The sequence below is a fragment of the Pseudorca crassidens genome, chromosome 19 (assembly GCF_039906515.1).
Source record: "Pseudorca crassidens isolate mPseCra1 chromosome 19, mPseCra1.hap1, whole genome shotgun sequence".
Classification (NCBI taxonomy): domain Eukaryota; kingdom Metazoa; phylum Chordata; class Mammalia; order Artiodactyla; family Delphinidae; genus Pseudorca; species Pseudorca crassidens.
Genome location: NC_090314.1, coordinates 32,877,728 through 33,002,696, shown reverse-complemented (window position 1 = coordinate 33,002,696; position 124,969 = coordinate 32,877,728). Strand labels below are relative to the sequence as shown.

Below are 124,969 nucleotides of genomic sequence, written 5' to 3'. Positions count from 1 at the left end.
TCTGTTTTGCGTTTCTATCCCTTAATGACTCATAATGAGTCATGACTCTTTACGTCTAGCTGTTTAATATGCCGCAAGTCAGATTTGTTTAGCACATTCTAACAATGGCACACAGTGACCTTTCCTTTGTCACCTCTCTGGAAGGTAACCAACTACCAGGAACTAAGTACAGCAGTACTGGTCACTCTTGTACCCTTTTGGGAAATAGCTGTCTTTACATGGGGAAAAGGAAAGAGTAACAGAAGTGATAATTCCCCATCTTATGGCAAGATGGAAACTAAAAGAAGCTGAAAAGTAGAGGCTGGAATTCTATTCCACAGTTATCTTTTCTCTTGTGTATTTTTAATCTTTCCCTTTCCAGTAGGTAGTTCCTTTCCCCTGTGCTGCCAGTTATGCCACTACATTTCTTAACAAAGCAACAATATTTAATGAAAAACCCCACCAACTTGCTAAATCTGTTGTAGCCCAAGTGTCTGCCTCTCTAGGTCATGGGTCATCTGCTGCTGCTCCATGTAGGATGGAGCTGCTCCTCTGTTCATGTGCCTCATGCACAGTGAGGCCAAACAAACTGAAATATTGGAGTTTGGGGCAGAGAAAGGTTTATTGCAGGGCCAAGCAAGGAGAATGGGTGGCTTGGGCTTAAAAGCCTGGAACTGAGACTTACCTGGTGGCACAGTGGTTTAAGACTCCACTCTCCCAATGCAGGGGGCGCAGGTTTGATCACTGGCCAGGGAACTAGATCCCACATGCATGCTGCAACTAAGAGTTTGCATGCCACAACTAAAGAGCCTGCCTGCCACAACTGAGGAGCCCACCTGCCACAACTAAGACCCAGCACAACCAAATAAATAAATACATATTGAAAAAAAAAAAAAAAAACCCAAACCTTGAACTCCCCAATGGTTTAGGGGGAGAAGTTTTTATAGGCAAAATTTGGGTTGAGGGCTGCATGGTGTGCGACTTTCTTCTGATTGGTTGGTGATGAGGTAACAGGGTGGTGCTCCAGGGATCTTGTGATCATCCTGAAGTTACCATCCTCCACCATGGTGGGGGCCTTTGTTCACTGCTGTTTCCTAAATACGCAGAAAAATGCCTGGGACACAGTAGACAAAACATTTGCTGAGTGTGTGACTGAATTTCAAGGATACAAACTCCAGTGCCTGAAAGACTCTGCTGTACATTTGGGGGCAGCCAGAGGAATCTATAAAAGAGGAGGAAAGTAAAATTAAAAACCAGACCATAAACATGACTATTCCCAGAGTCCTAGGAAAAAAGGAAAAGTACAGTTTAAATCCTTCATAGGGTCCCCTCGAAGCACTCTAGATACTAGCCTATCTTTTCTGTCCTTGCCCATCCTCTGATTTTACAGTGAAGAGAGAGCCCTTTCTTCAATCTTGCACATAGAAAAATCTCCATCCCTCTGTAACAGGGAAGAGCCGATTCTGACTCCATGTTGGATCTGTTTCTTTGACTTTAACCTTTGCTTTTCGTTGCTTTTGTTATTATAATCATACATAATGACCTGCCTCAGGGAACCTTGCCCCTCTGCCTGCATGTTAAACTAAAGTGCCTTTGTTCAGCACACAGGGAGACAATCTGACCCTGCCCACCTGTGAATGGCTGCAGAAAAGAAGAAATTAACACATCCCCTCCCTGATGCTGGCCAAGCCAGGCAAAACTAATGGCCTTTTTACTTTACTTCCTCCTGCCCCTCTCTGTTCTATAAAAGAAACTGGCATCCAGACCCTGATAAGATGGTTTTTTGGGAACCCTAGCCCACCATCTTCTCAGTCTGCTGGCTTTCTGAATAAAATCTATTCCTTGCCTCAACACCTCGTCTCCTGGGTTACTGGGCTGTCCTGCAGCTTGCAGAGCAAACTTGACTCAGTAACAAATTTGGCGAGCCAGCTGGGTGCCTTGCTGCTCGTGGCTAGCTGGCCCCAGTCAGGGAATATTGGGGCAAGGCCCTAGCAGCGGCTGAGACCATTTTCCCTGAGGATCTTCCCTTCAAAATTCCCTGAAGCGGCACCAGCTACACCAGTGCTTGGCAGTTGAAGCAAGGAACCGACAAACTTCTACGAGTCAATGGACTCGATTTTGGAGGGTAAGTCGCTCTGGTGTGTGCACAGTGAATATATTCTCCCCTCAATTTGGGCTTTTCCTTTACAGGACAAGCCAATTGTTTGGTGGGGGTACCGTCTTGGAGAGGGGAATTGTTGGACTTTACCTGATTTGGGAACTGGTTTGTTGGTTTTGGTTTTGATTTTGGTTTTGTGTGCGTCAGTGTTGGAATTTGTCTGTGCTTTTTGTGTTGGAATTTGTTTGCATCTTTTGTGTTTTGGTGTTAGCAAACTTATAAAAGTGGGAAATACTACATCTATCCCAAAGGAGAACCCTTTGGGGCGTATATCAGATAAATGGGCAAAACATAGCCGTGAGCCTATGACTAAGAAAGACATGATATACTATTGTAGTAAGGTGTGGACACAATATATGTTAAGTTCAGAAAGGTGATGGCTCGAATGGCTCCCTCAATTATTATATGATCTCGCAATTAGAAGTGTTTTGATAAAGAGCAGGGAAAAGAGGTGGGATTCCATATGTAGAAGCATTTATGCTATTGCATCAGGAGGAAAAGGAGTCAGAGGGCTGCTCACCCCCCAATGCTGCCAACATATTTACTCCTTTCACCACCTCCTGTTTCCCCTTCCCATGGGGATCGAATAGAAGTTTCTATGTTAACCCTGGAGCACAGGGACCTGGTTTAGTATTACCATCTAAGACCCAACAGGGCACCCAATTTGGACCAGGAATCACTTCTGCAACAGGGCAATTTCCCTTACCCCAATATCCTGGAAGAGGCCAGGGAACTCCTTTAGACTTGAGGCATCAGATTCTGATTTCCCCACAGGAGCCCTGGGTAACTTTGACAGTGGGGAACAAGTTGACTGATTTTCTAGTAGATATGGGTGCCACATATTCTGTGGTAAACGCCAAGGTGGCACAGAAAACATCGCAGTCTATCTCACTCACAGGAGTTTCTGGAGAAGTACAAAACCCTTCATTCTTACAACCTCTAGAAGGCCAACTAGGGGACCTCACCGTGAAACATAACTTCTTATATATGCCAGAGTATCCAATCCCCCTTTTTTAGGATGAGATCTCCTTTGTAAATTAAATGCTCAAGTAACTTTTTCGCCAGAACAGCTTGATATCAGGGTCCCACTGGAACTTAAAGCCTACAAATGGTGCTCATGGAAACTGCAGAGAAGGAAACAAAGTCATCCTAGGAGAAACTTGCCTGTATCTTTGAGATGCAAATGTCCCATTTGGTGTTCTCGAGAACCCTCATCTCTGCCATCTTTTTAAATTGCAAATTTTGAAAAAAGTGTAAAGTAATTTAGAAATTGACTTGTCAAGGGTAAATAGAAATCCTCAGTGTTATTCCTGTAAATATTTAGCCATCTAGAGAAGTGAGCTTTATTTGTTCCATCTACCAGAAACCCAACTTTAATCCAACCTCTTGTAAACTGATGAGTTTTACATTGCTGTACCTGCAGGGCTGAAATTTTGAAATGAGAACTATGAGGTCTCTCTGTTTGTTTCTGTGTTTGTATGTGTCTTTGTCTTTGGATAACATTGCTGAGGTTGATTTGTGTATGAGCTCTGTTTAATCGGCTTAAAGAAAAGTAAGCACTTACAAACCAAACAATTCTAAATACAAGAGAAATTCAGCTAAATTAGTTTCAGTTTCCCGTGAACTGGGAAATATTTAGTATTAAATTAATGTTTAAGTTTGTGATCTAATTAATATAGACATGACTTTAGAGTCATCAACGTTAAGTAGAATACTTTCACTGCACCTAGGTTTAATAGAAGTTAATGAAATCTTGTTATACCTGTTGCAAATTTGTCAGCAAGGAAAGTAACTTGATATGAAGAAACTTCTAAGGAAAGAAAATGTAAGTGAGATAAGAGCCTTTAGGTCTGAAAAGCTATCTACAATAGTCTCTCCAGATTTTGGTAACTATTACTTGTCTCTTGGCTTTCGCTAGAAATTAAGATTTTTAAGAGTCAGGGATTCTATTTAAATATATAATTAAAGCTACTGAAAATAATAAAACATTTCAGTATGGTAGAATGTGTGTTTTCAGTTATGAAAGTGTGAGGAATGGAAGTACATTTTACTGAGAAAGTTTTATACATGGTCAGGATGAACTAAATTTAGATTGAAGTCAACTAAGTAAACGGATTTTATTAAGTAAGCCAATACAAGACTGGAATTTGACCTCTCTCTCTGTCAGAAGTGCTCCTTTTTGATAACAGATTGTATGAGTTTCTGTGCTCTTAGGAGATCCATATTTGTTTTCTTTTAATCGTTTTGTGATTTTGGTTAAATGAATAAGTCTTGTTTCACAGTGACCTAGGATCCTGTTGTGTTTTAAAACCTTTATGATGTTTTTAACAAACTTCCCAAATATCAAAATCTGACTAAAACTTTTTTAGCCTCCTGCTGACTCTGGAATACTTCAGAAGAACATCTCTGAGACATCTCAGGGAGGAATGTTAAACTAAGTTTATTTGGCATGTTAAATTATTTCAGAAATATTGTCAAGGGATTGGAGATGAACCTTAGGTTATAGTGTATGTATTAATGTCATTAATATAGATATTCCAAAATTTAATTTGAATCCCTAACATCTGATATGTCCTGATATGTTATCAATCATAATTCTAGTTATTCTACAATGTTACATGTCACAGAAATATCCAAGTTTCCTGCTAATTGTATTGTACTCAAATCTTTAACCAGGTTATTTTAAGTTTTGTCCTGGTGCTTTTACAAAGTGAAGATTTTCAAGAGGACTCATAAAAAGGAACTTTTTAACAAATATAAGTTTCTGGTAGCCTTTAGATAATATCACTGGACTGGGTAATGAATGACAAAACTAATGGAAAACCTGATTACTTCATCCAGATCAACACAAATTAATTACATAGGACTGAATAAACTGGTGAATATGGTTATCATTTTTACGGTTTCTATCTGAAAAATTATTGGTTTAAATCTGTGTTTTCCAGGTGTAAGGAAAACTAATTTTGACTTCCAGTAATTTGGTAAATTATACCTTGGTAAGTAGAATTGAAACATTTATCTTTTGCTCTCTACCTGGTTGATCCTGCTAGTACCATACGCTTGTCTCAGAGATTAAGCCATGCGTGTATAAGTATTCATGGCTGGTACAGTGAAACTGTGGATGGCTCATTAAATCAGTTATGGTTCCTTTGGTTGCTTGTTATTACAACTGGATTACAACTAGTTATACTAATCATTGGTTTAATTTGTTCTTTGTTTCCAAATTGTTTGTGCTTTGTGTCTCCCTGCTGCACTATGTCTTTGTCAATGATACTAGTTGCATTACTTATATCCTGTCTATTTTATAAGATTGTTGTCTCTTACACTACCCAGTGTGTAACCAGGCCTCCAACAAGACTTCTACGGCTAAACATCTTGAGGAAATAGATCACATTTATAACATAAAATAATTGTAATAGTGTGATTCTAGGTATGGGAGGAAGCAACAAGGGAAAGTGTCTCCTGGATCATAATTAGACAGAGGATCCAGAGAAACTTTAATTATCAATAGGGCCTAATCCAAAAATTAACACCTGGAGTGACACATGAAGAATTTCCCCCCGATCTGGGATGAGCCTCCCAGCGCCGTGGGACAACATTTGATCATGAAATGTCTCCCAAATATTGGTCAAATTCCTGACTAAGAGAAGATATGAGAAATGGAATAGTTCCCTCCATTATCAGTCATCAACAATTGCAGCCCTTCAATGTGAGCCCCGAGGAAACTCAGGAAGGAGAAGGATACCTGCCATCTAGCAGCCATCAGACTGCAGCCACTCCCTGTGGTGAGCCCTGAGGAAACTCAGGCTGTGAGAATACACGATACAGGCCCCAGATAGCTGAGGTGCGTATCAAAGGAATGATTTCAGTGAGCCTGGAATCTTCCCATACATAGAAAAGTGCTAAATTCCTTAACTTCAGATGCTGCCTCCCGGTCTTGAAGTCCTCAAAATTCCCACTGAATAAAACATAAGTCTCAACTTCTAGATCATGAGTATTTTTTAAGTCTACAGACGTAAAGTAGACACTTTCCAAAGAGGAACAAAAAAGACAAATCTGAACACTGGCACCAATGGTGGACCCTCCCAGAAAGATCCATCTGACAAAGCAGTTAGAAGGTGTCACCCCTTTTTCCACAAGATCGTGGAATGGACACTGACAGTGGAAAATTGTAACAGGGAAGAACCAATTCTGACTCCATGTTGGATCTGCTTCTTTGACTTTAACCTTTGCTTTTCGTTGCCTTTGTTATTATAATCATACTTACTGGCCTGTCTCAGGGAACCCTGCCCCTCAGCCTGCATGTTAAACTAAAGTGTCTTTGTTCAGCACACAGGGAGACAATCTGACCCTGCCCACCTGTGAATGGCTGCAGAAAAGAAGAAATTAACACATCCCCTCCCTGATGCTGGCCAAGCCAGGCAAAACTAATGACTTTTTTACTATACTGCCTCACCTCCTCCCCCTCTCTGTTCTGTAAAAGAAACTGGCATCCAGACCCCAATAAGATGGTTTTTGGAGACCCTAGTCTGCCACCTTCTCGGTTCGCGGGCTTTCTGAATAAAGTCGTTATTCCTTGCCTCAACACCTTGTCTCCCGATTTACTGGCCTGTCGTGCAGCAAGCAGAGAGAGCTTGGACTCAGTAACACCCCTATAGGAAATTCTCACCAACCGCCTCCCCCCAAAGAATTGCTTTTGTCCCCAGATTTAGTTCTCTCCATTTCTCCCCACAGGGCAATTCATAGACACAACATCCTTAGGAGCAAATTTCCTAACATCTAGGTGTTTAGTCTGAGTGATTCCCAGCCTTTAGAGGCATTTGAATCACCTCAAGGACTTGTGGAAACAGATTCCTGGTCTCCGCCCCTGAGTTTCTGATTTAATAGGTGTAGGGTGAGATTTGAGAATTTACATTTCTAGCAGGTTCACAGGTGTTGCTGATCTGGGGGCTCCACTCTGAGAATCACTGATCTAGTAGAACACCTCATGGGGTGTCAGCAAATACGACCACCTGGGTTTTGCATGTCAAGTCTGTCCCCTTTGAGGTCACCACTGATGTGATGGCAAGAGAATCTGCTCTGCAGGATTCTATATGGTGGAATAACCCCTTGGTATTGATACAGGTTTTCCCCGCTATCTGAAAGTAGAGTGTTCCTATATGGCATAAAGCAAAGAGTATCCTCCTGCTTTCAAATAATTTGAGCTAGATCACTTTGCTTTTACAAAAAATGTACATTAGTACGTTAATATGGCAATGGATTTTTTTCATAAAAGCGAAAATCCTCTTCGGATGTCTCTCGGTTGTTGAAAACAGGGACTAAGGTAGGTGTTTTGTAAAAGCAAAATAGTGTAATGTGAACTTTCAGAAAGTGGGAGATACCTGTAATCTCATCTCTTTGGCTTGCATCATACTTCACGGCTTCTTTCATTTCCTGGTTATTTGTCACCTTGTCCTCTGTTGATTCTACTTGTCCACTCCTCCATAAAGGGGAGCGTTTTCTTCAAAATCCAGGAGCTCTGCTATTATCACCTGAGTATTCTGCTCTCCAAGAATCCGCCCTCTTTCTTCTTCATCATCATCATCATCATCATCATCACAGCTGACATTTATTTCCACTGACTGTGTTCCTATGTTCCTTATAATATACCACACTTGACATAAACATGTCAGTTAGGATGTTGCTTTTGGTGGCCATGAACAAAATACCCAACTTTAAAAAATAAGGAAAATTTTCATCTCACATACCATCATATACTCCCAAGGAAGGGTAGTTCCAGGATTGGCTGACTCAGTGCCGCAACATTGTCATCAATGGGTCTTTCCAACTTCCCACACTGCCATTCTTGCCCTGTTGGCTCTGCCCTCATTTCTGCTTACCTCCTCGTTTAAAAAAATGACCTCAGTGGTTGCAGGTATCCCACACAGTCATGACACCATCTCTTTCTCTCTGTATCTCTTTTTTTTTTTTTTTTCGGTACGCAGGCCTCTCACTGTTGTGGCCTCTCCCGTTGCGGAGCACAGGCTCGGGACGCGCAGGCTCAGCGGCCGTGGCTCACGGGCCCAGCCGCTCCGCGGCATGTGGGATCTTCCTGGGCCGGGGCACGAACCCGTGTCCCCTGCATCGGCAGGCGGGCTCTCAACCACTGCGCCACCAGGGAAGCCCTCTCTGTATATCTTTTTAAGAGCCAGGCAGTCTTTTCTGGAGGTACCCCAGCAGATCTGCCCATTATGTCTCATTGACTAGAACTGGGTCACATGTCCACCTCCAGCTGCCAAGAGAATGGGATTACCACGTTGGTTACCCCTGAGTTGGGGTGAGGTCACCTTCTCCGAGTACTTGGCTGTCATTTGGGGGCACAAGGAAGAAGAGGGAAATGATTGTTGGTTGGTTGGTTGGCTTTGAATATAAGAACAGAAACTTATGTTCTGGTTATCTACTGCTGTGTAAAAACACAAAAATAACATTGGTTTTGCTCTTGACTTTGTAACTTGTGTAGGGTTTGCTTGGAACAGCTCATTTCTGCTCCACTTGGCGTCTGTGGTGGTGGCTTGAAGGCTGGGCTGTAATCGTCTTCAGGCTGACTCACTCACACACCTAACAGTTAATGCTAGGGGCTTTTCCTGGCAGCAGATATATTTTCTCTATGCAATACTGAAGAAAGGGCTGAGTCCCAAGGGCAAGTGTCCCAACAGCCAGGCAAAAGTCGTATCACCTTTTATGACGAAGCCTCAGAAGACCCCGATTTCTGCTGCATTCCCTTCATTGGAAACAGGTCACTAAGGCCAGTCCATATAAGTGGAATTAGATTTCCCTTTTTGATGGGAGGAGTATCAAGAAATTTGTACACCATAACATGTACTACCGGATTAAATCCTCCAAGCAGCCCTGTTCTATTCTTCATTTTTTTTATAGATGAGAAAAGAGACTCATGTTAGAACCTTGAAAACATTATGCTAAGTGAAATAAACCAGACACAAAAGGACAAATAGTGTATGAATTCCGCTTCAATGAAGTACTTAGAATAGGCACATTCACAGAGACAGAAAGCAGAACAGAGGTGACCAGGGACTGGAAGAAGGATAGGGAGTTATTGTCTCATGGGTTTGGAGTTTCTGTTTGGGATGATGAAATGTTTCTGGGAATGAATAGTGGTGATAATTGCACAACACTGCGAGTGTACTTAATGCCACCAAATTGCACACTTAAAAATGGTTACAGTGGTAAGTTTTATATTATGTGTATTTTACCACAATTAAAAAAATAAAAAAAGAGAGATCAGGTTAACATTCTGGCAGATTGTATCCTCCAAAAATGGCCACAGCAGTCTTTCCAGGACAGCATGCTCTTCCAGAACCTTCCTCCCCACCCCCAATAGAGGCTGTCTGTTTCTCCTCTTGTTGAAACCGGGCAGGGCTTTGTCACTACCTTGGTGAATAGAATATAGTAGAAGTGACACTGTGTGACTTCTGAGGCTGGGGCACAAGGGAGTAGGGCTTCCACCTGGCCCTCCCTCTCAGGATGCTTTCCTGGGAACTCAGACACCATGCGTGAGCAAGCTGCAGCCCCAGCTGACAGCCAACAGCACCTGCCAGATGGGTGAGTTTTCCACCGATTCAGTCCCCAGCCTTCGAGCTGTTCCAGCATATGCTGGGAGGAGGATCTGACTCATGTGAAAATGTACAGAGGCCTGCCCTTGTTGCAGATTCAGGAACAAAATAAATGTTGCTATTTTAAGCCACTTCGTTTTCAGGTAATGTGTCACACAGCCATGGTGACTGGAACACATACCTAGTGAGTGACAGAGCCAGGACCTGAACCCAGGACCTGGAGCTGAAAGTCCAACACTCAATATGCCCCACCTCTCTGTGAATGACACAAAAACCTATGCCTGGGCTTCCCTGGTGGCTCAGTGGTTGAGAGTCCGCCTGCTGATGCAGGGGACACGGGTTCGTGCCCCGGTCCGGGAGGACCCCACATGCCGCGGAGCGGCTGGGCCCGTGAGCCACGGCCGCTGGGCCTGCGCGTCCGGAGCCTGTGCTCTGCAACGGGAGAGGCTGCAGCAGTGAGAGGCCCGCGTACCGCAAAAAAACCCAAAACAACAAAAAAAACCTATTCCTGTAGTCTGGCCAGTACATGAATGTCCTGATCTAACTTTATAGTCTATGTATCTAGTACCAAGTGTATCTTCTATTCCTGAAAACTAGCTCCTGCCACCACCCCCCAGCCACTGCCACCCCCAGTGTAGAGGAACAGCTCCATTCCCAGGCATGAGATCATGGGAAGCCTATAAGGAGCCGGTACAAGGTCATCTTCTGTTCACGTCCTTATACCCCGTGGGAAGCTGTCATGAGCCAGTTTCCCATTTCTCTGGGGTTCTGGTGAGACCTGGGCTTCAGAATTTCAAAACCACTTCCTCCAATCTAGAATTAGCTCCTTAGCAATGGGGTGTCCCCTAACTCACATTGCAGTCACTGCCTCTTTCGGTGCTGTACAAAAACCATGGGGAGTTGGCACCTTTGGCTTATTGTAACTTTGCTACTTGTAAAAATGGCTGCTTATAACTTTACTGGTTGAATCAGTCAGGTGCTGGCCTTGGCCTTGTACGTGTGAACCTGATACCCAGCAGTTCCCCGTTTGTATCAGTCACATCAATATTTGTTGAACAAATTCACTTTTCCAAGGTTCAAAATCTTGAGAGACGAGTTAATCCTTTCTTCAAGGTATCCTTCATCCAGATCTGTCAATTCTTCCTCTATAAATATTCTCATTTCTGCCTCTATTTCCGTGTCTGTTGTCTCTACCTAAATTCAAACCCTAGTCTGCTTGCTCCTGGATTATAGTAAAACTAGGCTTCCTGTTTCCAATCCATCCCCTTCCGATCCATCTTCCGCAGTACTTCTAGAGTAATCTTCTTAAAATGCCATTTATAGATGGTACCATATGGTTCACAGACTTAAAGCTGACATCTTTAGCTCCTTGTTCAATGCTCTACAACTTGGTCTTCTGTTATTTCTCCAAATTCATCTTCTACTAATCTTCTACATCAACATTTGCTTCTCGGGACTTCCCTGGTGGCGCAGTGGTTAAGAATCCGCCTGCCAATGCGTGGGTTCGATCCCTGGTCCGGGAAGATACCACATGCTGCGGAGCAGCTAAGCCCGTGCGCCACAACTACTGAGCCCACGTACCACAGCTACTGAAGCCAGCGTGCCTAGAACCCGTGCTCTGCAATGAGAAGCCACTGCAATGAGAAGCCCAGGCACAGCACAGAAGAGTAGCCCCTGCTTGCCGCACCTAGAGAAAGCTTGCACACGGCAACAAAGACCCAACGCAGCCAAAAATAAATAAATTAATTAAAAAAACAGAACAGAAAACACACAAAAATATTTGCTTCTCTCCAGCTTGGCCAACACTATGTCCTTTGAATATGCCAGAATGGAATTTCCTTTGAGGCTTAGCCTAATGACACTTCCTTTATTCCTGAAGCATCCCTCCACTGCCAGCTCTTCTGAACCTGTATACCCTTGAGTTCTCTGTAGTACTCAATGGGCTTGTGGATGAGTCAGAATACAAAATGACTGAAGATGGCAGAAGATAACTAGAAAGAGCAAGTTCATTGCCAGTCAATACTAAATGTGTCTGAGGAATCCAGCTAGGACTGGTTCTTGGTACAGAGGTTCTTAATTGGAATCTAGGAGGCCCCTGAAGTTCATTGCAAAATCCTGCTGAATGTGTATAGCAACATGTGTATGTGTGTCCATAACTATAATCAGCTTCTTACAAAGGTCTGCTTGTGGCCCAGTAAAGGCTAAGAACCCCTGACCTAGACAGAAGGTGACATAACTTAGTGAAAAAAACAAGCAACCACCCCACTAGATTTTAGAGTCACAAGACTGGATTGGTATCTTATCCCAGCTCTGTGTGACACTGGTATGTCACTAACCTTTCTGAATCACAGTGTACTCATTTGGAAAATTGAAATTATTATCTGCTCTGCCTAATCAATTGGGTTTTTGTGAGGAATAAAGAAAATACTTCATATAAAATTGTTTTATAAATGATGAAATGCTCTACAAATATGTTATTATGCTACTTAATTCCAGACCATATGGTTCTTAGCTTATATGTTCCAGTTTACATAATTTCTTACCTCTCTTGAAATAATAGTTCCTTACTAGTCTTATTTCCTCCTCCTGTTGTCTGGGTGTTTCATTGGTCCGGAGTCCATTGCTATTACCTGTATCATGGTCACAAGCTTTGGTATCAGATACTAAAGGTCACTGCTCCTTTTACCAAATTAAAGCAAGCCTCTTGCAACATGTTACTCAGAGTTTATTTTTTTCTAAGGAACAGAAACTCACTGCAGCTCGGCCCCTCCTTTCCCAGTGGAAGAAAGCATGTTATTTAAAGCAGTGCTTCTTAAACCATCTGTAGTGAAAAATCAGGTGGTTTTTTTGTTTTTTTAATTTTATTTATTTTTGGCTGCATTGGGTCTTTGTTGTTGCATGCAGGCTTTCTCTAGTTGGGGCGAGCGGGCGCTACTCTGTGTTGCGGTGTATGGGCTTCTCATTGCGGTGGCTTCTCTTGTTGTGGAGCATGGCCTCTAGGCATGAGGGCTTCAGTAGTTGCAACAGGTGGGCTCAGTAGTTGTGGCACACAGGCTTAGTTGCTCCACAGCATGTGGGATCTTCCAGGGCCAGAGACTGAACCCATGTCCCCTGCACTGGCAGGTGGATTCGTAACCACTGCGCCACCAGGGAAGTCCAAAATCAGGTGTTTTGTTTTTTTGTTTCTTTCTTCTTTAAAAAAATTCTAATACACTGTAAAAAATTAATAAACAGAAACCTCAATTAAAAAGAGTCAGGAGACAAGAATGAGGAACTCTCAAACCCTGCGATGATAGTACGGCCCAACAGGAAGAAGAAATATTTCTCTTCTTTCCTGGCGAGGACTGAGCCAATGAAAAGCCATGGAATCTTTGTTTACTACAGCCCTCCCAACTTCCTTTTCCCCTCTATAAGAGTGCTCCTTCTCTTGCATGTGGCTTGCTATGGTTATAGACCTTGAATTACAATTCTTTGCTGATCATGGATAAACCTGTCTTTGCTGGAGAACTATTTGGCAGTCTATTGTTTTAGGTCAACAGCATCATGTATCAATATTTTTATAAAATAAAGAGAAAAATGACATAAAGAGACATACACAATACAAGCTACATTTTTATTATGATTAGATCCAATAGTTAACTGACAAAATAGCTATGCAAATTTCTAAACTCTTACTCTCAGTTTCTGTACTTATTTCCAGGTGGATTGGAAGAAAACAGTCTGTGGGCCATACTCTGAGGAGGACAGATTTAAAGTTTACAAAAGCATTTTGTGAAAACGAAGCCCAGTGGATAATCTGATTGCTTGCTGGTCTGTGGATGGGCTTCCTGGGTCCAATCAACTACAAGGGAGGAATGGTCACATGGTCTAAACATGGCTGTAGGGGTGGGAACATTTTTCCTTCTTGGTTCTTCAGTTGGTCTAATAATTAAATTGATATAAGACAGATTAACAGGAAAACAAACAAAATTATGTACATGTGAGAGCCCCGTAAAGATATGAAGACCCAAAGGACAGCCAGGTAATTGAAACTTCTGTAACGTTCTGAGCTAAAGAAAGGGGTAGGGATCTGAGGGTACAAAGGGGAGGAAGGCCATTCCTAGGAAGCTAGAGGAGGTGTTTGAAAAACAAAGGTTGTCCTGTTATGCTGATGTTTCTTAGGTAATAAGGTATATCTGATAACAGTTCTCTTCTGGTATGGGCTCTTTTCCAATGTAAATTTAAGCAATTGAGGGGGAAGTAAAGAACTTTCCCTGAATCTACTGTGTTTTTGACTACCTTTAGCCCAAACTAAAACTCATGCCAAAGTGGCTATTTTGGGGTAAGAATTCTGCTCCCGTTCATGGCCATTGGCAGAGCCTTGGCTGGAGCACTTCCCAGAGAATGGGGCCTGAGATGTACGCAGACATGCTGTAGGAGCACACACACAGGCCCTGGCAGCACACAGTCCTGCTGTTTGCCAGGGTTGGTCTCCGAGTGCAGCGCCTCAGCAACTTCATTTGTTCAAAACTCCTGGGTGCCCGCCTATGCTGGAAATTGGAGGATGAGTATAATGCCCTGAAGAGTAAGTGTTCCATACCACATAGAACAGAATTTTCAAAAAGACATGCAAATGCTCATTAATTTGAATGCAAAATGACCAAGGTGAGCAACCTGTCCTCAAGAAGCTCACAGCGTACACAGCTTTGTCACAGATGAATTTACCTTCTGTCTACTCACACGTGATAAAAAGTTTTCATTTTCTAGTTCCACAACGGTACCAAAAAAATTAAATTTCTATTTATAGGCAATGTTTAACACTTTCAGTTCATTAATCTCTGAATTCCTTCCATGTATGTGATCAGTTTCCTTGTTGAAGGCTGTATCATAAGCCCTAGCATTCCTAGTGTCCAGCACAATGATATATCTGCCTATGTTCAACTTTTTTTTATACTGTTGGTGGTGGTTGTGATGATGATGAAAAAGCAGCAGGGATGAGGACCCGGGATTAACATCCAGCCCTGAGTTACCAATCTGTGAAACGGAGTTCATAATGTCTACCTCACAAAGTTGTAGATTATAATGAGATAAAAGTAAATAAAACATCTAGCATAATACCCAAGTGCCCAAGCTGTAATTTAAGAAGTAAAAACATGGGGTGTTCCCTGGTATTCCAGTGGTTAGGGCTCAGCACTTTCACTGCCATGGCCCGGTTTCAATCCCTGGCTGGGGAACTAAGCAAAGGGTGTGGCACGGCCAAAACGGGGAAGAAGAAAAAAAAAAGAAGTCAAAACATGGAACTGTCAGGGGCTATTTAGTTAATAGCCTTCTTGGGAACTTCTGTAGGTATCACCGCCAAACGTGATAACTCATGTTTAAAATTATGATCAAGAAAGGGTGCATTACGCTTGGCATTGTCTGTTTAAAAAAAAAAAACAGGCAAATGAGCAGTGAATTTTAAGTTATTTCAAAAAAAAATTGTAAAAACACAATTCTAACATGACAGAATGAAGCTGGACTGCACTTTTTCCTCTAATGAAATGAATAAAAATGTTATTTGCCACAAAACGTCATATGAAATCCAGATCACAGCTGTTAAACCATAAAGCTTTCTAAAAAATCAAATGGAAGGAAGTGCAAGTTTCTGCCAAGTATAAGATGCCTTCACTTTTCCCTCCCATTACAATCATCATATAAGCCTGTGGGAGGCTACAGGTAATTAGCTGCCGACCCGTATTTTAAAATTAGGTTTCATACAAAAAGCCCGCAGTTCTACCTTTCCTAGAAAGATGAGCTCTGTGCTCCTGGACCTGCTTCCCTGCGGTCAGGTGCTCTAGTTTGCCCAGTTCCACCACCCCCACCTTCGTCACCTGCCTCTCTCCTCTAAGCACCTGAGTCTGCAACCTCTCCATTGGCATAGCTCCCACTTTTATAAAGAACTGGGGGGCTCAAGCAGAACAAATAACTTGCCTAATGTTAAACAGTGGTAGAGGATGGGTTTTCAGCCTAGATATTTCAAATAAATTCTCTTCTCTTTCCACTGTAACAACTGAAAATGAGATGAATGCACCTCATTTATTTGACTTCCTTTACTGGTCTACTCTGCCACAAGCCAGTTGCTAGGTATGTATATTTTCCTTTCCGTCCAAATGTATCTGACCCAGAACTTGCCACACGTGGTAATTTCTGTTCTGCTGTAGGCCAAGGACCATCTTCTGTGAAAGTAACTCAAAGCTGTCTTCTCGTGGTTGTGTCAAAAAAAGCAACACAGGATCATACTTTTCAAGTGCTGCACTTTAATTTTATTAAAAAACAAGCAAACATCATCAACGTATCAAATGCTTTAATTCACATTTCTCTGTCTGTAGGCATTGACCACAATACAGACCCAACACAACAAAAGCAGTTAACACAGGGTAATTAGTGATAGGGACATAGTACTGAGGCCAAGGGGGGAGAAAGTACATGAGGCCAGCTGGCTGCTCGAGCGGACCTGTCACAAGCGTCCTTGACACTGTGGGTTCACAGAGCCGATCCAATCAGTTCACCTGCAGGTGATCAGGGCCAAGGATCTGGCTGTTCTAAACTTGCACAAAACAGAACTAAAACCAGAGCGCCGATTTATGTGCTGGGCTCATTCAAGCTGATCAAATTTGAGAAGAAGACTGCTGGCAGAGCCCAGAACTGGAGTAATGAGAACAAAAGTTCTTAGGAGCCACTGTCACCCAAGTACACAAAGCACCCTTCCTTACTCTAGGAATCTGCTCAGATAGCCCAACCTTCTCATCCAGTCAGGTTGTCCCTTCGCCTGGACAATGTCAGAGGAACAAGGAAAGCAATCTAACTTTCCAGCTCTCTTTTCCACATTCCGAGTCAGTCATCAAAAAGTACCACGTGATGGTGATTTCCTGTAGTTTATCTTGCAAGGCGCATTCTGCTTTGACACTTCCTTTATCGGTGAGGTAGCTCAGGGCATCTTTGCACTGAAGTGTCCTAGGTCTACTATCAGCAGTACACTTCAATTTATAGCTTCTAGGTGACTTAGTTTCTGCAGACATTTCTGTAGGTGACTAGCCTCAATCATTTAAGTTTTGTGAACTTCTGTATTAGAGGGTGACATTTTGTGATTCTTTCTCCAGAACCTTAGAATGCACCTTTTTGAGACCTGTGGGCCTCATGCACTGACTGCACAGTCAGGGCCATGGGGGTAAGTGTGTGTGTGTGTGTGTGTGTGTGTGTGTGTGTGTGTGTGTGTGTGTGTGTGTGTGTGTGTGTGTGTGTCTGTGTGTGTGTGTGTGTGTGTGTGTGTGTACTTACATAACTAAAATTAAATACACAGACCATTTCTATACTTTACTAAAATTAGAAGTACAAGGAACAGAGGCTAAGTCAGTGCTTTACTATTCAACAAAATGCCTTCAAAATTTGTGAAATAGCCATATTCCAAGTGGCCATATTCCAGGCAGCAACTGAGACATCCAAAATATTCTTTTTACAAAAAAACACGAGGTTTCTGAATATGTAAAAATCAGTAGAAAATTAACCAGGCGACAGAGTCATTATAGTGGCTTCTGAACTCTTTGAAAGAAAACAGTGGCAACTATTTTCTTAAAAAAAGGAAGTGTTTTATCTACTGAAATCTGATCTGAAGCAGCACCCCGGCGTGGGGAGAAAGCAGAAGCCCCAGTGGGCTCCACTCCACTGGCCCCTGAAGCACTGCTTGTCCTCCAAGACTCCATGGATCATAGCCCAGAACCCATAGTTCCACAGAAAAATCTGAGGCTACCAATTTTTATGTAACAGAGTTTATCAATTTGGATAGGATACGAACCAATTGTTCATAGAGTTCCTTTAGAAGATAGATTTTGGGGGAAGAAAGCAGTTAGTGGAGTGAAGGAAAAACACATTTAAGAACATCCAATTAATTCAAAATTTCTGCATAGTATCTAGCCGGCAAAAGCCCTGGGTGAACACACGAGGTACAGACGAGTAACTTTAAAATTTCAGTGCGCATCAGAAGCACGTGAGGTGCCTGTTAATGAAACCAGAGATGCCGAGGTCCCACCTCCAGAGACCCCAATTCCTCAAGTCAAGGGCTGGTTGCTGGGCTTAGGCAGCCACACTGTCAACCAGCTCCTGAGGTGATTCTGGATGCTGCGGACAGACTGCAGAGTATACTTGGAGAAACAGGAGGTAAGCCTTCAAGGGAAAATTTGAGAAAGGCAGGGGCATACTTCTAAAAAGCAAAACCAAAACCACCTCTTCTGTCTTGTTGCTGAGAACACACTTTCATTCAGATTGGGATAGAGTAACAACACTTTTTTCTTTTTAAATTTCTAGATTTTTAAAGTAAATCTACCTATGTTCCATTGTCCCAAATTAGGTAGACTTTTTTAAAAGTCTGAATATAAAGTGCTGGTTCTTGTTTCAGTGTTATCATTTTGAGGGGAAAACCACATAAAGCTTACAAATTACGTATTCAGATCCACAAGAATCTGTAAATTAACATCCCCTTTACAGTTTCCTAAGTGAGCGCAAATTTAAAATTCCATAATATACATTAAATACAATTTTACCTTATATTACAAATGCACACTAGTTTTCTTTTGACATACTGGTAGTATTCATTTTTACAGCACAAAAAGAACTGTTTACAATTTCTGAGTCACAGTATATTTTCCAACTCTAAGTAGGCAAACATATACTACGTGTTTTTTGACACACACTAAAAAAAAATAATAATAATTTTGACTATAAAATTTTATAAACATTAGCTACATTAAGGGGTCACAGCTAATTGTTGCAGAAAACCTAAAACACATTTAAGATCATGTAATCTTACTATTAGACAACTTGTATTTTAAAACACAAGTCAGTTTGATTTCTATTAAATAGAACAAAGCACTGAAAATTATCTCCATCTACTTATGGGATCCCTAAGAGCTGCCAGGTATTCAGTATTTAAGTGACTAAGTCTGCGAGGAGTTAGGAATGCATTAGAACAGTAAAAGATGAGAGAAACCTGAAAACAGGCATGAAGACATGCTTTACTACACTTCTTCCTGAGAATTTAGAAGTTACTTTTTTTTTTTTTTTTTAATCAAGACAGTTTAAAATGGAACAGAAAAATCCTGTGGCAAATGATGTTTTGTAAAGTGTGGAATCCCTGGTAATGTCAACAGTTGCTACTCTAAAATATAACTTGCAAACGTGAGTCTTATAAATTGTACTTATTTAAAACAAGGCACATGCCTACACATTTATTTGAAATGCTGAGTAAATGTGCCCAAAAAGTTAGTGAATTTTTAAAAAATAAGATAGTATGTTTTATGATATGGTATTCTGAAATAACTTTCCTAAATAAAAATTAAGTCTGAATGAGTGAATACAGTAATAGGTAAACTTTGTGAAGGGTCAAAGCAGGGAAAAAACTTCACTGGATTATGAAAACTGCAAAAACAGTTTGTTTTTAAATAAATGAGGGTGTTGTATATAAATCTGTTCAAAATCAAATGTAACATTATAGTTACAGTTTTAAAAATTAAAAAAATGATAAGTTATTTTGATTATTTTAATTCTGATATCCCATATTAAATATTTACTTTGATTCTATAATTAGCACTATGAATTATAGATAAAATATAGCCTAAAGCAAAGTGAATTTAACAGTATATTTGTAAAATGTGATATCTGTAACAATTTTGACCATGAATTAAACAATGAAGCTCATTATACTCAAAACATGATCAGCCCCTTGAAAGAAAATCTACAAACTCTCCCACCACCGCAATAGGTAACCTACCATGAATGGTATAGGAATAAGGTGAAAACAGCTCTGCTCACAAAATCTTAAGAATACTAGAATTCAGCTGCTCCCACTGAGACCTGGAAGAGGTTAATTTAAGCAAAATAAAAGCATTCTAATGTAATGTACTGACTACTGTATACACTACTTAGTTGTTCCTTCAAAACATGGCCTGGGCCTGAAGGTGACTGAAATTTAAGTTTCTGGCAATTCATAATAGATGACAGATTCATAATAGACCCTTAAGGGGAGCTAACAGTGTTTGGGGGGATACATTCCAATCCTTCAGAGATTAATGTCATAAAAGACCACCAAGCCCACAAATGGGCCATTTGTCCTAAAACACCAGGCTGGAGGCCCCGTGGGGCGGCCCCACGGCAGGACCTGAGGGAGTAGGTTGGGGAGCAGCAGAGGGGCACCCTCGGCATATTTCTGAAGAATGAGAATATCTACATAATATATCTGTCACGAGAATTAAATTATGGGTTTCAACTATTACTTAGGCTACACTTCTGATTGTGAGTAGCAGAATTTATGTGATCAATTTAACTTATTAAATAAAGCAATATATTGTAAACACTAAACACAGGTATACGACAATGAAGAAAATAAATAAGTAAAAAAATATATATCTCTCATTTTAAAATAAATATGATATAAACATTTTAGCAGAGGATTCCATATCCACTTCCCCAAGGGGAAATTCTGTTAAGTACTTTGGATATAAAAGACTACTATATTTCAAAATACTACCAGACCACTAAATTTTTAAAACTTATCAATTAACACTGAACATTTTTGGGCAGTTAATCTGACTGGTAAATTTTCTTTAGTACATTTTTTTGAATTGTTGACACTGTCTTTTAATCAAAAGAGAAGTCAGTGAACCATCCAGCTTTAAACCTGTAACTTTCTTTTTCTTTCCTTTTCTTTTTTTGGCCACTCCCCCTGCAACGGAAGCGTGGAGTCTTAACCACTGGACCACGAGGGAAGTTCCAAAACCTGTAACTTCCAATCCAAAGTGCTCTGAATGTTAATTTTGCAATTCACCTAGGTGGTTCTCTTTTGGCTACACTGGGATAAAACAAGATGCTGAATTTCAGCTCAACTTGGTCATTAACAGAGTTAACCAAACAACATTAGAGGGTCTGAAAATGTTCCTAAAATAAAATTTAAAGTAAAAAATCTGAGTGTTGTCTTCCTTTTCCATGTCTCCTTTTGGGGTTCCTGGAAACAGATCTTTATGGATCCACCCGGTGCTGGGCTGTAGGAAATCTTAAGAGGCATGCTGCAGGGAGGATGTCCAGCACGAACCCTGCCAGTTTGACACCAACTATCTCCTTTCAAAAACGCAAGTAATTTTTAAAACGTTATGGTGTCACCACAGTAAAAATTAAGATGGAAATGATTTTCCCACCCACATCTTGTTGCATGTACGTGTCCATCAACTGTGTGGCTCAAGAATAAGGAACGAGTGCACACTTCAGCGAGCCAACTCTCAAACACAGAGCCTTCAGGGAACGTCCTGGGACTTGTAGTTAGTGCTACATGATCAAAGAGTTTGCTGAAAAAAGACCAGGCATTCGGAAGCGACCGGAGCTCTGGCTGATTTTGGAATGCTATTTACATAAATGTATACCCATTACACTACTGATGAAATGAAGACTAAACCAGCTGACAGAGTTCTATTTTGGATGAATGTGTAACTACTCGCTTGTGAGGATTCTACACTAAGCTCTCTTTTCCTCCTCCACCTACTCAGCTTCCTTTGTGTCCTCTGGATCTGAAGTACTAGAGATGTCGTCATCTGTTTGTTCTCCAGAGAAATATAACATCAGCGCGTGTGTCTTGTGGGTTATGGTGACAGTGCAGGGCCCCTGGGCCCATGGCTCCCCATCTACCTGCATCGGCATCATCGAGCACTTCAAGATCAGCTAGAATTAGGGACAAATAACGAGAAAACCGTCAGCCCCCAAAAAGCTCAGAAAAATCTTCCTTAATAACACCCCAAGTCCCTTAACCCTTCTCAGGGACATTTATTAGCATTTCACTCTTAGAAAATTAATCTGAATATATCTTTATTCTTCAATTGTTTAAGGGATTTTTTTTCACTGAACACTTCATTTCTTCAGCTGGATCGAGGGTCATATTTCCTGTTTCTCCCCATCCTACTCACCCCTGGTGGAGGGTGACCAACAGCATGGGCTGTAAACCACATACTGGTTCAAGGCAAGGTATAGCACGTATACTTACTTCTACACATCAATGGCTTAGAAATGGACAAATTGGTCCATTGTAGCAATATTTCACCTACCCGCACTGTATGTGCTTGTCCTATTCGAAAAGGATTTGCCAGTTTCACTTGAATCTGAGCACAGTGGAAAGACCCATATACTCCAACAACTTCCAGTAAACCATCATCATGCCTAAAATTGGACAAAGGAAATATGGATTATGTGATGCAATAAAATAAAATCAGCCCCAGTAGGACAATTACTTTTTAACACAGGTGGACCAACAACTTATTAAGTATTGATATTAACAAGGTACACAATAAAGAAAATCTGTGGGGAAAATGTTAAAAGTCTACAAAGAACGACAGAAACCAGTGACATAAAAAACCACTTGCAAATGTACATACCTGGCTAGAGGGTAAGTCTCATCTCCCATCCCTTCCCACAGTCTGCAGCCACCGCCCCAGTAGCCAATGTTCAGAACGATAATACCTTCCAAATTCGGCAGTTCTACTCGCTCACCATCCAGCTCTAGCTTTAAAGAAATACAAGGAGTAAGTTACTTCAGGGTATGCTACTGCCAGACATACTCACTTAAAATTCCCATCCATTTTCATACACATAAGATGTGACAGCTGGTAGGAAGGCTGCTTCCTACTCCTCACTCCAGGTAACCTGGTCTTTCTCACCTGTTCAATGTTTACTGTAATAAATGAATTATAACAAATGAAAATTTCTAAAACCAAGGTCATCAAAGAAATCCTTTTTTGTTGAATCCCCTTATATTTTCAGGTTTTATCTAACTTGCTGTTTTAATAGCACCTCACACTGTTGACCCCTTCCTCTTTTCCTGAATTATTCTCCTCCTTTGCTTTCTGGGAACCAGAATACTTCTCTGGATGTTCCTCCTCAGTCACTACTCCCAACCTCACGTTGAAGGCATTCCACATAGCTATGTACTGGGCTCCTTTCTCTTCTCTACACACTCTGGATTGAAATCTGAGCCACTTCTATCTTGCTAATTGCCACCTCTGTGCTGATGGCTCTATTTTGCTTGTCCAGGAAAGGGAACTGGGCTAGATCTATAAACCTAACTGCCCACAAAACACTGCCAACTGACTGTGGCACCTAATCTACTTTCCCAAGAAAGAGTAGCACTCCCCCGCCCCCAATGCCGCAGCCTAACCAGAAACCTGGGAATTATCTTTGACTTCTGTGCCTTTACCCTCCATACCAATTAATCACTAAAAACAACTGATGCTGCTTCTTCTAAGTATCCATCCTTCTCCATCATTCCTGACAGTACCCTAGTCCAGCAGCCCATCGTTTCTCTAGCTTTACTGTCCTCTTACTCATCTCTCAAAGATTGGTTAGATTGACACTTATCCCCTTATTACATCCCTTCAATGGCTTGACTCAGTGCTCATGATGAAATCCAAGTTCCTTAACAAGTCACAAATTCCTCTGTGATCTTGGCCTCTGTCCATCTCTCCAGCCTCAGCTCTCTTATCCCTTTCTCTCCCGCAAGCTATGGTCCAGCTTGAACACACTCAAATATGTCACGTACTCTTTTGTCTCTGGGCCTCCACACATGCTGTTCTAAGCCTAGAATAATTTTCATCTCTCTTCACTTAGCTAAGTTTTATTTAATTTGCAGACGGCAGCTTGTCACTTCTTCCAGAAAGACTTCCTTGTCAGTCACTTTCCCTAGACAGTTTCCAGTCCCTGGGTTATGTACTGCTCTTATCTATTCCTCTAAGACCGCATATTTTCCTTATCAGATCACTTCTCATGCCATATTGCAATATGATTTAAATGTCTTTCTTCTCTCCAGACTGTAAACTTAGTGAGACCGAGGGATTTATCACTGTACAGCTAGTACCTAGAACAGTGCCTGGCATTTTGTAGGTGGTTTCACAAATAATTTTTGTATAAATAAACTATTAGACCAAAAAAAAAAAAAAAGTGCTACCTTGTATGCTTCACTCTACCCCTGCTATCAAAGCCCAGGAAAAAGGAAATATGATAAAGCAGAAGGCAACATTTTTTACGGCAACCCTCGCCATTCCTCCTGTGCCGTGAGCTCAGCGTCTACCTCACCGCAGCAGCTTTCCTTGGTGAGTGTACAGTCAGGCTCCTCCCTCTTGGCTCTTTTCTCACTCTTTCCCTAAGTTGTTTATTGTTTGGCTCTTCCCTTCTTACTTTTTTTTTTTTTTGGCTGAGCTATGGTATGTGAGCTCTTGGTTCCCCAACCAGGGATCAAACCCACGCCCACTGCAGTGGAAGTGTGGAGTCTTAACCACTGGACTGTGGAGGAAGTCCCCCTTTTTTAGTAGTTCTAGGTTTCTCTGTATTAATGTCTTTGCCATTGCTATTAACCATTACAGATTCTTTTCTGAAGCAAGCAAGAAATACATATAAAACTTTGCCATATCGTGATGTCAGGGGTGCTGTAGCAATAAGCAATCATGAATATCCTATCTTTATTGCTCATACATTTCTATTTTGCTTTAGTATGTAAGAGAGACACATCACAACCATAATAGGAGTTAAACTTTGGGCTTAAACTTCCTCTGAGTACATGATGAGTTAGGCACTGTGTCAGAGAACTCACATGGACGCCGTTCAGAGTCTGTCTATGTAACAGACTCTGGAGTTACATAATCCCGGGTTCAAATCCTGGTTACCTATATCCTTGGGCACTTTGTGAATGTGGGCAAGTTATTTAATTTCAAATAGTTTTCTGCGAGATGGGAATATAATAGTACCTGTCTTACAGGTTGTAGTGAGAATTCAGTGGGAAAATGTGTATAAAGCACTTAGTAGAGTGTCTGGTACACAATAAATACTCCCTGTGTTAGCAAAATATGTTAATAGAAAGTTCAGCGTTTTCGTTAAAAAAAAGTTCATAATCCAGAGACCACCTAAAAGTTTAAAAAGCTTACATATATACACTACCAAACATAAGTTAGATAGCTAGTGGGAAGCAGCCGCATAGCACAGGGAGATCAGCTCGGTGCTTTGTGACCGCCTGGAGGGGTGGGATAGGGAGGGTGGGAGGGAGGGAGATGCAAGAGGGAAGATATGGGAACATATGTACATGTATAACTGATTTACTTTGTTATAAAGCTGAAACTAACACACCATTGTAAAGCAATTATACTCCAATAAAGATGTAAAAAAAAAAAAGCTTACCTCAACTTTTTTATTCAAATCTTTACATTCTTGCACTAAACAATCTTTGGTTCCATAAAATAAGTAAACAGCCTATGAGAAATGGACAGAAAATATGATATTAAAGCAATCTAAGAAGCCCTGTAAGCAAGAAAAAGACACTGAACCAAAGCTCCCTGATGTGATGGTTGAGTCATGTATCCAGAGAGTGGACTAGATACAGATGGAAGAAGGGGCACCATTACTTCTGAGTTTAATTAGCCCATTTTTTCAGGGGAATGTAGGATGGGGTGGTTTGTGCTTAAATGCTGTTTTCTCCCAGTTTATCCAAAAAGGTACACCTTATAAAGAAATACTGTGTTAAAATTAGAAAATTCCACCTTTTTCTAGTACTTCAGATTACTTAATGAAAGTAACACAGGTAAGTCTAGCAAACATTTTATAATCACTTTTGAATACAGAAAGGTTGATGGAAGCACTGAGATGTTAATTAGCAACTGTATGAACAGCAATTCTTATTGCCTTAGTAACTATATTAATAAAAGAGAGCTATTTGTAAATTTGAAATATTTGTAAAACAGAACCAGGAACAAAACTGTTTTGTATCTATTTTTTGCATCCTATTGCTCAATCACCAAAAGTCATTAAAAAGATTCCAAGACAAAACTTCCACCAAAGGAATCAATTGTACTATAAACCAGAGATGATCCCAGTTAAAAGTGCAGTAAACAAATGGCTCCTTTTCTTACCTCATCTGCCTTTTAGAGTCTTTTCAGGCCAATGGAATCTAGTTTTCCATTAATGACTTCACCAAAAATTTATCCTGCCTAAATTTATTTCCAATTCTACTTGCCATTTAAGTAAGATAAGCTCTCATATATTCCATTTAGTTGCCATCTAAGTGAAATATGCTGTAAAACATCCCAACTCTGAGTTAAAAAAATTTGGTCGTGGTTATGAAATACTTTAATACATTTAAGGATCTAATTTGACAGTCTTACATAAAACAGAACAGGTAAATGTTTCCATAAGTTAGTTCTATCTCAATCTAGTTGAAAGAGTGCTAGATATAATTGAACTATTGATTTTTACTGTACCTTAGGTGATAAGCAGGAAAGGTTATTTTATCCAACACACCTTATTAAGAATTCTGCTAGAAAACAGAGATGGTGCCTTCTCACGATGAGCGTGAAAATTGAGGGCCATAAGAGCATCAGGTCCAACAGAAAAATAGTTGTTCATTGTGAATTCCTGTGGAAAAGGGTAAAAATAAGCAACAGATTATGCTTCCATCCAAGCCTGTGTTATATAATAAATATGTAAATCTTAGTCTGTGTTCTTTATGAAAATTAAGTACTTTCTGCATTCACTTTTTGCGTAGAGTTATTTTATGCTATCCAGTGAAGTTTCCAGAGATAAAGCTTCAGTTCAAAGGTTGATCCTATAAGATATAAATTTCACTTTCCATTTCTGGTTAATATGCTACATCTAAATGGCTCTACTTTGCACCCAGGCTTTCCACTCCTGTGTTCCCATTACATTTGCTTTTTACTTCCATTGCAACTCTCAGGCTCTCAGCTTTTTCAGTCTCAATCAGGCTATTGGTCCCCGCTTAACTTATCTTACTTCCCCATCCAGCCTGGATCCCCTCAACCTAGCTGCACTTAATCTTCTTCCTGAGCAATAAGCTTGCATTTCTGACTTCTTGTTCAGTGGGCCACAGACTCAAGGGTGACATGCCCAAAATCTTAACGCGTTTTCTTCCTATTCAAACCTGAAACTCTATTTTTCTTATCCTGGTTAATGTCACTGCTATACATCCCGTCATAAAAACTAGAAATCTGGCAGTAACGTTTTTTCTCGCTTCCCCTGATACCAATCAGCCGCCGAGTCTTGATCAATTCCGCCTCTAAAACGTCTCTGAATTGTCCTCATCCGAAGATTCCCTTTTTTTGGGCCATAGTGCAGGTTTCTAACCTATTTTCACACTATCTCCAGAGTATCTTTTTAAAAATACAGATCTGCTATCTCTGTATTGCTATTTACTAACCATGATGTGCACCCTCTCGTCTCTATTTCCTCTACCTGGGAAGCCTTTTGTGCCTTTCTCTGTTGATCTAAATTGTATTTAAATTTTAAGGACCAACTCCCAGGTCACTTCCCCTGAAATATTTCCAGCCTGATCTACCAGGGTGGAACCCGCACACCCCCAGCCTATTTCATAACCAGCTCCCTAGAGATAAGGACCTGTCGCTGTGTCCCACCACAGCACCACAATGGAAGCACTCCATCATGCTTGTTGAGACCACTCGAAACTGCAGCCCTAAAAACGTACCTTGAGTTTTCTTAAGTTGTAGTATCCTTTATTTGTTACTTGAACTTTCCATCTAAAACAGAAGTTAAAAAAGAACCAGTAATTATTACCAAATTAACTGCCAATTAACTATAATTATTACCAATCAACTCTGGACACCTGGTAGACGAGGTTGTTCTATTAAAATAGCATTTGGAGAAATAAGCACATTTAAGTGAGTATGTAAGTTTTGAAATGAGTACTCAGCCTAATTTATGACTTCAGTCCTTACATAACAACAAAATATACAGCAACAAAATAAAACACCAGTATCCATGTATAAGTACAACTAACATAGTTTTTTACCTTTAAATTACATTTAACTTTATAACTATACAAGTTTTCATTTATAATCCAAACAATATTCCCAAAGCTCAAGAAATCTACTTTTGGGGGGAAGTATAACTTACCTATCTAGTTTAACTCCATCTGCTTCCATCACGTTTCTTAAGACTTGTGCAACTGGGATTTCTCCCGCATAGCCTGTACCCCAACCCAAGGTATTAGACAGATCGTTGCCTGTTCCCAGAGGCAAGACTGCAACTTGTGGAATGTATTTCTCTTGTCCCTACAATATAGAAGATATATTTTTGATTTTTCTCTTCAGACTATTTGTAGGGTAATAGTATTTGGTAAAATTTAAAGCCAAAGCAATAAAGATACAAATATAATAATAACTGCTCAATCACAATATTTAAAATCGGCAATGTCTTCTAATATTCATCTGCATAATAAAACATATAAGCACAAATACTGTATAGTTATCTTAGAAGTGCTTCTGTGAAAGGCAAGTAGGTCTTAAAGATGGATACCTTAATCTTCATTTCATCAACTGCATCCAGGACCCAGCCCACAGTCCCATCCCCTCCACAAACAAGGACTCGAGCTGAGTAATAGGGAAGAAGGGTACAAAGTTGCAGGGCTTTGACAGGGGGAGTTTTAGTAACATCAAAAACCTAGACGTGAAAGAAAAGGAAAAAATTATTTTATCCAACACTGTCATCCATCTGTGAGGATAATTTCCTTCTAGATGAGTACATAGATATGCATAAATAACAATACTGGCTACAATGCGTTTATCTTTAACAATAAGCCAGGCACTATGCCAGACTATATTCACTGTGGATCATCCCAATGCTGACCCTACAAAGCACGAGTAAACCTCATTCTACTGTCCAGGAAATGGAGGCACAGGAAGGTTAAATAACTTGCCTACGCTTCCTCTGATAATTAGGTACCGACATACAAATTCAATCCTGTAGTTTATGCACTATACAATACTGCCTCTTTGCTGTTCACGTAAAACCAGGCTGTGCTAAGTTCACCTTTAACTAGTGCTTCATATTTTATACTGGATTCAAAAACTCCATTACTAGTGCAAGTTAGTACCAATTTCTGGAAAACAATTCTGCAATATGCATAAAATGACATAAAGGTGAAAGGATCCTTGATACCTATAATTCTGTAAATGATCTAGGAAGATATTTCAAAAGACAAAAATGTCCTGTGTGTAAAGATATTTAGTGTGGCATTATTTATAATGGCACAACCTTAGAGAGAAACTTGACCTCCAACAGCAGGAGACTGGATATAGATATATCCATTTGATTATTTTCTTAGTCATTTCATACATAATTATGAGGACTATGTTGCAACACAGAAAAATATACTTTTAGGTAAAGAAAACAGAATGTAAACTTCTACCTAGATTATTGTTACAAAATGCTAATATGTAAATGCACAGACAATTCATGGAAAGAACATGGACAACTGAAAACAACTGATGTATTTGTGTGGAGATAATGCAGGTGATTTTCCTTCCTTTTATTTTAAAATTTTATTCATTTATTTATTTTGGCTGCGCCACGTGACTGCAGGATCTTAGTTCCCTGAACAGGGATTGAACCCCAGGCCACGGCAGTGAAAGTGCCGAGTCCTAACCAATGGACAGCCAGGGAACTCCCCTTTCTCTTTCCTTTTAAAATTATTTTTATATTTCCTTAAGTTGTGTAATGTTGAAAGGGAAAATTACAAATTAGAAAGAAAAGTTACTGCATTTATGATTGTTGCACAATGAGTTGTTTAGTTTTTCAAAATAGAAGCCGCTAGCATGTCAGCTCAATCTTAATGGTCTGAGTCTTTTATTCTTACATTTAAAAATGTTGGTGTGCAATTACTCCCAATTTCCAGCAATCACTGTTTTACTCTCTGTTTCTATAGATTTACCCTTTCTGAACGTGTCATATAAATGGAATCATACAATATGGGTCCCCTGCATTGGGCTTCTTTCACTCAGCATGTTTTTGAGGTTCATTTATTGTAGTATGCATGTATGTATCAGTAGTTCCTTTTTATCACTGAATATTCCGTTCATATGGGTATATCACATTTTGTTTTATCCAGCCACTGACTGATGGACAGTGGGGTATTTTCACTTTCTGGCTATTATGAATTATGGTGCTATGAACATTTGCATAAAAGTGTTTGTGGGATATATGTTTTTGTTTCCCTTGGGTAGATTCCTAGAAGTTCTAGGGGGTACGGTAAATTTATGTTTGACTTTCTTGTTTTAAAAAAATATCTATTTATTTATTTGGCTGCGCTGGGTCTTAGCTGTGGCACGCGGGATCTTCGTTGCCACATGCAGGATCTTCATTGCGGCGTTGTTGGATCTTTAGTTGCGGTGTGTGGGATCTTTCAGCTGTGGCATGTGGGATCTAGTTCCCTGACCAGGGATCGAACCTGGGCCACCTACACTGGGAGCATGGAGCCTTAGCCACTGGACCACCAGGGAAGTCCCTGTTTGACTTTTTAAGAAATTGTCCAAGTGTTTTCTAAAGTTGCTGCAGCATTTTACATCCCCACCATGAGAACCCCTCTTTCTCCACATATGTGAATGGCTCAATACTTCCATAATTATTATTCTTCCCTACAATCAGATGATTACTGGTTTCAAGCATTAACAGCCATTACAATTTACGGGAAACGTAAAACTAAAAATGAAAAGATTAATACAGAAAGGAAGGTTTTCTCTTTGGTTACCTGTACGGGATTGAGGAGGATCCTGAATTCTCCCAGCAGTCCTTCTCCCATATTAGTTCCACTACGAGAGTTGGCCAGGATTATTAATGGAGTCCACTGCTTTCCAAGCTTAGATGCTAGCTAAAAAAATTAATGTGAGTGAAAAGACCTTAATATCTCAAAGATGGTGAGCAATAAGTGTTTTCATTTCTTAATAACAACAGTGCTGTAAATCTGCTGAGAGAACAACTATCCCAATCGATACAATATAAAAATCAAAGAATTCTAAGAATGTTAAAGTTCCTTAGAAATGAACTAATTTCTGCTTAATATGTAATTCTTTTCTACATTATTCTAGATAAGTCATCCAGTATATACTTGGATACTCATGTAAGAAGGAACTCACTAACAAGGCGGCCCATTCCACTACTAAATCAAATTATTAGAAAGTTCTGACTTAAATTGAGTTAAAAATCTGTCTTTCAATAACTTCAATTGTTCTTTTATTTTTTTTTTGCGGTACGTGGGCCTCTCACTGTTGTGGCCTCTCCCGTTGCGGAGCACAGGCTCCGGACGCGCAGGCTCAGCGGCCATGGCTCACGGGCCCAGCTGCTCCACGGCATGTGGGATCCTCCTGGACCGGGGCACGAACCCGTGTCCCCCGTATCAGCAGGGGGACTCTCAACCACTGCGCCACCAGGGAAGCGCCATTGTTCTACTTTTGATTCCTGAGGCAAGGAATAATTTCATTTGTTCTTCCATATAACTGTTGTGTTCAAACACCTTAAGCATTATATTGTTTATTAGTCTTGTCTCCCAGGCAACACGTTTCAACCCTTCATAGAATGGACATTGATCTTCTCTGCTCTCTTAACCCTGACTGTCCTTTTCTGGATGAATTCTAATTTTCAAGCTTTTTTTTAATTTTTAATGGGATATTCAGAAATAGATTCAAGAATCCAGAACTGTACAAAGCCCAAAGTCAAATGAAATTAATGTTTCTCTAATCTAACCACTTCTTTCCCCTCCCCTTCTCCTTGTGGATATAACATTAATGAAGATGTTCCACGGTTTTACTTAGTGATTCTCATCCCCTATGATCTCAGATTGAATTCAGATACATAAGCGTTGTCCATTTAAAAAAAAGTATCACAACAACATTAAACATGTTTTAAATTTTAACATCCCTCTTTCTTTTGCAGGAATATTGACAAAGATGACATTTAAGATATAAACTCCGAACTTGGAAAAAACACAATTTAGTTTTAGAATGAAATAGTTTAACTACTCTGGGACATTCAAGCAGGAAATAAATGCAGATTTTACAGTTTTTCCTTCAGAACTACATGAAGACTGAAAGATGTTTGTACCAATTTTCATACACATACATACCGCCAAGTATTGTCAACAGCTTTAATGATCACCATTATCTGTGGGAGCATCTAACGTGCAACATAAACTTATCTCCAGGCCCCTACGTGAGGTTCCAAACGAAAAAATTCTTTTAGAACAACGTGTGAGGAAAATCTGTTTTCTTTTCACTGACAATAATCATGAATCCCAAATCCGACTGTTCATCAGAATCATCTGAGGACTTAAACAAAATACAGATTCCTGGGACTTACCCTAGATCTGCTAAATCAAACATGGTGATGGAGGTGGGCTCAGAAGTCTGTATTTTTAAAAAGCTCCTCAAGTGATTTGGACTCAGTGATTTAGGATCCACTAATATAACATATTCCAACTTCCCTTCAGACCTGAAAGAACTCAAGTGCCGAAATTTGTGGCACATCTTTAGCAAGTGGGTAGGGCATTATGGCTTACCATAATGATTCTTCTCACACATACAGTTGTGTTTCATACACTGACTTAAATAACTTTTTGGAAATCAGTTACATAAGGAAAAGTAAACTCTGATTACCATTGCATAATCTGTTTTTTTGTCTTTACGCATCTGATTAATGAAGGTTAAATAACTTGGTGGAATGATGAGGTTTTTGAATTCTCCAAAATCACACTGTTCATTCTTTAAGCTATTTTTCATACACTCATCATGTACTGTTTTCTGACACCAAATGCACCTGAGGGAAGGAAAAAACAAAGACAATAATTAACTTTAAACCACAATCTTACTCATCTGCAAACCAATCATTTTTGTCAAAAAAAAACTGAAATAGTAATTTCATCACCAATGAAAAAATCTGGCAAATAAAAAATTTATAATTGTATCTGCACAGTGAAAATAGAGCAATAAACTTTTTTTTTAATGCCCTTTTTTTTGGGGGGGGGCATGCGGCATGTAGGATCTTAGTTCCCTGACCAGGGATCAAAACCGTGCCCCCTGCAGTAGAAGTGCAGAGTCATAACCACTGGACCACCAGGGAAGTCCCTAGAACAATAAACTTTGAGCATACTTGACAGTTTAATCTAACAGTGGTTCTTAAAGTGCGGTCTGGGGAAGATCCTTTCAGGGTGTCTCTGAAGTTAAAATCATTTGAATAGTAATATGTTATTTCACCTTCATTCTATCCAAAATATACGGTGGAGTTTTCCGGAAGCTATATGATATGTGCTAAATCAACAGACTGAATGCAGAAGTAGATAGGAGGCGCTAGCTGACTTCCACACCAAAGAAATGTACCAAAAAAGTAAAACGATGCCAATCTTCTCACTAAATTTTCACAAAAATATTTTGTTACCATTATTGTTATTTTTAAAATGAATATTTAAACAATTTCTCAGTTTTAATTTACAACGTGGTAAATATTAGTAGATATAATCCACATAAACAAAGCTGGTCTAGAACAATGGTTTTGTGTACTATCGATTTGTGCTTTGGCTGGAATAGGTTCGTGAGGCCTAAAGGCCTTCAGCTTAAATGCCCCATTGGCCTGGGTCCTTAAAAGAGTTCCTCAGGGTCCAGTGTGAAAACCGCCTGACTTATAACCATCTGTGAACACTTTAGCAAATATAGTAAAATAGTCAACTTCTTATTGGCAGTTAATATGAAACTAATCTATATGTTTGCATCTGAAGTACAGACAGATATTTATGTTCTAATTTGCCTCTACATTTGAATGCATGCATGAAACAAGCAGAGAATAGTGCTGGCAAAGGTCCTGGGTTTCTATTATTAATCTACTAAGTATTTAATCCACTCACAGATAAGGCAAATCTGACTGTACAGACAAAAACAGGTCAACAGAAAACAATGGTTAGAATTAAATAAATAAATTAAAAAGCGGATAAAAACTCTTTCACCCCAAGGTCAACTCTCTTGGACTTCTAAAGTTTTTTTTCAGCTGGATGTTCAGTTTTATCAAGTAATTACTGCTATTAACTCAAGAATCCTATTTACTGCCCAAATTACAATTATCTGCAGGATCTGTTAAAGGGAAAACTGTACATTAACTTGCATGATAACCCTGTTAACACTTGCTTTCAACCTAAGCTTGAGAAACGGCAACAGACTGCTAATGCAGCCAAAGTATACCACCTCCACCTACTGCTCTACCGTTAACTTTAAACTAGTATATTATTACTGAAAATAACCTGAAAGGAAACCCACTGAATTATTTCACAATGGTTTCCTCTGGGAAGAAAAATGGGACCGAGGGATGAGAAGAACATTCTCTTTTTACTCTATGTTCTTTGGTATTGCTTGAGTTTCTAAACACCAGTATGTATTCATGAACTACTTGTATAAATTTTTAAAACTGTATTTTAGATGATATTGGCTTATGCTTTAGAATTTAGAAAATACAGAAAGACATAAAAGTCATCCAGAGATAGTTACTCTTAACTTTCTGATGTATTTATTCTCAGTTTTACAGTCCCTATATGTTTATTTTTCAGGTTAGGGATATGATGTATTTTTATATATATATCTGGACAGTACTTTTCTTTGGAAATTGTATCATGAATTCTGTCCTATGCCATTAAGTATTTTTTAAAAAACACGGTTTGTTAAGAATATTAATATCATATCACATGGATATATCATAATTTTTTGTGAATTGATTCATGGTCTATATTCATCTTTTACTAGGTTTTAATAACTGCATGTACTTTTAATTTATATAGGATATCAACTTCTGTTCTGTCATAGTTATTGCAAACATTTCAGTTTTCTCTTAAATTTACCTTTTAATGTACTTTATTTTTTGCTAGACAGATCTGTACTTCCCTTTGTGGTTTATTTAAATGCTTTCATGCTCTGAAGTCCTTTACCTTTCCAAATTAGATATTTGCCTATAGCTATTCCCCCCTCACACTTGTTTTCATATTTATGCCTTTAATTCAGTGCTTCTTAACCTTCTGGGGCTACAGATTCCACTGAGAATCTCATGAAAGTGTCAGGCTTCCTGGAACCTTATCTATCTATGAACTAAGAACTCCTGCTTCAATCCATCTGGAGTTTATTTTGGTATAGAGTGTGATATGAAGAGTCAACTTTTATTTCCTCAAAGAGCACATGTCCTAGCATGATTTATAAAGTAATCTTTTCTATCCCACTAATTTGTGACACCTTTATCATTTAATAAGTTCTCATAAATTTCAGAAAAGACTCGTAACCAAGGTGATGGCTATTATCAGCCTTTGCTCTGTAAAGGTAAAGCCAAAATACTTACTCCTTATTCAGCTTTATATTTTTCCTGAGAAATACCACAATCAAAATTGAGACCTGTTCTCCATATATATTTTGTAATTGGTATTTTATCTGACCTAGATTTCAAACCTGATGGGAAAATAAGACATTACTAATAATGTCTTGATACTTAGTTTTAGCAGTCATGTCTTTGAATGATTGTTTATGATCTTTATTCTTTCCCCAACTTTTTATTTTGAAAAATTTTAAACCTACACAGAAGTCAAAAGAATAGCAAAATGAATACCCTTAAACCAACCCTTAACTCTGATTCTTAAGTAACATTTTCTCCCACATTTTCTTTCTCTCTTTCAAAATAAACTCATATTTTGCTAAATCATTTGAAAGTAAATTATGGACATTATGAGATTTGACCTTTCAATACTTCAGCAAGTATTTCCAAAACACAATGATAGTCTCCTTGCTTTTATACACACACACACACACAATTTAATTTTTATTGGAGTATAGTTGATTTCCAATGTTGTGTTAGTTTCAGGTGTACAGCAAAGTGAATCAGTTATACATATATCCACTCTTTTTTAGATTCTTTTCCCATATAGGCCATTACAGAGTAGTACTGAGTGGAGTTCCCTGTGCTATACAGTAGGTTCTTATTAGTTCCTTGCTTTTTTAAGTGTTTTTGCGTTAAAAAAATTTTTTTTACAGGAACGCAGGTAAGCCCACCACCTATATTCCAACATTAATATATTAACTGTAATTGCTTTGTTTCATTTCTATCTATCCATTAATCTATCTTATTTTTGGTGCATTAAACATAAATCGCAGACATTAGAATATCTCTTAAACACCTCAGCAAGCAGGCATATCATTACCTTGAGTTCAGTATTTGTTTATAGGTTTTTTTCTTTCAATGTAAAATTTATATACGATGAAATGTACAAATATGTACATCTGCTGAGTTTTGACAAGTAAACATAATTATGTAACTTACCCTTATGAAGACACAGAACATTACCCTATGTGCCATTCTTGTGCAGGGGTATGACTGTTTTATTAAAAAAAAAAAAGTCTTCTCTAAAGTTACCTGTTCACAATAGCTCTCTTCTTTAGCATGCTGGAAGAGGCAACAGAATTATATGTGAAGCTGAGATGGTCATCTATGAAATTCACACTAGAATGGGGTTGGCAAACTACAAATACATCTGCCTCCTAATTCTGTGAATAAGTTTTATTGGAATATAGCTACGCCATTCATTTATGTGCTGTCTGTTGCTAGTTTTGTACTATGATGGACGGTAGAGTGAAGTAATTATAACAGACCATATGGTCTGCAAAGCCTGAAATACTTAGTTTGGCTCTTTATAGAAAAAGTATGCTCACCTCTGCTCCAGAAGATAACTTGGTATCCTTTCATTGTTTCAGATAATTAATGAAATGAATAAACACTAGAATCCAGCATCATAAAGTTTAAGATCAAAGCCTAGAGTAAAGCTGCCAAGAGTCAGAAGCCTGTTTTATTAATCACTGTGTGTGTGTGTGTGTGTGTGTGTGTGTGTGTGTGTGGAGGGGGGTGTAATGAAGAAAAGGCCTTATAAATAAAAGGTTTTTTAATAAATAAAAAAGTGTTTTATAAAGGTTTTTATAAATAAAAATACAATATAAACCAAAAAGTTTTCTTAATGAGAGACAGAACACTATAAGGAACAAAGGTTTACTCAATAAACATAATGAATACTTAAAAATAGAACCTGATTTCCTATTTTAGTCAGAATAGAGGTTAGAAGAAACAAAAGAAGTGTGGGGAGCAGTGATAAGATGATACTAGGTGCAGACATACTCTGCCGTGGTTGGGGCAGAGGCAGGAAAACACAGAAAAGAAAGAAGCCTACAGGGAAAATAGGATCCAGCACAGTGCCTGGCACAAAATATATGCTTAATATGTGAAAACTGAATAATGACAGTGAGTATAAATTAAAAGTCCTTTGTCACTTATTCTGTAGCCTTTAAAATCAGTTACCACCTGTCACATGGCCCTTCAAGATGCTACCTTGTTGAACAGTCTTCACAGTTCACTTGAAATCTTAGACTTCCCAAGAATGTGACGCAGGCACAGAAGGAGCCCTCCCCAGGGCTGGATAAAATCCAGAGAGGGACAGTCTGGTCTGTGTTTAAAGGTTGTAAATATTTATTCTGTTTCTTTTTCCAAAATATCTCATTCCTACAGAAGGTCACAGCAGACTGTAATCCTGCATAAAATTATCTGCTAAAATAAATCAGAATATTATAAAATACATACTACTTCAGGACACTGTGATCTCTTCTCCTGGGAATGATAAACACTTCCTAAATTATAAAGGAACCATTTTTACCATGGGTGAGGAGTTCCAGCATGCTGGGAACTGACTGCTCAGTAACCAGTAAGAACAAGCTAAGGCAGAAACGGAGACCTATCACTGCCATGTTCACTGTGCTCAAAGGAGGGAACACAAAATTAAGGACAGAGGCTCATGTTTAAGAAGTACATAAATATAGCAGTGGTTCTTAAACTTTAGAATTATCTGCAGGGCCTGTTAGGCGAAGATTGTTGGTTGCCAGCCCAAGTTTCTGATTCAGTGTGTCTGGGCTGGGGCTAACACTGCCAGGAAAAATGGAAGATGCTCAGTTAAATGTTAATTACAGATAAACAACAATCAATTTTTGGTCTAAGTATGTCTCAAATATTGTAAACATTTTATTTTGTATTAAATACAAATATTTTATTTAATTTTGTGTGCTAAATCTAAATCTGTGTTAGAATTTGCATTTGTAACAAGTTTCCAAGTGATACTGATGCTGCTGGTCTGGGGACCTTACTTTGAGAACTACTGAGATATAGGATATGATGTCATCATTAAGAAGGAAAAATTGGGGGCAGGGGTGAGTAGATTAGGGAAGTGTTCCTGGAGTAAAGGGCACAAGATGAGTCATTAGCATGCCTAGAGGGACTTCCCTGGTGGTCCAGTGGTTAAGACTCTGCACTCCCAATGCAAGGGGCCAGGGTTCGACCCCTGGTCAGGGAACTAGATCCTGCATGCCGCAACTAAAAGTTCCCGCATGCTGCAACTAAGACACAGCGCAGCCAAATAAATTAAAGAAAAAAAAATCTTTGAAGGATGCCTAGAAGCTAGCCAGGAGGAGGATACTTAAGCCTTGAGAAAAAAAAGGGTAGTATGAAAAGGGTATTTAAAGGAAACCACACCAGCCTGATGTTGCTGGTGCATAAAGTTTAATGCAGATGGTGGTAGATAAGACTAGACAGGCAGGCAGGGTCCAGAGAGCACGAGGACCTTGTATACCACGTTAAGCACTTGGAGTTAACACTGAAAGACCATCACTTTAAGTGATGGGGGTAATTGAAGGGTTTTAAACAGAGCAGAAACCCCAATCAGATATGCATTTCTAGAAAGATCATTTGGTTGGAGAATCAGAGCATTATGATTATTTGTTAAGGAGTATATGAAATGCAGTTAAGATATTTATAGAAGCCATTTTAATCTAATTCTGCACAGACACAAAGAAGGGAAGGAAATAAAACAATATTCAATTCATGCCTTCTTTCCAACTAATCCCAATTCTCCAAGACTGAAGCTTAACTAGGGAGACAATTATGAAATTTTTAAAAAGACACTAGTAACCTAGCTCTCACTGATGCCAAAAAGACATCTAAATTTGAAAGATATCAAGTAAAAATGGTTATAAATCTCTGTAGTTGTTTAAAGTATATATTTTGGTAACTTTTAAAGTCTAAATCTTAAGTATAAAATTATTTAAAATAAGATTTAAAAATAATTGTTGATATAACAATGCTCATGCTAATTAAAAAAAGGATTTTTAAATAAACAAAATATAATCAAAAAAGTAACTTGCTATCTCATGCCAGCTTTCTATTTCTGTTCTTAAATATGTTTAGGGACTTTTCAACTTGTCAGAAACAAAACCCATCACAATGAAGATGTCCAGGCTTAAGGCAGAGAAGAGGCTAGGGGTTAGTATTCCTAACCCTGTACTGGGGGTTAGAAATCCAGGATGCCAGTTCTACTTTACCACTGAGTAAATTTCTCTGAACTATCAAATTCTCTCAAATGTAAAGTGAGTTAGAACAGATAATCTGCAAAGCAGCATCCCCTTTTATTACCAACCTCTAACATGAGGAAAGGACATCTTCACCTATTTTCAGACAACATTTAAGAACACAAATGTGTTGTCCAGTGTGTATTTAAAAGCGATTAAAATATTCTTGGATTAATCAAAGTCGCTTGTCTAAGATGCTACAGGTCTGAAAGACCATCTGGCAAAAGGAGTGTTCTTTTGGAGTGTATTTCACTATAGCACCGAATATAGATTAGAAAAGATACTTAAAGTGCTCCTCTGGAATGACACTTGTTTTCATTGTACATTCATAACACAACATCCAGGATGAATCAGTTTTGAGACTCTAGGGAAAAGTTAATTTGTTCATACTTCATTTTTTCTCATGCAAAATGGAGCTAAACAATAGAAACAAAAGCTAAAATATAACATACAGTGGCCATAAAGTATGTGGCACTTAGAGACCTCTGGATGAAAGTTAAGAGCCAAGTTTTATTACCCAAAAGGGCAAGTTGGCTAAGGAGTGTAAGCTAGATGAATCAACGAGGCAAATGACTATTGCAAAGCTGCCTCACTGTATATAATACCAGGGCTATTTATTAGCTTGTGTCCTCTAAGTGGGCAGTTGAGGCCATTTGTGGAGATCAAAGCAGGCTGCTACGCCCACTCTTTGAAATCCTGACTCCCTCCAAGCATTGTGGGGCAATCAGTACCCGCAAAGGCCGTACCTGTAATCGCAGAGCTTGGGTTGACTGCCGCATTGCTGCTTGCAAACCACACAGTAACTGCACAGGGGCACGTTGCCCCGGATCCAGTGGTGGTGCATGGCGTCCAGGGCCTTGCTGTCATTCTTGAGCATGATCTCCTTGCAGTGAAAGCGCTTGTCGGCCTTCTTGAGGCAGCCCTCGTCCACGCGCAGCCCGCAGCAGTCGCAGAAGGCGCCCTGCAGGATGTGCTGCGCGCACACGCAGCAGTAGGTGGGATGGCTGAACAGGTCCGTGTCGCGCCACCCATGCTTGCTCTTGCGGAAGATGTCCCTGCGGTGCAGCTGCCGGCGCGACCGCTGGAGGCTGCACCAGAAGGTGATGAACACGGGCAGCAGCACCGAGCACAGCGTCCACAGGACCAGGTGCCCGTCCGCAAAGAGGCCCTCGTAAGGCGCCGGCCGCTTCTCCCCTTCCATCTTCCCCAAGGTCTATTTCTAACTAGGAGAGACACGGGCGGGTCCACCTCGGGCTCGCTGTCCCCGTCCCGCCCTCCTTCCTGCCTTTCAGGGGATCCCCAAAGCGCCGTCGGCCCAGGTGGCTCCGCTCTCTCCAAGGAGGGGCACGCACGCCGTCTTCCCCGCGGCCCGACCCCAGTGCCTCCGGGTCGCCGCGCCGCGGACCTGCGGCGCCGAGGGGGCGGCGCCCAGGGCTGTCACGCTCCGTCCCCTCCCTCCTCCTTGGGCCCGGCCACCGCCTCCTCACCTCGTCCGGCACCGGGAAAGGCGCAATCACAATGTACAGGCTGCCCCCACGGGAAGGCCAGTGCGGCGCCCACTCTTTGGGCGCGACGGCGCGCGTGGGCCGCACGGAGCCTGCTAGCGCCCGTAACCATTAGCCCACACCCAGCAAACACACGCGTACTGCAGCTCCTGGGCCCGCGCGGCCTCCCTCAGGCCCGCCCCCGCCCACCGCGCGGCCCCGCCCCTCTCGCGAGGCCTCGGGGGCCAGGGCCCCGGCCCCACCCGCCCCTCCGGCCCTACCTAGTCTGGGGCGGTGGCGCGGCTCCCGGGGCCAGGTTTCGGGCCTTCCTCGCACCCTCGCGCCACCAGGAGGCCTGCGGGTTCGTGCGGACGCCGCTGGAGCTGCCCGGGTCCACTGGAGCCGCGGGCGAGGGCGGGGCCTGCGGCTAGAGCTCGGCGGCTGGACTGAGTGTAATATGCGACCGGAAGGCCGAGAGGCCTGCGGCGGCAGGGCCTTGGGGAGGGGGAGGAGGAGCAGGATGGGAAGGGCGGCCCCCGTGGGCGTGGCTTAGGGAGAACAGTGGGCGGAGTAACAATTAGGTGGGGGCGTTAGAGAGGATGGATGGTTGAGTCTTCTGAGTCTGTAATGAGCGAGAGTTCTAGCATGAATGATTTACACAGTATAAATTAACCTTTTCTGTGACTTCCAGCCTCACTGGTGGAGGTGGGAGCTGGCGCAGTTTTGAAAGTTGTAAGGGAGAAAACTGGCAGTTTTGAGAGTGTTATGTTCTGATAGAACAGGACAATCCAAGTAAAAAATTGGTAGCTGTCACCTGCGCTCCCGCTAGTTACTTATTAAACAGAAAGCTGAGGGCTTACTATGTGCCAAGCACTGTGCGAAGAGCCCCAGCTCTCCCAGAGTGCCAGGACTGTTGAAACATGCCTAACAAGAAGGATTTATTAGCCCTGTTTGTAATGGCTTACTGCACCCCAGCTTCAATCTCTGCACTTACCACGCGCCATGCTAAATTTGTCATCCCCATTTTACAGACGAGGAAAACAGAGGTACATGATTGTTGTCACAAACCCAGTGTTGGGGCTGAGATCACTTTGTTTTAACTGCGTCACCGAAGTTGCTTCAATCTAAACCATCAAAGAGAGAATTTCTCTTATTTTGTTACTTCTCTGAGAAACTGTGCCCTGGACTGTCTTGTTAAAAAGCAGATTCTTATTTCCTTTTTCAGGGATGAGGACTGAGAGTCTTCATTTCTAATAACTGGTCTAATGTTGATGGTTCCCAGGCCACACTTGGAGTGGCAATGCTGAAACATTTAATAACCTGGATTGTGAAGATTGAGGGAGGGCATGTGGTGAAATGGGAAGAGCAGTTAGATGGCATTATGAGGCCTGGGATCAGATTCCTGCCCTCACACATCTAATTGTATCTTCCTGTGCTTGTCTGTTCATCTCTCTGGGCCTCACGTTCCTCATCTGCCACATGGGACAGTTGGATGAGATCTCTAAAGCTTCCCTTCCCCTCTGATAGCCTTCATGTGTACGGAAATATCGTTGTCTTTTATGACTCCTAGTTGAGGCAGAGCCCTTAAATTAGTTTAGATTTGGAAACGTAACAAAAGAATATACTTTTAAAAAGTGAGGATTCCCCCTCCCCATTCCCATTATAGAACATTTGGGAAATACAGAAAAATATAAAGGAAGAAAAAGAATCATCCATCTCTCACCTCAAAGACACTCTATGTTTGAACATTTTGGCCTATTTTCTTCCATTATTTTCTATGGAAACAATGGATAACCTTTTTGTACACATAATTTTGATCATATGGTAGATATATTCTCTATCTAGCTCATTTTTCATTTAACATAACAAAATATCCTTTACATGTTTTTATAAATTTATATTTAATGGTTGCATAATATTCCATTCTATGAATACAGTTCACAGTTTATGTAACCTTAACTCCGTTGTTGGCTATTTAAGTTGTTTCTAAAATATTAGAAGCAACTGGACCGCCTGCCCCCGATGTCAGAACACAGAGGTCATCCAGGATCCCCTTCACTGCGCTCCTGTTTGCACCTTCTGTTTCCTAGGTCCTGTGATTTCCCCTTTCTTGGTGAATTCTCTAGTTTTTGTGGAGCACATCCTTCAGTAGCTTTTAGAGCAAGGGTACAGGGGAAGCATATATATATATATTTTTACATCTTTATTAGAGTATAATTGCTTTACAATGGTGTGTTAGTTTCTGCTTTGTAACAAAGTGAATCAGTTATACATATGTTCCCATATCTCTTCCCTCTTGTGTCTCCCTCCCTCCCACCCTCCCTATCCCACCCCTCCAGGCGGTCACAAAGCACCGAGCTGATCTCCCTGTGCTATGCAGCTGCTTCCCACTAGCTATCTACCTTACATTTGGTAGTGTATATATGTCCATGCCTCTCTCTCACTTTGTCACAGCTCACCCTTCCCCCTCCCCATATCGTCAAGTCCATTCTCTAGTGGGTCTGTGTTTTTATTCCTGTCTTACCCCTAGGTTCTTCATGACATTTTTTTCCTTAAATTCCATATATATGTGTTAGCATACGGTATTTGTCTTTCTCTTTCTGACTTACTTCACTCTGTATGACAGACTCTAGGTCTATCCACCTCATTACAAATAGCTCAATGTCGTTTCTTTTTATGGCTGAGTAATATTCCATTGTATATATTTGCCACATCTTCTTTATCCATTCATCCGATGATGGACACTTAGGTTGTTTCCATCTCCGGGATATTGTAAATAGAGCTGCAATGAACATTGTGGTACATGACTCTTATTGAATTATGGTTTTCTCAGGGTATATGCCCAGTAGTGGGATTGCTGGGTCATATGGTAGTTCTATTTGTAGTTTTTTAAGGAACCTCCATACTGTTCTCCATAGTGGCTGTACCAATTCACATTCCCACCAGCAGTGCAAGAGTGTTTCCTTTTCTCCACACCCTCTCCAGCATTTATTGTTTCTAGATTTTTTGATGATGGCCATTCTGACCGGTGTGAGATGATATCTCATTGTAGTTTTGATTTGCATTTCTCTAATGATTAATGATGTTGAGCATTCTTTCATGTGTTTGTTGGCAGTCTGTATATCTTCTTTGGAGAAATGTCTATTTAGGTCTTCTGCCCATTTTTGGATTGGGTTGTTTGTTTTTTTGTTATTGAGCTGCATGAGCTGCTTATAAATTTTGGAGAATAATCCTTTGTCAGTTGCTTCATTTGCAAATATTTTCTCCCATTCTGAGGGTTGTCTTTTGGTCTTGTTTATGGTTTCCTTTGCTGTGCAAAAGCTTTGAATTTTCATTAGGTCCCATTTGTTTATTTTTGTTTTTATTTCCATTTCTCTAGGAGGTGGGTCAAAAAGGATCTTGCTGTGATTTATGTCATGTAGTGTTCTGCCTATGTTTTCCTCTAAGAGTTTGATAGTTTCTGGCCTTACATTTAGGTCTTTAATCCATTTTGAGCTTTTTTTTGAGTCCTTGCATGGTGTCTACAAATGTCTCTGTTCCACCCTCCATACCTGATTATTTATCTGCATGTAGAATTCCAAGTTGGAGATAATTTTCCTTCACACCATTAAAGACAGTTCTCCATTTCTGCTTGCTTTTAGTGTTGCTGTAGAGATGTCTGACGTTACTCTTATTCCTGATCCCAAGAATGCAAGTTGTTTTTGCTTTCCTGAAACTTGTAGAATCTTTGCTTTTTCTCCAGTGTTCTGAAATTTCACAAAGATGTGCCTTGGTGTGAGTCTATTTTCATGTATTTTGCCAGGTTTTCTGGACTCTTTCAGTCTAGAAGCTCATGTCCTTCAGTTCTGGAATTACTTTGTTGATTTCCTCCTCTCTATTTTCTGTGTTCTTTTTGAAACTTCTGTTATCTGGATGTTGGACCTCCTAGACCGTTCTCTCTCTTTTTATTTTTATTTAATTAATTTATTTGTTTAACATTTTTATTGGAGTATAATTACTTTACAATATTGTGTTAGTTTCTGCTGTATAACAAAGTGAATCAGCTATATGCATACATATATCCCCATACCCCCTCCCTCTTCTCTCTCTTTTTAAAATAGACTTTATTTTTTAGAGCAGTTTTAGATTCACAGCAAAATGGAGCAGAAAGTACAGAAAAATTATCCACATCCTGAACCAGAGTGGCGTGTTTGCTACAATCCATAAACCTACATTGACACAGCATCATCACCCAAAGTCCATAGTTTGCATTAGAGTTCACTCTTGGTGGTGTACATTCTGTGGGTTTGGACAAATGTATAATGACATGTATCCACTATTATAGTGTCACACAGGTTATTACAGTGCCCACAAATCATCTGGGTTCTGCTTATTCCTTTCTCCCCAGACCCTCACCCCTGGTAACCACTGATCCTTTTACTGTCTCCATAGGTTTACCTTTTCTAGAATGTCATATCATTGGACTCATACTGTGTGTAGCCTTTTCAGATTGGCTTCTTTCACTTAGGAACGTGCATTTAAGTTTCCTCCATGTCTTTTCATGGTTTGATAGCTCATTTCTTTTCAGTGCTGAATAATATTCCATCGTCTGGATGGACCACAGTTTATTTATCCATTTACCTCTGAAGGACATCTTGGTAGCTTCCAAGTTTTGGCAATTATGAGTAAAGCTCCTAGACACATCTGTGTACAGGTTTTTGTGTGGACATAAGTTTACAAATCCTTTGGATAAATGTCCTCTGTGTAAACATTTTTTTCTCAGTTTTTTTTAATCTCTCATTTTTGCTCTAATATTCTAAAAGATTTTCATAGCTTTATTTTTGAATCTTTTTATTGAGTTTTTAATTTCTAAGAACTTTTTTGTTGATTTGTTTTCTGAGTCTTACTTTTTTTACAGCATCCTATTCATGCTTCATGGGAGAAAAATTTTTCTCTCATCTCTCGGAGGATACTGTTAGATATTTTCTTCCTTCCTCTCCTTGCCTGATCTGTGATTGCCTCAAGTTGCTTTTTCCTATAGTTTCTTTTGTCTTCATCTTCCGTGTCAGAGGCTTTCTCAGATGTCCGATGATCCTCCCGGTGACTCTTAGGCACCTTAAGATTTGAGAACCGCTGCTAGAGTATCTCTTAATCCCTCAAGCTTGTCATCCCAACTGAAATCCCACAGAGAAAAACAACACATATTTCAGTATTTTTTTCTCCAGAAGAATTGGAGCTTTTCTCTTCCAGTTACAGCCTTAGCCATTTTCCTCAATGAAATATAACAGTAGCCTTAGAGGTGGTTTCACGAGTTATTCAGTCCATGCTCCATCCCTCATGTGTTTATTTGTACCATCTTACATTCCTACACCTTTGCCAGTGCCGTGGTCATTCCTGTTTAGGCTGGAGAGAAGCCTGGCAATAGCTGTCAGGGACCTGGTGAGACCTTGGCCATCCTTACCTGCTGGGCAGATGTAAGTTGAGGCCAACGTCCTGGCCCAGAGCAGAAATTATAGCCTGCTCGGGGAAGCATGCAGCAGGCCAGAAAGGGCCCTGTCCAAGGCTAAACCGTCTTACCATTGTATTGCTGCTCCAGAGAGGAAGGTGTGTGTTTGTATAGCAGGACTGAGGACACGTGAAAGGAAACTCAGGGCGTGGGGTGTAGAGACAGAGCAGGGGAAAGCAACTCACACTTAAAAGGGGCCATATTTTATTTTCTAATAAAGATGTATTTTTATTTCAACAGTATATAAAATTATCTTAAGATGTGTTTGGTTAATCTCGATATCATTTGGTCATTAAACATTTTTTTACAGGCTTTCTATCATGTGTCTGAGAATGGGGAGGGTGTGCAAATATAAAGAGTGATTTCACAGAGAAGGAGGAATAATAAAACAGTAATAGTTTCCAGGTATTAGTTACTATATCTGTCAAGTACTTTACATACACTTTCTCTTTTAAGTCTCAAAACACCTTAAGATATAAGTTTTATTATAATAATTATTATTTTTTAATAGTGAGTAAACAGTGACTTGGATAGTAAAGAAATGTGCCCAATGTCACACAGCTTCAGTGTGGCACAGATAATAAGTTTCAGAGCCAGGATTCAAGCCCAGCTCTATTGATAACTCTGCAGCCCACAATCTGGACCATTATATCACTCAGCCCACACAGCAGATATTCATTCACTTTTGAATGAAGTATCTGGCAGGACCCTATTATTAACTTAGACCCCAAAGCACCCAGATTTGGACACGCTGACCATCCCATTATACCCCCGTATCAGTTATCTGTTGTCAGAGTAGTGCTGTGTAACAAAGTGCTCCTAGCTCAGTGGCTTGAAATAATCATTTACTCTTAAGGGTCTGCAGGTTAATGGGAGGCTCTGCTACAGGTGGTGGTAGCTGGAGGTCAGCTGAGTGAGGCTGGACTGGGCTGGGTGGGTCTGCTGGAGGCTGTACATCTGTGCAGACACTTTTCATGGGAGTTAATTCTGAGACCTAGCTTGAAGGATGGCAGCTGTCTGGGGGAAGCTCTTTTTGTAGCAATGGCTGCAAAATGCAAGAGGGTACCCCTAACTCTGCAAACACATTTCCTGCCTCTGTTTGTGTCATGTCTGCTACCATCCCGTTGTCCAGAGCAAGTCACGTGGTTGGGCCCAAAGTTAAGGGGCAGGACTGCAAAGTCATATGGTGAAGAGCATAGAGGTGCACTGGTGATGGTGAAGAACTGGTGCTAATAATTCGATCTGCCTAACCCAAACCTAACATCTGCCCACACAGTGTGCCTATAAATTAATGTGTGGGTAGGTACACATGAGATTTATGGAGGTACTATTATGAATAGTATACAACAATTATATGTACATGGTAAAAATGTAGAGTTTATAGTCTAGTGGGAAAGGGAGCCAAAAAAACTAATAATAAAAAAGAAAACAACTGCAAAAAGGAATGTTAGAATTTATTTTATTGGCTCTGGGCCTAAAGAATGTGGACACGTTATAATTCTCTTGAGACAGATTCAGCAGCTTTCTATAGGGAAAAAGAAAAAAAGATGTTCCCTTGTTTCTGAAGTTTCTTTAGCTCACAGAATTTGAAATCACTGTCTTATCCTATTGAAAGAGTATGCAGTGTGATGGTGTTGAGAACTTGATGGTGTCGGCTTTATCACTGATCTTTAAACATTTAAGGATTTCTTTTTAAAAGAGATGGGAAACCCACATGAATGAAAATATCAGTTATGTCAGGGTGCTGTGATATGGGTGGTAGCACTCTTCCTTTATATATTCTTAAATGTTGTCAAATTGGTAATGTAGCTTTCCCATGTCTCAGTATCTGATGGGGACCTTCAGATCAATTAAAATCCTAGGAAAATAGTCTGAGTCACTGCAGTGCCACCCCTCTCCACCTCCAGTGGATTCCCTGGTATTCTTGGCAACTTCTGGAATGGTGAATGTTGGTGGCCTGAAGTGTCTTTCCCCTGACCTTTGTTGTCCCAGGTTCTTCTCTCTACTCTGCCACCTTGTGGATTTTTTGGGAATTGTGTCTTCTACTGTGAGCCCTGTTGACTCACCTAATTGATCTGGCTGACACTTTCCCTAGAAAGGAGCATAGGCAGGTAGAAGAGAATTCTCCCCACCAGAGTGACACTCACAATCAGGTTACCTTGCTCTTTCAGTTTTTCTATAGTTCCCCCTTTTGAGATGATATCTCCAGAGCCCACCTGAAAGGCATTTGAATGACCCTGCGAGTATCACACCTGAGGGGCCCTCTCCACCTGAGACCTTGAACCAACATCCCAGGGTGGGATACAGGCTTTCTCCAGTCTCACTTCTCCTGTCCACCCAAGTTTCCCTTTTCTTTCTCTCTCTCTCTCTCTTTTTTTTTTTAAATTAGAAAAGTAACACGGGACTTCCTTGGTGGTGCAGTGGTTAAGAATCCGCCTGCCAATGCAGGGGACACGGATTCAATCCCTGGTCTGGGAAGATCCTACATGCCACGGAGCAACTAAGCCCGTGTGCCACACCTACTGAGCCTGTGCTCTAAGGGTCCGCGAGCCATAACTACTGAAGTCCCCGCGGCTAGAGCCTGTGCTCCACAACAAGAGAAGCCACCACAATGAGAAGCCCGCGCACCGCAACTAAGAGTAGCCCCAGCTCACCACAACTAGAGAAAGCCTGCACGCAGCAACGAACACCCAACACAGCCGAAAACAAACAAACAAATAAATAAATGGAGAATATTAGAAACAATATTAAAAAAAAAGTAACATAAGCTTACCTAGAGCTTACGGTCCAGTGGAGGAGACAGATTTTAAAAAGTAAACAAAGACAACATTTACCCATTACGGGGAGTGCTGTGAGGTAGAGAGTCATGGTGGTTGTGGGGTGGCAGGGAACCTTCATTAAGTATGCTGGTAAAGACAGGCTTGCTTGAGCAAGAGAAAGTACAAATTGAAACCTGAAGACTGAGAAGAGTCCAGTCATTAAAAGAGGGAGGAAGAGCATGTGCAAAGATCCTGGGTGGGAAAGAGCTTGTTAAATTGAAAGTAACGAAGCGCAGCTGGATTGGCATGAGCTGGAGGGGTGCGATTGGAGTGGGGTTGGAAAAAACCACAGTCCCAGGTAACACAGCGTCCTGTAGTGCACGGTAGGGTTTCTGATTCTATTCTGAACCCAGTGGGAAGATAAAGAAAGACTCGTAAGCAGGGAAGTGATGAGGTCCAATTTATATTTTGTATTTCTGTTTTAAGAAGACCATCATTACTGCTGCATGGAGAATGGATTGAAGCAAACAGGGAGGGAAGCTGGGAGACCAGTTGGGAGCCTGGTGCAGGAGGCTGGGTGAGAAGTAGCAGTAGCCTAGACTCTGGTAGTGGCATGAGAGATGGAAGAATCTGGACCTACACTGTTCAGTGTGGTAGCCACTAGCCACATGTGGTTACTGAGCACTTGAAATGTGCAAGTATAAAATACACACCAGGTTTTAAAGACGTGGTACAAAAAAAAAGAATGTAAAATATCTGATTAGTACTTTATCTTGATTACATGTTGAAGCAATATTTTGCGTATTTCATGTTAAATAAAATATAATTTAAAAAATTTTACCTTTTTTTTACTATTAAAAAATGTGGCTACTAGAAAAATTTAACTTATGTGGCTTGCATCCATAACTTACATTATGATTTTATTGGACAGTGCTGATATAGACAGCAGTTACCAAATTAAAAAATACTTTTGTACTGAATTTACATTGGATACATTAGAAATTTCTAGCTAGGTATAAATTTTTTTTCTGGTGCATAGAAGATGTTTATTTGATATAACAAAACAGTGCAGTTAGTGTTTGTTCCAACCACAAAGAACAAGAGGAATAAAAAACTTGACAATGCACATAAAAAACCAAGATGCTTCATGTGACAAATGTATATTGCTAAAATAGTGCTCCTAAAATTTCGCAGTTATTGAAAACTGTATGAGAACAGAAGGACGTTAATAGCAACAGAATACGTAAAACCAAACATCTAATTTTGAGCAAATTAACATATGAGACAACTTTGCTAACAATGCATGATTTCTTTTCCTTGATAACAGTCGGTTCAGACTATTTTTATACCAGCAGAATGGGCAGAACATTTAAGTTTAATATCAGTTACACAACATTAGCATAAACTTGGGCAACTACCGATAGGGGGTTGTTTTCTTTTGAGCTGGCAAAGTAACTACAGAAACATCAGATCATTTCTCTGAACTGAGAATTTTATCCCAATAAATGCCACATACCTTCCACACATATTTTTATAATATATTTAATAATTTATGTAATATATATTGGTGATTTGAATTTAAAAAGACTTCAGCTTATTGAGATTTTATTATCTTTATAAAAATAAACTTAAGTGTGGAGTAAGGCTGCTTACAGTATTACTGACTTATTGCACAAGGCCCTTTTGGGGTATAATGGGAAGAGCTCCAGGCTTTAAAAACAGAAGAATTTGGCTCGACTTCAGCAAAATGTATGAACTTGGACATCATTTCACCTGTCTGAACCCCAATTCCTTACTTGTAAAATGAAGATGAGCCATGCATCTCATCCCTTATCCCTCATCCTTAATCACCCACGTGGTAGGTACTGTTATTTCCTTTGTACAGGAGAGGAAACTGAAGTTCAGAAAGGATAAGTGATTGACCGAAGTTTATGTTGCTAGAAAGAGGGGAAGCCTGGGCATGAACCCTGGTCTATCTGGCTTCAAGGTCAGCTGAAAAAAAATTTTTCCCCTCATTAGGCTCCTTGATAATTTCCCTGCTAATTTCTGAAATTACTGGGGAGGTCAAAATGGATTGGTGAATGGGTTTTGGAAAAATGTCATAAAATATGTAAATGTGAGAGGTGATTAATTCTCAATGAAACAGTAGGAGCATGAACTGAAGCTACAGATAAACACAAACTACTCCATGATGTATATATAGACATATCTATTTAAATGAAATGGTTGTCATGTGTTGCTTTGTCAAATTCAAGCTCCAAAAGTTTGATGACAGAAGGATAATTTCCTTCCTCAGGATGAAAATTTATAGGAATTCAGAGGAAAATATTTTCGTGATCATACTGAAAATTTAGCGTCAGATGCGTTTAGCGTCATGCTGTGAGTGCTGTTAGTCAGAGCATAAACAGCCTTTGGGCCGGATGTGGCTCTCTTCAAGTAGGCTGGCTCTTTGACCGGGGGGATTCATTCTGCAACAGGCGGAGAGAGGGATCAAGGCAGGATGAAGAGGTTATTTGTGCTCGTGCTGTCTCTCACCTTACTGATTTTCTTCTCAGGTGAGCATTAACTCCCGAAACCTATTTCTGTGCTGACAAGATAAACTGAAATAAGTCTATCTTATATTTTTAAAATATGTTTTCAAAATTTCAAGTAATATGTAATGTATAATAATTCAGTGCTTCTTTTTTTTTCTTCCTAAGAGCAGGCTCCCGGAATTGGTATAATTAGGGATAAATTATATTTTTAATCTTTAAACATATTGAACACTAATTCTCAAAAATGCTGATAAATCTTCAAGGATACTGTCTTTTAGAGTTTATCTGAGATCATCAGAATTTGATATACTTTCGTTTTTCCTTTTTTTTTTTTTTTGGCTACGCCGCGTGGCTTGTGGGATTTTAGTTCCCTGACCAGGGATTGAACTCAGGCCCACTGCAGTGAAAGCAGGAGTCCTAATCACTGGACCGCCAGAGAATTCCCTTGATATACTTTTATTATAATAGTATCTTTTAGAATTTGTGTGTGATTATCAAAACTTAACTTACTTTAGTTATAATATTTTCTTTGAGGGATCGTGGGTGCTTATCAAGTTTAATATAATCTTATTGTCATGGGGGAATTTTCTAATAACAACTTAAACTTGATTTAGTGTATTGAGGATTTAAAAGAATCCCACCAAAGCAACCCTGAGGGACAATAAACACACTGACCAGTGAACTGAAGAAAATATGTTTAAAGAAACGTGTTCATTAAATTAACAGCCACTTTTAGAGGAATGAGCCATGGCGGCAGCAGGTAAATATGCTTTTATTCTGAGTTAACCATGTTAGAAACAATTAAAAATTCCCCTCTGAGCCCTCTGGAACGCCTCGTCCTTGGGACAGGTCCCTTTGAAAGAACTTTTGTGCGTTGACCCAAATTGGACTTGCAAATGCTTCGCCTTGGATGGTGAGACGGAGCATGGATGCGTGTGTCTGAGAGTCCCTAAGGTCCCTTCCTGACTTTTTCAGGGGCCTCCCCGATTCTGACGGAAAAGGAGGCCAAACAGGTCCTGAGATCCCGGCGCCAGGACAGGCCGAGCAAACCCGGGTTCCCTGATGAGCCCATGAGGGTGAGTTCCGGGCTCTGGCTCTTTGAAGGGAGAGGGAGATCATTTGAATGCTTGTTCATTATGAACCCAAATGAGGTGCTGGTTCCAGCCCAGCATGGGTGCTAGATGGAGGTTCTGTGGAGTCCCAGGTGTAAGGTGATCTCACCTTCTTATTCACGCCTTTTCTTCTCCGGAGGTGCCAGCTCTGCTCCCCTACTGTTCGAACAGTATTTAAAGTGGAAACAGTGGGGCCGATGGTGGGAGTCCAGAATCCCGCGTGGGCGGCTGGGTGGCTCCCCTGAATGGGATGCTAGGGAGCTGTGCCCTGAGGCTGGTGCCAACCCCATCTTCTCCCTCTTCCCTTGGGTGCCGGGCAAGCTGGACCAGCATCCCCGGCTAGTGATGCTCTGTCTGGGTAGGCAGAATCTCTGCCCCTGCTGCCACCAGGTTCCACCCTCGCCTTGTGCCTCTGATTTTGGTCTTTGGCCTCAGCTCTGCCCTGTAGGTTTGTGGCATCCACCTAGTCTTTCTGAACCAGAGTACCCTCTGCTGCCTTCACTCTGTGACTTGTGGTGGGTGCTACTAGGCCCTGCCACCCTGGCCTCAGGCCAGTTCGGGCCTGGCTTCTCTCTCCCTCCCACGATGGAAGTGCCGACATTCCTGGTATTTTTACCCCACTCAGGTGAATGTAAGTAGCAGGGACCCAGGCAGAGTCAGCGTGTCTGTGAAGCCATGTCTGTGGTCAAGGCTGGTCTCCCACCTGTGCCCACATCAGCCGGGCCGCATGCTCACCCTCTGTTCATTGCATCTCTGTGTTGAGGCCCAGAGGATCTGCAGCAGCACTGGCCTTTGCTCCCTGCGGAATCGTGTGGGTAGTTGGATTAGTTCACTTAAAAGTCTCTCAGTATGATGCCGGGTCGCACAGCGGTGAAGATTACTGGCTGTGGGCAGACTGTCCCGGTTTGAATCTCCCCATTTTCAAACTATGTAACTTTGAAGAAGTCTCCTCACATTTCTGTACCTCAGTACTCTTGACTATGAAAAGGGGGTAAACAATATTATTACTCATATTTCTATAATATTATTATTATAAGAGCATGAAACAACTACTTTATGAGAATAAAATAAAGTAATTCATAGTAAGGCACTTAAAATAGTACTCAGCAAGCGGTAACAGCTCCTTTGAGTATTAAGTACCGGGGACGGGGTGGGGCCGAGGCTGCAGACAGTCACCTGGGTTTCTGCTCAGAGTTGGTGGCAGACACAGAAGAGTCAGCAAATCACTGTTTCACAGAACGGCTTAGAAACGAGCAAGCGATTCAGGCTGTTAGGGGTGGACGTGGCTTTGTTCTCTTTGGTAGGAGAAGTCAGAGGTGGCTGGACTCTCCACACACAGGTGGAAGGGGTCTGGGAGGTGGGCCGGCGCAAGAGCAGCAGGGCTTCGGGTACGTTGGACTTTACCTTGGGTTCAGTAGAGGACAATCAAAGCATGTCTCGAATGGGCGAGTGCACAGATGGTTTGAGATGCATTTAGAAGAGGCCCAGCATTGAAGTCTGAGCACACCAGGGCTCAGAGGTGGGCAGAGACAGAGGATCCCGAGGGGATGAGAAGGAACGTGAGGGGATATTGGGGGAAACCAAGCCTCCAGCACGGGGGATGAGGGTTGGGAAGGGGCGGGGTGGATGGTGAGGGAGCCAGTGGGGAGCAGGATGCCTGGCCCGAGGGTCCTGGGGAACTCCAACTGGCTCTTTGCTCTTTTGGGGTGATGTCTGGAGGGGCCGTTCCAGAGGCTCTTCCCTGGGGGCCCTGGAGGCTGTGGGAGGCTGGTTCAAGGGGCTCTGAGGCAGCAGGCCCCCTCCAGGTGCTCAGTAGACAGGCTCTGCTCAGCCCCAGCGTTGGCTGGGTGTTTTCTCTGCTGGCATCTGGCCCTGGCCGTCCTGAGCTCTGGTTGTGGAAGGGCGGCCTGGGCAGGGACTGGGGGTGGTTTAGGCATCAGGCAGCACGTGGGTGTGGGTGTTACGGCTCCGCCTCCGCCCCCAGCGTCCTTCCTCCCCCCATGCCAGCTACACACCATGCTACACTTTATCCCCAAATGCTGCTTGGGGTGGTCCTTCCCTGCCCAGAACTTCCATGAGCTCCTTCTCTCTCATTTCCCTCTTCCTGGCTCCTGGTCATCACCTGCCTTCACCTGTGACAACCCTCTGCTTGCCTCTGGCATTGCTACTTTACTGAATATCTGGCTTTTTGGGTTTTGTTGGTTTTGGTCATCTTTTATAGGCTTGACCACCACTGACTCATCTTGGCTGCCTTGAACCTGCCTGATCTAGTTTCTGTGATTCTCTCTAGACTCACCCACCATTTCCCACCCATCCCGTGTATGGTACAGTCCCGTATGTCTGTCACAAAGACACTGACCTGTGTCCAGAATCCTCAGCCACTTAGTCAAGTTTGGAAACATGCCTGTGTGCCTGCAGTTGAAATGTGAACGTAAATATGCAATAAGTTGTTTGGCGGCTAGCCTATACCTGTAGTTCTCATCCAGGGGTGATTTTGCTCCCCCGCCTCAGGGACATCTGGCAATGTCTGGAGACATTTTTGGTTGTCACAACTGGTGGGAGGAGGGTTTGCTATTGGCATCTAATGGGTTAGGGCAAGGGATGCTGCTAAACATCTTACCATGCACAGGGCAGCTCCCACAACAAAAATGATGTGGCCTGAAATGTAATCGTGTCGGGGGTGAGGAACACTGGCTATGATGATGGACAGTCTCTTTCTCTTTTACTGCATGTGTCACTCTGTGTGTCTCTCGCACTGTCATACATCCACCCACACGCAGTACTGGCTGAACCAACACATAGTTTCTGGAATCCCATTTTTCTTAGGAGCATGTTTCTTAACCTTGGCCACATGCCGGAACCAAATGGGGAGGTTAAGAATCTGATGCCTGGGTTCCCCGCACAGAGGGGTGCCCTGCGGTGTGTCCTAGGCATTGGGGAGGGGGGTGAGAGCCCCCTAGGTGGCATCAGTATGCAACCGAAGCTGAGAACCAGTGGGCCAAGCCTTCTGGGGGAGACCTGCCATGGGTAACAGCAGCTCCCGTGGTCCGGTTGGGAATGCATTTAGCTGAGTGTTGAAATGAGGGTCTGGAGAGTAGATGGGATACTCGTTCAGATGCAGGTCAGAGAGACAGAGTGAGAGGGTCAGGTGGTCAATCAGAGAGCACTCCTTGCTGACCAAGATGGGCACTTAATTATACTTCACCTCGACCGTGCCGGGCCGAGCACCAGGCACTGAGTCCATAGACTAGACATTCTCCGTTCATTTGAGATGCTGTGTGCACTGCATGGGGACGGATGAGCCAGAGCATCCGGCCTGTTTCCAGCTCTCTAACAAGGTCATCTGGCACACGGGGTCTGAGGACAGGGCTTTCAAGCTCCAACCGGAAGGAGGAGAGAGGCTGGTCAGGCTTCTTGGAGGAGGCGCCACGGAGCTGAGGCTGGAAGGATGCGGAGTTTACAGGCAGTGCAGCGGTGGGCGAGGTGGGAAGAGAGTTCCCCCTCAGTGTGATTCCACGCGGTGTTCGGCACAAACTCGTTGTGGACTTTGGGCTTTAGAATGAGGATGAGTCCTTTCCTTTTTTTTCCTTACAGAGAAAACCCAGTTTTCTCTGTAAAATGCAGAGTTTGGCCCAGAGTCTGACTAGAAGTTTCATCCCAGGTCTCATATAGAATATGAGGGTCTGGATAGAGCTTCAGGACGACCAGGTTCTTGGTGCCAGTCAGCAACTGGTAGGAAGAGCCCTGGCAGCCGGCTGTGGACTTGGTGAGGGCCAGAGGGGTTTATCTGGAGGCCCTGGAGGGGCTCACGTAGGCATTTTTCTCAAACACCAGGGCCTCCCGGCCTCCTGCACTTGCTGTCTGACCTGGTTCCCCCTTGTGGCTTGTTGTTGACTTTTCCTTTTAAGGGATTTACTGAGAGCAAGATGAATAATACGAATCACCTGTTATATAAAAAGAAGCAAAAAAAAAAAAAAAAAAGAAGCAATTCACCCCCTTTTAAAAAAATTACAGTATTTTGTATTGAAGTACAGTTGATTTACAATGTTGTGTTAATTGCTGCTGTACAGCGAAGTGACGCATTTATATATATATAACTCATTTATATATATATATATTCTCTTTCATATTCTTTTCCATTATAGTTTATCACGAGATATTGAATGTAGTTCCCTGTGCTGTACAGTAGGACCCTGTTTCGAGTCACCCCTTTTATCTGAGCGGCTGACAGATGTCACAGGCATCCCAGCCTGCATCACTGCTGAATGAAGCGTTGGATGCAGTGACCCCACGTTTGTCAGCAGGTCACCAGGAGGCCATGAGGTCGGACCTCTGGCCAAGGGAACCACCCTTCCCTGCGCTTTACCTCTTGCCGAGACCACCTTCTACTCTCCTTCTTTCTTTGTGCAAACCATCTGCTTGCATATCCCTTTGCTAGAGATGGACACACCGTCCTGTGTGTGCAGGATGGTACATACTGCGTGTATGTGTGGATTGTGTGTGAGTGTGTGTGAACGTTTGTGTATGACTGTGCATGTATAGGATATATATGTATGTGAGGGGGTGTGTGTGAGGATATGTATGTGTGTATGACTGTACATGTGTGAGGGGGTGTGTGCATGTGTATGTGAGCGTTTGTGTATGGGTGTGTGTATGATTCTGTGTGTGCATGTGTGTTTTGGAACAGGCCTTGCAGGATAATTTTTTCAGAAGCTCTGGATTCCAGTTTCCTGTCTTTTGACCTTCACTTGAGTGTCTGGGATTTATGGCATGATGGGTGATGGGCACAGAAGGTCCTCTCGGGGCCAGGTTGGAAGGACCTGGAGTCATAGTGGAGTGGACTTTCATTCTGTACTCAGTGGGAGCCACCAAGGGATTTGAAGTGGGGGATGATGGGATTAGGGCTGGCGTGCTGGAGCCGTTTAGAGGCTCAGGACACAGCCTCTTGGACGCTGGCCTTCAGTTACCATTATACGTGGGACATGGGAGATTACATTGTTGGACGTGTTATTGTACCTCCTTCCCATGGCAGCCTGGAGACAGACAGGTGGACTGGGACGGATGAGCAGAGGTAGTGATCTCTGGGAATGTGTGTGCCCTCGGGAGCTGAACTCTGAGACTCGTGTGCTCACCACTAACTCAGAATTACCGAGAGATGACCGGGTGCGTTATTTCATTTCGCTTCTCCCCTCTGAGGGACTGAGCGGAAGAAAAGCCTTTCAGAGAGGGGAGAGGCCATTGACGAGAGTAAATGGATGATGTTTTGGGAAGGTATTAAGAATTCAAAATGAAAGCACATACGAAGATTTGCAGTAGTCTCTCCTCGGGAGTATCTATAAAACAATGTTATATTCTTGACACTTGGCTTTAATATTGGCAGATGTTGGCTTCTGTGGGATGATAGGTGTTTTGGAAACAGGTTCAGACAAGCTATGCCCACACATGCAAACGACTGGACCCTTTTGACAGCTTGTATCCTCATGGCAACAACCGTTCTTTTTTGCCTGTGTGGTGGATAATGCATTGAAAAGATCACTGGTGTGCCCTGCATTGTGGGGAGGGCTGGCTTCCACCCCAGAGGATTGGGAACACCTTGCTGGCATCCTTGATGGAGAAAGGTAGGGCCTCAGTGAGGATGGGGGGAGAGAGGAAGAGGAGACCCGGATCCGGGGAAGAAAGCAGGAGGGGTTCTGAGTGCATGGAGGCAGCTGGGGAGGAAGAGGATGAAAGGCCCCGAGCTGGGGGATCTGAACACGGGTCAGAGAGAGGGGGCAGGTGGGGAGGTTGAGAGGGCCCAGACCTGACAGATTCCCTGTGGCAGGAAATAGCTAACACATCTATTTTATGGCAACTCCTTGACATTGGGTTAGAACTTGTTCTCAGCTCTGTGCGGTGATTACCCTCTGAAGCCTCCAAACCGTAGGAAAAGTCTGCTGTGCACAGCAACCTTGTGTTAGTGGTTCTTTGGGGGAATGACAGATGGCAGGTGTGTGCTGAAGGGGGGCTGACGAAAGAGGGAGGTAATCGCTCAGATCTGGACGCTGCAGTGGTGGAGAAACACGAGTCCCAGATCTTCAGAGATTTTGGGGAATTGGGTTCTAGATGTCACAGGAGTGGGATGGGCACTCCAGGAAGCCTGGGATTCACGTGGGGACACCCCATCTGGAGACATCTGGGTTTCAGCTGAATTCATTTGCTACTCTAGGACTTAGGACTTCAGTTTGTGAAGACATCATGTTAGAAGAGCTTGTAACAAAGCCTCAAGATCCTAATGGAGGAAAAACAATCTGAGAATCTGATGAGGACAGGGCTGTGTGAAAAGAAGGGCTGGACTTGTGGTTAGAGGGAAGAAGCTAGAAAAAAGAATCCTGAGCTTTCCCTGGAATGTGTCCTCAGTCATGACTGTGCTTCTGTTGATTTTCAGGGATTAGGGCTGAACTCTTGCAACTCAAAAAGTGGTCCCCAGCCAGGCCGCTGGGCTTCACTTGGGAGCCCAGAGCCTCAGGCTCCTCCCCACACCTGAAGGCGGATCTGGGCCACAAGGCTGGGTGACCGAGGTGCACATTTAAGTTTAAGAAGTGCTGTCCTAGAGAAATGGCTCTTAGCCTCTGCTCCCGGCATCCTGCGGACTGGGAACCAGCCTGCGCTTGTTTTGTTTTGACACAAGGATCCCTCTTCCTTCCTCTGGGCGCTCTGCTCTGTGGATTCCTGTTTTCCAGGACCCCTGGCTCCTGGTTTCTCCTCCTGCTTTGTGGTTTTTGCTGCTCAGTTTCCTTTGCTGGGTTCTTAGCCCTTGACGGTCCTTTAAATGTCAGAGCATCCCAGGGCTCTGCTCTCTGCCTTTTCTAGTCCCCGAGCTTAAATATCACCTCTATGCTGATGGCCACACACTCCTATCTCTAGCCTGGACTCTGTCTGTGAGCTCCCTCACGCAACTGTCCACTTGGCTGTTTGCACTGGAACATCTAACCAGCATCTCGGACTTAACAGCCTCAAGAGGAATTCCAGATTTTTGCCTTACACCAGCCCTGCCCTTGCTTTCCACGGTGGGGTAAGGTGGGCCACCTCCTCCTAGTTGCATGGGCCCCAAATCCAGAATCTGCCCACTTCTCACCCTCCTCTGCCACCACCCGAGTCCCTAGAGTGGACTGAGCAATACTCTCTTACCCTGCCTCCCTCTTCCTCTCTAGATCCCTCTGCATCTGTTCTCAGCAGAGCAGCAATAGTCAGTTCTTAAAAACGTAAACCGGATCCCATCTTTCTCCTGCTCAAAACCTTCCAATGACCTCCTGCCTTACTCCAAACAAATCCATGGTCCTATAGTGGCCTACTAGGCCCTAGAGGTCTGTCTACTCCCTCTGCTCCCTCCTTGGCCTCTACCTGCATCTCATCCCTGCCCCCCACCCCTGCCGCCGTTCCAGCCATGCTGGCCTCCTCATTGCGCCTTGAATGTGTCAGACTTGCTTGTCCCTTCATTGATGTAGTTCAGGCTATGTGGAAAGCAGTGTTGCGTTTATTCTGTAACTTGCTTTTATTCACTCAATAATACATCTTGTTCTAGCTCATTTTAAATTGAAGCATAGGGTAAATGTATGATGCTATGATCTGAATGTTTGTGTCCCCCCAGACCCCAAATTCATATGTTGAAATCTTAACTCGCAAGTGATGGTATTAAGGGATGGGGCCTTTGGGACGTACTTAGGTCATGAGGGCTCTGCTCTCGTGGATTGTAAATGGGATTAGCACCCTTATAGAAGAGACCCCCCAAAGCTCCCTAGTCCCACCAGCCACGTGAAGATATAATGAGAAGTCTGTGACCTGAAGGAGAGCCCTCACCCACCCGTACTGGTACCCTGATCTTGGACTTCCACCTCCTGAGCTGTGAGAAATAAACTTCTGCTGTTTATAAGCTGCCCAGTTTGTGGTATTTCAGGTTATAGCAGCCCGAATGGACTGAGACATATTACAACTTATTTATTTAGCCCTTCCTGGAACAATGGCCATTTTACTTATTTCCAATGATGAAGATCCTTGTACACATGTGTGTTTTGCTGAGTTCAGCGATAAGAAATGAAATTTCTGAGTCAGAGGGTTTATGTCCTTCCAGGTGCAATGGGTACTGCCAGCTTGCCAAACTGACTTACCAGCTCCCACCAGTAGTGTGTATAAGAGTACCTGGATCCCTGTACTCTTGTCAGCACTTGATATCATGAAAGTTTTGTGTGTACAACTTTCAAAATGGAAAGAAATCCTATCTACTCTTCTATCTGCACAGGTATATGGAGACATGTTGCCAAACAATAATGACATTGTTTTCTCCATGATAAAATTTGGGACAAATTTATACTTTTTATTTTCATGCTTTTTGCTATTACTTAGTATATTAGTTTCTTAAGGCTGCCATGGCAAAGTACCACAAACTGGATTGCTTGAAACAATAGAAATCTATTTATTTATTGATCTGTCTATCTGTCTATTAATTAATTAATTAATTTATTTTTAATGGTCGTGCCGGGCAGTGTGTGGGATCTTAGTTTCCCCACCAGGGATCGAACCTGCACCCGCTTCAGTGGAAGTGCAGAGTCTTAACTACTGGACCACCAAGGAGGTCCAACAATAGAAATTTATTCTCTCTCAGTTTGGGAGGCTAGAAGTTTGAAATCAAGGAGCTGGCAAGGTTGATTCCTTCTGGGAGCTTGGAGGGAGAATCTGTCCCATGCTTCTCTCCTAGCTTCTGGTGGTTGCTGGCAATCTTTGGCATTTCTTCACTTGTAGCTACATTACTCCAATCTCTGCATCTGTCTTTACATGGCCTTCTTCCCTGTGTGTCCCTGTGTCCAAATTTCCTTCTTCTAAGGATGCTAGTCTTTGGATTTAGGGCCTACCCTACTCCAGTATGACCTTGTTTCAATAAGACCACATTCACAGGATTCAGGTGGACATGAAATTTTGGGGGACATTATTCAATTCAGGACATTCAGTTTTTTATTTTTAATAAGTGTATGTGTAGTTTTCACCAAAAACAACACAGGAGAGGGTTTAAGAGTGGGGCAGCAGAGTGTTGAGTTTAAATCCCAGCTCACCACTTACTGGCTATCACATCCTGGCCAGGTTGCTTAAACTCTGTAAGTCTCAGTTTTTTAATCTATAAAATGGGATATGATAATCAAACCTACCTCAGAGACTTATTGTGAGAGAAAGCATGCAAAGCACAGTGCCTGAGTGATGACATTGGCTCTCATTCTTCTTGTTTTTTACAAAGCAGCAGCTGAATAAATACTTTTTAAAATATAACAAAACAAAAACCTCTTTGGCTCCTCACTGCTTATAAGATAAGGGCCAAGTATCTTGGCCTGGGAGACAGACCAGCCCTAAGCCACCATTGTGTCCCATTTCCTGCCACTCGTCCAAGGCCATTTATGCTCCAACCACCTGGAACTTCTCATTGTTTTTAAAAATAAACCATCCTCTCCCTGGTCTCAAGCATCCTTTCACAAATGATTCCCTTTGCCTGCAGAGCTATTCTCCATTATTTATGCCTGGTACCCTCTTCTTCATTCTCAATGTCACTTTTTCTATCTCCCCTGAGTTGGTCCTGCCCTCCTAGTACTCACTCACAAAACAATACTATATATAGGTACATCTATATGTATGTAAATTTCTAGAAAAAGGTCTAGAAATATGATCAGTTGACTCTTAATTGTGTCATCTCATTCAGGAGGTTAAGATTGCAGGTACTGATCTAGGGAACTTTATGTTTGATGTTTAAACTTTAAACAGTAACAATATGTTCATGTGTTACTTGTGTAATTACAAATAAAAATGTAAGCCATTCATATTTATTATACAAAAGTTGGAAACCAAGAAAGGGTCAAAAGAAGAAAAAAAGAATCTGTTGTAGTCTTACTCCCTCTCCCCAAAGACAGCATTGCCATTTTTGATGTATTTCTTTTTAGTCTTTTTTGTGTATTTTTAAAAAGTATAATCACACTCTACAATTTTGTATCTTGGTTTTTCTCTTAATATTATAACATACACATTTCCTCATATTATTAGAAACTCTTTATAACCATCATAATAGTGAATTACCCTCTTTTGTTAGTTAGATCATTTCCACTATTTTTTTAAATTTTATTTTTATTTTATGTTGGGGTATATTTGATTTACAGTGTTGTGTTAGTTTCAGGTGTATAGCAAAGTGATTCAGTTATACATATATCCATTCTTTTTCAGATTCTTTTCCCATATAGGTTATTAAAGAAGAGTAGAGTTCCCTGTGCTATACAGTAGGTCCTTGTTGGTTATCTTTTTTTTTTTTTTTTCGGTACGCGGGCCTCTCACTGTTGTGGCCTCTCCCATTGCGGAGCACAGGCTCCGGACGCGCAGGCTCAGCGGCCAAGGCTCACGGGCCCAGCCGCTCCGCGGCATCTGGGATCTTCCCGGACCGGGGCACGAACCCGTGTCCCCTGCATCGGCAGGCGGACCCTCAACCACTGTGCCACCATGGAAGCCCGGTTATCTATTTTATATATAGTAGTGTGTATATGTTAATTCCAAACTCCTAATTTATCCTTCCCCCCACCTTTCCCCTTTGGTAGCCATAAGTTTGTTTTCAAAGTCTGGGAGTCTGTTTCTGTTTCATAAATAAATTCATTTGTATCATCTTATGAGATTTCCACATATAAGTGATATCATATAATATTTGTCTTTGACTTACTTCACTTAGTATGATAATCTCTAGGTCCATCCATGTTGCTGCAAATGACATTATTTCATTCTGTTTTTATGGCTGAGTAATATTCCATTCTATATATGAACCACATCTTTATCCACTCCTCTGTCGATGGACATTTAGGCTGCTTCCATGTCTTGGCTATTGTAAATAGAGCTGCAATGAACATTGGGGTGCATGTATCTTTTCGAATTATGGTTTTCACCAGAAATATGCCCAGGAGTGGGATTGCTGGGTCATATGGTAGCTCTATTTTTAGTTTTTTAAGGAACCTCCATACTGTTCTCCATAGTGGTTGTACCAATTTACATTCCAACTTACAATGTAGGAAGGTTCCCTTTCCCACTATTTTTTCTGTTATAAACAGCACTCTAAAATTTTGTTCTTAAAGTGCTTTTAATATTTTGAATTATTTGCTAAGGATATGTTCCCAGAAAATAAATTATTGGATCCAAGGATATGAATACAGTATTTTTGAACCTTTTAGTATATATTACCACATTGCTTTCTAAAAGTTTTAAAAAATAATTTATGTCTTGTCATCCAAGAGAATGTTTCAGTAGAGGTTTTAAGGTAAAGATAATGGGAGCATGATATAATATCTTAAATTGGATTAGAGTTGGCCATTTCTGGGGCAGAGTGGATGCAGTAAGGGAGGATTAGGGACGTGTGGGTGTCTGTGTGGACACCTTGGTGCCACTCATTGGCATTAGAAACCTAGGAGAAGAAGCAGGTTGTCTGGAATGATGGTGTGTTTGAAGTTCTTCTCTGACAGCACCTGCCTTTGTACTTGTTTCTTCTGCTCTTGTCTACCTGGTTAACTCTTACTCATTTGTAGAGATTCACCTGAAATGATGCCTGTTTTGAGAGGCCCTCCTGATGCCCCTACCCTCCCACCATGAATTAGAGCATCCCTCTGGCCTAGCACTCACAGCACAAAATTGCTATTTCTGACTTAAAAAAAAAATCTATCTCTCCTACTAGACTGCTCTAAACTGCTTGAGCAGATGGACTGTTTGTTTCACTTCTGGGTCCCCAGCACCAAGCACAGAATTTGACATTTACTAAATGCTCATTATACTTGTTTCCATTCCTTTCTTTGCTTCTCTCCAGGGGAGAAATTTTGTAGGACATTACTCTACCATAGAACCCGGAGGTTATTTCAAAGAAATCTTCTATTGCCTCGCTTAAATTCATTAAATTTCTCTTAGTCGTCCCAAATTTTAGGGAAAAAATTATTGCCAACTGCTGGGGTGAACCATGGAAATTCTCTAAAAAAGATGACATCCGAGCTAAAATTATGTCCTTTGTGATTGTATTCGTAAGCACTTGTGTGCCCTGGGAATATGCTTTCCATTTTGGCCTGTGTTCCTTTAAGGAATGTTCTTGTGGGGCAAGTATAAATCATATTAGCTTTATTGTAAGTAGTCTTTGTGAAATATGCTTTCATTTTTAGCCCCTTGACAAATGTATGTAGTAACTCCGTTACCCTTTTGTTCCCTGTGATCTCCAAGACCAGTTCAGAGCGACTGAGATACAAATTGTGCACATCACTGATTTGCCTTCTTTTAGGGCTAAGCCTTCTAAGTGGCCCAGAGCAGTTAAGTTCTGAGCCACCCTTCTGCCTATATGATTATCTTGCTTTTACTAATGAGCAAAATAAATTCATCCAGATGTCGATGGACCTTTAATTTCATGCAAATGTCACGGGAAGGATTTTGCCTTCTTGGAAAAAGATCCCACCTTGATCGATTAACTGTCTACTTTATGATTCTCAGCTTGGATCAGGTTCCAGTGGGTATTTAATTTCATTATCACACCTCTCCTGTGCCGTCATAAAGGACCCCCTCCAATTTCTGCTCTAAATCTTGAGAAATTATTTACTTAAATCATTCCAGTTGGCATTGGACACGAAATGCAGATATTAGTTTTTGTTTTGCTTTAATTTTTTTCCCCTTGAAAAAAGGAATCTAAAAAAAAATGAAAACTTATTTTTCATCTACCCCTTCTTTCTTGATCCAGGAACATTTGAACCATTAATGCTGGGTCATTTCTAACTTAGCCAACACAATTGTTGAATTTGTGGTTTTCAGCAGATTTGCAGTTTGGCTTTTCATCTTTGACTAATGATTGCTTTTAGGCCTTTGTGGCTTATTCATTTCCCTAACATTTTAAATAAATAGTGAAATGTCATGGAAACCAGGGCTTGTTTCTTTCTCTCTCTATGTGTGCATCTGTTTTGGTTGTTTCTCTTCAACAGTGATTTCAGCCTCTATTTAGGGGTGTGAAATACATGTTACTCTTTGATGCTTTTTATGTACATTTGGCCTGGGCCATTATAATGAGCAGATTGACGCAGATGCCCAGGAGCCTCCCAAGGAGGATTTAGTAAGATTATGGAGAAAGAAGAGTCATTTCATTTATTCATCACTTGTTTGTACATTTCTCCTGTGAGTTTTATTGAGGCCCTACTATGTGCCAAGCACTAAACCGTATACTAGGTATTCCTTGGACACTCTTGTCAAAAAGCCAGTTGGGTATTTGGCTGAGACGGACAGGGATTAAATGAATAAGGATGCCAATGAGCATATAATTATAAGTGGTGTATAAATGCTGTATAACAGTGGTGACATTCTTTCTTATCACCACCAATCTCATTGGAAAAGTTTTTAACTATTGGGAAGCTGTCAGGTTCATGATCACAAATATAAGTTTTCCAGAGTTCTAATTTCCCCTTGAAAGCTCAAATTTTATCATTTTGTAACAAAATGATATTTCCAGTTTCCCTGGAAATGATAAGCTCACTTCATTCACTTTTGGGAATATGTCTGCCAAACACACGCATAAAACACACCTACTTCAACTCTTGATGCCAACAGTCCCCCAGGTGCTTTTCCTTGAGAAAATCATTGTACTTTGTCATGCAGCAGAAGTGCTGCGTGCATGCGGTCATTTTCTACGGCTTCACCAGGGCATGCTTCAGTGAAACTGGCATTTTGAGAATGTTTTATTTGTATTTACTTTAACTGCGACCGTGTGATGAAGGATATGTCGACCACTAGGACAGTTGGGTGCTACTGCCTCGACTCCTGCCGAGGCGTCAGTTTTACCCACCAATGCACACAGTGAGAAGGCAAATGTCTTAGTATTACTCGAAAAATAGTTTTGACATCATGGACCCCCCGAGGGGAGCACAGACCATGCTTTGAGGACCACAGCTATTTTTTCATTCAACAAACATTTATTGAAAGTTTCCTGTGGACCAGTTCCTGGGAGAGATGCTCCATCTACAACCTCAAGGCATGCTCACATCTTCCACATCTAATAGTAACCAAAGTTAACTGAGGAGGGCTTAATAAAGAGACTTTTTACAAAGGTGTGGCAAGATGAAGGTGAACTACCAAGAAATGATAAAGGATGCAGGGCTAAGACTCCTGAGGCATGAGGGCGGAAGGGAAGAGTGTGGTTCCCAGACCCGGAACAGCAGCCCTCTAGGAGCTGGGTCTTCAGGGGAGGGATGCAGCCAACCTGCCGAGACTCCTCGGGGAGGTTGCAGGGGAGTACATACCCTCACCTCTCCCCTCCTACCTCTAGTCCGCTGCTGGCGCCTCCTATACGCCAAACCCAACCGGAAACCCCAGGACAAAAGACTCTGTGGTTGCAGTTCATCTAGGTCAGTCTCTTAGTGCAAAAGACCAGGTGAAGGAGGGGAGAGAATGGGTTTAGAAGTGAAAATGGAGACTACATATTTGGCACAGAGCTTTATTTGTACCATTTCATTTAATCCTGGCAACCCAGTGAGATAAGTGCGAGGGCCATCCCCACATTGCAGATGGACAAACTGAGGCTGGAGAGGTAAAGCAATAGTACTGGCAGGGTTTTGTTTGGAACCAGACCCTGATCCGGACCCAGACCCAAACCTCTTAGCCTCTCCACCACACCGCTCTGGCAAACAGGCAGGCAAGAAGATGGCAACGTGGGTTTCCTTCAGTGAGCTGCTTACACGGAACAGTTGAATAAGCAAAGCTGTATGCTGAGAAGTCCTTGTTCCTTATTGACAAGCCTGCACACTGCCTTCCTGTTCCTCCCGATGACTATTCTTCTGGCCAAAGATTCCTCAGACAGGGAAGACAGGGCAGGGTTCAGCCCCCGACTCACCAACGTGTCCAGCAAGCTGCTGGGGAATCCTTGTTGGATCCCATAAGCAGCCCTCCCAGCATCCAGCCCTTCCCCAGCTGCCCCGGAGACTCCACACCCAGGACACAGGGTGCATTTTGAAGAGTTAAATGAAAACAACGATAATCAAAACAATTTTAAACTGCATGAGTCCTGGGGGAAAGAAAAAACATTTCAGGAAAATTGGACACCTCCTAATTCATTCCTTTGCACAGTCATTAAATTGAAAAAAAAAGTTATATTTAAAATAGGATGTAGACTTCCTAGGGGTTTTTCTTGAAACTTAAGAACTCAAAGTTCTAGACTGGACCGTCTGTTAAAGCTTCATTAATGCCATAGGAGGGTTTTCATGATTTAGGATTTTTATATCTATACATGCCAAAATAATCTTATATTACCACATATGACTACTCTCGCCCAAGGTGAAATGCCACTTCTCTGGTTAATGGCCTGCAGCTTTGGGTTACCCGTATGTGTTTATGTGGACTGTTCCATGCACACTTTGCAATGATTCCCATCCCATAATCTCAGCACCAAGGCTTATTTCAGGGCAATATCGACAACATACATCCTACAAATTAAAAGTCTTTTTTTTTTTATCTCTTCTGTGGGGGAAACATAAAGTTCACATGCCAATATGTGAGCCAAGACACATGACACCTCCACTAAAAAATCTGATGTGGCCCAATTAAGTCCCTACTGTCAGAATGTGGTCACTGCTAAACAGAGTAACCAGGGCTATGCCAGGAGAAGTCCAGAGAGCTATGGGGTCACAGGGAACCTGAGAAGGCTGCCTGGAGGAAGAAGCATCTAAGCTGAGGGCTGAAAAGTCAGATAGGAGTGAGACAGGAAAAAGAGAAGGCACAGGGGTGTGCCAGGCAGAGAAAATAGCATGAGATTAGAGAGTAGAGCGAGTGTAGCCAATCCAGGGACAGACGGAGTGCAAAGGGTTGATGGTGGGAGAAGAGGAAATGGGTGAGGCTGGGCCATCGGGAGCCCCACAAAACATTGAAGGCACTGGAATTTCTCCTGAGCCCAGTGGAAGCCATTCAGGTATTTTAAGTGAGGAAACAACATGGGTAGATTTAAAAAAATGTCACTTTGCAACAGGATAAAGAGATAGACAAACAAAACAAAACAAACAACAAGGATTTTTCACTCTCTTCTTTATAACTTTTTATTGTTACATAGTTTCAAAACAGTAATATGTATCACTGTTGTGATAAAAAAACCAATAAAACCATTTTCATTTTTCATGTTTTAAAAACCTACCCTGGGGCTTCCCTGGTGGCGCAGTGGTTGAGAGTCCGCCTGCCCATGCAGGGGACACGGGTTCGTGCCCCGGTCCAGGAAGATCCCACATGCAGCGGAGCGGCTGGGCCCGTGAGCCATGGCCGCTGAGCCTGCGCGTCCGGAGCCTGTGCTCCGCAACGGGAGAGGCCACAACAGTGAGAGGTCCGCGTACCGCAACAAACAAACAAAACAAACAAACAAACAAAAAACCTACCCTGGCAAAAGACCTGAACAGATACTTCACCAAAGAAGAACACGGATCACAAACAAGCATATGAAAAGCTGCTCCATATCATATGTCATCAGGGAAATGCAAATTAAAACAACAATGAGATACCACTACACACCTATTGGAATGGCCCAAATCCGGAACACTGACATGATCAAATACTGGCGAGGATGTGGAGCAACAGGAACTCGCATTCACTGCTGGTGGGAATGCAAAATGGTACAGCCACTTTCAAAGAGAGCCTGACAATTTCTTACAAAACTAAGCGTCCTCTTACCATATGACCCAGCAATCATGCTCCTTAGTATTTACCCAAATGAGTTGAAAACTTATGTTCAACACAACAACCTGCACACAGACGTTTATAGCAGCTTTATTCATTATTACCAAAACTTGGAAGCAACCAAGATGCCCTTCAGTAGGTAAATGGATAGATAAACTGTGGTGCATCCAGACAGTGGAATATTATTTAGCACTAAAAAGAAGTGAGCTATCAAGCCATGAAAAGACGTGGAAGAAACTTAAATGCATATTACTAAGTGAAAGAAACTGATCTGAAAAGGCTACATACAGTATAATTCCAATGATATGATATTCTGGAAAAGGCAAACCTCTGGAGACAGTAAAAGGATCAGTCATTGCAAGGGTTAGAGGGGAGGAAGGGATGAATACGCAGAGCACAGAGGATTGTAAGGCAGTGAAAATACTCTGTATGATACTATAATGATGGATACGTTATACATTTGTCCAAACGCATAGAATATGCAACACCAAGAGCGACCCCAATGTAAACTATAGACTTTGGGTGATGACGCTGTGTCAACATAGGTTCATCTCTTGTAACAAACGCACCACTCTGGGGCGAGATGTTGATAATGGGGGAGATTGTGTGTTTGTGGGGACAGGGGGTATACGGGAAATTGCTGTACTTTCTGCTCCATTTTGCTGTGAACCTAAAAGTGCTCTGAAAAATAAAGTCTATTAAAAAGAAAAAAGGAAAAAATACCCACCCTGGCTGTGGGGTGGAATGTAGAGGAAGGAGGTAAGACGAGAGACAGGGAGAACCCTGCAGATGCAGTGGCAGGGATCTAGCAGGAGGGTGGGGACTGAGACTGGGCAGGGGCAGTGGGGATGGGGAGATGGGATCCAAGAGCATCCACGGGATTTAGGGGTTGCTTGGCTGGTGGGGGTGGAGAGTGGGGAAGAGGTGGGAGCCCAGGAGCAGGCTGGAACTCTGCTTTACCAGCCATGTGGGGTCACGGACAGACGCGTGGAGAACTACTGCTGGTGGTCTGGGCGATGCCCATGGACCACTTCTCTGTTTGCAGCAGGGGATGGAGAGGAAAGGTATGGAGGGAAAGAAGAGAATTTGTAAGTGATTAAGACAAGAGAAGTAACACTTCACTCTTATTTAAGAAGCATCCTATTGATTTACCATTTTTCTGGTGTATCATTTATATGGGATAATGCAATGAGAAACAACACACAGAAAACTCACAGCCTGAACTGGCTTTGTTGAAGATCAAGCCACTTTGGGAAGAGAAGATTTACCCTGAACCTGGAAGTGACACTCCTGTTGATCGAGGGCAGAGCAAGAGCAAACTGAGGAAGAGGAGGGGGAGAGACGATAACTGCATGCAAAGGAACAATCGCCCCTCCTCCAGCCGGATCAGTGTGTTCAGTGGTCGATGATCAATGGATGCACAGCCCAAGAAGCCGGCTCCTTTGCAGCAAACATCAGTAACAGCTATCATTTACGCTCTTCACTTGCTTCTAAGGGCGACAGCACACCCCTCATACGCCATCATCCTGGTACAGCTGCTGGTTTTCTCCACCCTGTCCCCCATCCATCCTCCACCTGGCTCTGCCCGGCTCCGGAAGTGGACCCCTAGAAACTGCATCGCCTGGATCCCTGGCCGGCTGGCTTCTGCGTGGGCTTGGCAGGAGATGGAGGGCAAGAGGAGAGAGAGGATGGGGTATTTGTCTCCTGCTCTTCCCCTGCTTTACAGAGGCTGAGCCCTTGCCCTGGGCCCTGCAGGTCTAGGCATGGCCATGGGGTTTTTCTCTATTGCTAGTCCCTGGTACTGGAATGCGCTTCGGTGGTTTACACAGCCTGTTTACACGGCTGTGAATGGTTCCTTCATTAAAGTTCCATTAGGGGAACCATCTGAAGGAGAAATTGTGGTTCTAGAGAAGCTCAGAGACCAACAACGCTTTGTTGTCAGTGACAACCATGGACCAGGGCAGGAGGGGGCCCTCTCTGCCGTTGTGAAGAGTGGCAGGAGGTGGTAGATCCCACGAGGAGGTGTCCTCACTTGCTGGTTACAGTGACATTATCCAGAGCCACAGGCCAAGCCCAAGGGGCAGTTGGTCATCACCTCTTCCCTCCTTGCAGGAAGGCAGTGCTGGCGAAGGCCTCTGAAGAGCCGTGGCCCTTTCAGGGCTGCATTTGGGCAGATCAGTCTGTTGGGTTGGAGCAGAAATGGTGGGGGGTGTGGGACGTGGTGTGGGCGGAACGGGAGGTAGAGTGACGGATGGAGGGGTGAGGAAGCTGGGACAGCCTGGGTGGCAACGGTGGAGACCCGACCTGCAGAAGTGGCAGAGATGGAGGGAGTCATCTGAGAACTCTCCTGGAGACAGGCTCAGAGTCCTCACACTCAGTCTCAGGATGAGTTGAGGGAGACACGGTGGTCCACGTCTGGCTCGGGTTCCTGAGTCGATGGAGAGGCTGGTCATGGAGCTGGGCAGCACCGGACAATCAGCTGCTCTCTGTTGTGGACACACCAACACATAGAGCCAGTTACATTTCATAGACATGGAATCATACAACACGTGGTCCTTTGTGACTGGCCTTTTTCACGTAACAATGTTTTCGAGGTTCATCCGGGTTGTAGCGTGCATCGTTCCTCGTAATGGCCATATAGTATTCCCCTTGTATGGGGACACATTACATTCTTTATCCATTCATCTACTGATGGACGTTTGGGTTGTTTCCACTTTTTGGCTATGATGAATAGTGCTGCTGTGAACAGCTGTGTACACGTTTCTGTGTGAACATATGCTTTCACTTCTCTTGTATACACAATTGTGGGGTCAAATGTTGACTCTGTTTAGCATCTTAAGGAGCTGCCAGGCTGTTTTTACAAAATGCCCCTTATCCCTAGTAACTTTATTTTGGCTTTAAGGTTTATTCTGTTTGATAATAGTATAGCAACTCCAGCTTTCTCACAGTTATCCCTTGCCTTTTAAAAAAGATGATTTTATCACAAATGTGTGCGGCCATAAATAAATAAATATATTATTTAGTTATGCATGTTTTGAGCTTTATTAAAATGGTGTCGCACTGTAAACACTGTCTTCCTGGACTTGCTCTTTCCACTCATTATGCTATTTCTAAGACTCATCTATGTTGTTGTATGTAGCTATAATTCACTTTTTCATTGCTGTATAATATTCCACGTTGTGACCCTACCATAATTTATCTATCCATCCTCCTGTCAATGGATATTTAACATGTTTCCAGATGTTTCCAGAATTTTGCTACTACAAACTTATTGCTGCTGTGAACATTCGTATCTGCTCTGGTTCTCAGAGTGACCAGCAGCATTCTCAGCTGGGAACTTGTTAGAAATGCAGATTCTGGAGCCCTAACCCAGACTCACTGAATCAGAAGCTCTGAAGGTGGGGCCCCAGCAGTCTGTAGGTTTTAACAAGTCTTCTGGGTGATTCTGATGCCTGATGAAATTTGAGAATCATTGCTCGAGGATATAAACAAGAGTGAAATTTCTGGATTGCAGGCAACCGATTGTTTTCCAAAGTGGTTGTTCCATGTAACTCTCTATCAGCAGTGTCTGTGAGTTTCCATGGATACACACCCTCGCCGCACTTAGGGTTGGTGGCGGTTTCTCCTGCCTGGCTGTGCTGCCCTGTCTCAGAACCACAGCTGTACCCCGAACATGGGCAGCTCGACCATCAGCCGTGAATAAAAGCTTCTCTTCGATGTGGGTTTGTTTTGCCAGGAGTACATGCACCATCTGCTCCGCCTGGAACGCCGTGCTGAAGAGCAGTTCCTGGAGCACTGGCTGAACCCCCACTGCAAGCCCCACTGCGACAGGAACATGGTCCATCCTGTGTAAGCAGCTCGGGACCAGCCCCCGGTACGTTCCTTCTCCCTGGCCTTCTGTTTCAGGGAGATGGCGGTGGGCAGTGCAGGCATGGCTCGGGGGTCTTCGAGAGCATGGTGTTAGGGGAACCAGCAGGTGAGCTGGTTATGGGTTGGAGAACGGGAAGTGCAAGGCAGGAGAGGTCGGTGGGAGCCAGGTTGAGAGGACCACTGGGGACGCGCACGGGGGCCTGACACCTGCTGAGTCACCAAGAGATCCCAAGTACGGGAAGGATGTGACCCTATTTGCCATCCAGAAAGGGTCCCTCTGGGATACAAATCTGGAGAGACATGGCTTGCTGAGACTTGGGTCTCTCCAGGTGGCGTCAGCATCCATGGGCTTGACTGGTGACATCCATCACAACGGTCACCATTGTCACCAGGATCAGCAACTTCTTTACTGCCTCCCCACAGCCTTCCAGACTGGGGCTCTGCCCAGCCTGTGTCCCATCTTCCCTCTTCTTCTGGCTTTGCCCTTTCAGTCCCCCTGACCTGCATGGTTCAGCACTCCCAGCACAGCCCACCTCTGTACCTCTGTTCCTGCGAGAGGCTGTTTGCTGCTCCACTCACAGTGTGTCTGTGTCCATCTCCTCGTCCCCTTTCCAATTCTTGCTAGATTACATAACTAAATCCCTTCAGAGGTTAAGCCTAGTGAGTCTCATTCCTCCTCTGTGATTTGTATGTATTAAGCAGGACAGGATATAACTGGGTACTTGATCATTTGTTGTTAAGAGAAATCTTCTTTCCTTGCTGTTTATTTTGTGCTGCTGTGAATTGACACAGGAACGCTCCCGTTAGAGGACTGCTCTTTATAATTTTCAGGGTGCTATCGCACAAAATCTCTCATTTGATCCTCTTAACACTCCTGATCATTGCAGGGCGTGTTTTTTTTTTTTTTTTTTTTTTTTGTGGTATGCGGGCCTGTCACTGTCGTGGCCTCTCCTGCTGCGGAGCACAGGCTCCAGACGCGCAGGCTCAGCGGCCATGGCTCACGGGCCCAGCCGCTCCGCGACATGTGGGATCTTCCCGGACTGGGGCACGACTCTCAACCACTGCGCCACCAGGGAAGCCTGCAGGGCGTGTGTTTTAACTCTGTTTTATAGGGGACCTAACTGAGCGTGATTAAGCTACTAAGTCATGCTGGGCAGTAGTTGGTGTGTCTGTCTTCTGACAACTCCAAATCCTGCAAGCTTTCCGCGGGCGGTACTGCTGGAACCTGGGGGTGTGTGTGTGTGTGTGTGTGTGTGTGTGTGTGTGTGTTGGGGATGGGGGTGGGCACGGTCCTCGTGAGGGGCTTTAACAGACAGTGAGAGGAGCATCTGCTAGGAATGGAACAGGAGTTCTGCTTTTGAGGGCTAGGGGCTGGGTTGACATCGTGCTCTGGTCCCCACTGCCTCTGGATCCCTGTTCTAGGTCAGAGCTTCTCCCACCCCCGGCACCAGGGACCTTTTTCCTCCAGCACCAGAAGCCCGCTCTTGGCTTCTTTCAGAACACAGCACTGCGGAGTACTTAAGAGCTCAGACTCTGGAGTTGGGCAGACTTGGGTTTTGTGCTCTGTGTTCCCGCTCTGTGACTTTGGACAAGTCACCTACCCTCTCTGAGTCTCCATTTCTATATCTGTAAACTGGGGTAGTGATGATATCTACAGAGCCTGGAGCGTAGTGACTGGCTCTGTGAGCAGAGGCACTTGTCACCATGGTGCAGGCCAGGGGAGGGGAGAGGCTTCCGGGACGCTGGTGGTGGTGGGGCGGGGGTTGCTCCTGCCAAACAGAGGCCTCGCTCCAGGCAACATCCATTTCAACCAGGAAAACCAGGCCGTAGTGGCTGGAGGGATGGGTCCACTTGGAACTTGGAGTCAGGTAGCATTCAGATTGTGACTCCATTTCGGAAACGATTCCTAACTTCTGTCTCGGTTTCCTCACCTGTAACATGGAAGAGTTCCTCCCTCATAAAGCTGTTCTGAGCATCAAAAAAGTCAGTGCATGGAAAACAGCGCTGCCCTGGCGCATGCTAGGAAGTGCTCAGGAAATGGCAGCTCGATAACTGTTTCCTCCTCCTCCCCCTCCCCCTTCCCCTTCCCCTCCTCTCCCTCCTCCCTCCCCCCCCCACTTCTTCTTTTTTATCGACATCATCATCACATTAACATTATTTTCTTGTTCTTTTCCAGCAAGCATTTTGATAAACAGCGGCGCGGATACTATTGAAACAAGATGAGGCTCCTTTCGTTTCTTTTTCAGCTGTGGAATGGGCGTCTTCAGGCTTTGTGAGTCGTGGGCACAGCAGAGGTTGCCTTGGGGATTGATGGCAGATATTTGTGCTGCTTCATTTGACTAACGTGCACAACTCATTAAAACCAATCGTTAAACTCCAGGTCCCCCTCCCTGCCCCGCAATGGCCTTCCTACCACTGTGGCAGGGTGAGCAGAGGGAGAACCTTTCCTGGGGCCGGTGGAGCTGGGGCCTCCAGAACAGGAGAGGGGTTAGCGAGCAAGCCTTGTTCTGCTAAGTGAAGCACACCGCTTGGGGCGGCTGGGGTTTTGGTCATTGCTTTTTTTTTTTTTTTTCCTCTCCTTTTCTGCTCTAATAAACACTGGTGTTAAGCCTGCTTTCCATGGTTGTCTCCTTTCCTTTCCTACAAGAAGAGAAGCAGAGGTTTTTCTTCCTTGTTTATCTTTGTGACTCCAGGATCAGAAAATTTACTGTTCTTTGAATAGATGAATGGATAAAAATACAAACACCCAGCAATTTTTCACAAGAGCCATCTCTTTTGGTAAAGAGATTATTTACCTAAGGCCAGCTCTGGAAATAGAGCCGTAACTTAGTACCAGCTCTACACCCTGGTCTTCTAGCCAAGGGGACATTTCTTGTGGAAAGTGGGTTGCAGTTTCTATATCCTAGTGCCCCTCACCTGCCCACAAACCCCAGAATCAGAGATTGGACTATCAAAGACCAACAAAAGCAGAAATTGGGAGGGCAAGGGAAAGTGGACCAGGTGGTCCTAGGGAGAATGTGATGACATCCTCAAAAAAGGATAAGGAGAGATGCTCGTCCGCCCTGGGCTACAGAGGAGGGTCTGTGCCAGGGGAGCCGGGAGGGCTTGTCCACGAGAAAGTTACTGAGCTCTCAACAATGATGATACTAACATTTATTTTATCCCTATTATGGGCTGAATCCTGCACTAAGATTTTTACATACAGCGCCTCATTTGTTCATCACACAGTGGACAAAAAAATGTTGCCTGCCGTTTCAGTAAACAGTGAATGTTGCCGGCCATCAAGCCATCAGCCACTGAACTGCCCTTGGACCGTGGGTGCGTCCTGAGGGGAACTCACGATGGAGAAAAACAGGATACTGACCCTAGATAGTGAAGATGCATATCTAAGGAATACTTTCAATGAGCCCAGACTTGCAACTTCCTAAACATGGAAAAGCACTAAAATCATTAACTTGAGATGTCTGGTTTTTTGTGATTAGCAGTAATCTTTCAATGTTCAGCTACCTGTGTGTTTGCTTTTTTTTTTCCCCAGCAAAAACTCCTGTGTATAAGGCTCCTCCCGCACCTCTTCAGAGCAGTTCTCAGAGCTATCTGTGAGGCTGTCTCCCAGGCGAGAGTCCTCAGTAAGGTCCCCGAATAAAACTTAAAATATTTAGGCAGTGCGTTTTTCTTCAGTCGACAACACCTACTCTGTGCAGTAGCTGTGGTTATTATTCCCACTTTATAGATGAGAAAACTGAGGTTTACAGAATTTAGGTAGTGTATTAGTTTTCTACCTTGGCTGTAACGAATGACCAGAAACTTAAAACAACACACGTTTATTATCTTACATTCTGGAGGTCAGAAGTCCAACCTGAGTCTCATGGGGCTAAAGTCGGAGTGTCAGCCTCTCTGCAGGCTCTCGGGGTGAATCTGTTTCTTTGCCTTTTCCAGCTTCTAGAGGCTGCCTGCCTCTCTCATCTTGTGTCTCCTTTCCTCTGTCTCCAAGGCCAGTAATAATGAGTTGAGTTCTTCTCACACCATATCATTCTGACCAGCTCTCCTACCTTCCTCTTCCACTTTTAAGGACCTTTGTGATTACATTGGGCCCATTCGGATAACCCAGGACAACCTTCCTATCTTAAGGTTAGTTGATTAGTAACCTTGATTCCCCATTGCCACTCAAGGTAACATATTTACAGGTTCCAGGGATGAAGATGTGGACATCTTGAGGGGAGGTGTTATTCTGCCTACCACGGGCTACCAGAGCTGGAATCTGACCCTAGGAAGCCCCTCACTACTCTGGTCCCCCAACCATTCTGCACCTCTGCCCTTAAACCTGAAATCCATCTGCCTTAAGTGGTTAAGTCGTTTTCTCACCTGAGCTCCTTGAGTGCTCAGAATGGGACCTTAATGGGACACTATTGCACCTCCCATCTAGCAGGGGCATTGTTTGAGTGCCAGACCCATTCCACGGACTCTGAAATTTAATACAGGGACTTGTATGGGGCGTAGTGGCAGACAGAACGGTTCTGTTCAGGCCACCACACCACCTGTGTCTCAGGGTGTTTTCCAAGTAGTAGGAGCTGCACATGTGTGTGGGAGACAGGATGCAAGGTAATGACACTGATAGGTTCCAAAGAAGAGCAGGAATGAAGCAGAATTAAAAATAAAGCAGACCCACAGGGAGCCAGGGTCTCACATCCCAGCAGAGGAGGAGGGGGCCTCCTTGAGTTTCTAGGAAACTTGGACACAGCTCACATCTCAGGGGCAAACACTCCTTTTACGATCAGAGGGCATTCTTCTTCTATCAGATAGACCCTGATTTTCAACCTCCTCCCCTGGACACACAGGCCGGCTGTGCTTACTTTACCTGGTGCACACTTCCCAGAGGCCACAGACAAAGGGGCTAGAGCTCTGTGTTCACAGTGAGCTCACTCCAATGTCACCTCCCCCCCCTCACAGCAGCTTCTCAGATGGAAGGTGAGTGAGAGCGAGGGCACCTCAGGACAAACTTGACAGCAGCAGAAAACAGGCTTGGAGCCAGACTGCATTCCAATCCTGGCTCCACCAACTGACTAGCTGTGTGCCCTTGGGCAAATTGATTAACCTCTCTGGGCCTCAACTCCCTTGTCCGTAAGATGGGAATAATGATAATAATACTTAGTTCAAAATGTTGTGATTATTCCTTTACTGAGTAGCACTCCATAAAAGTAGCCATTACTACTTAAAAAAAATTCTTGGGCATTATTTTATCAATCAAGATAAATTCTCACTCTCTATTTATATTTTAAAACTTCTTATTTAGAGAAGGGCTAGAGAGTGGTTGGGGGAATCCGGAATACAGAAGGGCTGTCTCCCTACTTGAGAAAGAGTTGCCATCTTTACGTTATTGAAACTTCCTATCTCTGAACAAGGTTTATGTCTCCATTTATTTAGGCCATTTTTTAGCGTCCATTGTTACAATTTTATAATTTTCTTTCTAAAGATTGTGTTCTGTGAGCATTATTCCTGGAGACCTTGCAGGACTCTTAAAATTATAATTGGAATTTTCTATTTATTTATTTATTTTTGGCTGCGTTGCGTCTTCATTGCTGCGTACGGGCTTTCTCTAGTTGCGGCGAGCAGGGGCTACTCTTCGTTGCGGTGCACAGGCTTCTCACTGCAGTGGCTTCTCTTGTTGCGGAGAGTGGGCTTTAGGTGTGTGAGCTTCAGTAGTTGCAGCACGCGGACCTTAGAGTGTGTGAGCTTCAGTAGTTGTAGGGCACAGGCTTAGTTGCTCCGCGGCATGTGGGATTTTCCAGGACCAGGTATCGAACCCACGTCCCCTGCATTGGCAGGCGGATTCTTAACCACTGCGCCACCAGGGAAGTCCTGGAATTTTCTTAAAATTCCATTTTCTAGGGAATTCCCTGGCAGTCCAGTGGTTAAGACTCTGCACTTTCACTGCTGAGGGTGCAGGTTCAATCCCTGGTCGGGGAACTAAGATCTTGCAAGCTGCCATGCAGTGCAGCCAAAAAAAATTAAAAAATAAATAAATTTAAAAATTCCATATTCTCGTTGGTTATTCCGCTGTGTATAGGAATAATATTGATTTTTATATATTGATTGTGTCCAGCTACCTTTCTGATATCTCTTATTAATTCTAATACTTTGGGGTTTTGAGAGGGTTACTGTGTAGGACATTTGCTCCTCTCCCAAGTTTAGAACAAATTGAGAAGTAAATACAGGAGTCAGATGGACAGTACAAGCTGTCACCTTTATTACTCATAAGGTTCTTTGCAAAATATGGGTTAAATCTGTGGCTACAATAGGCTCTTTTATACCCCATTCTGAAACAGGAGGGAAGGAAGCAGGGCACAACATTTAAAAGAATGACATAGCCCGAGGACATGACATAAACTGATTAGAACCAAATAGGTCCAAGATGGTGGAAGATTTGACTTCCGGCAGACCTTGAGCCTCATTATACGCTCAAATACATTAGCGTACGCTAAGTGACACACCGACCAGCGCCATGACAGTTCTGAGGCCAACCATCAGAGATCAAAAGTGGGCGTTGGTCCAACTCCTGGACACCTCTGTCCCTTCCCCAAAATAGCTGGAATACTCCTCCCACTCATCAGCCTATGAAATCACCCACCCCTATAAAAACTGAGAACCCCAAACCCTGGGGCTGCTCTCAGCTTCTGAGATGGCCCACACTCTGTCTGGGAAGTGTGTTTCTCTCTAAATAAATCCACTTCTTACCTATCACTTTGTCTCTCACTGAACCCTTTCTGCCATGAGACATCAAGAACCTGAGCTTTGGGCTTCCCTGGTGGCGCAGTGGTTGAGAGTCTGCCTGCCGATGCAGGGGATGCAGTGTTCGTGCCCCGGTCCGGGAGGATCCCACGTGCCGCGGAGCGGCTGGGCCTGCGCGTCCGGAGCCTGTGCTCCGCAACAGGAGAGGCCACAACAGTGAGAGGCCCGCGTACTGCAAAAAAAAAAAAAAAAAGAAAAAAAGGAACCTGAGCTTCATTAAGTCCTGAGACCAGGTGTGTGATTTCAGTTAAAAGAACGTGGGTTCAAGTCCCAATCTGAGTTACACAGTTTCAATTCCATAATTAAATGTACCCAGTTGCACATAGAGCTGGAAAACTGCAGGCCCTGCCGTTGTAAAGCCCATGGAGTAGAGGAGCAGAGGATGAGAGGTTCCTACGGGCAGGCTGGTTCCCCAAGTGAGTAGAAAGGAGGGTACTGCGCTGTGCAGGCTCAGTTCCTTCTCCAAACGTGATAAATTACTCTTTTAGGGTGGGTGAGGGAGCAAATAGAGGCCAAGGGTGTTATTCTAATGGCGCTACCACCATGAAGAAACAGGAAACAAATGTCCCTCACATATTGTAAGTTCCATCACATTTTCTATGTAGAAAATCTTATTGTCCATGACAATACTGTTTCTTCTTTTACAAGAGGTATAACCCTTATTAGTTTTTCTTGTCTTATCACTGTACCTAGGACTTCTAGAACAGTGTTGAACAGAGGTCATAATAGTGTCTTCTTGCCTCATACCTATCTTTAAAGGGAATAAATATGATTCCTGTAGCCTTTTGGTAGAAAGCTATTTTGGGGCTAGGGAAGTTCCCGTCCGTTCTTAGTTTGAAAAAAAAATTATAAAGGGGTATTTAATTTTTTGAATGCTTTTTTGCATTAATTGAAATAAATATACTGTGAGTTCCTGCGTGGCCTAGTGGTTAGGGTTCCAGGCTTTCACTGCTGTGGCCTGGGTTCAATCCCTTGTGCAGGGAACTGAGATGCTGCAAGCCAAGTGGCATGGCCAAAAAAAAAGGTCATATTATTTGTAACAATATTAATGTGATAATAATAGATTTTTCTAATGTTAAACCATCCTTAAATTCCTGAGCTAGTACAGCTTGTCAGGGAAGATTTCCTAGAGGGAGAGCCTTCAATGATTGTGAAGTAATTAGCTGGGCAAAGGAGATGGAGGTGGGGAAGAAAGGGAGGGAAGGGTAAGGGCCAGAGTTGTGGCAGGCAGGGGCAGCAGTAGGTGCAAAGGCCCTCAGGTGGGGAAGGAGCCACTTTGTTGTAGGAGCTTCCTGAAAGCCAGTGTGGCCTCACCTCTGAGGAGTGAGCGGAGAGTGTCTGAGACGAGGTGGTAAGTAGTAAGTCTCCTCTGGTCCCGTTACCCTCTGCACCAAACCTGTAAACTCACCTGATAGAAAACAAGTCTCTGCCTCAGAGATTTTTCAACTGATTAACACTGACAACAGGGCTTCCCTGGTGGTGCAATGGTTAAGAATCTGCCTGCCAATGCAGGGCACACGGGCTCGAGCCCTGGTCGGGGAAGATCCCACGTGCTGCGGGGCAACTAAGCCCGTGTGCCACAACTACTGAGCCTGTGCTCTAGAGCCCACAAGCCACAACTACTGAGCCCACGTGCCACATCTACTGAAGGCCCCGTGCTCTAGAGCCCGTGCTCTGCAACAAAAGAAGCCACCAATGAGAAGCCCGTGCACCGCAACGAAGAGTAGCCCCCACTCGCCGCAACTAGAGAAAGCCTGTGCGCAGCAGTGAAGACCCAACACAGCCAAAAATAATAAATAAATAAAAATAAATTAAAAAAAACCTGACAACATTTTTTGTGTTTCAGTTTAGGTAGTTTAAATCTCTCTGTTTCTCTTTTAATTAGATGTTGGCCCTGCCTTTCCTCTCTCTTGGTCATGTCAAGGTTCCTCTTCTCTTCTCTTTGGTGGTTTAATGGGCAACAGAGAGAAGTTGTTCTCAAAGTGTGGCCCTAAATGCAACAGATTTCTGTGTATTAATTTTGTAACCTGCAACCTTACCAAATTCATTGATTAGCTCTAGTAGTTTTCTGGTAGCATCTTTAGGATTTTCTATGTATAGTATCATGTCATCTGCAAACAGTGACAGTTTAACTTCTTTTCCAGTTTGGATTCCTTTTATTTCTTTTTCTTCTCTGACTGCTGTAGCTAGGACTTCCAAAACTATGTTGAATAAAAGTGTCGAGAGTGGACCTTCTTATCTTGCTCCTGATCTTAGAGGAAATGCTTTCAGCTTTTCGCCATTGAGTGTGATGTTAGCTGTAGGTTTGTCATATACGGCCTTAATTACATCGAGGTATGTTGAGGCCAGTAGGGAACTTGTCAGATTTGCAAACTCTCAGACCCCGAGGGCTTGAGGCCCTGCAGTCTGGTTTTAGTGAGCCAGGTGATTGAGGTGATTTAGTGAGTCCTCTGAAGAGGTTGAGAACCACTGAGTTAGAGCTTCCTGATGCTATGGGAAGAACCCAAGACTGAGAGCTGGGAGGCCTGGGCCCTGGTCCTCTTTCTTCATTTCTCCAACAAATATGTTCTGAGTACCTACTGTGTGTCGTGCACTGTTCTAAGCCCTGGGGACCCAGAAATGAACAAGACAGACAAGGTTGAATTTTTAAAAAAATTTTTAAAATTCATACATATATTAATATAAGCCACCATTTTAACCATTATAAAGTATACAATTTAATGGCAGTTAGTACATTCACAATGTTGTGCATACAATGTTGTGGTGTATACTTAAAAGTAGAATTGCAGGGTGATATGGTAATTCTATGATTACCTTTTTGAGGAACCACCAAACTGTTTTCTATAGTGTCTGCACCACTTTACATTCCCACTAGCAATGTATGGGGGTTCCAGTTTCTCCACATCCTTGCCAACACTTGTTATCTTCTGTTTTATTATAGCCTTCCTAGTAGCTGTGCAGAGGTATCTTACTACGGTTTTGATTTGCATTTCCCTAATGACTAATGAAGCATCTGTTCATATGCTTATTGGCCATTTGTGTACTTTCTTTGGAGAAATATCTATTTAAGTCCTTTACTCATTTAAAAAATTCAATTGTTTGTCTTTTTGTTGTTGTCGTTGTTGTTTCTGCCTGTGCCACGGGGATTGCAGGATCTTAGTTCCCCGACCTGGGACTGAACCCTGGGCCACAGCAGTGAAAGCATGAAAGTGCCGAGTCCTAACCACTGAACCACCAGGGAATTCCCTTGTCTTTTTGTTATTGAAGGGCTGATGTCTTTGTAGTGGCTAAGAGCAGTGTTTACTAGAGGTGGAATCTTGGACAAGTTACTGAACTTCCCCTGCCTCAGTTTCCTCTTCTGTAAAATGGGGATAATAATAGAACCTACAGTAAAGGATAGTGTGAAGAGTAAATGACCTACTGTGTGCAGAGTTCTTGAAAGATTGCTGGCACACGGTAGGTTTGTGCCATGTAATTGATAGCCCGTATTATACATGAGATGAGACTAACGATAGTAACTAAACACGAAATTATCAGGGAGGAATAACTGCTGGGAAGAAGACAAAACAGTGATGCAATAGAGAGTGACTGGAAGGCTATTTTCGGTTGGGTGGACAAGGAAGGCTTTTCAGAGGAGACGACACTTGAGCTGACACCGGAATGACAGGAAGAAGCCAACTGCGGGAAGATCCATGTACAGGAAGAGCATTTCAGGCTGAGGGAACGGCTGGGGCAAGACGGGAACAAGCTGGCCAGTTCAAAACACTGCATGAGAGAAGGACGGGGCTGCCAGGGTGGGTGCTGGGCTTTCCCTGCATGGGGGTCCTGGCTGATGGTGACAGCATGAGGGGGCATAAGTTTTGGAGTCAGGAAGCCTCGGTGTCCAGGTCTCTATGTATTCGCTGGGACACTGGGGACAAGTTACTCAGCCCATTTGGAAAAGCCCTCCGTTTTCTCATGTTAAATGTGAAGCTGGTTATATTTATCTCATGGGCCTGCTGTGAAGCTCAGATGAGATAAAATTCAGAGCGGGGAGGGGCACACACACTTTAGATGATATTAATCACAGGTGTGTGCAGCAGGGGGCGCTCAATTGCAGTCTAGCTAATCCCCTTGTATTGGCCCAAAAGAGCAGGGGCGGTTTTGAAAATACCTTTTTGTTGGGTTGGTCATGGAAACATGACCTGTACTTTTCTACCTCAGCATTGTGCTACGTGCAGCCCTCGTAGCCTCCCTCCTACCTTCCTTGAAACGTCCTTCAAGGTCTTTGAACCTTCTTTCAAGGTCCAGTCCAGCTGAGCTTTTATTGAGCGCCCCTCCCCACCATGTGCCAGGCCTGGGGCTCTGCAGGTAAATGGCATGGTCTGTGACCATGCAGGAGCTCCTCTGCAGGAGCTTCCATGCCACCTCCTCTACCAGGCTTCTTCCTGTTGCAGCAGTTAGAAGCACCGCACGCTCTCCTGCACGGCTGCAGCACTTTATCCTCAGGGGATAAAGGAGGTCAGGGGAAGAGCTTGGATTTGGAGTCCTAGTCTCCTCCTTACCAGTATCCAGGGTACATGGAGCCCCGCCACGGTCGAGGGCGCTCTGAAGCTGGACTGTGGGGCTGAATCCAGATCCACCACTCATTAGTAACTTAACCTCTCTGTGCCTCAGTTTCCTCATCTGTGAAATAGAGATAATAGTACTTGCTTCATAGGATCGTGATAAAGATTCAATCTAGTTAATTGTAATATAGATAAAGCACTAGATGAATGCCTGGCAGGTAAGTGTTATGTAAATATTTGCTTATTAAAATAAATAAAATCAGTAAAACATTAGCATTGTGACATGGGCAAGCCACTGGACAGCCGGAGCCTCAGTTTCCAAATCTGTCCATCGGGGCCACTGTGAGGCTCCAGTGGGATAGTATATGCACAGTGCCTGGCACAAGGCAGCCGCTCCACAAAGCCGGCTCCCTTCCTCCCTCCCAGCCCTGTGTCCTGCTGGGGCCCTGTCTGCCTTTCCAGCAACTGCTCAGGACCAGAGAAACAGAAACAGGCCTTATCTGTAACCCAGAGCCTGCACTGTGAAGGTTCTTAGGAAATGTATGCTCTATGGAATTGGAAAAGGAGAGAAGAAATTGGACATGGTGTGTGTGTGTGTGTGTCTGTGCCTGCGCTGGGGCAGGCGGTGGGCACACAACACTGGCCACCCCGCAGCCCACACAACGCTGCCGGGAGGAAAGAGCGGTTTTATCCAGCCCAGGGCAAGGGCGGGGCGCCGGGGCTGCGAGGGCCGGGACGGCCACTAGGGGTCAGTGTGTCTCCGCCGCAGGCCGCTCACCTGACTGGGGCAGGCGCCCACTGACAGTTCCTGACAGTTTGTAACATCTCCTGCCTAACGTTAAAAAAAAAAAAAAAAAATTAATTAATTAATGTATCTTTCACCGTAGCAGAGAAGGGAGCCCAGACAACCGAAATAACAAGGCTCTCTTTGCAGGAAAATGCAGGAGGTGGTTAAACCGTCCCGTCCTTCGCATTCCTGGGCTGAAGGAATAAGAATCCAATTGTGGTTTCTGCTCTGGTTATCTTGGTGCCTCCGAGGGTGCCATGGGGGAAAATCTGCTGAATTCTTCCCTTTCTATTTTCTGCCTCGGCGAGGAGGAGGGCGTTAATGCCGGCTGGCAGTTACTTGAAACTGAGATGGATGGTAATGGGGTGTGTTAACAAACAAGGGCAGGAAATAAAGTGTCATATTTTCTGGAGGGCGAACCGCTCCCCGGAGACAGAGCGGCAGGATTCTAGTGAGGAGACACTCTGAAGGAAAAAAAAAAACACAAAACTCTGCATAATCTGCTCTCTCTCTGTCTCTCTCTCCTTCCCTTTTTGGTGCCTCTTTGGTGAGACATAAATTCTGTCTTATCCCGGGGCTGGCTAACAGGCAAATAACTGGGCACCAAAACAAACAACAAAAAAAAACCCAAACTTAGATTCCTGCTTCAATGTTTAGTTATTTCTTTGTCTCGGGCTGAGTCTGGAGATAAAGAAGACTTCAGGACGTGGATGTAGACTTCACCACATCAGAGCTGCCTGCCTGGAACCCAGTCCCTGTGTGATGGTGACCCCCCTCCTCAAGCCCACTGACCCCGCTGTTGGATGCTGTGAAGCTGGCCCCTTACTGGTGCTCTTGCAAATGTAGGAAACAACCTCGCCCCATTTCCTGCATCCTTGTCGCCCTCCTCCGTGGCACCTTCTTGATTCCCCTGCAAGAACCCAAGGCTCCCACCAGCCTTGTGTCCCCCTCCCCCGCTGTCCCTTGTGTAGAACCATATCACAGCCTCTCTGAACCATGTGCTCTTTGAAGGCCTGGCTGCCATCTCCTTCTTTGTGTGCCTAGCACCTGGCGTGGTGCCTGGTACATTGTTAGTAGGTGCTTGATATATGTTTGTGAATGAATAACTGGTGATGTCCTGAACCCCCCCGGCTAGAAATAATAGGACCGATGTTTATTGAAGACATTCCCTATCCTAAATGCTTTGCACGTTTTCTCTCCTACAATCCTTACACCATCCCTGGGAGACAGGAACTAGCACGATGTTATCGTCAGCATTTCCGTTTTACAGATTTGGAAGTTGAGCCTCGCAAGAGGAAACCGCCGACTTGCCCACCGCCATGGAACCTGGTAACCGCAGAGCAGGGATGTACCTGGTGATCGGTGCTTCAAGGCCTCTGCCTACTTGGATGACCCACTCCCCGGCCCCTGGCTCCCAATCAGGGCAGGGGCTGGAGTCCTCTGGAAGCGGGTCCCTGGGTTTGGCTTTGGTTTAGACGGAATGGATCCCCGTGGGTCCTGACTACTCAGGACTCTGCAGCCACACTGCCTGGATTCAGATTCCAGCTCTGCCACTCACTAAGAGGGCCCATCCCTTAACCTCTCTGGGCCTTGCTTTCCCCATTCGCAAAAAGCGCGTAACAGCGGTACCCGCCGCATAGAGCTATTGTGGGGATGGAATGAGTGGGTGCATTTGTGTTGAGGGTGCTGGGCACTAACATCTACTGCATGTTAGCTGTTCTCATTGGAGACACGGACACAGAATCTGCACTTTTTGCTGCCACTTCTCAACTGTAGGCTTGTCCCTATACTGGCCATCAAATGTCTGTGGGCCTTACAATGCCCTTTTTTCATAGGAAAGGTAGTCACTCCATTAAAAACAAACAATACACCAACGAACTCGCGCCTTTGAGATCACAGGGGAAGGCGAACATTTGGTCTTCCGCCTTAGCCCTCCCCTTCATGTCACATATTAACATATAAATCAACAGGGGATGCCCATATAAGGTCTGGTATTCAATACATTCAGCTTATGGCTGCTTTGGGTGGACATACGTTCACAATTAATGAAGCCAGCAGGCTTCTCTGGATGGATATAAATACTCTAGGAAGAGAAAGCCAAGACAAAAGGCTTAGGACACCCCGTGCCGGCAGCACCAGCTCAGGCTCTTCCTGTGCGTGACGCAGCATGACTCCATCCTTAGTCCTTCCTGAGGGCTGGGTGAACCCACCACAGACACATTTTTGTCAGTGTTCCCAGTGGTGTCACCAGATCCCATGTTCTCTAAGACTAGAATGCATGCTATTGAGTCTTCTTCAGAAAGGGCACAGAGAGGCATGCGGGTGGGGACCCAGACCGCTGGGGAGTGACTCTCATGGTTATCACTCAGTCTCCAAATATCTGTGGGGCACTTGCTATACCCTTGGGCACAGTGCTAGGTGTGGGGATACCAGTGGGTCCCTGTCTCCAAGGAACAGGCAGCCTAATGGGCAACAGCTAACGGACAGGAAATGCTGTTATGTTGAGCACTGGGAAGGAGGAGGCCAGGGTGCTCTAGGGTTTATATAGGGGGTGAGAGGGCCCTACTTTGGCCTGGGGATCAGGAAGCTTTCCCAGAGGAGTGCTAAGCTGAGTTGTGAGGAATGTGCTAGGCAGAGAGAGGGCCTGTTCCTAGCTTGTTCAACACCCTGGCATTGAGGAGAAGGTGGAGGAAGTGTGTGGGGCTGGAGTGAAGAGGCTCCCAGGGCAGGGAGCATGGGTGGAGGTAAGCCTGCACATGTGGGAGGGCAGAGCACATGGTGCCTTCATAGCCACCTTAAGGACTTGAGGATTCATTGCTATCCAGCCAGGTTCTTTTTGCCCAACGGACAGCAAGGCTGTCCGAGGCTTGCAGCAAAGAGGGTTTATTTGCAAGGCAGCCAAGTGAGGAGCTGAGAGAACAAATCTCAAACCCACCACCGTAAGGGCCAGGGGCTCAGGGTATTTATGGGATAACAAATAAAGAAGCAGGGTGCCTAAGGCATGGGGAGCGTGGGGAAAGGTGATGGGAAGACGGTGTAATAATGGGGTTCTGTGCAGGTAGATCTAGGCTACAGGGCTCTGCATGTTCTGAGGGTGGAGTTTTCGGGCCTCTGATGTCCAAAGGTCACTGAGTGGATACTCACGCATGCCCAGTTGAATGGTCGGTGGTCCTATCCAGCCTTAACCAGCTCAGCTCAAACTAGATGCAGCTGACTCCAAGTTCCCGGAAAGCAACTCTGGCAAACATCTTATTGTTTAGGTTATGTGAGTTTTGGAGGACATACAAGTCTTAAAATGACCTTGATTAGTGAAGGCAGGTGAAATGGATTTAAGCCACGGTTTCAGCCCCCCCCCTTGATTATTCCTCAACCTTGAGGAAGAGAGGCAACAATTGCTCTGGCTACTTCCTGCTGATAAGGGGCGTAGACCTAACAAGGGCTTGAGGACTGAGAAGGCATAACTAGAAGAGAACAGTCATTCTGGTAATGTAACAAGTGATCTAAATTGCCTTCTGAAGAGTTTAACCTTACCAAAGTCACCACTGCCATATTGCAGACAAAGACGATCACCTTAATTTCTTCCTCACAGCTTCCTTCTGAAAAGGATCTTGAGATCTGTTAGGCATTCCCCTGCCCACTCAGAGAAGTCAATGTCGGGGGTCCGACGAGCCAAGGTTTGGATGATCTAGGTTGCAGTTTTTCTTCTGCAGCATGGTTTCCGTATCTCACTGCGTTCCTCATAAGGTCCAGTCCAGCGAGGATGGATCTGGTCTGTGGTTGTTTAATCTTCCAAGATTTCAGCCTAGAGGTTCATTGTTTCCTCCTTTAAGAGTTTCCTTCTTTGGTGTATTCTTCTGGAATGGTTGCAGGCTATTCTTTTCAGGATTGGAACAATAGAGTCTGTAATGCACAAGCCTGTTCTGGTGGTACTTTGTGTCCATTTGTCCAGGTGCAGAGGTAACCCTTTTGCTGAGTCCCTTGTTGAGGTCCTCAGTTTTGCCCTTCTCTTCCCTGTGTTAGGGCAGCAGCCAGCAGAGTGGCCTGTTTCATTCTCTGTTGTTCCCTTTGCTCCTGAACCTGGTCTCTGCCATTAAAAACTTTAAAGGCAATTTCAACAACTTGAGACATAGGCATCGCTAAACTCCTTTCTGTTACCAGGGTTGCCACCAGACCCTTGCTCAAAACCCATCAACCCCCTCCCTTGAAGAGGAACTAACTTATATCTTCTTCTTTTTTTTTTTTTTTTTGTGGTATGCGGGCCTCTCACTGCTGTGGCCTCTCCCTCTGTGGAGCACAGGCTCCGGACGCGCAGGCCCAGCGGCCATGGCCCACGGGCCCAGCCGCTCCGCGGCACGTGGGATCCTCCCGGACCGGGGCACGAACCCGCGTCCCCTGCATCAGCAGGCGGACTCCCAACCACTGCGCCACCAGGGAAGCCCCCCTAACTTATATCTTTAAGGTACAAAGTCTAGACACAAAGAAAGGAAGCTATAGGAAGAGAAAAGCAAAAACCAGATAGAACCAGCTGAAACCAAGATGGCAACGAATCTGATCTCCAACAGACCCTGAGTCTCATTCTACGCTGATTTTACTACATTAGCATAATGAATGACACGCCTACTAGTGGCCATGACTGGAAGTCACAGACCATAAAGTGGTGACACCCCACTTCCAGGAAAGCCCTGTCTCTCTCCCAGAAAACTAATGCTTACGCCTCCCCATCATCAGCCTCACTCCTCCTCCCACTGTTCTTACTCCTTAAAAGCAAATTCCTCTCACTTAAGGGGAGAAGTTGATTTGTGAACTGAGTTCCTATGTCACCATTCTCTGGCCACTGCATAAAGCTTGTGCTGCTTCCATCTCAGCTTCAGTTTTGTTTTTGGTTGCATGAACACGAATGGAAAAGGAACCTTCCCAGCCAAGGCAGAGGGACTTGGCGGGACTAGGGCTCAAGCAGGGTCCATACCACTTAATTCAGTAACACTTCTACCTTTTGCAGTTTCTTCTGTATGTTGGGGGCACTCTGACTGGTAAGTCATATTAACTATCTTTAAATTCTCCAGGGCCATAGGTCTATACCTGTATACTGCCTATGGGCTTTAAAGACCCTTTCTAGAAATTCCAAAGGATCCTCATTTGGTTTCTGTTTTACCTCCTGTACTCTATTAAGGCTTCTTTGTTCTGGTGCCCCTCTTCACAATCCTGCAAGAATGCACTCTTAGTAGTGTCCAACTTTTAGCCTATCCGTAGCATTCACATCCCAGTTAGGATCCACTGCTGGTACAGCTACCCTTGCTGCCTCCCGTACCAGCTTGCCAGGTACTGTGTGAAGCCGATCTACCTCCTCCATAGCTTTATCCAGCACTGTTATATGTTCTTCTGAAGTGAAGAGGATATTTAATAAATTTTGAACCTCTGTCCAGGTTGGGGTGTGGGTTGCAAAAAAAAATCGATGAAAAGATTTTCCATTCTCTTTGGTTCATCTCTATAAGACGGCGTGTTGCTCTTCCAGTTAAATTAATTGGAAGTTGATCTGAGTCCACTCCTTTTTCTCAACCCCATCAACTGCCCAGTCTCAGCATTTACAACCCTAATGGGGACTTGCCTTAATGAATCTTGCCCCCCCTGCATAACTAGGTTACTGGCATCTGCATGTTCCGAGGGTGGAGTTTTCAGGCCTCTGATGTCAAAAGGTCACTCAGTGTAGATACTTGTACATGCCCAGGTGAAGGGTTGGTGGTCCTATCCAGTCTTAACCAGCTCAGCTCCAACTAGAGCCGGGTAGCTCCCTGGCCAAATTGAGTGCCCTAGTGGGTATGAGAGGGGGAGACCATTCTTATTTCTTGACCCTCAGAGACTGAGGTGGCCAGGCCTGAGGCTCTGGCTCAGGTGCTGGCAACGAAAGAGCAGCAACACCATTGTATGTGGGTGGAGGAGGAGCAGTCAGAGTGTTCAGCTGAATCAACAGCAAGTTGAGAAAGTTGTCCTCCTTTTCATTAGAGTCAAGCAAAACAAATTTCTTTGCCTTCCCTTTCTGTTGGACTATAAGGTTACATCTTCCTTTTTAAAAAATTAATTAATTTTTGGCTACATTTGGTCTTTGTTGCTCCACGTGGGCTTTCTCTAGTTGTGGTGAGCAGGGGCTACTCTTCATTGTGGTGCATGGGCTTCTCACTGCGGTGGCTTCTCTTGTTGCGGAGCATGGGCTCTAGGAGAGTGGGCTTCAGTAGTTGTGGCTTGTGGGCTCTAGAGCGCAGACTCAGTAGTTGTGGTGCAGGGGCTTAGTTGTTCCGCAGCATGTGGGATCTTCCCAGACCAGGGCTCAAACCTGTGTCCCCTGCATTGTCAGGCAGATTCCTAACCACTGCACCACCATGGAAGTCCAAGGTTACTTCTTCTTTGCACAGGTTTATTTTGATATAGTAACATAAGACTGTACATAGGATATTACATCCCATTTTTCTTCCCGTTTATAAAATAAATCTAGTTGCAGAATTATATGGTAATTTAAGGACCCATTTTCAGGTCATCTTGCTCCTGAGTCTAAAGGATATTGTGATCACACAGTGTTACAAAAAAAATCATCTTTTTCTTTACCGTGGATTCATAACCTGAAAGTCATCCAATTAAAAGAATACAGCCTAGAGGGCTGCAAGAGGGAATTGGATTAACATATCCCATATTGAAGGGGTTTTGCTTCCAGGTGGTAGCAGCAATAAAATCTTTCTAAGGGTCCTTGCTATGGTCACCAAGAAGCTCAATCCCCAATAGCCAATTCTTTACAATTAAGACAATCAGACACAGACAAACGAGACCAACACAAACACAACCAGAACTAGAGCCCTGGGCCTTTAACTCAGGTATGGAGTGCCGCAGTAGTGGTAACTTTTCATGTTGCCTGCCAAAATCCTGCCAGGTGGGCCTCCAACCTGCCATTTGGTCAGGATTGCAAAGACAACCTAGGCATAGGTGATTTCTTTAACAAAATTACTCTCCCAAAAAAGTCTTCTGAACCTCAAAACCCTGAAACCCCAAAACCGTCTCTTTGCTGCAAAACAAAACTAAGCACCAAAGGTTGGTGGCATCTCACCAGGACCATCTCACCACCGGGATGGCATCTCACCATCCAAGGGATGGTCCCTGGAACAGATGGACCAGGCAGCTGCTTGGATTCATCCACAGGTTCAATACCAGCAAAAGGCCAACAAGCCACAGACAAATTGTCTGTCTTGTCTTACCTCCTGGCTGGCTTGCCAAACGCTGTGACTCCGAGGTTTGCAGCAAAGGGAGGGTTTATTTGCCAGGCAGCCAAGCGAGGAGATGATAGAGCAAATCTCAAAACCACCTCCCTGAAGGCAAGAGGCCCACGGCATTTCTGGGTTAATGAATAAAGAATCAGGGTGCTCTAAGACATGGGGAGCATGGGGAAAGGTGATTTTCCCTATCTGCATGTTCCGAGGGTGGAGTTTTCAGGCATCTGATGTCAAAAGGTCACTCAGTGTAGATACTCGTGCATGCCCAGGTGAAGGGTTGGTGGTCCTATCCAGTCTTAACCAGCTCAGCTCCAACTAGAGCAGCTGACTCCAAGTTCCTAGAAAACGACTCTGGCAAACATCTTACTGTTTAGGCTATGTGATGCTTGGAGGACTTTGCAAGCCTTAAAACGACCTTGATTAGTGAAGGCAGGTGAAATGGATTTCAGGCCACGGTTTCTATTACAAGGGTAATAGGGTACAGTTGAAGGATTTAAACAAGAAGATAAGATTTACATTTAAAAAGTTGCTTATAGCTGTGTTGTGGATTGGCGAGGATTAGAGAGAAGCAGAGGTGATCTTGGGAGACCAATTAGGAGATTCCATAATTGGCTGGGGGAGAGATGTGGGTGGGTGGCCTGCAGTGGGGTGGGAGGTGTGGGATGGAGAAGATCAATTCTATAAACGTTTAGGTGATAAAATTAATAGGACCAGATTTGGGGTGACAAAGGAGAAAGAGGAATCACAGAAGACTCCCAGGTTTTGCCTTTGAGCAAAGGAGTGGATGGTGGAGGAGAAGTGGGCTTGGGGCAGAAGCAGACTGTAGGGTCAGCTTGGACACGTTGCGTCTGAGGTCCTGGTGAGACGTTGAAGTGGGGGCTATCGGGTAGGGTCTGGATTCTGAAGTGCAGCAGATGGGCTGGGCTGGTGTTAAAGATTTGGAGTCATTGGCCATTGTAGGTGGCATTTAAAGCCACAGAGTGGGTGAGGTGGCCCAGCCGAGGAAGCATGTCAGGGCTGGAATGGAGAAAGTGAATGGCGCTCATGGAATTGGAGGAGTGGAGAAGGGGAGACTACAGATAGCAGGGCTGGGCTCTCCTGCAGCGCCATCTGGCATTTGTCTCCGTAACCAATCTCAGGTGGCAAACCATATTTGGTACTATTATGGCTTTGGAAGAAGTAGCAGTGACGTAGGCCCTTTCAACCACATGATGAGAATTTACAGTCATTTCTTAATCTGTTCTGGGGACTTGCCTAAACCTCGTTGGGATTTAAAAGTCATGGGTCCTTTGCGGTTGCTTTGCGTTGCTGAAATTCTTCCCATCTGATCTTGTTGCAACAAGGACCTCTCTTGAGTGCTTTCTGTCTCTTGCAGTACTTGCCCTAGGCAAGGTGGGGTTCCTGATAAAAGAAGGGCTGGAGAGGGGTCCCCTCTCAGCTTGTGGCCTGTCTGACTTGCTATTAACTAGTGGTAAAAGTTGCTTTGGAGGGAAGAGTGCCTCTCGAAGATTTGAACATTTAAATGCATGACCCAGCCCTTGCCCTCTCACCTTTATGCTCTCTCTGATTCTGTCTTTCCCAGTGTATTTGATGTCCTCCACTGGTGGCGTGGGAGATGATTTTAGATGGTAGATGGACATGACATTAAATAAGATAAAATCACAGAGTGATAAATTCTTTATTTTCAATCCTGTTTATGGAAAGGAGAAAAATCCCAGGATGTTTTAAATTCTTACTAATCTTTCCTTTTAGCAAAGAGTGAGCAGGTACCTGGGACCAGACAGAAGCTTTAGTCAGCTCTACTAGCTAGTGTCATTCGCTTTATTTTCATTGATTTTTATTTTCCCTTCTCTTTATGGCCCACGATGCAGGTTTGCTTTCACAGCTGTAGTGCTATTCCCGCATATTTCCAGCTCTCTGCTTTGTCCCCTCAGCTAACCTGGCCTATCCTGATTGCTGCAGTAATGATGTAAAACACTCTTTTGAAATAAGTGTATTTGAGTAAGTTCACAGTTGGAACCCAGTTATGGCACAATATCTGAAGGTGATAACATGCGTGGCAAAGTTTCGAGAATGATGGATGAAATTACAGAATTTTTTAAGGGGCTGACCTAATTAGTGCGATTGGTTGTCCTGGTTTTCCTGGGATTGTGTATCTGGGATGTGGGACTTTCAGTCTGAGAACTGAGAAAGTCCCAGGCAAACTGAGATGAATTTGTCAGACTGATTCTAAGTGAAACTATCTGATTGTCTTCACTCACTGGTCTTAATCAAAGTGGGGTGGCTGGTGTACTCATCAGTTGCCAGAGGCTTTGGGTCAGATGAGGGAGTCAGTGAGTCTTTGTCAAGTCGCCCCTACCCAGAGTGGTTTACCTCCCTCCCATCAGACAGATGAGGAAACCAAAGAGGTGGAGAGTGACGGATTTATCCCCAGTTGCACAGATTGTAACTGTGGCAGAGTGGAGAGTAGAACCATATCTCCTGACTGTCAGTTCCAGTTAGTTTTCCTCCTCCTGGATCCCCAGCTAGAGCTCTTTGCTCTATTCTGCCCTTTCCTTCCCAGTCTCTGTTTGCTTTCAGATGCCTCCATAATTACGTTAAAAGAATGAATAATTAGATGGCATTTAAGTGTGAGACACTGTCCTAAGAGCTTTCTATTAATGTACTAAATTAATCAGTATTCTAGATTATAATTAATTTGTAACATAATAAACATTAATATTATATATGATATATGTTATATCAATCATAATGAATATACATTGATCTTCACAACAATCCTATGTGGGTAGGTACTCTTATTATCCCCTTTTTAACACATGAGGAGATGGAGGCATTCGCCCAAGGTCATCAACTAGTACGTGGCAGGGGCAGGATTTAGAACCCAGGCCATCTGGCTCAAGAGTCCACGTGTGTAACCGCCAAGCTCCGCAGTGCTCTGTGTGGCTGTCCTTTACCAACGTGGCCCACTGCGGGGAAGGAGGGTGAGCCCCCAGATGGTGGCCATGTTTATGCAGAAAGGGTCCAGTGTGGGCATCCTGAGATCTGAGTTTGAATCCTGGCTCCAGCATTCACTTGGAACACTTGGGCTGTGCTTTCACTGTGTGTAAAATAGGAAAATGACAGTAATAATAAAGATCATATCTGTTTCTCTTTTCTCTGCTAGGTTGTCCTAAAGATCACATACAAGTAAGTAAGTCGATGGGACAGGATTTTGTGAACAGTAAAGCACAAGACAGATATAGTTAGTTTTTGTAAAACAGACAATGGCATAAAGAGATGCTTGTCAAAGGCACGATAATGATGGGAAAGCCCACCGTGAAAAGGCAGTGGGTGGGCTAATTACAAAGGTCCCGATTGGAAGTCTGGATGACGGTAACATAACTAGTGATTGCTCAATCACATGTGCTGAATGGACAAATGAGTGATGAAAGTTGGAAATGAGAACCCTGAAAGAAACTGTGGTTTAAAAGCATATGGGCCTGGTTAAAAAAAAAAAAAAAAAAAGAGAGAGAGAGAGAAAAGATAAAAAAAGAAAGGAAAAGACTTGTGTCATATTGCTGTGGTCAGCTCCACTTTACAGGTGAGGAATCCAGGTTGTGGAGAGACCAGAGACTTGCACAGCATCACCCTGCATCTCCCGGGGACTCCTCCCAGCCCTGCCCTGACCAGCCGCAGACTCCGGGCAGGTCTGTGACCTCTTTGCACCTCATTGTCCTCCTTTCACATTCAGGGTGGCGAGGATTAGATGCATTAACCTGGTGGAGTGATCAGCCCGGTGCCTGGCACCTGGGAATCCCTCAGTCAATATCAGCTATTATTATTAGTGGTGGAATCTGCTTTTTAAACTGAATGCACAATTGCTACCTGGAAGATATTGATTGTATTTCTCCATCTCCACTGAGATTCTAGAAATTGGTTGGTTAGCAGTCATGAAATCTCCCTCTGATTTCAGAACCCCTGTGATCCTCTCTGGAGGCAGAGGGGTGTCTTTCAAGACCCCCTTGCAGCCTGTCTTTTTTTTTTTTTTTGCGGTACACGGGCCTCTCACTGTTGTGGCCTCTCCCGTTGCGGAGCACAGGCTCCGGACGCGCAGGCTCAGCGGCCATGGCTCACGGGCCCAGCCGCTCCGCGGCATGTGGGATCTTCCCCGGGTGGGGCACGAACCCGTGTCCCCTGCATCGGCAGGCGGACTCTCAACCACTGCGCCACCAGGGAAGCCCTGCAGCCTGTCTTTGATCCTAGCTCCTCCTCTGCATCTGAGTCTCTCTTTGGCCAATCCTTTCCCACCTCAGTGCTTTAGTGAAGGGCTACCAGTACAGGAATGAGTGTTCCCCCAGATCCCTTGCTGCTTCCCTTCAAAAACGAAATGCTCCGTGCTAACAGAGTGTCTTTCAAGTGACCAGAGGCACAGAACGCCCGGCTGCCTGCCTGAGCGCTGGTTTCCCGTTCTGGGGGCAATGGCAGGCCGTCCCGCCCTCCCCCTCCCCCTCCCCTTCCCTCCCCCCTTCCCCTCCCTGCCCCTCTCCGTGTTATCTATGGGGATTGGAAAACATTATCAAAACAGACCCCATCTGTTCCTGAAGTCGTGGAAGAATACTTGTGTGATAAATTTACAGGGTCACTGGAAGACCCTCTAATTTTCTGGGAAATGACAAGGCGTCTGTGGCCACGTTGTGTAAAATTTCCTCTTTTATCCCAAGTTACATGCCATGGACTATTTACTCGGAGTCTGAGGGTATATTTACCATTCAGGCAACATCATAAGCCGTCAAAGAAATCTACTCAGAGTAGGATGTGTTGGGTGTCTCGCCTTTCTAAAAATGACACTCGGCTCTTTCTTTTTTCTTTTTTTTTTTTAAATAAATCTTTTTAGGCGCTATGTTCTCAGTGTAAATAATTCAGGAAGGACACTGGTAGGGAGTCAAAGTTCAAGTCAGGGCAGATGTCCTGCACAGAAACAAGACTCAACCCAGCAGCTTTGCCAAGAAAGGAAGCTGGCTAGATATTGGATTCCCTCTGCGTACTCTTCCAAAGCAGGTTATTGATCTATTGATTGGCTGAGTGAGCACCTCGTGTGTTCGAAGCCTGAGTGTATCATTCAGAGCCAACATTGGACAGCCACACAGAATAGAGAACTTGCCTCCGAAGCCAGTAGCTGAAGGAATGATTTGGGGAGAGATTGAAGAATATGTTTTTCCAAATTTAGAACCCACTCACATTTCGTGGGTTCTGACATTAATATTGAACTTGAACATAAAGTTCTGGCAAAATCCAATTTCCTGATTCAAAACAAGATGCTCAGGGAGTCTGCAAAGGTGTCTTGGAAGTGCTCGGTCTCTTACAAAACAGCCTGTTTGAGGATTCAAGTGTGAAAGAAGCAGGACCACACTGATTCCATTTCCCTTGAAATCCATGCGGCTTCTAGAATGAAGCAGTGATGGGGTGGTGGTGGGCGTGTGGAGATAGGAAAGAGCTCTGGAAAAAGTGCATTTGAGGTTTTGCTGACCTGAAGACATTTGAAAATTAGTTTGAATCCTTCTGTCAGGTCCTGACAGTCCATGAATCTCACAGACTTTGTTTTTGCTCTGATAACAGATCCCCAAGAGGACTTGTTGCAGAACAGAGTGGGTGTGAGGCCACTACCCTCGCCCCACCCCTGCCAGGGACACAAGGACAGCCACCCTGGGGCTCTGCTGCCTGTCTTTATCACAAGACCTTGTCCCCAGGAGTGGCTCTGTCTGGTCTCATGCCTACTCCCCGGTGGGGTGGGTGGGCAGACTGCTGCCTTGTAATGACTTTGGCCCTGCACTTGAGGCTCCCATAGCCTCCAGGTTGGGGTGGAGTGACCCCATATATCTCAGCCCCTATAATTTTTCTGAATTCTCTTATCATCGTATCACTTCTCAGCTTTAGATCTCTCAGCAGCGGCTCTGCAGCTAGAGCTTCAAGTCCATGGTCCTCAGCTCTGCCCCCCGACGCCTCATGGCCTGCCTGCCTCTCCAGTGTCACCTTGCCCCTCACACCTGATCCTCTAGCCCTGCTGAACCACTTTTGCTGACCCTAAATCGCCAGACCCTCTCTGGCTTCCTTGTCCTTGTCTTTTGTTCTGTTTGGAATATTCTCATCTCTTCATCCAGGAGTCTTTCCCAGGACCCAGCCGTCTTCTGTAACACCTTGTACAGTCACCCTGAACTTGCCCTGTTGTAGCGCTCACCACTCTCTGTATTGTCGCGGTCCCTTTCTGTGAATTCGAGCACGTTATCTTCACCAGGTTCTGGGGAGCCAGCTGTCCTTGGGGGATGCGTCAGGGTAGGGAGCGAGGACTGGATGATACTCCCAGGGGGCTGTGCAGTGGGGAGGGGTCCATGCTAATCGCTGGGCTTTGGGGAAGTGGAGGATTATGGATGGCAAACCAGCAAGATGGTGGAAGGCTGTAAAGTGTGAGACATAGTCCTCTACCATAACTCTTCAGGTCCATATATGATAAAGGCATCAAATCCATAAGATCATCACTGGAATTGTATTTCTTATGGAAAAGTAGTAAAGGGGCTTAGGGCTTTGTCCCAACCGTCTCAAGGCCATACTGGGATGACACTTATGAACAAGAATGGAGACAGGATCAGGAAGAAGAAAGAAAGAATTTGCATAAATTATGAGAAGGAGTCTGGATTCACATAGGTTATGAAATTGGTTTTGCACTGTGGGTAACACTTGTTTGTCTTTCCATTGGACTGTGAGCTTCTTGAGGGTGGGAGGTGTGGCTATTCATCTCTGGATGCCCAGTGCCTAACTTAATACCTGGTGTATAGCACACAGGGCTCAGTGAATGTTTGTTGGATGGATGGATGGATGGATAGTTTCTCCAAGGATGCAGACAGACTAGTCATCTGCCTTAGATGCCTTTTCTTATCCTGCCCTGCTCCCTCCATTAGTTGGCCACCTTGAACTCACCCTTCATAGCACAGCATCTGGGGCAAAGGGAGTAGTACAAGCAAAGGCCTGGAAGTCAGAGGGAGCAAGGTCCAGTTGGGAAATTGCAGGAAGGTGTGTGTGGATGGGAAGCACATTTTGAATGAGGCAGCAGGGGTGGGTGGTGCAGCTGGAGAATTTTCATCAGGGATCAGACTGCAAAGGGACTCCACCTTTGGCCTTTCTCCTGAGAGCAACGGGACCTGTTGAAGGGTTTCATGCAACATCATGAACAATTGCAATCCACTTTGCTGTCTATATCACTTTTCAAACAATGCTTAGAACTACCCTGCCAGGAACACAGCCCAGAGCAGAGCTGCAACGCAGAGCAGAAGTGAGTCAGCCCTATTTTACCAGGAAGCATCCTGGACCTGGAAGCAGAAGGCCTGGGTTTCTTTTGAGGCTTACTCTTTTGGGTACCAGCTGAGTGACATTGACAGAGTCACTTTCCCTTGTGCCTCAGTTTCCTCACCTGTAAAATGAATAAAATAGAATTTACCCAGAACTGGCTTCATGGACGTGCAGCCTGTGCAGTAACACAGGACCCCATCCTTATAGTGATATTGACCTTGGTTTAATTCTCTGCTACCACCGTCATGACATTCTTATTAATTTTTTTTTTTTTTTTTTTGCAGTACGTGGGCCTCTCACCGCTGTGGCCTCTCCCGTTGCAGAGCACAGGCTCCGGACGCGCAGGCCCAGCAGCCATGGCTCATGGGCCCAGCCGCTACGTGGCATGTGGGATCCTCCCGGACCAGGGCACGAACCCGTGTGCCCTGCATCGGCAGGAGGACTCCCAACCACTGCACCACCAGGGAAGCCCTCTTATTAATTTTTGAACAAAGAGGCCCATATTTTCATTTGCACTTGGCCTCACAAATTATGTAGTTGGTCCTGAATCTACCTCACGAGGATGGTGTGAGAATAAAATAAGATCCAGTATGTGAAAGTACTTTAAAGACAATAAAGCACTAAACAAATGTAAGGCCTTATTGATATTATACACAGTGATGTGATTATTCTAAGTTTACCCATCCTCCTGTGCGCCAGGTGCTGGGGACCCAAAGATAATCAAACCTAGTCACTGTCTTCAAGGGACTCTGGGTTATTCAGTAAACAACAGAGCTGGGACTTGAACCCCTGTCTTTGATATACAGTCCAGAGCTCTTCTACAATAAACCATTGCTAACATACCCATTTGCTCCACTGTTCTATTAGAGCCTTAGTGCCCAGGGCATCTTGCCTATCCTCATGGTGCCTGGAACAGTGTTATATACACACAAGGTACCTGGTAAATGCTTGTTGAATAAATTAATACATTTGAGAGAATGACATGTTTATGTTCCAAGCATCCCTGCTTAAATGTCCTATTATTTTCAGATAAAACCCAGACCCCTTATCTTTGCACATGGCCCTCTGTGGTCTGGCCCCTACCTCCATCTCCATCCTCCTGTACTGATGGGCCCGTCCCCTCTGTGGCCACTTCAGCTTCATCTTGGTCACTCACACCCACCGTGCTCTGCCGTCCCAGGACATTGGCACCTGCTGTTCCTTCTGCTGGAACACTGTTCTTTGCTCTTGTCAATTGCCTGGTTATCTCCAGCTCATGGTTCACATTGCTTCCCAAGCTTGACTTTCTCTGCGAGGCCTGCGCTGACCTCACCAACCAGATCTCCATCTTCCTGATGGTGTCTCAAAACACTGTGACCTGCCCTGTGCTTTCTGCAGTCACAACCGTGGACTTCTCTGCGTGGTTATGGCCATAGTGGCCCATCTGGTGCGCTGAGCCCAACCACATGTGGCTTTGTCCCCTGCGGTGTTCCCAGTGATTGGTGCAGTGCCTGTCACAGAGTAGGTGCTCAGTAAATGTTTGGTGAGTGTGTGAACAAGCATGAAGTGTTTGCAAGCTTTGTGCCTGGGTGTTCTCTCCAGCACAACAGGCCCGAGCTATATGATAAGCATAGAACAATGAATGTGCAACGAGGCCCCTTCTATACGTCAGATGCTGTGCTAGGCCCTCCAGATGTACCATCTCACACTGTCCCCACAGTATATCCACTTCATAGATGAAGAGACTGAGGCTCAGGAAGGTTAAATGACATTCCCAAGGTCACAAATCTTGTAAGGGACAGTCTGAACCTGAGGCCAGTGCTGGCTAACACAGACGTCTGGGCTCTCCTTTACCACCTCCTATAGCTCTTGCTTTTTCCCCAACGAAGTGTCCTGTAGGCCTGTGCTGCCCACATGTGTGCTGTGACATGTGACACACGGAATGAACATGGAGAAGACTGTCACAGGCGCAGGGACCAGTCTCGGCTCTATTCTTTTTTTTTTGCGGTACGTGGGCCTCTCACTGTTGTGGCCTCTCCCATTGCGGAGCACAGGCTCCGGACATGCAGGCCCAGCGGCCATGGCTCACGGGCCCAGCCGCTCCACGGCATGTGGGATCTTCCCGGACTGGGGCACGAACCCATGTCCCCTGCATCGGCAGGTGGACTCTCAACCACTGCGCCACCAGGGAAGCCCTCCGATCTATTCTTAATCGCTGTGTCACCCTGAGTAAGTCAGGTTTGCTCTGTGAGCCTTGGATTTTCCAGCTGTAAAGCTGGGAATTGGACCCATGAACTCCACGTTTCTTCCCGGTGCTAATTCTGGATCTACGTGGTTCTTTCTAGCTCTGCCCCTCCCCGTGCCCCAGCCATGCTGCCCTTCTTCCTGCTCCTTGAACACATCAAGCTCCTTCCTACTCCCACAGCTTTGGTACCTGCCAGGCCCTCTGCCTGGAGCATCCTTCTCTGATCTTCATGGGGCTGGCTGGCTCCTTGGCACAAAAGTTTCAGGTTAAGTGTCACAGAGAGGACTTTCCCACCCACCTGAGCTAATGTTGGGGCCCCATGCCAGTCACTCCATTGCCTGGTTGGCTGCATAGCACTTGTCACCATTTGAAATTGTATCTATCATCTATCTATCATCTATCTATCTATCTATCATCTATCTATCTGTCTATCTATCTATGCACATACACATATGTGTATATACACATATATACATTTTAATCTATTTATAATAAATATAAAAGTTCTCTCTCTTTCTATATCTACCTATCTATGTATGTATCTATGTATCTATCTATCTGACTGTCTGTCTGTCTAGCTAGCTAGCTATGGTTGTTTCTTTGCTTGTGAGTCTCCCATCACTAGGATGTGAGGCCCATGGGAGCAGGGCGGTGGGTTGTCTCATTCATGGCTACATTTATAGTTCTTGAGAGGAGCACAGTGAATATCTACTGAGTGCATTGAACGATCAGTTGAATGAATGAATGAGTGAATAGTTCTGTGCTCTCTAAAGCACCAAGGGTAAGGATACAGCAGGGAGAGAAGGTCAGGTAAGATCGGGGCCACTTGGTACCATCATCAGAAGCCCAGCACCAACCCCATATCTCATGGAGTAATGTGCCCAGTACATAGGCATTTCATACAAGAATTCATTTAACCAGATTGGTTGTGGCATCTGCCCTGGCGTGGCAATTGTAGTGTTTGCAAATCCAGTACGAATTATCCCGGAGAAACATCACAAATCCGAAACGGCCCAGATGGAAGGATGACCTCCTAACCCCGCCCCTCCTTCTCTTTCTTCAACCAGGGAATGTCAGTGTCCAGTTGCCAGGAGAGCTGTCTGAGTCTGACCATGTCACTTGGGGAGCTTGTATTCAAATTTTGGGGGCATTTCCAAAGCTCTCAGTTGCTGATAAAAAATCTATAGCTCTCCGTGGGCTCTGAGTGTTCACATCTACTGTTTTAGAAACTCTTCCACAAGATAGAGCAAATGTACTCCCTGCCCCACTTTTCGCCCCCCCGCCACTCCCCGCCCCCCACCTCCCATCCCCGCCTCTTCCCACCCTCCACTCCCCACCCAGCACCATCCTGGTTTGCCATTTGATACTTTAGAGTTGCCCAGGGACTGGAGAGAAATGGATTTTATTTTACATCCTACAGCTGTACTGGAGAAACCCCACATATTTAAAATAGTAAAATGGCTTTCAGGCTAAGAGTATTTCTTATTCAGTATTTGAAAATCGGAGCCTGCGACCCAGTTGACCTACCTCTGAAAAATAAAATAAAAAAGTAAAATGTTTAGGCTCCATCCTAAACCTGTCACCCCCAACTCCTTAAGAGCAATTTAGGCAGAATACAACAGTTGCTGTCCCCATCTGCTTTCTGGACTCAACTATCCACCCAGAAAGGCAGGAGAAACCTCAGTTCTCAGATTGGAAAGTGAGATGAGACGAAGGGACTTGAGAATTCATCACATCTCTCTGCCTGCCCCTGGGGTTGGCCCGCAATCCACTGCCCCAAAGAAACAAGAATCTAAAAACTTTGAGAGAAGGCGATTTCACAGTCTCTCTAGGAGTCCTCTTTCATGGTTCAATAGGCCCTTACAGTCAGGAAGTCGTTTCTTGGTCTGACGTACGGCTCTTATGCTGCATTAGACCGTGTTGATCTGACAGAGTCTGGGTTTCCCGGATGCCACATCTTGTGGGCTTTCCTGGGGCCCGTGAAGGTAAATGAGCTGTCTTTAAAGGCACATTTTAGAGGAAATCTGTCTTCCACTGTCTAATGGCTGGAATGCTCCTGCTGCTGGAGCCTTTGATGATTTCCCTGCTCGCCAAGGATGCCTGCCCCGCAGCAGGGAGGCTGCCCGAGTTCCCCAGCGTCCTGGGGATGGTCTCTGAGGCGAGGTTTAGATGAGGCTCGCTGTGCTATCTTCTAATCCTTAACCCTCCTCGGGGGCCAGTGCTGAGAGTGTTCTTAATTTCGTTCTTTAATTGCTTTACTAACCTACTGGCTCCATCTCATTCTTCACGCCCCTCTTTCGGATACCCCAGCTGCCCTCAGGCTATGCTCAACGGCACCCTCGCAGACTGAAGGCCCTTTCCCTTTCTCTAACCACTCTGACCACCATCGGTTCTCCTTCCCAGTTTCACCTGAAGCTTCTAGACCTGCAGCCTTGCATTGCCACTGCAGGTAGCCGACCGGCCATAGATATTCGTGAATGGAGATATTAATGAATGAGTGGGATGGTGCATGACCGTGTACCCGACTGGACATGTTGGCATTTGGGGTTTTTAGTTGCTTCTCTGTTTAGCAGTGGGTTCTCTCCCTCCCAGAGATCACGAAGCACATTTAGTAAGTAGAGAAGATGCCAGAAACCCAGGACAGGGGAGCCCCAGCTGGGAATCCGGGAAAGAGTTTGACCAAATTTTGGCTTCGGCACTCAGCCATGAGCCAGGCAGGACCCAGGCAGAGGAGACAAAACAGCCCCTTGTATTGGTGGCAAGGTGCTTTGGGATCCAGTAAACTCTTCTGTCCACGATTCTCTGAGCCCCCTCCTCTGCCTCAAGCCCAACAGAGCCAAACTGAGGAGGGTAGTGTGGAGGTCAAGGTCCTCTGAATTGAAAGGTCAGCTCACTTTCCCGGAATTCCTAAGGAGGGCTATTCTATAAATACGTTGTCTGCATCTCCCTGTCCTCTCCTGACAAAGCAGGCCCTGGAGCTGGGAAGCCTGGCTTCTAGAATGAAGCGTAATCATGTAAACTGTGGGACTGGAGGGGTCAACACTGTTTTACAAAGCCATGAGTAAGCAATGAGTTTGGTCACTTGTTGTCCCAGGAACCGAATCCCACTCCATATGGTAAAAGGGAATTTCAATAAAAAATAGCTTGTCTCTTTAATACCTTTCTATTATTAACATAATAACTCTCCCTCTTCGTCACACACCCTGACTCTCCAAATCAGAGGGGACACTACAGCCTCTCGGGCATGCTCTCCCCTAAGCCTCAAGTGGGAGCCCCAGGGATCTGGGCTCTCCAACATCCTCAAAAAATAAACGTCCACATCAGCCCTCAGCTCTCAGACAAAATAACACCCCCAAGGTCACCACAGTACAGATAGTGAGCCAGCGAGTTAGCAAGTCAGGGAGCTGGTGAAATGGTACATCTTCTACCTGCTCTCCAGTTATGGGAGCTAATTAATTTGTGGTTCTTGTAAGCTTTTTGCAGCTTGAAAAACAAAATAAGATACAGTTGGATAAATCTTGAGTTTCTCTCTCTTGGAAGGTGCTTTAAACTCCTTCTTTTTTCCCCACTCTGACTTCCTCTCTCTTCCAAGAAACAGGATGCTGTCCTTAGGTTATGATGCCCTTTCTTGAAGTTCACATGAGCGTCTCCTTTTTAATTTCAAGGTCATTGTTGAGTTCGCAGGTCTGCAGGAAGTTGCCTTCACTGTGGGATGTTTTCTCTATCTGAATTTTACCCTGCTTACCATACTTGATGGTGCCCAGGAAAAAAGGTGGTCTTGCCTAACAAACTAGCATACGTCTTTTAATGGTGCACCTCATCATCTTTTCCTTTATGCCTTGGCCACCAGGAAGCTCAGTGAAACATTTTGCTCAATTGCACTAGTTTTCCTTAGTTTAAGCTTTTTGATTCTGACTCTGATTTTGGTTCACCTGCCTCAGTTTTAACCATTCTCTACTATTTGTTGAAGATTTGTCTTCAAGTCCACGGGAATCCAGGAGACGTTCAGACAACTTGGGGGTGTGTATCTGGGAGGCTTCTTAATAAGTTGTTCACTGAGGGAATTTGAAGAATTCCTGCAGCGTTGGGAAGAATCATAAAGGAGAGAAGACAAGTCAGAACCAGAAAGATAAGGCAATGTTTTGTCTTTCAGCAGGGCTGGAGCCTGGGTGTGGCCCAAAGTATGAGGTCCCTTTCAAGTGGAAGATTCAGGACTTGCTTATACATTCATTCATTTATTCCTTCTTCCATCCATCCATCAATCCACTTATCATTCCATTTATTAAGAACGTATTCCATTCTAGAGACTTTTCCAGGCACTGGAAACAAAGTGAATAACTCTGAAAATGATCTCTGTCCTTATGGAACTTACATTCTGTTGAAGGTGGACAGACAATAAACAGTAGCTAAAAATACATGAAATATATCATGGGGAGACAAATAAGACAGGAGTGGAAGTGTTACAACTTTATGTAGGGTGGCCTGGGACAAAGGGGGGCATTGAAATTAATGGAAAATATATGCCAGGGAAGCCCATTTACATGGAATCAGGCATGAACCACAAGAGTTGACATAGTCCAGTCAGTACCTTCTAGAAGTAGAAGGGATGCTACAGAGATAACAGGTATTATAAAGAGATTTCTACACCTCCCTTAAGCACGTGTGTGAACTTGCACACAAGTGAAACTTGCTCTCCACCTGCTCCTCCACTAAGCTGCAGCTTTTCTGCGTGAGTGGAGTGTTGGGTGCAGCCTTTCAGCTAGACAAAATGACTCCTGGAAAAATTAAAAGTGTGTGTGTGAAGATATATATATATATACATATATATATATATATATAGAGAGAGAGAGAGAGAGAGAGAGAGAGAGACTCCAAAAGAATTATGGATATAGCTTTTGGTGCTTAGAGTTGACTAGAATAAAATTCACAGAAAACATAAAAGTTTTTGAGAAAGCTTATGGTCAAAACTGCTACCAGACTGATCTGAAAGAAAATGAGGCAGCTGGAGATGTGAGTACATTTCTCGGTCCCTACCTTTCTTCAGGCAGGATGCCAACTGGAGAGCTGCTCACCACTAAGAAGGAAATCTTCCCCAACGAACACTTCATCAGTGGCCCAGGCTGATGGACAGGGAGGACCTCCCAAGGGCAGAGCCAGGGGCCTCGGGGAAGAGAGTTCTGGGGAGCTAGTCTGAGGGCATAGGACAGGGGTCAAATCAAGGGACATTCCTTACTCCCAGGTTACTCCCTGTTCAAATGGGAATGTTTTTGCAGTGATTCTGACCCTGTTTTGCCATTGTATGTTAGGTGTATGTGGGAAAAACAACTTGTCTTTTTGATTTTCGGGTCTGTGGATCAAGAAGAGCCTCAGTGAGATCTGATGTAGATCATGAGTTTCTTGATTTCCAGCTCAGTGTCAGAATTGGATAAGATTTTTGAGTGTCTTCGGGATGGAGTGAGTGTATTTTGCATGTGGGAAAGGAATGAATATTTGTGACCAAAAGGGCACAAGGAGGGCATTGTCTGTAAATATTTGCTCTCTCCCCTTTCTGTCCATCTCCGTGGGGCAAGTATACTTTTCTGCCCTTGCTTTGGGCTTCATTGTTTTATTTGTTTTGGCAATGAGGATTACTGGATATGACATGAGCAGGGGCTTGAAAGGTGCTTGTGCTGTTGAGCTTGCTGCCTTGCTTCTGCAGTGGCCACGAGAAAAACATGACACGGACCCAGGAGGATAACAGTTATGCAGAGCTGCCGTGGGTGACCCGAAGACCTGTAGCCTGAAGCAAAGTCACCCCCCACTGACCCTCAGGCATAGGGTGAGAAATACTTCCTGTTGTATGCCACTGTGATATTTGTGTTTGTTATACAGCAGTAGCTGACTGAGACAACCCACAATATCAACCTGGAGCCCCATGGCTTCCTGAAATAGGGGAAGTGAACAAATAAGTGCCTAACAAATTGAGAGTAGGGCTTTGTCAACAGAAAAAAGAAATGATAGCATCCTTGGAATGAGCTGAGAAAGTTCTCCCAACTACCTTGAGAACTCAGCATGAGTGGTGGGCCCTGGGAAGGTGGGAGGCTGTCCAGAAGCATGAGTCTCCCATGCTGGTCAAAGAAAAGGGAAAAAGAGTCTGTTGAGATTGTAGGTGAGGTGAATGGGTTTATAGACTGAGGCTGCCCAGGAATTCTCAGTGTATATATACAGTGTACATACTTAATGTTTGATATATTTGTTATACAGTAATTTTATGATAATTAAACTTCTTAATATAACTTTGTGGTAAAAGTGCTTCTCCCACATTCCAGAGATTACCAGGAGTCTGACTTTTTTTTAAAAAAACCCTTGTATTGTATGTATTTTTAGGAGGAAGTAGAGTAAAAATAAATAGATTAACCAGGAGTGCTGGGAAAGGGGGTTGGGTGGGAAAGAAAAAATGTCATTCAGAAATAGACTGTGAAACTAATTACCTAGATAAACCCATGTAAAAAATGTATTGTTTAAGACAGGGGTGGGGGCCAGGCAGATGGCACAAACAAGTGAAGCAGGCCAGCTAGGGGCTGTGGGGATATAGAGAGTGCGTACCCATCCCGGGAGGGCAGCTTCTATGACTTGGCTCCCGCCAGTTGCTGCCACGTGGGAATGGAGCCTGTCGTGGCCAAGTCTTCCGTGTTTTCCTGAGAAGCAGAGCTGCCATGTACGCTAGTGTGGGTTGTAGACTGCACAAGATGCTCAGCTGATAGGGCAACTGGAGACTGGAATACAGTCCATGCTCTGCTTAACAAGCCCTGGTCAGGACACATGGCTTGGGGAGTAGAGGTGGGCTGGACTTTGGCCCCCTCTCCCCACCTCAGCCTCCCTTTGTATAGTGTTTGATCATACAGGGTGGTGTGCGATGGTGGATGCATTTCCCATTGCGGAACCCCTCGTTTTTCCTGCCCCTGGCAGCCCAGGCACAGGTGCCCTTCCTAGGCTCAGCCGATTAGATGCTCCTTCCCAGGACCTGGAGTCTTGCATGAGTGACAACAGCACAGAGGAGGAGAGATGACATAGGCTGTGTTTAGGTGTGTTTGAATGGTGATTGGTAGAGAACCTTTAAAAGCAGTGAGCTGACAGACAAAACTCACCAGAGGGTCTCCAGCTACCCACTCGAGATCAAGACATTCCAAGTGCAGGAAAGGGACCATGAGTGTACTCACCTGTTCTTAGTAAGCTTTGCACACGCATAGGTTTCTGCTTCACGAAGCTTCCCTAAATTGTTTCACCACAGTGAGGTGTTCTTCCTGGGTATCACAGTACAGGGCAGCGAAATCTCCCTTTCTCAGAAGGCTGACATTTGGTCCCAGTTCTACTAGGGCTTGGTCCTGTGATCTTTGCCAAATTTTCATCATGCTGACCCTCAACTTCCTTGCCTATGAAATGGGTATATGAATGCTGTTCCCCTTTCCTCCCAGGGATATTGTAAGGATCCAATCCAGCCAGATGATAGATCAGAAAACACGCTGCAAGCTCTGACACACCATGTAAACACAAGGTATCACTGTACAGCTGCTGAGACACTAGCAGCTCGTGTGGCTAGTGTCTGATGTGACTGACGTTTTAACCAGAGATGGGGGGATCTGGCATGGAGAAGGCCATTCGATTATTATCAAAATGCTGAAAAAACGACTTTGCAATCCACTGCCTCCCCAGGCTACCCACCCTGTCCACTGCTGCGAATCTATGCCTCTCCTATAATAATAAATATTTGTAATGCATCTTAACATTATTTTATTTGAACCTCACAACAGTCCAGTGAGGTAAGGATTATTATTCCCATTTGCTGATGAGGAAACTGAGACTCAGAAGCTGAAGGTTATGCATCTGGGAAGGAGTAGAACTAGGGAGTGAGTCTGGGGCTTCCCATTGTAGAAGTTCTAGCTCACAGTGTTTCCTAATAGTTTCCTGGGACCATCAGAGGCCAACCTGGAGTTCAACAGCACCGTCAGTGATAGTAAAGACTCCTACGAAGCACTCAGGGATCAGAAGGAAATCATTAAATATCTGGTGAGTGGAGGAGCCCCAGCCCAGAATCCCTTCTCTCCACCTACTGGAAACCATGGCCTCCATCCCTGATTTGGGGGGAACTGTCTCCTTCTCTATTCAGTGTAGGTCTATATGAAGCTGCTTCTCCTTGCCTGAGAGGGGCATGTGATTTAATCTAGACCAACGAGATACATGATCCCAGTATCTGAGTCTCGAGAGGTTACACACAGGGACGGAGGGAAGTAGTAGCTGGGTCATTCCAAGACCAAGCCTGGCAAAGCAGCTCTCAGAATCACCCAGAAGCCTTGTTAAAGCAGGCTGGGCCTACCCTCAGAGCACCTGATTCAGAAGGTCTAGGGTAGGGCCCAAGAATTTGCATTTCTACTAAGTTCCCAGGCGACGCTGCTGCTCACGGGACCAAAGTCAGAGCTTCACGGCCATCGGTGATTTTTGCCCTCCAGGGGACATAGAGCAATGTCGGGAGACATTTTTAATTTTCACAAGTGAAGGGCTGCTACTAATATCTAGTGGGTAGAGAGGTCAGGGAGGCTGCTAAACATCCTCCACTGTACAGGACAGCCCCCGAGAGCAAGGAATTAGGCAGCTGCCAACGTCCGTAGTGTTCAGGTTGAGAAAGCTTGCTCTAGAGGAATGGTCCACGTGCTCTGACACTGAGGCCCCAGAGATGCCTGGTTCCTACCTATCTCCGTGCTTCTCCATGGAGTCTCTGGGCCCAGTATCCTTCCAAAACATTCCTTCTTCCTTTTACTTAATCAGAGTCAATACTTGTTACCTGCAACCAAAGATCTGACGGAGATGAGGATTTAACTGCTTTAGAGGAGCAGGTTGGTGCTAAGGAAGGTCATGGGCTGGCCTCTGGGTTAGAGTGACATATAAGCCACATGCCTTTCTTTGCTTTCCACCCGTGACTCTCCTCTCCTCCTAGGGTACCATTCCATTTTAAATAAACACTATGATTTGTTTATCCATTCTCCTGTTCTTAAAAAGTTCAGTTCCTTTTGTTTTTTGTTATTAAACAATGCCACAGTGAATACTTTTACATATAAATGTTCATGCTTATATGTAAGAGTTTCTTGAAGGTTCCTACCTTCGAGAAGTGAAATTGCTGGGTTATGTCATTGAGACACCTTCAGTTTTACTGAATATTAATAAATTGCTTTCCAAACTGGTTGTGTCAAGTCATCCCAGCACCAGTGGTGGGTGTATCAATATTTCCCCACGTCTTCATCAACACTCTATGGACAGATGTGTTAATTTTTGTGATCTGTTGAGTGACTCACTGTTTTAATTTGCATTTCCCTGATCATTAGGGTCATTGACCATATTTTCAATGATTATTGCTCACCTGGGCTTTTCTTTTTGGAAATCACAATTCACGTTCTTTGCCCTTTTTTCTTTTTCTTTCTTTCTCTTTCATTCTCCCTCCCTCCCTCCCTCCTTTCCTCCCTTCCTTCCTTCCTTCTTTGCTTGTTTAATTTCTTAGTGATTTGTAGGCTGATATGATATAGTCTGGGTACCAGTCATGTGAATGGAACATCTATTCTGTGACTTGCCCTCTAACTTTGTTTATGGCGTTATTTGTTGTACAGAACTTTTAAATTTTACTTCAGTCAAATGAATTAGTCTTTTTCTTTCTGGATTATTATTTTTCCATCCTGCTTTAAGGAGCTTTCCATATGCCAATATTATAAAGATACTCTCCTCTCTTTTCTCTAAAACAAATATAAAGCTTTAAAAAAAAATCTAGTCTTTAATCCATCTGGATTTTATTTGTTTGTAGAGTGGGTGAGAAATCTCACTTTAATTTTTCCATGTGAGTAGCTAGTTGGCCTAGCACCAGTTACTGAGCAAGCCAGCTTCTCCTCATTGATGGATAATGTCATCACTGCATGTAGGTAGTTTCCATTTATGTGTAGGTCTCTTTCTGGACTCTCTGTTTTGTTCTGTGGGTCTATTTGTCAGTCTCTGCGCCAAAACCACATGGATTTAATTACTGTAAATTTATAATATGTCTTGATATGTGAAAACATGAATCTTCCCTCTTGTCTTCTTCACAATTATCTTGGCTAATTCTAGTCCTTCACACTTTGTGTGTATATATACACATATATAACGATGTACCATGTATATATATGACGTTTACAAGCTGTGTAGGTGCCTGGCCCAAAAGTGGGGCCCAGGAAATGTTAATTTCCTATCCCTTCTTCTGAGGGTTCTTTGTCATTACCACCAGGAATGTACATTTCTTGACTTAGTTTTATTCAGCCCCTGACCTTGTGCCCTAAACAGGACAACAGAATCACTGTTCTGAATTCAGGGATCCACTGTGGCACAAGTAGCCTCCTTGCACATATGACCCCAGCTATGGATACATAATAGCGCCTAGTAAATATTTGCTGAAACTGAATGAAAATGCCTCAAGAGCCCCAATGGCCCAAGCAGTGGGTCTGTCTGTGAACCTTTCTCCTTGCAGCACCAGAAATAGCACCATGTTTATTCATTCAACATATGTTTGTGCAGCTCCTACCATGCTCCTGGTAAGCCAGTGAGACATGGCCTCAGCCTTCACAGAGACAGACATTCAATAAGTAATTACACTGCAAAAAGTGCTATAAAAGAGAAGAAGTGGACTTTTAAGGGAAAATAACGTTATTGGAGGGTCAAGGGAGCCCTCCCTGAGGAAGTGACATATGAGTTCAGGATGAGTAGGGCCAAGTCAGGCCCAGATGAAAAAGGATCGTTTTACACAGCAGGAGCAGCATGTGCAAAGGTCCTGAGGTTGAAAAAACTAGATGTGCAGTAGTGGTGCTTCTCACACTTTAATGTGCACCTGGGGGTATTATTAAAAAGGCAGATTCTAGGATGGGGCTGAACTCTTGAATTTCCAGCCAGCTCCCAGGTGCTGCTGCTGCTGGTCTGAGGCTGTGGCTCTTACTTAGGGTAGCACAGTGTAGGAGGAACTGAGAGAGTTTTGAAGGTGTGACAGGGCATGGTGAGCAAGGATGAGGGTGAGGAGATGGGACGGGAGGAGTAGGCAGGGACCAGATCCTGCAAGATTTTGGGAGCCAACTTCTAAATGTAAGCAGGAGAGTCACACAGTCTGATTTGGCTCATCTGCCTGAGCCTCAGTTTCTACATCTGTAAAATGGTGATGCATAAACCTCCCTGGCAGGGCTCTTGGGAAGATTGGAGATAATATGTGATAGGTACCACCATTCAGCAAATGACATATGTTTTTCCTGATTCCTATTCCCAAGTCCCGAATTTAGGAAAAGCTTGCAACATGCTACCTTCTGCACAAAGTTCAAGGACCTGAGACTGTCAGTACCTCTTTTATCTTGATATGCCACTCCGCTTGGAGAAGGTTCCCTTGTCTTAAGTAAGCCAGTAGGATCTGGGGTTAGACTGGCAAATGTAAGCCAAAAAAAAAAAAAAAAAAGTGAATATTTTCTTTTTGAAAGAAAATATTGAAAAAAATGAGCTGGGTTCGCCTGCTAGGGTCTGTGCTGACCTTTCCTCCCTGTCTGTCTGTCTGTCTCTGTTGTTTCTACTCAACAACAGGATGTCCTCTGTCTCCCCCTCCTCTGGCTGCAAACAACCCCGGAGCCGCTCTGTCTGCAGCGCTGTGTTCTGTTTAAAGGAACAGACACCCATTTCTCACAGAAGAACCGTTAGGTAAACAATAATATATTTTTTTAAGCCCAGAAGGTGGCTCAACGTACTGAGTGTGGAGTGACTGTCTCTAGCATTCCCCAGCTAGTTTCAGGACAAAGGTCTCCAGAGGGAGGATGCTCCTTTTCTTTTCTTCTCTTCTCTTCTCCTCTCTTCTTCTTCCCTTCCCTTCCCTTCCCTTGCCTTCCTTTCTCTTCCCTTCCCTTCTCTTGGCTTTTCTTTTGAGTAAGAGGGGACGACAGGTTGAGAGGGGCAGGGAGGCCCGAGGCCTGCAGATAGGAGCCTTGTCTTGGCTTAAAGAACCCAGGAGGCTGCTCTTGGGCACCCCTGGCCTGCGTGGCAGGAGAGGGTGGCTTTTGCTCTGATGCAGCTTGTTCCCTCAACGCCCCTCCCACTTGCTGAGCACTTCCAGCCCTGTCTGGAGGCCTTCTAGATGTGACCTCACTGCACGCTTCTCAGGACACCTGGAGGTCTGCGTTATCACCCCCACTTCACAGATGAGAAAAATGAGGGCGAGAGGATGCAGTAATTTGCCCAAGGTCATGCAGAGCAAAGCTCAGGCCGGGACTCAAAGCCAAGACTCCAAAGTTCATTTCCGAACCAACCTCTAACATTGACTTCCTGGGTCCCAGCTTTCTGAGTGACTTGAACTCATCCCATAGCCTTGCAAGAGTGGAAGAAACCCGTTTTCTAGATTTGGAGGGCAGGATCTGGAGGAATGAGCTGCTCCAGGCTTTGGGGGTGGTGGTGGTCAGGAATAAGGCTGAGGTTCCCGGGGTCCTGACTCCAATACCCAATGCTGGTAGTTTCAGTGAAAGAAAAGTCCAAAGAACAAGATGTGGTCAGCATCTCCATTTCCTCACGTGGGTGCTCCATTCAGAGACACAGCGAACTCTTCTCTCCTGCCACCCTCTGCCTTTCAGCGCTGTCTCCACAGCTGAGATCCCTGGAAGCCTACATCTGCACACCTAGGTTCCCGTCTGCCTGTAACAAGAAAGAAATAATTACTGGAAAAATAAAGCCACAGAACGCGTTCTCAAACCAAGCAGAAAGAAAATGTTTTTGACTTCTTCAAAATATAGTGACTATTCCCTGATGGGTACAAGTCAACTGGGAGGGCCGGTTGGGACAGGCAGGGGACGTGGAGGGCCACTGGCTTTGGGCAAAGGCAGACCTGGATTTGAGATGAACTCACTGGTGTGGGTCCATGAGAAATTCCTTCCTGGTTATTACGATCCTGTTTGTTTATCTGCCACACCTGCACCACAGGGTTGACCTGGGGCAGAAGAGTCTATGGAAGGCTTCTCTGTGTCCAGTCCTTTCCTTCTATTCCCACAGCAACCCACAAATGGGCAGCATGATTATTTTTGCATTGAGGAAAGTGAGGCTCAGAGAAGTCCACCAGCTTGCCTGGGGTTGGCTGGCTTCAAAGGGAATGTGTTTAACCAAGCTGCTAAGCTACAGGGGGTATGTGAGTAGAATCAATTTGGACTCAGTTGATTCGATTCATTTCCTTTGACCCCGAGGGGCAAAGAGTACATTAAAGATGGAACCCCTGACTGCCCCCCTTTGGGAGGTAATAACCAAGGATTCTAAAGCTTTGTTGAAGTTGGGGGGTTTGGTGATTTGCCACACCCCTGTGAAGTGAGACCTGAGGTGAAATTTGGTCATCAGAATGGAGCTGAAAGTTGTCATTTTTATCAATTAATTCCTCCCTAAGAGGACAGGGGATAACCAGGTCTTCCCCTGGTATGGACGAAGAAGGGACAGAAGAACAGAGCAGGGGGCAGTGTTCACGCCAGAACAACTGGTGAGCAGGTGAGCAGGGGGTGCTGACTACGGGCGGGAGATGTGCCAGGCGTTTCCCAGCCCTTTGTTTCTTCCAGCGGAACCATGATGCTGCTGAGGGTGTGATGACTGCTTCCCCTCCAGACCCTCTCTTTGCCCTTCTCTCTATGCCTGGGAGGCTGGGCTCCTACAGGCAGCATTGCCTGGGATTGTTTGAGATACTAGCAGGATATCAGAGGCCGGGAAGAGAGAGGTTGCGGTATTTCCTCCCCTCCCCTCCCTGCTACAGCTCAGTATCCCTCAGTGGATCCGAGTGGGGCCCCTCTGTGTCTCCAGCTCTTACACTGGGCCTCAGCCCCAGCGGAGGCGGCAGCTTCCTTCCTTCTTCCTTCACTAAGGTCTCTTCGCATCTCCCTACTGAGTATGGCTTCTGCCCCTGCAGCCCCCCGAGTGGAGGCTGCCAAGGGCCTCTTGCCCCATTTCGCAGAGAAGGAGCCTGAGGTCTTGCCAAGGCCACAGGGCTTGTGAGCGGCAGAGGGAGGATCTGAATGAGAGTCTTCCCAAATCCACCGCCCCAGAGAGGATGCCAAGCAGGATGGACTTAGCGGGACCTGCATGGGGATCCCCTTTGTTGCATGGGGATCCCCTTTGTTTGAACCGACACCAAGTTCTGCTGCCTGACACCATTACTGTTAACGCTCGTGTTCTTAAATGCTTTTCACATTTGCAAAGAGTTTTCCTCTTGCTGCTCTGCCTCCCAACCCTCTCTCTCTCTTCCTGGTGGACAAACTGGGAGATGGCTGGGTCCTACTCCTCCCACCCACTTTCCAGATGGGGACCCTGAGGCTCTGGGAAATGCAGGTCTGTCCTGGGGGGGCAGCAAGTGACTTGGGGGTGTGGCTGTTCTGGGGCCTTCGCTCCAATGGGGCCAGTAACATCTGTTGCATGAGCCACCAGCCAAGACGAACAATGATACAGGCAAGGAAGACCGAAAAGCGTTGACAGGGACAAGAAGGCGGGAAAGAGGGAGGAATGGGAAAATCAGCATTTTGGGGGAGCAAATGTAATAATAATATAGCAGACCCTCAGTTGCCTCACTGCATCTGCTTGACTAGTGTATGCCATCAGGCCCATTGTCCAGATGAGAAAACAGACGCTCGAAGGGGTCAAGTCCCTTGGGACTGGCATATAGTCAGTGCTGAATAAACACGTGTCGACTGAATAGATTAAGTAACTTTACCCAGCTAATCACTAGTGGAGCTGGAATGGAATTTGTCTGTCTGACCCCAAAGCCCTGTGTATGTGCCAGCAACACTGTCTGCGCCAGACAGAAATAAAAAAAGATATGGGATGGAAGACAGAAAAGCCAGAGGAAGCCACAAGCTGCTAGACCAGAGGCTCTAGGGAAGGTGCTAGAGCACTGCCAGTTAAGATTGGGCGTTTCCGATCCGGGCTGTCTCTGGGTTCAAACCTCCACCTCTCTACTTGTTCTGTGATACTGGGCAAGTTGCTTAAGTTTTCTGCGCCTTGTTTCTTCATGTGTAAACGAAGATAAAAGTAGTCCCTATGCTTTGCCTTGTTATCCGCTCTGCGCCTTTCCCCTGCTCTGCATCCAGGAGTGGCCACCCTTGCAGGCTGTGTTTGCGGGGCTCCTGTGACATCTGGTTTCCAGCTGGGTTCCACCAATGGGAGGCACTGGCAGGAGGTCGGTGGGCGGGGTTGGAGAGAAGTTAGAGTATTTCTTCCCCTCTCTCTGCCTGGAGTCTTGTCTCTGCAAGCAGCTCTTTCTCCTTCATGGCTTTTGCTCCCGCTGGAAAGAGCCACTATGCTTCCAGCTTCTGAATGACCCCAGAAGCCACACATCCGCTCTCTTTGTCTGCCCAGCTCTGGCCGGGGTTGGAGCAGTGGGTGCAGCAACAGAATACACCTAGTCCTCCCTGGCAGAAGAGATTTCCGCATTGGTTTTTAAATGTTCCTGCATGATTTGACTCTTCTATAAATAAACAGTGAGCATATACACTTTTATTAACAGAAAGAAAAACCCTAAAAGATTTTCACTTTTAAAATGCATGAGTGAAAAATAAGAAATTATAGACAAGCCTGCTTTCAGGTTTCTCAGCCAGGAAAGTAGGGGGGAAATACGTTGCTACTAAAGGCAAGGGCAAAGTTGAAGACTTTCTTTTTTTTCCAGAAAGGAGAGTCCTAATCAAGCATTTGTGCTGAGCCCCGAGTGCCCACTGTGGGAGAAAGGACACACAGAGAGACAGGGCGCTTCTGGGCGGGACAGGGACCTAGGGAATTGGGGGTGGGTAGAATCTTGGCATAGGGGGTGGGATTAGTCCTGAACAGGTGGCGAGCACCCCTTCCACGCGGCAGGAAGGGCAGCACAAATGTACAAAGCATGTAGGTGGGGCGGCAGGAAGGTGAGGGCGTCCTTTCCTGACGGCCTCTATTTTCTCTGCAAAGTAGGAGGCGAGGTTAGCTTCCCAGGCTGGGGGATGCAGGGGCCTGGGAGAGGTTTGGAAAGCACCATGGGGCATCAGAGAAGGGCCGGTGGGGAGAAGTAGAGGGATGGTTGATCTCTGCTGTGACCTTTCCTTTGGCGCCTGCCCATGCAGCTGGATGTTTTCTCTAGTGGAATTCTGGTGTCCAGAGCTGGGGATGGAGGCTCAGCTACAAAGCTGTGAGGCTTTCTGGGTTCACTGTGACTGAGGAGCAAGGTGGCGAGGGGTTGGCAGTGACAGCCAGAGAGTGGGTTAAACAAGGACTCATGGCCTCAGGCCAGCTTAAGAAGGGATGGAAATCAGCATGCAGGAGAGAGAGGTCTTAATGAGAATCAAAAGTGGGCATCGGGCTTCCCTGGTGGCGCAGTGGTTGAGAGTCCGCCTGCCAATGCAGGGGACACGGGTTCGTGCCCCGGTCCGGGAAGATCCCACATGCCGCGGAACGGCTGGGCCCATGAACCATGGCCGCTGAGCCTGCGCGTCCGGAGCCTGTGCTCTGCAACGGGAGAGGCCACATCGGTGAGAAGCCCGCGTACCGCAAACAAACAAACAAACAAAGAAAGTGTGCATCGTGGGAGTGAATGAACAAGAGGAGGGAGTCTGCCATGGCCGGGGATGAGATGTTGATGGTGGGACTGCAGGGGTGGGCACTGGAGTGGCCGCTGGGTTGAGGTCAGGGTGGTAGGTGGGTCTCCCCATGGTAGGGTGCAACTTGAGATGGAGAGGGAAGGGTGGGAGCTGGGAGCATTCGGTGAACCAGTGTGGAGGAGGGCCTGGGTGGTGGGGAGATCAAAGCAGCAAGGAGAGATGGGGGGCTCAGGACAGCAAGGAGGAGACTTTTTTGTTCAAGGCAGGAAGGGCAAGAAAAAATGAAGTCTGGAAAGTGGATTTATAGGAAAAAGAGCAGTCCTGGGTCCCGGGATGTCAGAGGCGAGCCTGGAGACCATTAGGTACATTTCATGGTGGGGGAAATTGAGGCTGGGAGAGGTGACCTGAGATGCTCTGGCTAATTAGCAGCAGGAAAGACGTTGCCCTAACACTAGGCAAGTGCCTCTTCACTATACTGAGATTATGGACCCACAAGCCTTTAGTGCTAAAAGCCATCTTAGAAATCATCTTTCATTTAAAGCTGAGCAGGTGGAAAACTGGGAAAATTAAGGGAAGTTTAGTAGAGCTGGGACCAAACCCAGGTTTCCTGACTCTTGGGTTATTGCATGGGATAGAAAAGAAAGTGTGTTAGAGAGGGAACAAGAAGGGTAGAGTGTGTGGATGTGTGTGTGTGTGTGTGTGCGCGCATGCTTGGGGAGGTGTGTACAAGCATGTGTGCACGCGTGAAGTCACATTTATGTGTCTGTATTTGTAAGAAAGATGAACCAAGATAGTGTTTCTTTTTCAGAAGAAAAGCATGCTGCTGCACTTGTAAAGGGTGACAGTCAATGCTTTTCTTTGCCAGGAGGGGAGATGGGAGAAATAAGTCACCGGTTCTGTATCTCCTGATTCCAGTGGATGCACACCAGGCAGGCAGTGACCTGGGCTCCCAGCGTGCTTTGTGCTCTCACTGTGCACTGGAGCTGCCTGGACTGGGGCCATCCTGCTCTAACCAGTAGGCTTGCAGGCCCAGACTCCCTGTTGCTCATATTAGCACCAACATACCTACACTGGGCACATTTGATGAGTCAGGGCTAGTATGAGTTTGCTCAGGCAGCCCTAATAAAATACCACAGATTGGAGGGTTTATAAAATAGAAATTTATTTTTTCCCAGTTCTGGAGGCTAGAAGTTCAAGAACAGTGCGTTGGAAGGGTCAGTTTCTTCTGAACCCTCTGTCTTTGGCTTGTAGACGGCCATCTTCTCCCTGTGTTTTTCCGTGGTCTTTCCTCTGTGTGTTTCTGTGTCCTAATCTCTTCTTATAAAGAGACCAGTCACGTTGGATTAGGACCCATTTTAAAGACCTCATTTTAACGTAATCTCCTCTTTAAAGACCCTATCTCCAAATACAGTCATATTCTGAGGTACTAGGGGTTAGGACTTCAATATTAAATTTTGAGAGACAGGGACTTCCCTGGTGGCGCATTGGTTAAGAATCGACCTGCCAATGCAGGGGACATGGGTTTGTGCCCTGGTCCAGGAAGATCCCACATGCTGCGGAGCAACTAAGCCTGTGCGTCACAACGACTGAGCCTGCAAGCCACAACTACTGAGCCCACTTGCCTAGAGCCCGTGCTCTGCAACAAGAGAAGCCATCGCAATGAGAAGCCCGTGCACTGCAATGAAGAGTAGCCCCTGCTCGCTGCAACTAGAGAAAGCCCACACCCAGCAATGAAGACCCAAATGCAGTCAAAAATAAATAAATAAATAAATTTATTAAAAAAAAAATTTTCTTGAGGGACAAAATTCAGCCCCAAATGGAACTATTTTGATTGCAAGGCCTAGAACCCTACTCAAGTGAACCATGTAAAAAGAGGGTTTATTGCTAAGGATTAGGCTAGCTCTTGAGAATTGTAAACTGGAAAGCAACTCCTCCCATCACTTCCCTCTCTGGGGTGGTGGTTTTAAACCATGGTCACAAATTCTTTGACACCCCCCCCCCCCGCACCTCCCATAGAGTAGTGAGTCTATATCCCCGCCCCTTGAATCTGGGTAGGCTTATGACTGCTTCAACCAATAGAGTATGACAGAAATGTTGCTATGTGACTTTAAGGCTGGGTCCTAAAAGGCCATGCAGCTTCTGGCTTGTTCACTGAAACACTCACTAGAGGAGACCTGACTCTCTTGTAAGAAGTTTAATGACTCTGAAACGCCATGCTGGAGAGACCACATGTAGGCACTCTGGTTTATAGCCCCAGCTGAGCCTGGCTTCCAGTTGTCCCTGCCAAGGTGCCAGACACAGGAGTGAAACCATCTCTGATACGCCTACACCAGCCCAAGTGCTAACAGATTACCGCACAGCGACTTCTGCCTATATCAGGCAGAACAGAAGAATCACCCAGCTGAGCACTGCCTGAATTTCTAATCCACAAATTCATGCTATATAATAAAATGGTTTTCATTTTGAGCCACCAAATTTTGCAGTAGTTTGACATGCAGAAATAAGTAAGTAGAAACACCAGAAGTCTGCTTCTTTCTTCTTTTTCCCTTCCTGTTGGTTTTTCCTGTCTACTCATATTTCCTGCTTCTCTATAAATTTAACCTGTACGTGGCCATGACTTGCTGTGGTCCCAAGTTATCCAAGCAAGTTCCTACCTTAGCCCCCGCATCTCTCTGATTAGAGTCTCCGTATTAGTCAAAATACTTGAGAATCTGATCAGTCAATGCTAGGGGCAGGGCCATGTGTTATGGGGAATGGGTCATGTCTCCTGGAAGTTGGGGCCCAGCAGACCCAGAACCTTATCTATGCAGTGTCCACTTCAATGGAAAAGGGTCCTGTGATCATCCAGTTTATTTTCCTATCCCACCAGGAGTTCTTTTGTTGATATCAGAAAGATAAAATCCCCAAAGCCTCTTTTTAATACCTCCTGGATCAGTTCATCATGTGAGGTAGCCCACTTGCCATGGATCACTTCTGCTTGTTTAAGATTTCTACAGGTGGAGCTGAAATTTGTTTTCCTCTGTCTTTTAGTCTCTGGTTTTCATCCTGTCCTCAGCAGTCATGTAGAGTAGTGAATTTCTCTTTTAGCAGACAATATTTGAAATTCTTGAACCCCTCATTTTAGGCTTAATCTCTTCATAGCAAACCTGGGACTCGGGTGTAATGACCGGAACGGGTGATCAGAGAGGGGGGAGGGGGAGGGGAGCTGATTTCCTCAACTGCAAGTTCTTTTTGATCCTATATTTGTTCTTTACTGATTTTCACAGGAGATCATGTCTGGCTTGGCCTTCCCTTTCTGTATTAGTTTTGTAGGGCTGCCATAGCAAATTACCACAAGCTGGATGGCTTAAAACAACAGAAATGTATTCTCTAATTGTTCTGGAGGTCGGAAGTCCAAAATCAAGGTGTTGTCAGGGTTGGTTCCTTCTGGATGCTCAGAGGGAGAATCTGGTCCACGCTTCTTCCCTAGCTTATGGTGGTCTCCCCCAATCCTTGGTGTTTGTTGGCTTGTAGATGCATCACTCAATCTCTACCCCTGTCTTCACATGATGTTCTTTCTTGTGTCTTCTCTGTCTATGTCCAAATTTCCCTCTTCTTTTAAGGATACCAGTCATTGAATTAGGGTCTACCTATATCCAGTATGACCTCATCTTAACTAATTACATATGAAAAGAAATTTTTTCCCAAATAAGGTCATATTATGAGATTCCAGATGAACATGAATTTTGGTGGCCACTATTTGACCCTGTACTCTTTCCTCCCTCCCTTCTTCCATTTCTCTCTCCTTCCTTCTTTTTTCTTCTCCATCTATATCTCCCCGCTGGAAGCATAAAAGTGAGTGCCCAGTGTTGTCGGAGGGGTCATTGTTTTTGCACTGTGCCTGGTGCAGCACCACGTGTAATTCAGCTGGAGGTCAGAAAACCTTCAGAAGGTAGGGACCATGTGACTGCTTGTAGATGAGTTGAAAATCACTCAGTGTTAACACCTGGATTAGATGTTTTAGCAGCTGTTGCTCAAGAAGAAGGAAAGAAAGAAGAGGGGGAGGATAAGAGAAAGAAAAACACAGTTTGTGAACTGCAATAATTTTTGTACCTTGCCTGCCTGACTTTGGGGAGCTCGACTTGAGAGTTTTTCCTCTTCAGGAATAAAGATGAGTCAAGCAGCAATCATGCTTCCTTTTGTCTGAGATTCTCTCAATACCACACTCAGTGTCAAAGCCATTGTTGGATCCTTCTAGACTTTTGCTGGCCAAAAACGTAGCCACTAGCCACAGTGAAATGAGAATGTGCTCCAAGTACAAAATACACACTGGATTTCTAGTACTTAGTGTGAAAACAAAGAATGTAAAATATCCCATTAATAATTTTTACATTGATTATATGTTGAAATGATAATATTTTGGATATGTTGGGTTACATAAAGTACAGGCATACCTCAGAGATATTGTGGGTTCAGTTCCAGACCACTGCAATAAAGCAAATATTGCAATAAAGCAAGTCACACGAAGTTTTTGGTTTCCCAGTGCACGTAAAAGTTATATTTACACTATACTATAATCTATTAAGTGTGCAAAAGCATTATGTCTAAAAAGACAACGTACACTTCCAAAACTATGTTAAATAATAGTGGTGAGAGTGGGCAACCTTGTCTTGTTCCTGATCTTAGAGGAAATGGTTTCAGTTTTTCACCATTGAGAACGATGTTGGCTGTGGTTTTGTCATATATGACCTTTATTACATTGAGGTAGGTTCCCTCTAAGCCTACTTTCTGGAGAATTTTTATCATAAATGGGTGTTGAATTCTGTCGAAAGCTTTTTCTGCGTCTATTGAGATTATCATATATATACATATATATATATATATTTTTTGCGGTACATGGGCCTCTCACTGTTGTGGCCTCTCCTGCTGCGAAGCACAGGCTCTGGACGCGCAGGCTCAGCGGCCATGGCTCACGGGCCCAGCCGCTCCACGGCATGTGGGATCTTCCCGGACCGGGGCACGAACCCGTGTCCCCTGCATTGGCAGGCGGACTCTTGACCACTGTGCCACCAGGAAAGCCCCTATCATATGGTTTTTATCCTTCAGTTTGTTAATATGGTGTATCACATTGATTGATTTGTGTATATTGAAGAATCCTTGCATTCCTGGGATAAACCCCACTTGATATGGTGTATGATCCTTTTAATGTGCTGTTGGATTCTGTTTGCTAGTACTTTGTTGAGGATTTTTGCATCTATGTTCATCAGTGATATTGGCCTGTAGTTTTCTTTCTTTGTGACATCTTTGTCAGATTTTGATGGTGGCCTCGTAGAATGAGTTTGGGAGTGTTCCTCCCTCTGCTACATTTTGGAAGAGTTTGAGAGGATAGGTGTTAGCTTTTCTCTAAATGTTTGTAGAATTCGCCTGTGAAGCCATCTGGTCCTGAGCTTTTGTTTGTTGGAAGATTTTTCCTTTTTTGGCTGTGTTGGGGCTTTGTTGCTGTGAGGCGAGCGGGGGCTACTCTTCGTTGTGGTGCACAGGCTTCTCATTGCGGTGGCTTTTCTTGTTGCAGAACACGGGCTCTAGGCACTCAGGCTTTGGTAGTTGCAGCATGCAGGCTCAGTAGTTGTGGCTCACAGGCTCTGTAGTTGTGGCATGTGGGCTCAGTAGTTGTGGTGCATGGGCTTAATTGCTCCGTGGCATGTGGGATCTTCTTGGACCAGGGATCGAACCTGTGTCCTCTGCATTGGCAGGCAGATTCTTAACCACTGTGCAACCAGGGAAGTCCTGTTGGAAGATTTTTAATCACAGTTTCAATTTCAGTGCTTGTGATTGGTCTGTTCATATTTTCTATTTCTTCCTGGTTCAGTCTCGGAAGGTTGTGCTTTTCTAAGAATTTGTCCATTTCTTCCAGGTTGTCCATTTTATTGGCCTATAGTTGCTTGTAGTAATCTCTCATGATCCTTTGTATTGCTGCAGTGTCAGTTGTTACTTCTCCTTCTTCATTTCTAATTCTGTTGATTTGAGTCTTCTCCCTTTTTTTCTTGATGAGTCTGCCTAATGGTTTATCAATTTTGTTTATCTTCTCAAGAAACCAGCTTTTACTGATCTTTGCTATTGTTTCCTTCATTTCTTTTTCATTAATTTCTGATCTGACCTTTATGATTTCTTTCCTTTTGCTAACTTTGGGGGTTTTTTGTTTTTCTTTCTCTAATTGCTTTAGGTGTAAGGTTAGTTTGTTTATTTGAGATTTTTCTTGTTTCTTGAGGTAGGATTGTATTGCTATAAACTTCCCTCTTAGAATTGCTTTGCTGCATCTAATAGGTTTTAGGTCATTGTGTTTTCATTGTCATTTGTTTCTAGGTATTTTTTGATTTCCTCTTTGATTACTTCAGTTTTAGCCATGGCAATCACAGAAGAAAAAGAAATAAAAGGAATCCAAACCAGAAAAGAAGAAGTAAAACTGTCACTGTTTGTAGA

The 124,969-nt window shown here is 44.2% G+C and overlaps 2 protein-coding genes across 10 annotated transcripts; one reads left to right on the top strand and one right to left on the bottom strand.

Annotated features, from left to right (window-relative positions):
- Positions 1-16,002: 16,002 nt before the first annotated feature.
- On the bottom strand, positions 16,003-40,940 carry DGKE (diacylglycerol kinase epsilon). 6 transcript variants are annotated; one of them, XM_067716281.1, is made up of 12 exons: positions 40,801-40,940; positions 39,782-40,258; positions 32,235-32,394; positions 30,335-30,454; positions 28,105-28,248; positions 27,703-27,860; positions 27,275-27,326; positions 26,077-26,190; positions 24,961-25,032; positions 22,173-22,300; positions 21,846-21,957; positions 16,003-21,465 (listed from the first exon to the last, which is right to left on the bottom strand). In XM_067716281.1, the coding sequence occupies exons 2-12, from the start codon at positions 40,234-40,236 to the stop codon at positions 21,286-21,288; spliced, it is 1,695 nt and encodes a 564-aa protein (XP_067572382.1). In that variant the 5' UTR covers positions 40,237-40,258; positions 40,801-40,940; the 3' UTR covers positions 16,003-21,285. The 6 variants fall into 6 exon arrangements, 5 of the variants coding, with proteins under 5 accessions (XP_067572382.1, XP_067572383.1, XP_067572384.1 ...); XM_067716282.1 differs by lacking the exon at positions 40,801-40,940 and adding an exon at positions 40,523-40,708; XM_067716283.1 differs by lacking the exon at positions 40,801-40,940 and having other exon boundaries at positions 16,003-16,911; positions 39,782-40,710.
- Positions 40,835-75,606, top strand: C19H17orf67 (chromosome 19 C17orf67 homolog). Of its 4 annotated transcripts, XM_067716288.1 has the most exons (6): positions 40,856-40,971; positions 48,394-48,817; positions 49,250-51,318; positions 52,273-52,373; positions 72,859-72,996; positions 75,169-75,606. In XM_067716288.1, the coding sequence occupies exons 3-5, from the start codon at positions 51,264-51,266 to the stop codon at positions 72,973-72,975; spliced, it is 273 nt and encodes a 90-aa protein (XP_067572389.1). In that variant the 5' UTR covers positions 40,856-40,971; positions 48,394-48,817; positions 49,250-51,263; the 3' UTR covers positions 72,976-72,996; positions 75,169-75,606. The 4 variants fall into 4 exon arrangements, with proteins under 4 accessions (XP_067572388.1, XP_067572389.1, XP_067572387.1 ...); XM_067716287.1 differs by lacking the exon at positions 48,394-48,817 and having other exon boundaries at positions 40,835-40,971; XM_067716286.1 differs by having other exon boundaries at positions 48,394-51,318.
- Positions 75,607-124,969: the final 49,363 nt, after the last annotated feature.

Coding starts and splice junctions, on each gene's coding strand:
- C19H17orf67 (XM_067716287.1), top strand. CDS start 51,264: ATGAAGAGGTTATTTGTGCTCGTGCTGTCTCTCACCTTACTGATTTTC. Junction 51,319..52,272: donor CTTACTGATTTTCTTCTCAG/GTGAGCATTAAC, acceptor TGACTTTTTCAG/GGGCCTCCCCGATTCTGACG. Junction 52,374..72,858: donor TCCCTGATGAGCCCATGAGG/GTGAGTTCCGGG, acceptor TTGTTTTGCCAG/GAGTACATGCACCATCTGCT.
- DGKE (XM_067716281.1), bottom strand. CDS start 40,236: ATGGAAGGGGAGAAGCGGCCGGCGCCTTACGAGGGCCTCTTTGCGGAC. Junction 30,455..32,234: donor AAAAAACAGATTATGCAATG/GTAATCAGAGTT, acceptor TAATTTTTTTAG/CTAGCATCTAAGCTTGGAAA. Junction 21,958..22,172: donor GAGACTTACCCTCTAGCCAG/GTATGTACATTT, acceptor GTCCAATTTTAG/GCATGATGATGGTTTACTGG.